Here is a 144,179-nt window from a genome sequence, read left to right as displayed (position 1 = left end):
CACCAAGGAGTATCAGATGTGAAACAGCATGAAGGTATTTAAGGAGCCAACTCAAAGAGTTCCTCCTACACAAGCATTCAGGTCTTGAGCAGCCCAGGCAAACAACGCACATTACAACAAAGCTTAAACTTGTTTTTTATAATAATTTTAAAAACAATAGTAGCGGCCTATTTAATTTTAAAAACAGCAAAAAATATCCACCTCCCTTTCCATTTCTTATAAGGATTCTTGAAGTTTAAATCTCCTCAGTGTGATAGATATGCTTGCTTCGATCTGCTCAGCTCTTGGAAGCCCAGGGGCTCCATGCTGTTGGCCCCGTGCTGCTTAGGGACAGCTCTGGCCACCATTAGGAAATTTTTTCCTGAGAACCCCCTGTAACATTTCACGAACCCCAGTTTGGGAACCACTGATTTAAAGCATTACAGCCTATTTTATTTTCTAAGTGCAAGGCACATGGGATAAATGAAAAAAAATCTTTGCTCTTTATGTGCAATGTACTGGAACTTCAGTGTTGAGCTGCTATGGTAAGGTACCAGTACTAATTGGAGATGACAAATTAGCTATACTATTTAATGGCTCAATATCATAGTTATCACAGAGGAAGGCAACAATGTATCAAACAAAACCTGTCTGGAGATTCTGGACTTGAGTAGTCTCTCACATTGATGTAAAGAAGGAATACCTTCATTGGGGTCAATGGAGGTACACGGACATAAAAATGGTGTGAGAGCTAATCAGTCCCGGGGTATGTCATTTGCAGCTTTTGAATAAATAAGCTTGGAAAATGCTTGCACTTCCATATTTCCTTCAGATATCAAAGTATCACATATGGCAAGTGCATGACATCAATTAAGGTTAAACAAAGAGGTCTGAGTTTGGGTTTAGACTGTGGCAAACAGCCTCATTTTCTATTTCTTTCCCATTGTAAACATCCCTTCTATCTCATTTGGCAGCTTTCATCATGGCATCTTATTTCTCGCTCAGAGGTTAGAGGAGTATCTCCATCGGGAGGCGCAACTCCCATCACTCTTCCATTCAAGGAGCTGAATATGCAGCATTGCCCTTATGGAATAAGATAATTTGCACATATTTGTTATAAAAATTTCATAAAATGGACCTACACAGCTATAAAACACAGTTTTATACTGGTATAACAACACTGACTTCAGCAATGTTACACTGGTGCCATCGAATGGAGAAAGAGGACTAGTATATACTCTATATGCCTGCTTCTCTTCTCACACCAGTTGTAGGCTTTGTAACTCCACTGACTTCAGTGCATTACTCCCGGTTTTCACCAGTATAAGGGAGAGGGGAATCAGGCTCTGTATTTCAAATGTTGCAAAACCAGACAATTTTAATAGTGTTTTCAATGAACAGGTTAATAAAATACGAGTGACAATTGTATGGAAACTGACACTATTTAATACATTGAAAATAGCCAATTTTGAGATACATTTTATCTATTTCCAGCCCAAACATCTTCAGTACGGTGGACCTAGGCTTGGAAATTCCTATCAATATCCTGAGAAGAAAAAAAAGTGCTTTACAATCTCCTTTTAAAAGCACAAACGTGAACATCTGAAAGCCAGGAAATTCAAAGTTAAAAGACCCCCCCCACACACTAGAAAGATCCATGTAGACCACAGTGTTTTTTTGGTTGTTTTTTCTTTTTTCCCCCCACTAAGTTCTTTCCCCTCTATATTTTTAAGATGTTTATTAAAAACACATTGGGCTAAAACCTGATCTCAGTTACACAGATATAAATCCATAGTAAATTCAGTGTAGTCAGTGGATTCACTCCAGGTTTACATTAGCAAGAAAAGAATATGGTTCCCTGACTTTACAGAAGGCCAGATTGTGATGCCCTTACTCACATTGAGAAGTATCTTACTCTATGCAGAAGCCTGTTGAAATCAATGGGACTACTTGCAAATTAAGGTACTACTCAGTGTAAGGAAGAATATTTCAGTCTGGCCCAGAATTTGGCACTTATTTTTTTCGTTTACTGACGTCACCCGAGTGAATATAGTGTGTGGAACACCACAGTAGTTCTTCATCCTTAGAATAGGAAAGGTTTGCAATAACTCTCATACCCCTGTATAGGAACTGAGAGTTGATGTTGACTGTTTGGTCCTAAGTCTTCTCTTCACTGGAATGAGTCAGGGGCAATGCCATCAAAGTAAGTGGTGTTAGACCAGAGGAATCAGGTCTTTTAACTACAACCACTGCTTTTCTAGAGAGGAGTTGAATTGATGTGGTCCTCAGGTGAGCTAGAATAATTCTGACCAACACACCAAAATTTAGCTTGTCTCCAACAGATAAAATATATATTTGAGACAGGCTGGGAACTTTTCCTCTGTGCTCACAAATAAATCCCAGCTGTAGGTTGCTAAGGAAATCTGACAATACTATTTCATTTACCACATTACACAGAAAAAACCTGCCTTTTGCTGATAATTCAACAATTAGAATTTGCCACAAAGGACTAAATTAGTATTTTGGATTAAATTGCACCCCCTAGTACACCAGCCCAGTTTCAGTCACAGTATCATTACAAAAGTCCAAGGTTCGTATTTTCCCCCCCAAAATGCTATAGGCATGTAGTGTGACCATGTCGCTGTGTGAGGCAGTGCTGTTGGGTCTGCAGAATACCATGGCAGCTTTCAGACTTTGGACTGGATCAAGGAACTTCAAATTCCCTTGACAGTACTTTAGAAATACGTCAACAAATGGCTTGAACACTCAGGACCTTTATCTCACTGCTTCATTGTAGTTGTGCAAATGTTAGAATTCTTTCCCCTCAGCAGCTCTCTGAAGCAAGTGATAATTTAACAGCTTGAAAATGAAATCAGGCTGGTACTCTGAACACTGACAAAATCAATGCCAGGGTAAGAGTAACAACAAGCAGCAAACTCCTTTCTTCTGGTCATGATTTTAGTTTCTTTAGTGTTCCTTGATTGCTTTTTTTAAACGAAAACCAGTTTTTAACTGAACAAAATCCACATTTGTTGAGGTTGAGTATTTTGAAACAGAATTTTCTGTGCTCTTTGTCTTACGACTAGCTGCTTTTTATTTATTCATCATACATTATATAAGGCCACATTTTCCATCCTAAATTGCCTCCATCATGCCCCCAAATGTCTCTCTGTGTAAAACCTTTATTTGCTGATACTAATGGTCATATATACTTACAAAATATATTAACAGTGCATACAACTATGTATACAAAACTATGTATTTTGATTGTGTCCCTCTCTTTCACCCTTCATATGTTGCTTATCTTCTTAGATTACAAGCTCTTCAGGGCAAGGACTGTATTTTCCTCTGTGTGTGGTGGTGTGTGTGTGGGGAGTGTGTGTGTAAGGATATTCCACTTTTTAACATTACCAAAATCCAAACAAGTAATGCTCATAGCATTTGTAATTTGATGCAGTTATCTATTTTACACGAGCAACGTTTGTGTGCAGATTTGGTGGGCACAGCTTAGAAGCTAGATTTAAAACTTAGGCTTTGTCTACCCTAGCACTTTTGTCAGTAAAACTTTGGTTGGTCATGGGTGTGAAAAAAAACCCCACTCCCCTGACCAACAAAAGTTTCGCCTACAAAAGTGCCAGGGTGGACAGCGCTATGGCGGTGGGAGATGCTCTCCCGCCAACATAGCTACTGCCACTCATGAGGGATAGTTTGATTATGCCAGCAGGAGTGCTCTCTCCTGACAGCATCGAGTGGCTACATGGGAGACTTTACAGTGGTGCAGTGCAGTGGTACAGCTGTACCACTGTAAGGTCTGTAGTGTAGACAAAGTCCTGCAACGTCTTAACACATCACTTTCTGTAGCGTAAACAATACTCTGCCTGCTTTCTTGTGTTATTTCATTCTGTAAAGCATTTCAGGACAAAATGTAGCTGAATTGCTCCATTGGGGGCTGGCAGCACTTAGAATTTTGGAGGATTAGGCCACAAAGCTGGGCCCTGAGCCTGACATCACTCATTTTACTTAACGTTAAGCACATGGATGTTAGCAGAATCAGGGCCTTTTGTTGGAGTGCATTGAACTGGGACTGACAAATCTATTTGCCTTATTGTTTTTCCCTTCAATGTTACCATACCCTTATGTGCTTTTCGGAAAATGTGTTTTGCTTGGGTTATTTAAAAAGAATATCATAAATAGAAACAATTAAGAGCTGGAGCCTAACCTGCCATGCCAGCACTATGTGAATTTAAACTAAGGCTGACCTTTTGTTAAGGCTAATAATTAAGTTCTTTTGTTAACTGTAACAGTTACTGCAATACCTCAGGGAATCATTGTTAAAATTTAAGTGCTGCTTAATGCTTAAAAATGTGATGAGCCTCCCTGGAACTATGAGAATTATACACATTTTTGCATCAATATGTTTTAAGTGGAAGTACATTGTCACTCCCCCCACCCCCAGCCCCTGTCAGAACTGAATGAAAAAAAAATGATCCCTACCTCTCTCTAACTACAGTATTGCATATTATTTTAGCTAAGGGATATGGCATGAGAAATGAAATAGGTATATGCATGCAATAGATTTAGGTTTATGCATATATAGAAACTCTAAGGATTCATTTAAAGTATATTGAAACTTACACTAAGAGCACACTGGAGTTAAACTGGAGATGATACTTTGCTATATGAGGCATGTAACAGGAACTGAATATTAACAGATCTGGCCTATACTTTGGTCAGTCATTTATCTGGCATCATATAAAAAAAAACCACTTGTGTAATGACTAGACCATGTGAGAGAAACTTTGACAGAACCATATTCTGTTGGAATATGCAGCTCTCTCAAAACTGAAATGCTTTGTGAAATTGGGTCAATTTCAGTGGAACGTCATTTCAGAAGAAAATTGGAAAAAAGTTCTAATAATGTCGAAACATCCCATTTCAACATTTTCAGATTGAAATGTTTTGATTTTTCATTTTGAAGTTACTTTTGTTTCGTTTTTGTGTTTGTGTTATATATTTTAACAAATTATTTCCCCCAGCCAGACTTTTCCTTTGCAGCGAATTTCAAAATTTTTGGGTTTCAGTCCAATTTGGAATGAAGTCAAATTTCAAAAACTCAATATCCTTGACAAATCGGAATTTCCATCCTCCACACAGCTCTAGTAATAACAGCTTTAATGGAGAAGTTGGTGATGATGGCAGATTGGAAGCATCTGTAGCCTCATCAGAAGTGAAAGAAGCCCCATTGTTAAACACCTAAAATCCAGATGGAGAGAGCACTAGAAAACATACTGTAGGGAACAATACAGCACATGAGTAGATGAGCTAATCTCTCTCTTCCCTCTCTTACTTTTCTGATTCTATGACACTACAGTCTATGTTGTTAAACCAATTGAAATGATGCTTTGAGTGCTCAGCATTGATTTCTAGTCATATAGTTAGTGACAATAAAGTGCATTTTATTACTCATACTCAGACTACTGACTGGCACTGGTGGGTGGGACATAATCTGTGTCTTTTAGGAGACAAGAGACCAATTTCTGAGTCTTCCTCTGAGGCCACCATGCAATTTAAAAGTTAACTACTGGAGTAGAAAGGATTTTTCTTGTTTTTTGTTTTGCTTTACTGTGCTAGGTAAAATGACATTTTCCATCAAGGAAAGCATGAAGGCATCTGAAGGTTTCATCTAAATCAAATGCTGAAGTCATTGCAGGGCAAATAAAACAGCCACACAAAAGCTTCAAATTTTGTTTCTGTGCTCTTGTCACCTCTGTAGAAGGAGAAGGGGTAGGGGTGGGGAAGAGAGAGGCTGAGGGGGGCGGGGGATGAAAAGGAGAAAGTACAGTACACTGTGCTCGCTCCAGAGCCTACTCTTTTAAGACAGGCTTTTGGCATATTTAGCAATCACTGATCAGCATGCCATAAAAATGGATATTTACTACAACAGCTTCAGTAGTAGGCTAAAGAACAGAGCAAATTGGAATAGAAAGTATACCGAATAGGAAACCTTGTGAGGCTCTTTGTGTAATTAGGGCTTAAATTTGCAGATTATTTCCCAGAGCGCCCCCCCCCCCAACATGCTATAAAAACTCCAGGGTGCTGGGGGTGGGGGGTAGGCTTGGGGATTCAGCAGCTGTGCTGCGGGGTGAGGGTGGGGGACTTGGGGCTTCTGTCCTGTGTGTGTGTGTGTGTGTGTACGCACGTGCATGCGTGTGTGGGGTGTCTAGAGGCTTCTGGCCTGCAGGGCTTCTCCGGGCTTTTGCTGTGGGGAGGGGGGGATCTTGGGGCTTTAGCCCTATGGAGGGTGTAACAGGGCTCAGGGCTTCTGCCCTGTGGGTTTTTAAATATTTACCAGAGCTCTGCTCTGGTCAGCTCTGGCTGAATTTAAGCCCTGTGTGTAATGCATAAACACCACATACAAATGTGCAGAGATTTCATGAAATTTCAAGAATCCATTAAGCTCTGTCAAATTAGAGAATGCTTTCAGTTTTCATGACATGGAGATTTAGAATAGCCAGGGGAAACCTTCTATCCATAGGCCAGGAAGTTTGACTTACAGCTTTGTGTTTGTAAGTACCAACCTGGCTAGCATCCTTAGAACAAATCCTATTAGGTTCAGCACTTCTTGGAAGAAAGTTTCTCTTTCAAAAACGGGGCTCACTTGCACTTAGATGTACAGCACCATGTCTGGCATAGCCTTCCTGAGTTGCTATGACTCTTGGAGCACGCTGGTACTTATGGAGAATGAACTCATTGTTCTACCTCTTAAGGCAATTATAATGTGTGCTCAACTCTGTGGGGCTCTGCTGGTGTGGCATCGTCCCACCGCCTCTCTGTCCCACCTCACTCCTGTTGAGGTGGCTACTAGCACTACCCATAAGCAGAAGTTGTGCTCAGGTGTGCACAAGAACTGCCATTGCTGCTAAGCCCTGCATGGGAGTGCAAGGTGATGGGGAAGGGAAGAGACTAATCTTTCTCTAATATTAATCTGCCTTTTGATCTACGTTCTTGTACTGCACCCCTCACCATGATATCTGAGTACATATCAGTTTACTAATGGGAACACAAGAAGGACAAGACAAAACTCCTTGCATCTGCCCCCACCCCTTGCATATCTCTATAGGGGCTAGCCTTAGTCTGGCACTGTGCATTCATTTTCCTCCTCTTCAATGTATCCTTTTACCACCCTGACAAGAGGAGACATAGCAACAAGAGGGACTGGCAGACTGGGAGTGGAAATAGACTGAGTCATATACAGCTTATAAAACATTTAACACAGAGTTGTTGTGTAGGGTGTTCCAAGGTCATATAGCTTGAAGTAATCCAATGAAATTGAGCAAAGGCTATACATTAGGAAAGGTTTCCTAATTGTGAGATCTGTTAGACACTGTAATGGATTGCCAAGGAAATGGTGGAAGCCCCATTTTTTTACTTTTAAAAAAGGACTTGACAAGCACTGGAGAATATATTGCAGGGAACAATTCTGGTCTGACAGGGGAATGAATGGATGAGCCAATAGATCTTTTCTATCTTTATTTTCTGAGATTCATATTCCATCAGTCAGCACATGGTATAAGGAGACGAATTTTGGTGCCAGCCAGATTGGTGCATTTTACAGATAGGAAGTAATTGCTGAAAACAATCCCATCTGCCAAGGCGCACTTACACAAAGCTTTTAACTCACAGAACACTAGCATTTGCCAGACTGCAAGGCCAAAATTGATACTAAGCAAAAATCCACCATATTTTATGGGCTCCTTTCAGAAGGCAGAATACAGCCCATTTTCAGAAGAGAGGGGCTCAGGTTTGTATGCAAACAATGTGTATAATGCAGTACTGCCAACCCCAAACATTCAAAAACCACGAGTCAGGCCCTCAAAAAACTCATGAGATGGGTTTGAAAGTTATTAGGTTTTGAAAATAATATTTTTGGAATAATTAGCCTTATGGTTTTTAAGTCTTTAGGCTTCACATTTTCAAGCTTTTCTCCACAACCATAAAGGCTAAAAACTTGCCTTAAAGAAAAAAAGAGAAAAGGAAAGAAAGCTGAAAATTCTTACATAATCACATAACCTAGGAGCTGGGGCTTTAAGAAACAACACCAAGTACAATGAGACTCATGATAAAATTGTGAGAGGTAGCAACACTGCAAGTGGAAGTTATGGATGTGCAATTCAGGTATCTGCACGTGCAAAAGGCTATTTAGAAGCCAAACATGCATTTACATGACTTGTACATGCAGTCTGAGCTGCAGTTCTGATCACGGGCCTCTGACCTCTACTATGATCCCTACTTCTTAGCCAGTGAAGCTGCAGAGGGAGCAGAGGTGTGCTGGGAGGGAGGAGCAGATGCAGGCTGAAGGGATACTGAGATATGGGGCTGCGGGGGACCAGAATTAATTGATGGAGACGGGGGGGCTGAGGGTACAGGAGGGCACAAATTAATTGGCATTTGTATTTTTGGGACATTGACCCACACCAATGAAGAGGAGCTGGAAGCCCCTCCAGCAAACTCTAACCCGAATGTGTAGACATTTATTCTACTTTAAAACATCCTTGTTTGTACTCCAAAATGTTGGTAGGTGCTATACTGTGAGGGATTCAAAGTCCAGATCCTGACCCAAATTTTGCCAGTTAAGCCTACTCCTAGTTTCTTTCTTCCTTTCTTTTTTGGCTGTCATCCTACCACATTTATCTGCAAGGCACCACTGTGAGCTCAAAGATTGTAGGAAGCTGGCTAGGGCTGTGCCTATCCAAGGGGTTAGGACAACTATTTAAGCCAACATCAACAGAATGTTTACTGGTTTGTTAACATGAAATACCAGGCTGACAGGTAGTATCACATATTTTGAGACGATGGTAGCCAAGGATAAATGTGGTATGGTTGTTATTTATAATCTCCAATATCTTGCCAAATTCTGGATTGGTTTGTACTCAAAGAATGTGTGTATTAAACAGCCTGCACTTTCTTGGCAAGGCCAGCATTTCTCTGATAGCATATAATCCTTCAATTATAGGGTGGTAAAGGGGACAAAAAAGAAGGCTGGAGAGTAAGTCAAGACATCTGGTTTAGCAGGTTGGAAATGACTCCTGCCCTAGCCTGCTACCAGACAGCATTCCAGTGGAGCTTTTCCAGTCTGAAAGATGTCTATTTCCTAAGCCTTGTGTAAGTCTCAACCCCTATGCTGTTGTTGTTCTATTCATTTTACAGCAATTACATATGCCCAAAGTTTCCTAGTCTCACTTGTTTACCTTTTTCAGATTGACTCCACTCCACTTCTGTACTGGCCTGGATACAAGAGAGACTTGCCAGGCTTTTAAAAACACAATCTCTTTATTAAGTACACTGGGGGAAATGGTGAGATTATATAGGGAAACCTCTCCACAGAGGACAAACAGACCATCTCCTTAATTAAGATTTTTGTGTTCATAATCCCACCTCAGGCCCTCTTCTCTAGCAGGATCCTTTTGTTTTGTTTTTTCTTTTGGAAGGTTGTCCTCCTGCCTGGAATATACTTAATATTCCTGGAATATACTTAATTCCCTATGCAAAAAGGAAACTGAATACCCTTTAAACCTAGCTCTCCTGATGGCCCATATGAAACTTATTGAGGATGACTGTGCATAATATTAGAGATTTCTCTTGTGGTGGCTATTTGGAGCTCCAATTCTACAAACACTTAAGAACTTACTTAATTTTAAGCATTTGAGTTTTCCCATTGAAGTCAATGGGACAATTGACATAAGTAAAGTTGAGCATGTGTGTGTGTGTATTTGCAGAGTCAGGGTTATAGTACATTTTCATTCTGTAGAGGCTCAGTCCAAGTCTTATTGTCAATTAGGGATGGGTGAATTAGTCTGAATAAAGTAAGAACTGACCTGTCCCTGTATCAGAATTGGATCCACATATTTTTGAGGTTTGAAAATTGGACTCAGGCTTTGGTTTTGTTTATTTTAATTTTCAATATCACATATTGGTTCCACGCACAGGAATTGGAAGAACTGAAATATTAGGAGAGAGGCTATATTTGCTGTATTTCCAACCTAGCTGAAATCAGGAAGCACTAAAAGTCTTACAGGAAATGCTTTCCAAAAAGCTACTCTATTCTTACTGATCCTTAAGCCTCTGACCTTTTGAGGCTATCTTCAAGGACTTGATATAGCACCTGAGCTATAAAGTTCAGATCCAAATCAAGATCCAAACTTTTCTGGTAAGTACAGGAATCGAGTACTATCCCTTTAAACAATTTGTGAGTCTTCTCGTGGTGTTCACTGTGTTTTACGATGTAGAAGGCACCTGAAACCAACCAGAGTAGCAATATATATGTAACTAGGCTTGGCCTGTTTGTGTAAATTTAGTAAACATGGTTATTTGGTACCCAGCTATGCCCATGTAGTTTCTTCATATTGTTCTCTTATGTGAAGAGTAAGACAATATTTTCCCAGTTGGAAATTTTAGGATCCAGCATTGAAATTTCAGCCCATTACAGATAATGGTGCTAGCCATTGGATCCAGATCTAAACTACCCTAAACCAGAGTTGGAATGTTTGTACCTGAGGTTTTGGCTTAGCTCATTCTACAGGTCAGGCAGGAGCTCACTGAATTCTGGACCTGTCTCTTGTTTGGACCTGTGTCTACTCATTACTAGTATAATTAACAGGTGAAAGGCCTGAATGCTTGACTATGGACTTCTGTTTTATAAAGTTGGTACAAAAAGTAATTTGGCAAAATTCAAGTTTCCCCTGGCTTAGGAAAACTGACTATTCCTGGGCAGTCCAGTTAATTGCACAGGCAATTTGCTAGCTCACATTTTTATTTCCTGGGCTGGTGAAGCTAACAATGAAACACATACGACTTCCATCTTCTCATTGGTGACAACATTACTTTCTTGTTAAAAGGCTTGAAGATATGATTCTTAAGAAAAATTAACTAATTCCTTGGAGTGCAGTATGTTAAAAAAACAACACTGCCTACTATGACAATATTCTCTGATTCATCCATTAGGGTGTATTGGCCAAGCCTCTTTCAAATAAATTATGACACGTGCCTTTGACAGCACAAAGGCAGGTACTTTCTGGCTATCTGCCACCAGAGAGGAGCATTTCAGATATGACCCATCTCCATAATACTGACACTGCATAGAAATAATACCTTCATCCTCCATACAGTAATTTACATCTCATGCTGGCATAGTTAATAACAAGTTAGAACTTGTTTACTCCTCATAGTTCTCCAAATTAAACTGTTATTTATCTGATGCTTATATCATCCCTTGAAACCGCTATCAATAGCGGGTTCCAGTCCTGTGATGAATGTTATTTTTTAGTGGTTGATGGGTAAAGTTAATTCCTCAAAAAAACAGCTTCATTTTTCCTGGCTGAATTTATTTCTTTTGCAGTACTGAAGGAACTGTCACTTACAGAGATGGGCAAACTGACTGGAAAACACCTTTGCAGGTCCCTACTATAAGCTTCCTTCCTACCCACCTTTAAGATATGTGAAATTAAACTTCCAGCTAAGACAAGGTTACAGAGCCATCCAGTGGGAGGTTTACCTGGGGAAGATGCTGCAGCTTATGAATGAGGACAGTTCTTGTATAAGACTTGGCTATGGTAAATTATAGGAGACTTACACAAAGAGTTTGATTCTGATCTTACTACTGTACATTAGGAGTAACTCTACTGAAGTCAGTGGAGTTATATCAGTGTAAGTAAATCAGAATCAGATTCCACGAGTTCACAAATTAGGTGGGAGGCATCTGCTAACACATTTAGTATCTGGCTGGTAACACCAGCAGCATTACTGTTTTGTGAACCAAGTGTTTGCTATACAACTTGTTACATTTGAGGTACATTCTGGGCAAAAAGAAAAAAATAAAATAGCATAGTTAGGACAAACTCTTAATAGGCCTCCCTGTTGCAATGATTTACAATAGAAGGGCCTGATACTCCTTTCATTTTTGTTGGGATTTCCTCAGAAATCTTCTCCACTCAGCATACCCAGAATACCTTGTCCAGTTCTTGGACAATACTTCGTCCAGTTCTCTGGGATCAATAAACTCAGTTTGACTTCTGATTTTATCACTCAGGTTCCTTTATTTGGCAAACAGCAACGCTATGCTGAGTTGATCAGACTCAAGTGTAGCGGGTGAGTATGGGCCCTACCACACATCCAAAGTTACACAGAAAACCTCTTCCTTTATATACATTTACACATCTCATTGCATTTACTATACATTGCATCACACGTTTTTGTATTGGCTTGGTTATTTTGCAGAAACCAACCCCTGTGCTGCATGCTTTGTCCAGACTTGACCTACTACTGTTTACCTCATCTCCACATTGCTAACTTATCTTGTCCATTGTTAGTAAATGGTCCCCAGGAGTTCTCCCTCTTATCTTAGCAGACTCAGGCATTGTCTTTTTAGCCTACTGACCTATTTACTTACCTTATATAGCACAAAAACATTTTGTTTTCAGCCTACTGATCTATTTAATTCCCTAATTCTATCCTCCAAGAAATGAGGCTTCCCACCCTGTGTTAATTATTCATATCAGTCCAGGCCACAGAGTAGAAGAAAGTAGAAGGAGGAGAAGAATCAGGCCCAGAGAGTACAAATCTGTATCTACTGAATGTGAAAATGTAAATATGTCTGCTGTGTATGAGTTACAGCTGCATCCAACAAGCATGGGTCTCCCAGAAATCTCTCTTTAATAATGCTTTGTTATTACATACTTTTGTAATACAGGCATCTGGACAAATGGAATTAACACTAAACATCTTGACCCCAGACTAACCCTTCTGCCCAAAATTCTCCCATGTTGTCTGATCTTTTCTACTACCACTAGGTTAGAGAGAAAAGCCCTCATAACCAAATCTCCTGGGATTCTGTATCCCTGAGCTTCAGCACTTGTTTCAACTTCCTTGGTCTTCCTAATGTCATCAAATGGATGCAGGTACTTGACTAAGGACCTCCAAGGCAGGCTACCAAGGCCATCTAACCCAAAAGCAGGAAAGGACAACCCACACAACACCTTCCCTATACCACCACATCACAGACTCTTTCCCTCAATATGGAGGGTTAATGTGCCCTTCAACCATAATGTCTGAAGAATGGACGGGGTTTTATTCCAGTTTCTCTGTTGTCTCCCATTCCATGAGGTTCTGATTCATTCCCTCACCAGACCACTCAAGAATGAGTCCCAACCACACCACAGCACTCTGTCGCTGAGACCCAAACAAAGAGTACTAGAACCTAGTTTAGGGAAAAAGAAAAAGTCAACTTGAAATCTCCTTTCTCCTCTACTGAGCTCTAGTTTCCTGTCAGGAAACAAGACAGCACCAAAAACTACAGCCTTAGAGACCCCTGCACAACACAGGCCTAGTATTTAAAAAGTCTAAAAGTATCCTGCAGTTGCTCTGGCTGCTGTGATGGAGAAAGTGGCACTTTAAAGAGCCATGACAAGAATTCTCTTTCTGTCTTACCAACAAGAAACAGGCTTTGGTGAGGTTCCCCACCACCCCTCACCAGTGAAAGAGGGAAGGCACTATTGTAGGAAAGATTTGATGAGGAGGTGGGTTTTGCATCGAGCTGCCTATGCAGCAAGCTCAGTAGTTTTTCTTATTTCATCTTATTTCATCTTATTTCATCTAGTTTTTCTTAGTTCCATAGTCCTAATCCAGCTTCTGTTAAAATTATGTCTTCTGGGGTCATAAGCCTTCCATTTATAGTCAATACTTCCCCTTGTTCCAGTGGATTGTGGCTATCTTGAGAACTCCTGGTCTAGGGGAGGTAGAAGTTCTCAGGTAACTAAGACCAATTCCATACAGAGTTTTAAAACAGGATGGTGGCCTGGAGCTGGACTCTTGAGTTCAATAAATGATTAACCAGTGTTGAGAGCAACAGATTGGTTGTCAATTACGTGTATGGTTCATCAGGCAGGCTGCAAAGTGGGCTTATATCTGTAAATGAGTTTTACTTCATTTTCCATCCTCATTTGAGTTCACCCTTTCAAGCTAGCATGTGGGAATTGTACTTATTTGCTTAACTCATTCCCTGTCTGTGCCCATTTCTAGTATTTTTCCCCTTTGAATTCATAACAACATGACAAAAAAGAGGTAGTTGCAACAGAGGAACAAAGCTTGCAAATGATGAGAAGTTAGAACTCCCACCATACTCAGAGGTGAACTGTAATAATGATCATAGCCTGTAGAAGAATTAATCTTGTTGGATCAATAAGAGTGCCCTGAAATGATTTAACACTCTTAGCAACTTTTAGAGGGGCTTTTCTAGCAATCATTCACATAGGTAAATTTCATAGTGCCCAGTGCTGTTTCTGGGAGCTTTTCTTTAGTCTACCCATGTGTATTTATTTGCAGCTGTGAAGCATATGTGTCAGTAAGATAGAGAGAGACAGAGAAATCAAAAGGAAGGGTGGATGGTGGGAGGAAGGTAAACGGTCTCCCAACACCCCTTTGAACTATTTCTTTCCTCTGTATTAGCTGTAAATGTACAGACCATAAACAAACAAGAAACACCAGAGCAGTCTGTTCCACCCACATCTCTGATTTATTCCTGAAATCTCACCAGATGTCTGGCACGTAAACATGACCCTGAGCAGGAAGTACCTGGGTTTTCTCCAATCCTGGTGTATGAAAGAGGAGTAGGGAGGGAGGTGGTACTCAAAATACAAATTCCAAACTGCCCCACCCTTTGTGTTTACAAGGGATCAGAGATAAGTCATGTCATGTCATCTCTCTTTGGTTTCCAGTCACAGTAGAAAAGAGCAAGAGGCTGCATTGTTTTCTATCCCTGCAGTGACAACTCAGGGGTAACCTTCAATATTAACTTCTGTGTACAGCTCAATATCACCTCACCAGTAGCAACCTGTAACTGGGTTGACAGGGTTCACACGGACAAGGAAGTTTCAACCCTTGCAATATGCACTAGGCAGCTTCTCTGTAGGAAGTTGCCTCAGCAGTGCAAAGCAGCTAGAAAGCTGCCCTAAAGAAACACAAAAGAGAATCCTTGGGTGGTGAAGAGTGGCCAACTGTACGCCACCCACTTCCAATTTGCCCTCCATCTATGGGACAGAGGGGCAAGTACAGCACAAAGTGCTCCTGCTGATCCTGAGCTGGTGCAGCAGTCCCTAATGTAGGACTAATGTAGCTGGCATAATTTAGAGCAGGCTTTGGGGTATTCTAAATTATGCTGAGTGCGCCATTTTGGTCGCAAGCTAGTCCAAGATTAAGGAGTGGAAAGGTTGCTTTTCTTTCCTTCTCCCTCTGCTCTCCTGCACTTGTTACAGGTGAGAATCTGTCCCTTTGTCTCCAGCTCTTCCTTAAACCTGGCCTGCAACTGGGGTCCTGATAATTCTGTGTTACCTAATATTTGGATTTTTGGTACTAAATGAGATGCTTTGCTTAATATTAATTGAACATATCCCATTGCTTTGGAGAGATCTCCCTTTTGAAAACCCTTTCCCAGACATTTCCAAGCCCCTAAATGTCTTTTGAACCTCCAGTTTTAGATAAATGTGTAAGTAGTTTTTATAGTATTTCCCTTGTATGATGGAAGATTTTGCTGGCTGTGTGTTTCAGTAAAACATATAAAATCTCATCTATAATTTTTGAAATCTTCCTCACTGAAGATGAGTTTAATAGCTATGGAATTATTCAAGTCATTTGTCTCAAAGGCTAATTTGCTACCATGTAACATGCTGAAGTAAAAACAGTGCATGCCAGCGATGAGAGACTTGATGATTCTCAGGCATAGAACAAATTGTTCAGTGGATTTTTTCTATTCCAAGACTTCTTTTAAAAAAATAAAATAAAAAAAGAGCTTAAACTGTTGGTTTGTTTTAGGCTTGCAACAAGGAGGGAACCTGTTAGCTTGGGCGTTTGAATGTACTTATTTATTTGTCAGAGTGGATCTTGGCCAGAACATTACTTCTCCAGCTGGCACTTGTTTAGAGAATGATGAAGTTTTCTTCCTCCAAACAGACACCAAACTGTGCCATCAGATGTGATTAGGAACAAATTGGTTGCATTCATTCACCCGCTAATGAACTCTTCAGTGTATCTTCTCCAGCATTAAGCATGCAAAGAGAGGCCAAAGAGGGACAAGTCCTGATCCCTCTTGTATAGTTCTCATTGTTTTCAAGCCAGTGTTTGCCAGCTGAGCTGCTCCAAAACAACCCAACACCTCTGAGAAAATAGCAGGCATTGGTTGGATGTTCAATCCTGTCACTAGCTCCAGGAACCCACAAAAACAATTGGAGCAAATAAGCTCTCCAGTCATTCCCAAAAAGCACCAATTGGCCACCGTTGGGTATATGACAGATGTGTATAGCCATTTATGAATACTGTATGTTGGTTGGTGAGATGTTTGCTATATGATTATAATGGGCTAAATATTGTGATATTTATGGTAGGACTATATTGGGTTAAATCAACGGAGCTATTGGGAAAAAAAGCAGGAAAGGAAACAATGCTCCTGATAAGGCATCCCACAGTAAACACTTGAAGGTCATTAGAGGACAATGGTAGAGCCACTGGAATCTGGCTCAACCTCCTTCTGAGGTCACTGGACTGGTTTGGTCCAGAAGGCGAGGAACGGACAAGAACAAAGGGCCTTTGCCTGGGTTACAAGGACTCTGTCTGTACAGAGAGGAGGTAATTGTTAGGGAACTGTTCGGACTGAGACAGGCACCTACTGGAGTGTCGGAAGAAGCTTGGGCTGCCCAGGCCACCATCACAGGATAGTAAAGCTTTAGATAAGAGAAAATTTAAAACAATAAACAGTCTACATTCAAGTCTATTTCTCAAAATGTTCCCCCCCCCCTGGTAAAATAAACAATATTTTGATTTTAAGAAAGCAGTCTACTGGCTGTATTCACCATAGGTCACTGACTCCCCAAAGGAAGATTCTCAGCCCTGGAACTCTGTCAGACCTGCTGCGCAAGCACTGTTGATACACAGGGTCCCGTAGCCCACTGCATAGCCTAGGAGTGGCCTTCCACCGTAGAAGAGGTACAGGCAAAGACTGACACCTGATGGGCTACGCTCAGAGAGCTCAGAAAGGGGACAGAGGTACAGTATGCCCTGCAACAATGACAGGTGTCATTGGCAATTTCTCAGGAGACCATGAGCAGAATAGCAAGGGGTGTGAGGAGGGAGTAGCGGATTAGGATTTAAGTGCAATATTGACAGGCCTGCGTAGGAAGCTTGTACATAATGTGCCAGATTCCAGGCATGGCTACTAATTCTTCTCCTTGTTGAAACTTAAAAGGTCACTCATGAAAAAAACAAACAAACAGACAGAACCCTCACCCCAGAAAAACAAAAAGTTTTCAGAGCAGCGAACCCAGCAATTACTCTGATTGTCACTTAAAGCAATGAACCTTTCTTTGGTTCTACTCCCAAATTCATACAAATCTTATGGTGTCCTTGACTGGCTACATTTTCAGCTACAGGTGATATGGTGTAACCATTCATGAGAAAAGAAAAAGAAAAAAGCCCAAATATCTGTGGCATAACGGAGCCTTCCTTTAATGTACTGGTGGGTGAGTGTGTGCGCGCGTGCTTTCACATTGCTATCTAACAGTAGGCCCACAGAGGGGATAAGGGACTCGCTGCTGCTACTACACCTAAGGGAGATCTCCTTTGGCTCAAGTGATAGTTAGAGGACTGTGTTTTTGGAGCAGAAGGACGAAGACTCTAGACCCTAACCCCCATATGTGAGATTTATCATCTAGTCATTGTGTCTTGGATTTTTTTTGTTTTGTTTTTTTTACAGCACCCCTCTCCAAGTCTGATATCTCGAACCCTGTCCCTATGAAAACAATGATGTTTATTACTGGCCTACATGTTTGGGCCTTCCAAAAATAAACCCAAACTTGTGATGGCAGCAAACCTTGTTTTTGGGAGCACAAGGAGAAGATAAGATACATTGTATCTGATGTTAGTGGTTGGACGAGGTACAATACAAATTTATAGTGTCTTTTGTGTCCACTGTCTCCTAAATTGCTTTATATGGTTAAACAATGCAAGTCAGCTAGGTACGAATCACAGAAAATGATTGGTGATAATACACTGCCTAGGATGTGCTTGGTGCTTCCAAGCATAGGAGATCACAGTCTAAGGGCATGTCTACACTTACTGGTAGATCAGCACTGCTGCAATCGATGCAGCGAGTGTCAATTTAGTGGGTCTGGTGCAGACACGCTAAAATTGATGGGAGAGCACTCTCCCATCGATCTGTGTACTCCAGCTCCTGCAGAAGCATAAGGGAAGTTGACAGGAAATGCTTTCCTGTCAACACAGTGCAGTGTAGGCACCGCGGTAAGTGGATCTAACTGTGTTGACTTCAGTTACGTTATTCACGTAACTGAAGTGCATAAGTTAGATCGATTTACTGCGGTAGTGTAGACCAGCCCTAAGGTTAGACAAACAGACAAAAGTGAGGGAAGGAGAGCAACAGAACAGATTTTCTGTTCAAATCAATGAGATTCACCACAGGAAGCGCAGGAAAAAAAAATCAGTCGGTAAGGGAGAGTTAAAAGTGGAGAAGGAGAAGCCTTGTGCACGCGCTCAGGGAGGTCACATCATGCATAGGGGCCACAAAGAAGAAGGCATGAAATTGATTGTTTGAGAGACTGAAAGTTAGGCAGCCAAGGGTGATGACATCAGGGAAGTGAAGAAGTGTGAATGGGGTGGGGGAGAGGGGGGAAAAGAGAGTTTATACAGAGCCTTGAGATTGAAATCAGTCAGTTAATTTCAGCCTGTGGAAAAAGGAGAAACCCAGGGGAAAAGACAGGATTTCAAATGAAATTTAATGTGGAGAGTCAATGAGGTGGGAAGGAAGGAACACGTAGGCTACCCCAGTTTTCACGAGCTCAAGAGGAGGGGACTTACACCAACACTAGAAAGATTATGGAAAGAGACAGAAAGGCCTTGTCTATGTTAACTTTTCTGGTGTAATATTCCCCACTCTTGCAATCCCACTTGTGGTAGCAGCAGTGGGAGTGCTAAAGTGGACAAGGTGCCAGCAGCTACCAGTTTTAAATGTCATATTATCTAGACCTGCTTGGAGCAGGGCAAGATGACCAAGGGGTGAAAATGCCAGAAGCCAGTCTCTGCTACTACTGCTACCAGGGGTGGAGCGAGACCAGTGGGAAATTTTAGAGCTACAAAGGAACCACAAATTTTAGAGCTAGAGTCACAAAGGAACATAGGCGTGGTGATGCTGAGTGTTGCCACACACAAGCTATGAAATATATGACCCTCTAGTAGTTTAAATGCTGCAATTTTCCTGTGTATACAAGGCCTTAGTTGAACTATTTTCTCTTGTATACAAAGTACTAAATGATGGAGGATGAATCAGTTCAGCCCCCAACTACCCTGGCCATACTCTATCACCAGCCAGTGGGGCTGCATGATTTACCTGTGTCTCCCCAGACTATAAATGTATTCCTTTATTTTGGGTACAATTCTACCACCCATACTCACGATACCTTACTTCATGAGTAGCCCCATTGATTTCAATAGGATCCCCTCATGAAGTAAGTTACTATTTGGTGTGAGTAGTAGCTGCAGTATCTGGCCCATAGCTTTTTTTATAGGTCTCTGTTGAGCCCTGTGATAAATGTAATACTTGAAACTCCTTATGGTTGTGACCTTGACATGTTTTACCTGGGCCACTGTTAACTCTCCCTTTATACTAAGTAATGCATAAGCTTGGATTGCTGCAGTAATGCAAGTGCAAACAAACAAAAGCCAACAAGGAAAGCACTACAGCTCAGCATCTGCTGTCTTTTTATATGATTGTTTAAGAAGATCTTGGAGGAATGCATAAACAAAAAGGACAGAGACCAATTACTCAGCACACATACTGAAGTCTGGTTGAGTTTAATTAGCAGTGAACTCCATGACACCAAGGAATTTGTTTTTCAACACTGCCATCATTTACAATTTGAAAGGGTGGAAAAGGCAGAAACAACAGCTTTGAGAGAATCCATCTCCAGCAGCACAGCAGGAAGTCTATAATGAAGCCTCATCAGCCATTAAACTGTTTAAGTGGCATAGATTGTGGATTGGGGCATAGGTGGCGGGAGGCACACCAAACTTTATCTCCTTATTGTGTGGACAGGAGAGGTATAGGCCTTTCCCCCCTCTCATTTAGTAAAATGGACTGAAGAAACAAAGAATTTCCATGATTTATTTCAGCTTGTGGAACTTCATGTGACCAATTTACCATGCCACCTTTGCTCACATTCCCTGAGCAGCTTCAGAGAGTTAGGGCAGTATTATACCAGCTGTGATGTTTTAAATGTTTAAACCATTAGGATTGCATATTGCCATTTTAAAAGGAAGAATAATTAGATGGAGTACATGCCAAGTAACCTTTCTGGCCCTTAACCTATATTCACTGGCTGATTTCTTGTAGGCACCACGGTGACGGTGGGTCCTGAGGAGAGATAGAAATAAGAGTAGAAGGTAGTGGCCATCTGAGGCAGTTCAGGGAGGGTGTTTCATGTGGAAGGACGCCCGAAGGTGTTTGTGTGAAAAACTGACAAATGAGCCAGTGAAGCTGGCACCAGGGAAGAGGGGTGATGCAAGAAGAGACTTGGCTGAAGTAGCAGGGAGAGGAAGAGTTGTGAAGGGAATTGAAGGGCAGGGCATGAAGCTTGAACATGATCTGAAAAAACAAGGGAGGCCAGTAGAAGGATTCAAAGAGGGGTGTAAAGGAGAAAAGGAGTTGATCTTGGCAGCCATGAAGGCAAGGGAGGAATTAGGGAGGCTGAAAGGGAGGAGGATACGGTATTCAAGGTGGGAGATGATGGGTGGATGCAAATGAATTTTTGCTGTCTGAACAGCAAGAAGATTATGAATCTTAGAAATCCGATGGAGGAAGCAGCTGCATTTGACCCCAGCCTGGATGGGTGGTGCAAAAGAGAGGGTAAAGCTGAAGATGACTCCCTGCCCTCAGGCCCATAACCTGAGAGAATGGTCATATTTTCCATAGTGACAAAATATTGGGGGAGTTCAGATCTGACTGTGTTAAATTTAACATGATGGTGAGGCATTCAGGAGGAGATGTCAAAGAGATAGGTTAAGATATGGGATTGGATTCAGGAAGCCAGTTAAGTGTGGGAAGGCAGATCTCTGAGATATTGGCATAGAAATAGTAGTAGAAACTATGTGAGTGGATGAGATCACCCAGCCAGATTTAAAGGGAGAGTAGGAGGGGCCAGCAACTCAGCCCTATGGTACCCCACAGAGTGAGAGAGGAGAAGAGGCGCACCCACTGAAAATTATAGAACTGACTTCATTACATCTCAGTGTAGTGGAATAATTCCACTTATTCTACAAGTATTGCAGAAAAAGAGATCTTTAATAAATATTTGCATTTGTGACTTACCAATGTCTTTTAAATTTTTATCCTAGCTACCACTAGAAGGTTCAGAAATAAAAACTTAATAATTCACCAAGGAAAAATCAAGTTTTTAGAGAGAGTATATATATAAAAAAAGGTATCATTCGCTATTAAAAATCCTAATAAATGTCTTGCACTTGACTGAAAATGTTTTGTACTATTACCAGACTCCACATTCTATCACTAAGTCATATATTCTAATAGCCAAGTGTACAACCTCCCCGATCAGAAAGGATTGTTAAAATCAGACTTTTATTTGTTATGGTTAGTGGGATACACAACTTTGTATGCTGCGTACAGAGTATCACAACAGTCTGCAAGAAGAAAGGAGTTTAGACTGCCAGATCCTCAGGCCAGGGATTTGTCATTTGTGTTGTGCTTGTCAAAAGAAACTGTGATAAAGTAGCATGTACACTTATGGCACCACAGAAATGTATAAAAATAATCATTTTATTGCATTTTTAGTAAAGAGATTTTTCTCCTGAGACTGCTGGTTGTTAAATAGACAGTTCTGACAGAAATTTACGACTATGGTGATTAGAGAGACAAGGTGGGTGAGGTAATAACTTTTACTGGACCAACTTCTGTCGGTGAGCGAGAAGCTTTTGAGACATACAGAACTCTTCTTCAGGTCTACAGTGATGACTCATTATGGGGGCATCCTTTTTAGTGGATCCACTGCTAAGGAAAGATGCTGGATTCACAGCTCTAAAGACTGCAACCTTCTGATTTTTCCATTGAACAGCGGATATAGAAGGAGGACAACTTACCTCACACTGCCCCATCAATGTGCCTCACTCCTCACTTGAAAGATACTTCTAAGGGATAAGAGGGATACACAGTTTCCAGGGCCCATTTACTCTTTGGATTTTTCTGATGAGACTGACAATATGGGTGCCAACTACAACCAGAATGGGTGGTTTGGGGATACTGATGCCTGTCCACAAGCTGGACTGAGACCTCTTATTCATTGCACATAAGCTACTGAACAGCCATTAGTCACACACTGGCAACTATAAGGTTTTAGACCAAAGTTCAGACATACATTAACAGCATCTCCCACTGCAAAAGGTAATGTGGCCTTAGCCTACAGCATTCAGCTGCATAGCTGAATTATTCAAAAGCAGAGAACAGTCTTTAGAGGATTCCAATTACAGTGTCAGAGATCAAGAACGAAAGAAAAATTAAAATGGTGGCAAAGCAAAGATTCAGAGGCATAATATCACAAGCAAAACATTACCTTCCTCCTTATTCAAATAATGGAATTCAGACACAGGACAAAGAAACAGCAGCAATGGGTAATACAAAACACATGTACCATGTCATATAATCCAGACTGAAACACACAAAACCATTGGGTTAGCATTGAAGACCATTCAGAAGACAGAGCTAGTGCAGAATGCTTGGCAGTATGAGCTGAAGGGAATACACTATTGATCCAACCCTTTTGTGTGGCAGGGCATATATGCTAGGGCTGGTGAATACGGCACTATGTTGCCTACCCCTCTACAGCCCCTGGTGTAGGGGTAAGTTGGGGTTTGGAGGAGAGTGCCGGAGGGGAAGAGCAGCGCATAAGCAGGTGTAATAAGACTGTTCTAACTTATGCCAAAGGGTGCATGATCTCTTGGAACAGGCAGAATCCAGGATGTGCAAAGGTAGATTAAAATTGTAGTTGTCCAGAGGATGACAATTCTGTTTTGTGACAGCTTTCGAAGTTTCAAAATTTGTTTTAGCTCTGCATTGGAATGAAGACAAAACTTTTTGAATGTTTTAGTACAACAGATTTTTTGTTGAAACAGCTGTTTTTGGATCAAAAAGCCCAGGCTTTAGATTTAGGTTTCTATGTCTCATCACAAGTGACCAGAGAGCCCTGGATACAATTCCAGACAAATACTTAATATAAACTAATCCATCTTGACATATCAGGATATTTCAGTAACATTTAATTGAGCTGAAAATGTTCTGATTAGCTCGACTTAAAACTAGGAGTCTCTCAGGAAGCATACCACAGTACCTAGGCCCAAGTCTCTAAATTGTACTAGTTTCCTGTTTAATTCAATGTATTGGCTGATCCATAAAACCCTAAGAGGCTTGTGAGTCGCTCAGGAGGCGTACCACTGGATCTCTCATTAGCTGAGAGACTGGCTCCATGTTCATGTGCCACCATTAGAGAGACAAGGTGGGTGAGGTAATACCTTTTACTGGACCAGCTTCTGTTGGTGAGAGAGACAAGCTTTTGAACTACACAGAGCTCTTCCTCAGGTCTGTGTAAGCTTGAAAGTTTGTCTTTCTCACCAACAGAAGTTGGTCCAGTAAAAGATATTACCTCACCCACCTTGTCTTTTCAACATCCTGGGACCAATGGCTGCAACAACACTGCATGTGCCACTGTGGCAACTGATACCAGGCAGGGCACTTTGGCTGACAGTCCCTGGGTTTGATTATCCAGGCTTGGCATTCTCAGTGGAAGCTCCGACCCTCCTCTTAGCTAAACCAAACCCAAATGTATTTGCCATTTCCATTCTCTGGCTTTTCCCTGAGAGGGTTGTATGTTGTGTAATAGTGAAAGAGTTTTTCATAGTTGATACTGGTCAGAATGTTACGTTTTATTCTTATTAATATTGTTCAGTGAGCAAGGGCTCGGAGTCTAATCCTGCTCTCCAAAAATTGTCACTGACTTCAACAGGAGAGGCATTGGTACACAAAGGATAGTGGCTTTTATAAAATAAAAAGTAATAATAACAACATATGGGGTACTGAATTAATAACACTAACGAGACTGCTAGGCTTAACTAAATATACCTTTAACACTTATAAAATATGACCTAGTTAATTTGATGAGCAACTGCTTTGTTAATATCTATTAGATTATTAACCCAACCAGTTCTTGAATAATCATTTCTGAATTTTAATTAAAGTTGTGTTGTAAAAGTTTCTCAAATTTCTCCCACATTCATATTTCCTCCATTTTTCATGGCAGCCATTTCATATTTAATCACATTTGCCATATTCAGGTAAGCTGAGAATAACGTCTGAGGTAAAACTTTTGAGGAAGTCATGACAAATTTGGTTGCCAATGCATAAATCAGATATAGAAGCCCAGTCACCTCTACCCTTGAAGCCCTCAGAATAATGATAGGAGTGATATAGAGATTTGAAACCACATGAACCCAGATAAAATATTCTAATCTAGACCTGAAATGCGTTGTTATCAGACATTCATCACAAGACCAGTGAATGCCTAAGGCCCTGATCCTAAAATGAGCTTCATCCATGTTGAATTCTGCTGAAGTCAATGAGTTGCAGTTGCACTGATCTAAATACGCACCCACACAAGTCATTTTGAGCCTGACCCCAGGTTCTTTCCATTACCGTCACTTCTCTTGCCAGTGTCATATACAGTAGTACTGCCTGATAAAAATAGGACTATAAGTCATAAACAGAATCAGCAGCTGGTGTAGAAGGCACATGTAAAGGGGAGGATAATGATGAAATTATTCAATCATTTAGTAGATGGTGCTTAACCCTGGTGTCTTGGACAAAGTCCAAACAAGATAGTCAATCTCTCTACCTATATTGCCCTGTTCATTTAATTGGATGAGATCTCTTTTCACTTCCTGTGCCAGATTGGTGTGAAGTGTGGTTGGCACCGTTATAATTGCAGTCATGTTCAAGTGACTGAATTTCATTTCTAGGAGAAACTCTGCAAGGATTTGCTGTTGCTAGAGTATGGGCCACATAATTTGATTCATAGTTTGTAATTCTGTGAAATGCTTTGAGGCTTACACCAAGTGCTATATAAATAAATGCACAGGAATAATAATCCTTGAAATGTAATCTGATTACACAAAATTAACAACTCTGAAAATATGTCAGCTTGTTTTATAAATTCGTATTTTTGTGGCAATGTTGAACAATTTAACAGAATTTAATGCAAAAATGGAGCAGTCCAAGAATTAGGACATTTGTGTGAAAGTTGAAAAAATTGCAAAGTCAGGTGCAATTTAAGCTTGTCAAATAAAAATGGATACATGGGAAAGGATGGGGAAATTGTAACCTAGAGACCATATATTATTTGTTCACTATGCAGAACAAAGAACCAGGTTGAGGACCATGGTAGGAAGAGATCAGGTGAGAAGAAGGTCAGAGCCTTCGTGTTATGTCTCATCATAAGGATGGCACCTGCAGTGGCAGAGCACCCCAGCATTCTGGTGAGGCATTGGTAAGGTACTGACTCTGAAGTGTGTCATCCACTGAACCCATCAGTCAGTGACCCATCAGGGTCACTTTGTGCAGCACCCTAGATTTTCCCATGCAAACAACAAACAACATCAACTCTGCTCGTCTTAGAATCATAGAATATCAGGGTTGGAAGAGACCTCAAGAGGTCATCTAGTCCAACCCCTGCTCAAAGCAGGACCAATCCCCAACTAAATCTTCCCAGCCAGGGCTTTGTCAAGCCTGACCTTAAAAACCTCTAAGAAGGAGATTCCACCACCTCCCTAGGTAACATGTTCCAGTGCTTCACCATCCTCCTAGTGGAAAAGTTTTTCCTAATATCCAACCTAAACCTCCCCCTGCAACTTGAGACCATTACTCCTTGTTCTGTCATCTGGTAGCACTGAACAGTCTAGATCCATCTTCTTTGGAACCCCCTTTCAGGTAGCTGAAAACAGCTACCAAATCCCACGTCATTCTTCTCTTCTGCAGACTAAATATACCCAGTTCCCTCAGCCTCTCCTCGTAAATCATGTGCTCCTGCCCCCTAATAATTTTTTGTTGCCCTCCGCTGGACTCATCCGATTTTTCCACATCCTTCTTGTAGTGTGAGGCCCAAAACTGGAGACACTACTCCAGATGAGGCCTCACCAATGTCAAATAGAGGGGAATGATCTTGTCCCTTGATCTGCTGGCAATGCTCCTACTTATACAGCCCCAAATACCGTTAGCCTTCTTGGCAACAAGGGCACACTGTTGACTCATATCCAGCTTCTCGTCCACTGTAACCCCTAGGTCCTTTTCTACAGAACCCGTAGGTCCTTTTCTGATTTGTCAGGTAACTCCCCAAGTTGTGGTTAGTGCCTAGCCAACAGATTACAATAACAGTTTACATTATGCAATGCATTCCTAAGCAGTAACTTGATTACAGAGTGGTCTGAAAAATAACATGGAACACATTATTTTCCCTCTGTGGGCAATCTTGTCTTTCTGTGATAAGTGTGAGTGAAGTCATGGTGCCCACAGCCTTGCTGTGCAACTCCCACACATATGGTGCGAAAGTAACTGTCAGTCTGTAACTGATCCAATTAAGGAGCCAATTATCGTAAATTGTACGACATTGTTGTATGAAGTGTGGTTAAGGCACAGTATTGATAGGAAGGAGAGGTAAGCTCTTTGGGGAAGGGACCATTTTTTTAATGTTAGTACAGTGCCTAGGACAATGGGGCCTTGATTCTGACTGGGGTCTTTAGGCGTTACTGCATCAAAATAAACAACACTAATCATAATAATCAAGATTTAAACCTCAGATTTGTGATTGCCCACAGTCAAAGTCACTTACCTTTTTTGTGACTCTCTTTGATCACCTGTGAAATGGGGACAATAAAAATACCTACTTCACAGGGAACTAGACTGTGACAGGCCCTTACAGAGTATGCTGGGTGAGCAGTGCACAAGGAACCTTCTTCCCATCTTATCCCTTGTGTTCTCTAAAGCCTGAATGCAGTCCCTCTGCATGGGGGAGTGCCAGGACTGTTCTCCCTGGGCACCCCTAAGAATGGAAGAAGTGGGGAGGAGGTGGTTCCCCTGCTCACTTACTGCCCCTGCTCTCTTCTCTCCTCTCCACACACTGGCTAGCAGAAGGGATGTAGCTCCTGAAGGAGCTTAGCAGGAATTCTGCCACTCTGAGGTAGAATTCCTCCAACAGCCCCTTCAGGGATTTACTCCACACCAGCACAGACTGTGCCTAACTGGCATGTTAGAGCTCATAGACATTATGTTAATTCATTAATGTTTGCCAAGTGCTTTGAAATCCTTGGGTGGAAGATATTCCAGAAGCACAAATCATTCGTAATAATTCTAGGTTGATTATTAAAAACCAACAACTAGGATTCCAGGTAGACATTAGCATCCCCACATACTTCCCCATAATTCACTTTTGCCTTTGTTGTAACTGTTTGGAGAATTACTTCAGAAGCATTGCAGGAAACACATGCACTACAAACTATAAATAGAAGTCAGTCTATCAGAGGTCCTTTAACACATTCATTTGACTAGCTCCTCTCTGACAATTTGCTCAGCAATGTAGATTACAAAATATAAATGATAAAAATATCTGAATAGTGCCTTTGTTGTCTGACTTTTTTTCATTATTCCTTAATAACCTTTGAAGCAGCATTGAAACTCTGCCAGGAATTCTTCCATTTCATGATTATATTCTGGCTGACCTATGATATCATTTAGCATTTCACCTACAGTGGTTTATTCAGATTTGATTGTATGATCACTACACACCACAGACATAGTCTACAGCTTTTGCAGATAATTTATCACTCATTTGAGCTAATTCTGCACTCATTTGCTTCATGGAAGAGAGACAACAGTTCTCTCAATGTTTTTAATGACTGGCTGTATTAATAGGAATGCCTTATGATACTCCAGCCATTATGGCCATAAATCATTTGCAGGCCCAGATCACCCATTGTCCCAGAGAAATTTGTTAGAGGGGGTAGGACAACGCTGAGGTGAACTTCCTCAAATTGCCATCAAAGCATCCCCTCAAGGGAGCATTTGGGGCCATACAGTATTTGCAGATGGTAAAGTCTCCCAACACTGAACATCCGAGGGATCCACAGGGAAGGAATCCCTAGATCTGCAGAGAAAAGAGCCATCCATATGTAATGATCCTCATCTTCCCATGTTCTCCCCCTGGCATCATGGTTCCTAAAGGAGCAATGCAGTCATCAGCTGGGCCTTGCAGTTGCTCAGCAGCAGACGCAGAGGGAATTAATGCAGCGCTGTGCAATATCAGTTCTCTCCTGGATTTCTGTAGGGAAGTCTAGAGAGGGGGGTGTAGGGCATGGTGCAATGAAGGAGGGCCATGTTGGTGCTCTGCCCCTGCTGTTCATGGCACTCCTCCCTTCTGAGCAAGCATGGTAGTGCATTATACTCACTTCTTCCCTCAGTGTGTAAACAGGTTAGAGCATGGAACTGCTATCTGTTTGGCACAAGTACAGTATAGTACAGACCTGCATGCACTGTGGTGCCATATAAGGGGTAGACTGTAACCTGGACTGCATATCCACATAGAGGTTGTCAAGGTTCCTCCCCCACTCTGAACTCTAGGGTACAGATGTGGGGACCTGCATGAAAAACCTCCTAAGCTTATCTTTACCAGCTTAGGTCAAAACTTCCCCAAGGTACAAAATATTACACCCGTTATCCTTGGAATGGCCGCTACCACCACCAAACTAATACTGGTTACTGGGGAAGAGCTGTTTGGACGCGTCTTTCCCCCCAAAATACTTCCCAAAACCTTGCACCCCACTTCCTGGACAAGGTTTGGTAAAAAGCCTCACCAATTTGTCTAGGTGACTACAGACCCAGACCCTTGGATCTTAAGAACAATGAACAATCCTCCCAACACTTGCACCCCCCCTCTCCTGGGAAATGTTGGATAAAAAGCCTCACCAATTTGCATAGGTGACCACAGACCCAAACCCTTGGATCTGAGAACAATGAAAAAGCATTCAGTTTTTTACAAGAAGACTTTTAATAAAAAATAGAAGTAAATAGAAATAAAGAAATCCCCCCTGTAAAATCAGGATGGTAGATATCTTACAGGGTAATTAGATTCCAAAACATAGAGAACCCCTCTAGGCAAAACCTTAAGTTACAAAAAAGATACACAGACAGAAATAGTTATTCTATTCAGCACAATTCTTTTCTCAGCCATTTAAAGAAATCATAATCTAACACATACCTAGCTAGATTACTTACTAAAAGTTCTAAGCCTCCATTCCTGTTCTGTCCCTGGCCAAGACGACTACAGACAGACACAGACCCTTTGTTCCTCTCCCTCCTCCCAGCTTTTGAAAGTATCTTGTCTCCTCATTGGTCATTTTGGTCAGGTGCCAGCGAGGTTACCTTTAGCTTCTTAACCCTTTACAGGTGAGAGGAGCTTTCCCCTGGCCAGGAGGGATTTCAAAGGGGTTTACCCTTCCCTTTATATTTATGACAGAGGTGTAAGGTGAGCAAGAACCCTTCCTTACATCCATTCCCTGACTACCCAGACCTTGGGTCCAGGAGTGCATGGGCAAATAGAAACTGGGCACCCACTGTTGCGCCCCAAACCGGTATGTGGGGAATGGATGGAACCTTGGCTCTGCACCCACTATGCAGGTTAGCAGAACTAAGCCTGTGCAAGGAAGGAGAGGTAGTAATTTGCGGCTGAGATGAGTAACAGCTTTTGTAGTGAATATCTAGTCATTTATGTGATATTCAGACTTTGCTATATAAGTTTTGTAACAGATCACTTTAGCCACAGGGCATTGTTTCTGTGCCCTGATTGGATGACTTATCATGAACGACTCCCCCCTTTGCCTCAAATGCATTTTGTTTCATTTCCTAAACACATTTCTTTTTTGATTAAGCCCAAAATGTCGATATTTTGAAAAGTTGTTGTATGAATGTTTGCAAACAGCAAATACCAAAGGGGTATGAACAGACCAATTCACAACGTAGCTTTGAATTCAGGGAACTGAACAGATTTTTACACGAGGAATTCTGTAGCAACATCTAAAGCCTAGACGTTAGTTGAACATTGACTGATTTTTTCCTTTGACCCCATTCTTGAAAGTAATCCTTTCTGGAGGTGTTACTTTTGGAGATTATAGTTGCAAGGTGGTATTTCAGATTGCTCATGCTGTAGAAGGCTGGGAATTTTTGCTGTGGCTTCTAACTCATAAAAGAGGTCATTTTGATTCTAGCCTCTCTCTGCTGGTGGCCCATATTAATAGTAGTAAATTGTGTAAAACTATGTAGAGCGCTGCTCTTTGATAAATAATTATTGTAGTCTAAACCGTCTTTATTTTGTATTAGTGACCTTGCCAGAATGCTGATATTTTAATCTAATCTTTTATGGGCAATTAATGAAACACATGGCTTTGGGGGCCATTTGATTTTACTTCCTTTCTGTACTTGAGCAATAGTGGGATACCATTAGCTAGGATACTCCCATATAAAACAAGTAGCACAGAGTTCAGGTGCTATCATCCTGTTCTTGTATATTTTGTATTTGTGCTGGGGCTGTGCATATGGGTACTACTGGAAAGCAACGGGTCAGTATTGCGAGGGCCATCTTTCTTGCAGAGAACCATTATGGGTCCAGTATAACACAAGATCTGGTCTTCTAAAGTTATGTTCACCATCTAGAAAGAGAAATACTAGGAACAGATCAAATCTCTCATTATTTGGCCTCATGCATAACTCTGATGCTTTGTCTAGACTGGGAAACCAATTTTAAAACTGGTTGGTGCCAGAGGCCACATCCACACTATAGGCTTTTGGTCAGAGGTATGAGGAAGTACCATCTCTGACTGATAGCTGCACTCAAAATTCCCTCGTATAGACACAGTTATACTGGCAAGACTGTGCAGCTTTTACTGATATAGCATGTTTTACTCGGGGAGGTGATGGTGAGGCTAAACCAGCAACAGCACAGCATTGCCAGTGTATGCTGAGTCTATAATAGGAGTGCTTTGCTGGTATAGTATACTGGCATTAGCTGTACCACTAAAGCACTCCTAGGGCAAACCAAAGTCAAGACAAAGCTTTGGCAGCTGGAACCGTTTTTATAACTGGCTTAGTGAAACCTGCTTCCTGGAGGTTAAACTAAAGTGGAGGACATTTCCAGTTTTAAAACTGGCTTGAATTTCTGGGATGACTTCCTGTGTGTAAATCAGGCCTGAGGGATTAAGACAGCCAGTGATAACAAGCACGCACAAACACACAGCTGTGACCTGTGGTGTCCAGGACAATGGGTGGAGCAGTTTTGTATATTTAAAAAGATTCTATTGAAGGACATCACATAGGGCTGGTGAAGGCAGAAAAATTTAGAGCTGGGCAAACAGATTTGGATGGACTGAAATAAACATTGACCTGACCTGTCACCCAAGATATTAACTGAACCTATTTATTTATTTATTTAATGAGATTTGAAAAAGTTTGGTTAACTTAAAAGAAAAACAAACAAACAAACAAAAATCCATCTTTGTGCCCCTTCCTAGTTTTGACTGAAGGAGAAACAAAACATCATGAGGTAAATAACCCTGTCCACCCCTTTCCTTGGGATCATGGAAGCCAGGAGCCTGCAAAGAAGCTGTGCAAACCCTTTCCTATTCCATACAGCTGAGGATGGAGTTAGGGTGAATGATGCTGGTGGATTTGCAACTACATGATAAACTATTGGATATTCTCCCTGCCCCCCTTTTCTCCCCACACAATGGCTACTGTTTCCTCCCACATCCGTTGTTATTATTATTTATCTTATGTCCTGCTCAACGTAGCATCCTAGCACCTTCAAGCTGCGGGAATGCCGACTGCCTTTTCTCAACCTGGATGTGGATGGGAGGATTCCACTGAGGAAGAACTTCAGCATGCAGCCTGTATATCCAGCATGCAGCCCAGGGATGAAGATTTGCCTCTATTAGGAATCCTAATGAGAACAGAATGTGTTGTAGATATCTTGCAAGAAATGCTCACTGGAACAGGCTTTCAGATGGCATTTTTGCACCAAAACAATTTGGATAGTTCCCCTTAACACTGGGATGCCTTTACCCAAGACCTGATGGGGTTTTAGCATTAAAAATACCTAAGGTATGTTTTTGAAAACTTACTGATTAAAAAGAAGGGAAAGCAGGTTCTTCATACAATATATGAAACAGCATCAGCTCCCAAACCTCCAAATTCACACATATTGCTCTTCACTTAAAATGTCCACATAAATGCATTATAAAAGATCTGAATCATATAGAAAACATAATCAGTATGAACACTTAAAATAAGGAATTATCTGCAACCCAGCTGATTACGGCCCAGCCCTGCAGTCATTTCTCACACAAAATCTCCCATTGAATCAGGGCTTAACTTAATTAGCAGGTGTAAATCAACATGTCTCCATTGACCTCGTAAGGGGGGAATTTCAACTGGTGTACATCCATGTAACTCAGTAAAGCTAGGCTGATTTCTATCAGCTGAGGAGGTGATCGAACATGGCTTGGGATGTGGCTGTTATGGAGCAGGGAGGGGGTCATTTCCAGAGTCCATCAACTGTACAGTTCAGTGCAGTGCAGTACTTTGGCCTCTCCCCTGCTTAAGCTGCCCCTCAGAAAGATTTTACATTCTTAACGGTATTTAGCACTCACCATTGAGATTTCCTGTCTGCACAGGCCCTGATAATTACAGAGTGGGAGCAATACTAAATCATCTCTGTTATTACTGCCCGATCCTATCCTGTAGCACTGCCCATGGCTGTCTGCTCCGTCTGCAGCTTGTGTGGCATTGTGTAGCGAGAGGAGGAGGGCTGATAACTACTGTACTGAACAAGAATACTATCACCTCTTTCCCTTAGGCTGTTATCCGTACTCAGCTGAGTCCCATGCTAGATTGCAGGCGATGTTCTTTTACTAGCACATCCTGTATGACACCAGATATCCCAATAACACAGCAGAAAAGGTGGCCTGAGAAGCCTTTCTGTGGGTGCTCAACATATTTATAATTATTTTAAAATAGCCCTATTCCTACAAGACTGTGGGGATGCTTCTCCCGCCGGTGTTTGACCATGAAACTGGTGTTGTGGAGAGAAAAATCAGGCCCTATTTATTAAGAACGTTGGCGTTCCTTATACGATGTTAACTTGCAAATAACTGCTCCAGCACTTCATGAACCAATGGAAACATTTTGAATAGCATACTATGGCAATTTGCAACCTTCTTGAACGAGGAATGTGTTTTCTCTCTCTTGTGGATCTTTCTTTGTGACTTACTGAACTGTGGTTTTATACACATATAGATGGGAACACTTTCTGGTTGGTCTACCTTAAAGCTGGCTGCTGGCCTTGTCTGGTCCCCTGGGGCCTACCTGTGGCCATGCATCCTGATGGTTCCCTGAATCTCTCTCCCCTGGTCTGGGATCTGTGCTAGGTGAGGGGATGAAGACTGAGTGGACTAAGAGGAGATGCATGGAGGATGCACATTGCTACCCTTCAATCCCATGCAAATTAGCCAGAAACGCCTTGCAGCATCCACTCCCAAACCTGGCAGATCTATGCTGATCACCAGGAGCTAATTGGTATGCATGTAGGGGACCAACAGAGGGAGGACATGGAAGAACAGACCATCCACACAGGTGATCCTGGCCTCCCATGGATCCCAGGAGATCCACTAAGTTTGGAAGCAACCCCTCCTCCGCCCAGCCTTTTGCATACAGAGGAGAGGAGGAGCCCGGATCTCCCCCCACGCCCGCTCTAGTGATGTGCGGTAATAGCTGTGTGGGGATCCTTTAACCCCATCCTGTGGGTCTTTACATGGAAGGGGATGATTTGGGCCAATATTAATTGCAGAGGAAGACTGTTGAAAACAGGTGCAACCAGTAGCTGGTGAAACCAGTACAGCAAGCAGATATGCTGTGTCCCGCAGATTTTCTGCATTACCCTCATGTTGACCCAACATCCAAACTAATTGGGTTCATCCTCTGATCACTACTCTGAGGCAGGTCATTTCTATTATTTAAAAATGGATCAGGAGGAGAACTGGTCTACCTGACTGCCATGCTTGCCTCCTTGGTATCCTTACTCAATTCATTCTTTGGGAAAGAGGTGCAGAAACTAAGGCAAACCAGCTGCGAGTGCTGACTCTCCTAACACTCTTTACTAGAGCTGTTTTTTCAACAGAAAATTAATGTTTGACTTTTAACCCCAATGTGGTAAATATCCGTTTGGTTTCTTGTTGTCTAGGGCAATCTATATCAGAAAGAGGAAGTAGTTGTTTCAAACACACTGTACATTACCGACTGGTGTAATAGGCAAGGTGTGTCTAAGATGACTATGGGTGACTCAGAAGTATGATGTGCTTATCATTGATTTAAAAAAGAAAGTCATTCAAAAACTGTTTGTGTCTCTTCCCTCTCTGGTTTCTTTTGCTCCATCCGGCTGTGTGACTGAAAGTAGTAGTAATATCAGGAAGCCCAGCTCTTTTCTCTAAATTAATCACTGCCATGCTAAACACTGCTTGTTCTGAAATCCTGAATCACATTTGAATTATTGGTCACAACTTTCTATGGTATGTCACCACCTGGGGTTTTCCCTATTTTAAATCCAAATGCAACTCTAGAATAACGTAGAATGGTTTAAAACTTGACTCAACAGTTACACAAGTGCAACCATACTAACTTAACAGGAAATGTGTATGTGTACTTCTAAGGATTGAAATAGACTCAGTGATGGGAGCTATACATAGTTTAATGAGTGTTTGGTAATACACTATAAAACATTTTAGAGATTTACTAAGGCCTGATGTTCAGAAACTTGAGCCCTGAGGTCTGTGTGCATTTTGCACATAGAGCTACTGCAACGGCAGATGCTAATCTAATGTGTGCAAACAGGTATTTTGCTCTGCTTTGCATCTGTAAATACACATTCTGCTGTGCAACAGCAGCAAGTGCATTCACAAAGTAGGCATGGAATAATATGTGCATGCAGTTCTCAGCATTCTGGAAATCAGGTGCTTAATATTTTCCCCAGATACAGTGGGGTTTCCCCCCCTGCAATTTTACGAGTGAAAAGAATGATGTGATGAGAGATATATGTCATGTTAAGGTTTTTGTGATGGAATGAATGCCTGTATTCGCACCTTACACACTAGTGTAATAATCTTTGTATAAAATATGCCTTGTCAGGTATCATTTGAAAACTAAACTCACATGATTAAATGTTGCTATACACATTATATGTAAAGTTATACATATAAGCTGAAGTCAGGTCTGAAAGGTGTTTACCATACAACCAGTTTCTCAGAGACAAAAGACAAGCTGATGCCTCTAGCTAGGTATCAAAGTTGATGGGCGATCATCTGTCAAGTGGCCATTCTTTGGCAAGGAAGTGGGGAGGAACAAACAGATCTGCCTCTTAGCAAGCAACAGCATGGAATCTCTTTCATCACCAGACCCCTTGTCTTTGTCCTTACAGCCAGAATAACCATCAAGAAAGTGTATCTCAAAGGGGATTGGACTATAAAAGTGAGAGGAAACACACCCCAAAGCATCTCTCCCTATCCATCTCTCTTTTACTTAAGACAACAAAAGAAACAGCCTTTGGGAACAGACTCTGACTTGAGAATTTGGTCAGCAGTGTTACCGGGAACATGTGGTAAGGGATTTCACCTTGAACCAAGTCTAGTTTGTTATGTTTTAGTACTAGGAAGTGTTTTATCTTTATTTATTTTGTAACCATTTCTGACTTTAATGCCTTATACTTGAACTCAGTTGAAGTCTCTCTCTTTGTCATTAAATAAACTTGTATTTTTCTTTGATCAAAACTAATAGTGTTGCGAATTGTTTGGGTCACTCCATTTAAAGTGGCAAACTGTTGTATATTGTTCCCTTACAGGAGCAACAGACCTAAAACATCTGAACAGTCCAAGAGAGGGCTGGATAGCGCAGAACACATATTTTTGGGGAAAAGTGAGGACTAGGAGTGTATTGGGGTCACCCTGCAGGCAGTAACCAAGGCTGTTGGAAGCCAGAGTGTGGCTGACATGCTGCTGGGGTCAGAGTTGCTGGACCAGGTCTGTGGCTCTACACAGACACTCACGGTGTGACCTGCATGCTGGCAGGCTGATTGTGAATGGCCTAAATTGGAAGGTTTCGGAGTGGAAGCACCCCAGGTTGCAGGGCAGGGGTGACAACCCCTCACTGACCTGGATTTCACCCCAGAACATCATAAGTGGTATAGTCGGCAGGATTTATACACAGCTTGCAATTGTAACTGAGATTTACACTTTTGAAACTGTTACACCATTGCTTAATGAGTCTGCAGAGTGGTGGCTGGGAACAGTCAAAGAAAGGTTAGTTTGTTGTTTTCTGTTTGGTTATTTCAGGTAGGGGAAATAAAAATAAAGCATAAATATGAGCACTAGTGAAGCAACTGTAAAGCCAGAGCTGGCCAGGCTGGAGAAAGAACAGAAAGACAAAGAGTGTGAACACCAAAAAGGCAGGATGAGATTAAAGCCAAGGAGAGGGAGGCAAAAAAGCAGCAGCAGGAAGAAGCGTATGAGCAGAGAGAGGAGAAAGAAGCAGACACCCACCAATGAGCCAAAAGCCAAAGCAGCACACTGTTTTTGTTTTTGTTTTTTTAAGTATGAATCACACTGGAAGTTCCCACACTGGAAGTTTAAGCAAGTGGGGTTGTAAAGCTAGATTTGCAAAACAGAGAGCCAGCAGCTGACTGTTCCTGCTCAAGTCCTCCCAATAACAGTTCTGCTTTTGTGCTGTGATTCCATGACCATTTCATGCAACCTTTGCAGGCTGGACAATCAGAGAGAAACGTATGCTCCCAGCCGACAGCTTCCTTATTTAAGCGCTTTGCAGAGCACTTCCAACAGCCTGGGAAGGGAGATTAAAAGAAAGGCAGGTATTTGAGGGAGTGAAAAATAAAGTGGTTTGTCCTGCTATGAATTTACTGGCCTCCTACTTCTCTGTGCCTTAAAAGGCAGGGCTACTTAGGCCAGACCTATGGTCTCCAGAGGCCAAGTGCACACCTGAGAGTGTGGGGCATTGCATGGTCACATACACTGGCTGATTCTTCAGAGAAATGGGTTGTTAATCAGTATTTCTGCTAAACTCAGCTGAGGGATTAATTTGCAAACTGGACACCATCAGATTAGGCTTGAATAGAGACTGGGAGTGGTTGGGTCATTACAAAACCTAGACTTAATTTCCCCAATACTAATTTCTCCCTACTGTTACTCCCACCTTCTTATCAACCGTCTGAATTGGGCCACTCTCTTATCACTTCAAAAGTTATTTTTCCTCCCTTGGTATTCTGCTGTTAATTGATTTATCTCGTTACACTGACCTCACACTTGGCAAAGCAATCCCCCGTTCTTTCATGTATTTATACCTGCTCCTGTATTTTCACTCCATGCATCCAATGAAGTGGATTCTAGCCCACGAAAGCTTATGCCCAAATAAATTTGTTAGTCTCTAAGGTGCCACATGGACTCCTCATTATTTTTGCTATTACAGGAATACAGCTCAAATGAGCATACGGTAAGCAAGAAAGCAAATGAAGTGGGAGGGTATTGTCTATGGCATAAGGGGAATGGGAGGCCAGGTTAGCTCGACTAACTGAGGGAATCTGTTGTAAGATAGAAGAAGGGACTAGAAGAGAGGGAAAGTCAAACGAGGAAATAAGATTTGGTGGATTGAGGCAGGACACCTGGAGAGGGGAGAGTGCACATGGGTTATGGAGAGAGAGAGAATAAAGGAGGAAACTCTTGAGCATGTGCTTAAGCCCATCCTTAGTGAAGCTGGATTTCAGACATGTGCCTAAGTTTCATTAAGAGCAAGGAGACTTAAGCACATAATTCAAATTAAATAGGCTTAAATAGGGTGTGAATTATAGCCAGAAAGAGCACCTGGGGTCTGGATGGAAGGCCAGAGGGTAAGAGCATGTGGGCCTAAAAACAAAGGGCCTATGAAAGACGCAGCATTTTCATTACAAATCCCTATTGTCGGGACTTTCAAAATGAGGGTTTTTGTGTGTGTGTGTTTTTTTTAATCATTTGGCCAGCATATGCATGCCTCAGTTTGAAATGGATTGATTTAGTCATTTTTTTGGCATGTAAAAGGCCAAACTCCCCCTCACCCTTTATAGAAGAACAGATCATTGTTAATAGCTTCAGTTAATGCATTTTTTCTCCTCCTTTAAGCAAACTGCCAGGGGGTGGGAGTGGGGAAGACTAGCTGTGCCTTAAAAAACAACAAAACAAAACAAAAAGACAGGCGTTGAATATTGAATGTGGACTAATGCCCTTTGCTATTTGAAATGGTACTTATTTCTTTATACAGCTGAGCTAGAAAGGGCCCAATGCTTCAAATAGCTACCGTCCAGCAAACACTATTGATTTCATTGAGATAACTTACTTTAGGGTCTATAGAATCAGGATCTCAATGTATAAAAATGTTGCCTGTATTATAAAGAATAGCTACTTTTTTTAAAGCTATTGTTATGTCAGTGGCATCTGGCTCCCTGAAGCCCTGGGTGTGAAATGCTTCTATTGATTTCAAATAATTCCATTGACCCCTCCAACTCTGTTCCCCTGGAGCCATTGAAGTTTTATGCCCTTACAAAGGCATCACTGTCTTTAAAAAGCTTTCACTTTTACTGCTGTTATTCTGATTGTTTCCAGCTACATATGTAGATTAAATGACCAAATGAGAGAACGAGCATTTCAGGTCTCTAACATTCAAAAGGGAATAGGAGACTGCCTGGCAAATTTTGCTCCTGTCTCGGTCTTGCTCCTGGAAGGTCTTGACTCAGTATTTTATTGTCCAGGCAACATGGCACTTCTGTTGATGCCAGTGGGAGAGCAGATGATCTCAACTGGCTGGGGAATGAGTTCCAAATTTGCCCTATAGTGGCATCAAGGTACTATGATTAGTCTTTCAGGCTGATGTAGGGCTTATAAAGATTACTAATTGGACTCAGGGTTTCCCCACTACATAATTTGTCTTTGATTTAAGTGGGTTCTTTCTCCCGGTTTAATATTCTTTATTAATTGTATTACCATAGGACCCCAACTGAGATCAGGGCCTCATCATGCTAGGCACTGTATAAACACATAGTGGGAGGTAGTTTCTGCCCCACCAAAGAGCTTACCATTTCCTCTTACCATGTGGAAGAAGAAACAGAGGTGGGAAGTGACTTACCCCAGGTAACAGAGCAAATCAGCGGTCCAGCCAGGAACAGATCCCAAATCTCCTGATTCCCAGTCCCATATTGTCTCCCCTCTTTCTATTTTGGAGTGAATGAATTGGGAGTCATCTGAAAAAAATGGCATTCTGTTTGAGCTGCAGGGCCCTCAAGGTCTGCCAGTTTTAGGGAGTGATATTTCAAACAATTATGAGTGGAATTCTAATTGTATCACCTGTGAAACTTGCACAACAAATCCTCTAGACAAAGAATATATATCTCCATCCAAATTCCAGTTATACCACTGAAATCTAAAAAGTCACACAATTTAATTCAAAGTAACTCAGTGTCAACAGGGTAAAGCAGAATTTAGCCCATTCTATATACAGTCACAAACTCTTTCATATGGATGGGATCGTCAGCTGGTAGCTACAAGACAGAAGTCAACCTATCAACTTCAGAACCTCTGAAAGATCTATCACTAGTCTCCTTCATTAGGTATGTGCTTGCTAAGTATTCTTTAAAAGCACTTATTAATTAAACTTTAGGAATATTCTCAAATTACAAATGGGCTTTTAATTGTGGGGTTTTGGCACTTCTCAGGATTGGACCCTCCAATTTCTACCAGATCATAAATAAAGAAAATTTAGAAAAGAGATTTTGAAAGAATTTGAACTTGTTTTCTGTAGGAGATAAATCCAGACTAAACTGAACTGAATTACAATCCCAGTCACACTGAGAATTAAACCACATTAAAGAAAACCTCTGAAGCACCGCACTTTAGACAGCATTCCTGCCACTACAATGTAAACATGGTTGGCCTAGTCAGCAAGGACCTACTTCAGAACAGGTTTTAAATGAAAACAGTCATGCCCAGTCCACAGCTCAAAGATGTTTAAAGTATATGTTAAAGAGGTTCTGTTGACAGATTGTAATTGTCAATGAGATGGGGCCTAAGTGTCCCCATTACCCATAAACCTGAGGGCATGTCACATTCTAAGATTTGAGCCAAGATTTACAAATGGAAGTAATATGTGCATTTCTCATTCAGAGATCATATGCCGTACATATTTTCAACATGCTACACATGTGCATGGACTCTACTATCTGAAAGGGGGCACATTCTTATATCTCTGGGATATCACACATCTGAACTGTCCATTCATATGCTGTGTCTAAAAAGAGTTCATACACAGTATGTATATTTTTATTTAATGAGTCAAATCCAACATAAATAATAATGGACAAACTTTAAAAGATTTTGAGAAGGCACTGGACAGTTCACTTGTTTCTCTGAACTATCCAAACTTCTGTGTCAGCAAAAATTATCTGGAAATCTCACTGGAACAGATTTTCTCATGAGATTTCCAGTTCTTTCTGCCAGGACAGAAATAGTTCAGTCTTTCTTGTAGAATTTCAGCACTTCTACTTCATGTCCCAGCCAGAACCAGGAACTGAAGAAGGGTATGCAAATTCATTCTAATGGCAGTAAGACAATTTCAAGGCTCTTTGGGGCAAAGGTTCATTTCTTATTTTATCCATTCCAGTTTTCATCATGTTTTCTAATTAGTAGCCAACAACAGCGGCACCAACTCTTGCAAGTCTCACAACACTTGGTGTTTTTCTTAAAGTCCTAGACCACAGATACGGAGACCTCAGTGGTTCAGAAGCCAACTTAACTATCAACATTACCCAAAAGAGCCACTGTAGTGTGAATAATTCATGGTTTCATTTACTTTAGTATATATTCATATTTTAACAGTCTGACAGGGGAAATATTTAGTATATGTATATATTTTATTCTCACAACAAAATGACTGACCAAGTATTATAATAGTATCAACTGCAATTGATTAATAACATATTAACCAATCAGGATGCTTTTACTAACTTAGACTGGTTAATAATTAAAATCACACTGTTTTAATTTCATGTGCTGTGAAGAGCCGCAGGAGACACATTAAGGAGCTGCTTGCAACTAGCAAGCCTCCATCTGAGTATCACTGCTTTAGGCCAAGGCATATGAATATACTATAATCTCATATTCTATTAAAAAAAGTTTTCAGACCTTAGAGATAAGCTTACCAATGCACTCTTAAAGTTTCAAAAACCAGAAGTAAAATAAAAATAGATTTGAACTTTTTAAGGTCTTGTGATGATTAAACCAATTTCATGGTTTTTGGGAACCTGACTTTTGATTTTTGAATGCTTGGGGTTGGCAATACTGCAAACATTAATGAGATGTTCCTTAATCCTGCTAATTATGCCTGATACTTCACAGGGATGGATGATACTGAACAGTCTCTGAAAAGACATAATTAATCAGAGATTGCAATCAATCGGTGCTTTAGAGGATTTAATAATATTAAGATTCAGTTTGACTAAGCACCCAAAAGCCTAGATGTTTATCAAGACCCTGAGTTGCATTGTCAGACTGCATTTCCAAAACTGATATCAAACTCACAAGATTTCCATAACACTAGAAACGACTCTGAATAGAGCCTTATGCAAAAACTGAATAACTTCAGGATCTTAGAATTAAGCATGAAGCTTGTTTGTGCAGGAGGCAGGTTTTTCTCAAGGGCTGAATGAACTCCTTCACAAACTGCCAACCAGCACAAACCTCTCCAGCTTCCTTTCCAAATGCAATGTGTAGTTCTTGTACATTGTAGGTCATATTAGCAAAGACAAGGTCAATTTAATACTATACTTACTTTTTTTTAAAAAAATTAACAATTCTATCCTAGTGGAGAGGAAGAGGGAAAGAAAGATCTTCATGTTAAAGATGCCAGTCATAGCACATAATATATTTTTGGAAGGTGCTTGGATACTGTGATGAAGAGGGCTATGCAAGTGTAATAGCACAGAAATTATCATCTTCTTTCTTTACCCTATCAACCCTCCCTGTCATTTATCATCTAATTTTGGACAGGTCATTGTATTTGTTCTGAGAGATACTTGTGGACACTACCTAAATAATACTTTTGCCTCCTGTGAGAGACAGAACCAGGAAGTACAGAGTGAAGCTAAGCTGAAAAATAATAGAGAAAAGTTAACCCAAATAATTCAGAGCCTTCCAAAAGGTTCATTTTGGAGGTAGACATAGACAAAGATGTGGATTCTGCTGAAGGTGAGTTATGTTTTATGGTGTCCGAGCAAACCTGTTGTTTGTTTATATAGAACCCTAGATGCACATGGTCATTAGGGAGGCAGTGCTACCTAGTGGCTACAGGAGTGGACTGGGGTATGAGACTCTCTTTGTGGCTCTGCCACTGGCCTGCTGGATAACCTTGGACAAATTACTTCCCCCTCTGTGACTCAGGTTCCCACTCAGTAAAATAGGGTTAATGAAACTGACCTTTGTAAAGGAGAGTCCACACGCTACCTATACTAATGGGAGGCTCAGCCAGGCTCTCTCAGGCAGAAGCAGCTCCATCCGACTCCCTACTGTGCTGCCAGGGAGAGCAGCCGAACTTTCCTGGGGAGAAGCACAGGGAGTGAAGGACAGAGAGCCCCCACCCCACAGGTAACATGGGGGCAGGGAGAGCACTGCAGCCTCAGGCTGAGTGCAGGGCAGGGGAGACACATGGGGCAGTCACGTCCCCATACTCGGGGGTACAAGCTATCTATGGGTGCAAAGGTCTGTACCTTGTCATTGATCCCCCAGCCCATCCAGTTCCCCACACCCAGCACTTCTCTGCCTTTTATAGGCTTGCTGAAAGAATGACACCCCTCCTATTCTGGAAAAAGGAAATCTATGATATGAATGAAATCCTCCATTTGTTTAGTTATTCTTCTGCAATGATTGCCTCATATTCCCCATGATTCAAGGCCAAAATTCAGACCGACAATCTCACTCGTGGATGGCAATTCAAGGGAGCAAGGAATAAGAATACAAAATAGTGACTCCCATTTTTTGGGCCAGTGGATCGTGAGCCCATATAAAAAGCACAAGCACTTTAAAAACATGCCTCAGACCAATAGCCAGCCTCTGACACAAGCTCAGTTACATTAATTTGCAGATGTTTTTAACAATTTATAATAGTGCACACTGGGCACTTGTCTATACTGTAACAGCTGCCCCCACTGATTTAAAATGGAATTCACTTTTCCTGTTTTTAACCAAGCACATTTGCTATGTGAGAGATGTGCCATTGTTCCAGACCATGCCAAGTATATCTGGGATACTGATTGGGTTAAGTAGACCGTGCACCGGACTGTCTTGGCCCCTCACAGGACATGAGCTGAAGCAATTTTTGGTGGGCAGAGGCTGCAGGTTTTCTAATAGTTGGCTACAGTGGAAGAACAAACCACACATTTTGCGGGAGGAGAGGGCTGTGTGTGCAGCTGGTTTTAAGTCTGGGCCAGCTGTGCACCAGGGGACAAAGTTACAAAGGTATTACAGTGCCTAAAGATGCACAAAGGTGCCTAAGCAGGTTAGGAACCTAACTCTCTCTCAGTTAAGTCAATTGGAATCCAAACAGACAGACACACACAAAGTTCAGTGGCCATGTCTGAAAATGTTGGCCCTACTATTAATATCCGCCTCCACAGCAAGCTGCAGATATAAAAAAGTGTGTGGGCAAAGTTGTGCCCGCTAAAACAGAGACTATCACTGGAAGCCATTAAGCCTACTCTTTGTATTGTGATCTCCCTTGATATGTTTCTGAAGAATTATATTATACATTTATGACTCTTATTTAGTGGGTTAAGGACAGGAAAGAGATGGATGCATGTTATTAGTGTGACATATGTCAATTTCCCACAATATCTTTGAAAGGCTTTATGGCATTAAGCTTGTGTATTATTGTGGGCTGGGATTGTTTGTAGCTTCTTTCTGGGAGAGATGGAATAAATATTACAACCCCAGGCTTTGGGGGTCGATTTTTTAACTGAATGGTTGATGTATGATTGTGTTCTATTCCATAGAGGAGGGCTACCACAGCTCCATTAGGAACTAAAGACAGTGGGTGGCGATTAAGGCAAGGTTGTAACTCCCCAGAAAGGTATCACCTACTGGGGAGGCTTGCATGAACTTTTAAATGTAGACAATAGATTGTTTTTAGGCAGTCTCAGTGTCTATGCCAGTGGTAAGGAATCATGGAAAGAGTCACTTTCTTCTAATACCTAACATGGACATTTATTAGAATGAGGATAATAATGGTAGCTAATGCCTGAGTTTCTGCTCAAGATTTGCTATCTTAAAAAACAAAACAAAAAACAAACCCCACGGTAAATGTACCCTTGCCCTTGGTCCTGCTCACTTGTGTCAATTTAAAATGAAATCTTTATATATACGTTGGGTTCAGTTTTTCAAAAGCACTCAACATCGACCCACTGCTGCTCCCATGAAAGTTTACCCTAGACTTCAATGGGAGCAGAGTTAGGCCAGTGCTGAGTGCTTTTGAAAGTCCCCACCTTTACTTCTCAGTTTAAGCATGGTTCCTCAACACAATAAAACTGTACATATGGCCAGCTTCTCGGGGCAGGTGAAGGATGGGTTCATTGGCAGAGAGGGAAAGTTGATGTGGAAGGCTGGCATTAGAGCCGGTGGAAAACAATTTCATTTTGTGAAAACTTTCGAAGTTTGTTTTTGTTCTGTATTGGAACAAAACCAAAACCTTGCTCACACTGTCACAAAACAGAATCAGTGGCATTGGAACAATTTTTATAGTGGGTGCGCTGAAAGCCATTGAACTGTACATTTAAACTGTATATGATGGAAACCACTTCAAGCCAGGGGTGCTGCTGCACCCTCAGCACCCCTAGTTCAAGCATCCCCAAACAGAATTGTAAAACCCTGTCTGTTTTTGAATCAAAACAGTCAGGTTTCCAATTTGGCTCACTCTCACTTTAAATGACCACATTGGAGAGTTCACCCTGGACCTCAGGAAAATTCCTGTCAAAATAGCCATCAAAAACTGATATATCTTTGCAAAACAGTTTGGCTTCAGTGAAACAGAGTATTTAAAGGCGAAAAAACTGTCAAAAACGCTCTGACCAGCTGTATTTGGCATCTTGGGTATTCAAGACTTCTCAAAAAGATGTGGTGGAAGGGGACTAGATGTGGTCCCTCTGTGAGAAAGATGGTAGGTCCATTTGGCAACTGGGAAGGAGTGGTGTTTGTTGTTGTTTTCTATGTGGGCTACAGAACCTATCACTCTATAGAGACTTTTGCCTAAAATGTATCAATACCCAAGGATACCTAAGATCCTAACTTGTGATGGACCTTACCAGCACTGTCCTTACTTATTGCTGGCATTTTTATACCTAGACAATATACAACACAGGCTACCTACTACTCCAGTTATGTGTTCATTTTATGGCAATCCGCAGAGGTTTGAGTAGTTACAATTCAAAGAGAACCTTGTTGTTGGGCTGTGAGTACATAAGGGAGAAAAGGTATTTGTTCTCATTCGATAGCTCCACCAAACGAATCTGTGGAATGTGATCAATATTCACTTTGCAAATATCCAAACAGGTGAATGGCAAGTGAGCAAAATAAGTTAAGAACATCCCTCCTCCTCAAACAGCCTTGTCCCTCAAAAAGCACTTATTTCCCCCCTGGTGAAAATTCAAGATCCACTGTCATTTATGTCATCTGTAAATATCTTTCTCTATATAGCTCCAAAGTTCACAAGTCTAATTCATCTAGTTTTGAAATACTTCGGGTGGGTTTAAATAAAAATCCTACATTTGAACATCAATCTCTGGGAATATTCAGATCCACATCTGAACTTCATGTCTGTCCTTCATCCTTATAATGGATTATAAATACCCTAGATATAAGAGAGTTCAGATCCTGCTCTAAACTTTGTGGTTCTTCTACACTATCTGTGCTTTGTGTGGACAAATACATGTTGTGTCATAGAAAAGAACAACTTGAAGCATTACAGACACACACTCAAGAGCCTTTGAGACCACTGATTAGAATCTCCACTTTTCAGAGTAACAGCCTTGTTAGTCTGTATTTGCAAAAAGAAAAGGAGGACTTGTGGCACCTTAGAGACTAACCAATTTATTTGAGCATAAGCTTTCGTGAGCTACAGCTCACTTCATCGGATGCATCTTATGCTCAAATAAATTGGTTAGTCTCTAAGGTGCCACAAGTACTCCTTTTCTTTTTGCAGTCTCCACTTTGAATTCATTCATTGTATTTACACGGGAACAACAAGGTTCTTTCTAATTAGAAAAAGATGGGAACCCCCCGCCCCCGATATTTAAAGAAACCACCACACGTTTGAAATGTTCCGTAGCTCAGCAGTTTTGCAAATGTGATTAAAAATAATTGGAGAGACAAGGTGCCAAAGATATTTAAAACTAACCGATGGCGGAAACCAGGTACTTGATAGAAAAACAGAACTCCTCCACCACTTCGATTTAGCTATTTCATGCAGCCCTACATGAAGGAAACCTCTTGATTTCAGCAGCATTGTAGAGTCGGGGTTGGTTTTTTTTTTTTTTTTTTTTGGCAAGGGTAAAAGAATTTGGTGGCAGGTTTTAATGAAGCCTAAGGCTGTTCCAAAGCAGTAACCCGTCTGACTGTCTCCCGGGTTCTGCGGACGCAGACCTGGGAGCTGCAGAGTTCTGAGAATCTGCGCTTCTCCTGTTTCCCGGCTTCCTTGCTCATGAATCATTCATTGGCCACGCCGCTTGTTTAGCCATTTCCACAAGAAGCGTCTGCGGGGTGCTGCAGGAACAGGAAAACAAGCACATCAGCAGGCAACCCTGAATGCATCTTGCCATGGGCTGTTCTGCTAAAATGTTTAACAAGAGTTAGCTTTATTCCTACTGGAACAAAGGGCTTCGCCTTTTAGGCACAATTGAGCCCTTTGGCATACCTGTACTGTCTCTCCACTGCCAGGTCAGGCTCTATGCCACTGCTCTAATTTGCATGGCTGTAAATAGACTTTCCAGTTGGACCTGTATCCGCAGCACTGGCAAGGAAACAGCTGAGCAGAGGCAGTCAGATTCACGGAAACTGCAAGGGCTGGGGGAACTCAAAGATCCGGAGGTTTGGCTCGGCTAACGTAAGACTTCGGGATGCCTATCTGCATGTACCCCTTCCTACAGCCACTACTTGTTTCCTCATTTACAAAAAGTATTAAAAGAGAGAGAGAGAGAGAGAGAGAGTCAGGATTAGGATTCCTCCCTTCTGTTAAGAACTGCATGTAAGGAGTCAAGAACACCATCATGTTTATTAGTCCTACAAAACCCAGGAACAACGCTGAATATTCTTGAGCGCCATCTTCTGGCACTTTATTTATTAGTTTTGTATGTATTCACTGCATGTCTGCTTCATAGAGCACTTTCCGCACCCTTTCCTCACAACTCAAGACACCTGGAAGTTTCCAAGTCTGCATCCCTATAACCCCTCCATCCCTCCTTGGTTCCTAAGCCCATGGGGTAATCTCTTTCTTCTTCACTGCACCCCAGCAGGCTCTTCTGAACTTCCCAGATATTTCATCCATCCCCCCCAACTCTCTCCCTCTCCCACACATCACCTCATCTTTAGACAGGGTGGCCAAACAAGCTGGGTATGGACAATTTCTCTGTCTGGCCCTCCATTGCTTCCCGACTATATTATGTACCAGCACTTTAAGGACTGCTATGGGAAAGGCCCAGAGTGGGCAAGGATTACTGAACTCTTACACCTTTTGGAGTCTTGGGACAGCTACATCAGTTGCACACACCATGCCACCAAAAAAAAAAAAAAAAAAAAAGCATAACAGCAGGGGAAGAGTAGGGTGGATGCAGCGATTCTCAAACTTCATTGCATTGCAAACTCCTTACAACAAAAATTACTACATGACTCCAGGATGGGGGACTGAAGCTTGAGCCCTTGAGCCCCACCACCCAGGGCAGGGCAAAGTCCAAAGACTTGAGCCACACTGCCCAGGGTTGAAGTCCTTGGGCTTTGCCTACAGCCCCAGCCCCAGTCTAACACCAGCCCTGGCAACCCCATTAAAATGGGGTTATGACCTACTTTGTGGTCCCGAGCCACAGTTTGAGAACTGCTGGGCTAGAGAAAAAGAAGATCTTGTTGGTAAGGCACTAGACTAGGACTTCAGAAATCTGGGTTCCAACGTGCAGCTCTTTGTCCCAGATTTCATATGTGAGCTCGGGCAAACTACTCACATGAGTTCTTCAGCTATAAAATGTGGATAATAATCCCTCCCTTCTCTCATCCTTTGTGAAGTATACTTAGATTGTAACCTCATTGGGGCAGAAGCTACTAGAGTTATGCACATAGTACAGTGGTTCCCAAACTTGTTCGGCTGCTTGTGTGGGGAAAGCCCCTAGTGGGCCGGGCCGGTTTGTTTACCTGCCGCGTCTGCGGGTTCGGCTGAGCGCGGCTCCCTGTGGCTGCGGTGCTGCTCTAGGCCAACGGGAGCTGCTGGAAGTGGAGGCCAGTACGTCCCACGGCCTGTACGTCCCGCGGCCCGCGCCACTTCCAGTAGCTCCCGTTGGCCTGGAGCAGCGAACCGCGGCCAGTGGGAGCCATGCTCGGTCGAACCTGCAGACGCAGCAGGTAAACAAACTGGCCCGGCCCACTAGGGGCTTTCCCTGCACAAGCGGCAGAACAAGTTTGGGAACCACTGACACAGTGGATGTTTAAGTTCATTGGCAATTCCAAAAAATAATTAAAAAATTATATTGGTTAAACAAAAAAGGAATAGTTTGAAATTCAGTGAATTGAAAAGTGATTTTGGGTTGAACTACATTTCATACAAATAAAATGTTTTGTTTCAATTTTGAGCATTTTTAAAGGTTTTGATTTGTTTTGTAATAAAACTGAAGGGAATTTCAAAACAGCAATTTGAACCAAAACCCCAAACATTGAAAATATTGATACAAAAAGTTGGTTTGAATTTTGTTTTTGATTGAAACAATTTGGACCAACTGATGTGTATTTGCAAGACAATTTGGTGTTGCCAAATCTACATTTTTGGCTGAGAAATGTTTTGCCTGAAACATTTCACCCAGCTCTAGGACCTATACCTTACTATGCACAAAGTCGAGCAGAATGGGGCTCTGACTTTGAGTAGGGCCCCAAAGGCTGGGCCCCACTCAAACAACAGTCTTCAAAGGTGATCGTGAAAACTGGAAGCAGGAGTCATGGCAATGGAGCGCTCCTTCAGATGTGTGGATCCAGAGAGAGGAAAAACGAGGGTTATTTTAAAAAGGTGGAAAGTGTGACTGTTCATGTCAGTTTTATTTGAAATGGTTTATCTGTGGGTCAGTCTAGGTACTTAAATGGCTCACATCACCATAGTATCCACAGGTCTCCCAAGTACTTAGAGAAATAAAAATCCCACTCTCCCCATCCTCCTTTCAAATTGCAGGCAAAATAGCTTGATTAATTTATAGGTGGATTGTTTGCTTGTCTGTCTAGGTTCGTCTCTGTATGTATGTAATGTATGGTATATAGAACTTGCTGATGAGAAACTGAGCCCTGGTCTACACTAGGACTTTAGGTCAAATTTAGCAGCGTTAAATCGATGTAAACTTGCACCCGTTCACACGATGAAGCCCTTTATTTCGACTTAAAGGGCTCTTAAAATCGATTTCCTTACTCCACCCCTGACAAGTGGATTAGTACTTAAATAGGCCTTACCAGGTCAAATTTGGGGTACTGTGGACACAATTCGACGGTATTGGCCTCCAGGAGCTATCCCAGAGTGCTCCATTGTGACTGCTCTGGACAGCACCCTCAACTCAGATGCATGATTGTCGGCCATTGCTCTGACGCAGGGAGGGGTGACTGACGACATGGCTTACAGAGTTGGCTTACAGGGAGTTAAAATCAACAAAGGGGATGGCTTTACATCAAGGAGTATTTCAGGCAGGAGTTCACGGAGGGTTCCAATAAGAAATGGTGCACCTAAGTTATGTTCTTATTGGAACAGGCAGGTTGGTCTGGCCTCTGATTGATACATGGCTAGATTTACCTCGCTGCACCTTCTCTGTGAGTGACTGCAGTGTGACCTAGAGGAATGAGTCCCCTAGAGAGGGGGCGGGGTGGGGTGGGGTTGCAAATGAGTACAAAACAAATTGGTCTATTTCTTGTTTTGATACACTCCATCTTTTACATCTTTGGCTAGCGGCAGACGGTGCAGAAGGACTGCATACCATCCACATCTCATGGCTGCTCGGCAGAAGATGGTACAAGAGGACTGCTAGCAATCCATATCGCCTGCCACAGAGGCGACCAGGAGCACCTCGGACATGACGATGACGGCTACCAGTCCTACTGTACCGTCTGCTGCCAGAAGGCAATGAGTTGCTGCTGCTGTGTAGCAATGCAGTACCACGTCTGCCAGCACCCAGGAGACGTATGGTGATGGTGAGCTGAGCGGGCTCCATGCTTGCCGTGGTATGGTGTCTGTACGGGTAACCCAGGAAAAAAGGTGCAAAACAATTGTTTGCCCTTTCTTTCATGGAGGGAGGGAGGGAAGGGGGCCTGACGATATGTACCCAGAACCACCCGCGACAATGTTTTAGCCCCATCAGGCATTGGGATCTCAACCAGGAATTCCAATGGGCAGCGGAGACTGCGGGAACTGTGGGATAGCTACCCACAGTGCAACGCTCCGGAAGTCGACTCTAGCCTCGGTACTGTGGAAGCACTCCGCCGACTTAATGCACTTAGAGCATTTTCTGTGGGGACACACACACTCGAATATATAAAACAGATTTCTAAAAAAACGACTTCTATAAATTCAACCTAATTTCATAGTGTAGACATACCCTGAAACAGAGAAACGAGTGTTGCAGTTAGTTCTGAAAGTGGCATGGCCTAAGCTCATTCTTCGTTCTTGTGGGAGTCAATTGCACAGGCTAGGTTCAGATGCTGTGAAAATTCTTGTCTTTAATGCGGGGGGGAGGGGGGGAGATGACCCACCAATCAGTGAAGATGAATTACGTTCCCCATGTCATTGGGAAACTGCCAAAAATCACATTTCATCTCTGTCATCTGCAGAGATGGGAGATCAAATGAAATATGGTAAATCATGGAAAGTATGCAATGCTCCTATCCACAGAAGGGCCAGTGTGAGATTAACATGATGAAGCTTCATGCTGTCACTTGCTACTCGAAAGAAAAATCAGCTCTCTCCTTTCTTGATTAACTGATGAGACATTTATATTTCATTGCCTGCAATTTTGTTCTGGATTGAAGCATTACATCCATCTGAGATGGAACTACTTACAACTCCATCTGCTGGTAGCAGCTAAAACTGCAATTCCTCAAACAAAGCATTTCATGCACTAGAGTTTGTCAGAATAAAGTATAATTAAATGCCCCCCCATTTATATAAACAATAACAAATTTAGAAAATGCAAAGGTTGCATATTGCTTACCACATTGAATATACTGGATGTGCTTACAGATGTTTATTTTCTATGTATTGATTTATCTAGATCCTGTCAGGCACCCATCATTGTTATATTTTAGTAATTCTTTGTCTATCACAATCTCTCATTCTTTCCCAGCGGGTAGGTTTGAGTGGTGCATTGTGGTGGGGGTTGTGTTTCTGTGTATGGAGAAGTACCATGGGACAGTTGAGTTGAAGAGTTCAGTTTTGCATTGAGTGAGACAGGAGTATTTGGTGACCTAACATTAGTAGTGGGTCCCAGCTGCTCCCTCTTCTCTTTCCTTTCCTGGAAGGTGTCAGAATCACATATGATGGTCCTTATTGCTGTTTCTGCTTCAGTGACTGCCACTTATGTGAACAACAGCCCCACTAGTAATCATAACTATGATGTATGTGCAGTGTAGTTGAATTAGTTACTTTGAAAATCTTAACTACACACCCTAACTTTGAGGGTGACTCTAATCTAAGGTTGAGCCAGTTTGTACCTAGCACAGGCGTGTGAGTCAAGAGGAGGAAAGCATAAGGAGCCAGGTAAGATAGCACTCCCAGCTCCCCATTCTATCCCTCCCACCCCCAAGCTGTAAATCACCACCATGATGATCCAGTTTGTAGTATATGGGACATTAGCCAGATAAAAGCTTTGGATGCATCCCGACATGTCTGTAGTTTTAGTACAGAGAGGATCTTATTGTCTCATCTTCATTTTGCCTACAAGGCTGTATCTTATACAGAACTTCACTTCTTTAGATTATGTTTACTTGCTGCTGCTCACCGTCAGAGATACATTAGGTACCTCAAGAAGAGACCAGACGGATATTGTAGATTATGTAAGGAGATTCATTTACAGATAAACTATAGAAATTTACAAGACAGGCTGAGTTTTGCCCAAATCGTCATTTTAAGATATGGCTTTAATGTAGTCAATCCTACATTTATCAATTTTTCAAAAGATCTTTGATAGTGTGAATCATTCTTTGTGGGGCAGTAAACTTTACAGCTTTGGTTTTAAGTATATCGTCTAGATCTGTGTGAATAGATTTGGGGCTGGAGCAAAACAGTCATTTTCCCAGCAGTTCTGGGCCTCCACAAGTTTGTAGTATTCTGCAGACATTGCTGGATTGGTTGCTTGATTTTCAAAAATACTTTATCTTTCATTGAGCCTTTTCTGTCTCTGCTAAGGAAATGCAGATGGCCTCTCCAGATTAAAAAAAACAAAAAACAAAAAACCCCAACCCCAAACTCATTTATTTCTCTAATAAATTGAATGTTGGGAGTCATGTCTCAAGAGATCAGTAGTAATAGTACAGGGAGCCTTTAGTTAACTGGTAAGCCTTAATCTGTAGCAGGAGTCTGCCACTCATCACTGAACACCAGAAGTCATTACGGTCAAACAGCTGTTTAGAGATCTATATGAAATGAGTTAACTGTTTCAGCGTCTGTCCTAATGGAGAGATGCCTACATCCCAAAAATTAGTATTATACTTGACACTAATTGGCACCCATTTGGCATCTCAGTAGTGAAAACCAAGAGTGAATGGAAATGAAGATTAAAAACCTCTCACTTCAAATCATGATCTCTTCATACCAGCACTGAGTCCACTCAGGGGAAGGTGGCCATCTCATTGCACATACAGTAGCTGTAGATATTAAAAGATGAGTTAGTCATTTCGGATATGAAAAATTTTCTAGATTTGAAAGCTGGAGCCCAAGCCCTGGGCCCCTGTGGGTGGGGCCAGTGGAGGGGGAATTGAAACAAAATGGTGTGTTTTGGTTTTAGGTTGAAAAAGCCATTTTAGCCAAAGTGATTTTTTTTTTAGTTTTTGAAATTGCCAACAAACCAAACAAAATCCATTATTGGCCCAGTTTTAGTCACAGGTGTAATGGAGCCAGAACATCATTTTGGCACTTTTGCCATTTGGAAGATGTCATTTTGCTTCCAAAATGGCATCCTCTGCACAGCATGACCTCACACTTGCATGGGAGGATCACATTATTTGCCATGCTCCCTGAGCATCCTGGCTGTATTCCCCTATGCAGGCAAAAGGGCCTCCATTCACATTCTGCTACTACAGCTGTACAACCCCTGCTAGCAAGTGCTTCCAGGCACATTTAGCTCTTAGTAGTTTTAAAATCTACCACTCTGCTTGGAAGAAACAGGCAATGAACGATCCCAGAGAAATAACGATCTAGGCTTCCTCTCTTGACTCTATAGCAACAGCTAAGCAGCACAATACTGTTACCAGAACAGTGCCATCATCAGTCAAGGCTACAGATGCTGACTACAGCCAGCTGTGGTGACAATGAGTGAAATAAAAGGATATTAAAAAAAAGCAGCTATATTAACTTTAGCTCTGATAAAGACAAGAAAAGTTATGTTTGCATATAGAAAAGAACGTGTGTGTGTGTGTGTATATAATCTCCACTACTTACACACACACAATTTTCAAATACAGCATCGTCCCCCAAACATTTTTTGACTACTGTTTTCAGACCAGCTGGACTAAAATCTGAAGACAGTTATGTGAAAAATCACCACGCAATACTGTTGTGTTTTTCTATCAAATGTTTCAATGAAATCTTTATGACCATCTCTGTTTTCAAGCTTCTAAAAGAGCATTCCTAATAATGATGGAGAAACTTTAAAGACTCAGAGATCAAGGCCAGTTTGAATAATTTTGCCAAATTACATATGCTCATCCAAACCTTTTAAAATCTGCATAATGTAGCTGAAAAACTGCTAAAACTGGCTCCCTTATGAGATTTCTGATACTTTCCGCTTGAGTCAGAAGTACTGCAGTATTCTTTTTCATGGTATTTAAGTACTTGGAGTTCAGGGCCTAATCAGAACCAAACAGTCCAGAGGGAGGCAAACAATGACTAGGATACTGCAGAAGTAACATTTCTGAGAGGTTTGGTTCTAGCAAGGGCTATTCAAATGGCTCAGGAAACAAGGCCTGCATATATTTGTTTGAATTCCAAAGAATTGTTTGGTTCAGCCATATTAATTCCCTTTTTTCCCCCCACACACTATCCAGAAATGTTTACACAAATGGGGTTTTGTTGCACATAAGATTGTGTAGCTACTTTTTGTACAAGCAGCCAAAATGAACAAGCCACTTGAACAAGCTTATTTGTACGTAATAGTCTCTATTACTTGTCAGTTCCACGTCAGCACTGATGATTTTCCCCATTTGAAAAGTTTCAGTCTTCCAATCTAATTCAAATCAATCTAGCCATCCATTCAGTAATGGGGCAGAAATGATACCGTGGGATCGGTTGACCAATTCTTCACCACAAATACTGCACAATTCATGAAAACCTATAGAATGAATGCATCTGATGAAGTGAGCTGTAGCTCACGAAAGCTTATGCTCAAATAAATTTGTTAGTCTCTAAGATGCCACAAGTACTCCTTTTCTTTTTATAGTATGAGAATATGTGTCAAATATTGATCAATTAAAAAAAGAAACAAAAACCAACCCACACACCACATGTGCAGAAGTCAGGATTGTTTGCAAATGATTCACCAGCAGGAAAAAGAGCATGTATTCACAAAAAATAAAATAAAATAAAAAAATTAAAAAATTCAGTCATCACTGAATTGTTAAGTTACATACCTAACTCCAAATTTAGGGCTCCTCTACACAGGGATACTCAGGAAAGCTATCCGAATTAATTATTACAGTGGATTAAACTACATTAAATCCATGTATATTTTTTCTCAGAATTAAAGCGTTAACTTGGTTTAGCTTAAATTCATTTCTAAAGTGAGTTGGAATAAGATCATCCACACAGGGTTTTAATGCAGTTTAACTAATCCACTGTAAATTCACACTTCTAGTTAATTTGGATTAATTTTCCTCAGTGTCCTTGTGTAGACAAGCCTCTAGACTTCATTGTGGGCTCTCTCTGTGTGAAGACTTTGGGACAGTGCTCATAGAATTTAACTGGACAGCAACACTTCTTTTTGTCTGACACATCTACATTGAATATTTACAAAGAGACAAGTTACACCCCATATAACTGAGGTTGCATAGGGTGTAATTTGATGTAAAAGGGTTGACTCACCATTGGCACACCCTCACATGACTGGGCATGGCATAAGCAGGCTTTCCTCCTCTACTGTCCCCTTCTGGTGGTCACTCCAGTGTCATGGTAGTTTGCCTCTTTTTGCAGCTTGGCTCTCCAGCCTGGGCATGTTTTAGTTCCATCCTTTCCAGAGTAAAAGGAAGTCCAACAACTAAAAGTCCCAATCCTTATTCCAAAGCTCTCTGGTTCTGGCCTCACAGGTTTCTCTCTACCTTTAGCCCAAGAGAAGAAACTTCCAGCTACCTCTCACCTGGATCTCTCTCCCCTCACTGCCCTCTGCTCCTTCCTTTCTGAAGATCCAGCTCCTCCTGAGCTGGGCTTGCTCACCACTCAGACCTGACCCAACCCCAGGTGCCACCTAGTGACCTAATTGGGCTCAGGCTACTGTTAGCTCATGGTTAACCAGTGTGGAATTTATACACCCTGTCATAAATATAAAGGGAAGGGTAAACCCCTTTAAAATCCCTCCTGGCCAGAGGAAAAATCCTCTCACCTGTAAAGGGTTAAGAAAGGAGTCCAGGAGAGCTGGCTGTATTTCAAGGAATCCCTGTTGAGGTTACAGGGACAAACCATCCCGATGAGTAGAAAGAATAGTAAATATGGCAGGCGACCAGCTTGGCTTAATGGTGAAATCTTAGCGGATCTTAAACATAAAAAAGAAGCTTACAAGAAGTGGAAGGTTGGACATATGACCATGGAAGAGTATAAAAATATTGCTCGGGCATGTAGGAATGTTATCAGGAGGGCCAAATCGCACCTGGAGCTGCAGCTAGCCAGAGATGTCAAGAGTAACAAGAAGGGTTTCTTCAGGTATGTTGGCAACAAGAAGAAAGCCAAGGAATGTGTGGGCCCCTTACTGAATGAGGGAGGCAAACTAGTGACAGAGGATGTGGAAAAAGCTAATGTACTCAATGCTTTTTTTGCCTCTGTTTTCACTAACAAGGTCAGCTCCCAGACTGCTACGCTGGGCATCACAAAATGGGGAAGAGATGGACAGCCCTCTGTGGAGATAGAGGTGGTTAGGGACTATTTAGAAAAGCTGGACGTGCACAAGTCCATGGGGCCAGACGAGTTGCATCCGAGAGTGCTGAAGGAATTGGCGGCTGTGATTGCAGAGCCATTGGCCATTATCTTTGAAAACTCGTGGCGAACCGGGGAAGTCCCGGATGACTGGAAAAAGGCTAATGTAGTGCCAATCTTTAAAAAAGGGAAGAAGGATGATCCTGGGAACTACAGGCCAGTCAGCCTCACTTCAGTCCCTGGAAAAATCATGGAGCAGGTCCTCAAAGAATCAATCCTGAAGCACTTGCATGAGAGGAAAGTGATCAGGAACAGCCAGCATGGATTCACCAAGGGAAGGTCATGCCTGACTAATCTAATCGCCTTTTATGATGAGATTACTGGTTCTGTGGATGAAGGGAAAGCAGTGGATGTATTGTTTCTTGACTTTAGCAAAGCTTTTGACACGGTCTCCCACAGTATTCTTGTCAGCAAGTTAAGGAAGTATGGGCTGGATGAGTGCACTACAAGGTGGGTAGAAAGCTGGCTAGATTGTCGGGCTCAACGGGTAGTGATCAATGGCTCCATATCTAGTTGGCAGCCGGTATCAAGTGGAGTACCCCAAGGGTCGGTCCTGGGGCCGGTTTTGTTCAATATCTTCATAAATGATCTGGAGGATGGTGTGGATTGCACTCTCAGCAAATTTGCGGATGATACTAAACTGGGAGGAGTGGTAGATACGCTGGAGGGGAGGGATAGGATACAGAAAGACCTAGACAAATTGGAGGATTGGGCCAAAAGAAATCTGATGAGGTTCAATAAGGATAAGTGCAGGGTCCTGCACTTAGGACGGAAGAACCCAATGCACAGCTACAGACTAGGGACCGAATGGCTAGGCAGCAGTTCTGCGGAAAAGGACCTAGGGGTGACAGTGGACGAGAAGCTGGATATGAGTCAGCAGTGTGCCCTTGTTGCCAAGAAGGCCAATGGCATTTTGGGATGTATAAGTAGGGGCATAGCGAGCAGATCGAGGGACGTGATCGTTCCCCTCTATTCGACATTGGTGAGGCCTCATCTGGAGTACTGTGTCCAGTTTTGGGCCCCACACTTCAAGAAGGATGTGGATAAATTGGAGAGAGTCCAGCGAAGGGCAACAAAAATGATTAGGGGACTGGAACACATGAGTTATGAGGAGAGGCTGAGGGAGCTGGGATTGTTTAGCCTGCAGAAGAGAAGAATGAGGGGGGATTTGATAGCTGCTTTCAACTACCTGAAAGGGGGTTCCAAAGAGGATGGCTCTAGACTGTTCTCAATGGTAGCAGATGACAGAACGAGGAGTAATGGTCTCAAGTTGCAGTGGGGGAGGTTTAGATTGGATATTAGGAAAAACTTTTTCACTAAGAGGGTGGTGAAACACTGGAATGCGTTACCTAGGGAGGTGGTAGAATCTCCTTCCTTAGAGGTTTTTAAGGTCAGGCTTGACAAAGCCCTGGCTGGGATGATTTAACTGGGAATTGGTCCTGCTTCGAGCAGGGGGTTGGACTAGATGACCTTCTGGGGTCCCTTCCAACCCTGATATTCTATGATTCTATGATTCTAAGAAGCTAAAAGTAACCTCGCTGGCACCTGACCAAAATGACCAATGAGGAGACAAGATACTTTCAAAAGCTGGGAGGAGGGAGAGAAACAAAGGGTCTGTGTCTGTCGGTACGCTGTTTTTGCTGGGGATAGAACAGGAATGGAGTCTTAGAACTTTTAGTAAGTAATCTAGCTAGGTATGCGTTAGATTATGATTTCTTTAATGGCTGAGAAAAGAATTGTGCTGAATAGAATGACTATTTCTGTCTGTGTGTCTTTTTTTGTAACTTAAGGTTTTGCCTAGAGGGATTCTCTATGTTTTGAATCTAATTACCCTGTAAGGTACCTACCATCCTGATTTTACAGGGGCGATTCCTTTACTCCTATTTACATTAAAAGTCGTCTTGTAAGAAAACTGAATGCTTTTTCATTGTTCTCAGATCCGAGGGTTTGCGTCTGTGGTCACTTATGCAAATAGGTGAGGATTTTTACCAGACCTTTCCCAGGAAGTGGGGTGCAAGGGTTGGGAGGATTTTTTGGGGGAAAGACGTGTCCAAACTACATTTCCCAGTAAACCCAGTTAGAGTTTGGTGGTGGCAGTGGATATTCCAAGGACAAAGGATAAAATTAATTTGTACCTTGGGGAAGTTTTAACCTAAGCTGGTAAAAGTAAGTTTAGGAGGTTTTCATGCAGGTCCCCACATTCAGAGTGAGGGAGGAACCTTGACACACCCATTACAGTTGGGTAGAATCTTTGTTACATTTAAGCATTTATCATGCATCTGGTGGGTCTTAGAGCCAAGCTGAAGTGAATGGTTTGATAATTTACAGGGCTGAAGCCTTCAAGTCTGCAAAACTTCAAGCAAGAATTCAAGCTGGTTATTTAGAATCTATAGTCATATGCCAGAGACGAAGCTGTGGATCCTGCTTGACTAATATGAAAGCAAAACCTCAGTTTGGATTTTTGTGGATATTTGCAAAGAATTATGCTAGGAGTTGCTTTAATCCTCCAGGTTTCTTGTCAAAAACTGGGGCAAGCTGGCTTCAGCCTGCAAATTGCTGAAGTTATGTGGATTTAACCAAGTACTATACCTGCTGCTCCAGACCCACAAGATTGTAGGGGCCTAAGCAATTGTTTGTCTTTCTTGTGTTTTGAGCTGCCCCAAATTTTTGGGAACCATTCATGTATATATTCATTTTGCAAATTATCCTTCATTCACTATTGCAACCCCTCAACATTGAGAAGTCATTTGTCAGGCCTCAAAATCATATTAACTAAGAAATAAGGTGTGTTTTTTTTTTTTTAAATTAGTATCAGGTCTTTATATTTTGCTTATTTCTGATTTTTGAGGTTTAGGTGACTTTTGGGCTTTTTTCCATAACCATGGGGCTAGAAATGTACTTAAATGAAACCTACAGAAGCTAGGGCTTTAAGACAAAAAAAAAGTGCGAAACTCATGGGAGTGGACAATATGTGTTTGTACTCTTTATCTAGGACTAGATTGCCACAGCACCTACTTGACCATGCAGAGAAGAAAGAAAGTGGAGGTTTGTGGGTCTGGGGGTGAGGCTTAGCCCTGCTCATATCGCAGCTCTGGCCAGCGGGACAGAAGAGTAGAGGCTGTTTGCCTGATAATTTCTTCAGTGAGGATATGGGCAGGGAGACAGGTGGAGACTTGGAGTCTTAGAGCCCTGGTTTCACTGGCCATAACTCACTGGCCAGAGTAGCTGTCTAGATGTAGGGAATATTAAGCAGTTCCACAGAAAGCACGGATGAGAGAGAAATCATTATGCCCATCCACCCTTGCAAGTTGGAAGAAGCAGAGGAATTGTCTCTGAGGTTTAGTTTGTTCTCTAGGCTGCTCCTGTGATTGTGCAGATACATGGCACCCCCTCCTTAGGGCAGATTGTAACTTTACAGTCTAACCCCTTCCTGCACTTTTAAAAGCAAAATGTTAGTGTAGACAAAGTTTGGGGCTTTGTGGATGTTCCAATTGGAGGTAGAAATTGATGGAATCTTGTATTTTCTTTGGTGCTGTCTTCCTTATTTACAAGGAATGTGCAGATTCCTGAATGCAGAAGACGACAAAAGGAGCAATTTCTTGGTTTATAGCCCTCAAGCCTCTTTAGCCAACAGATCCAAAATTTTTTCTCTAGCTTTTTCCACTAGGGTTAGAGGCTCCTGCTTGGCTTTCTTGCCTCTTCCTCTCTCTCTCCTCTTGTTTGTTCTCAGTTTTTGTGATCTCTTCCCTCCAAACTCCTGGGTAGGTTCACATGCACCCTGCTTTTGTCTCAGGTGGGGATTTGTGCAAACAGTAATGTTAATTGAAGGGTAAGTTCACACCTGTCAATCTCAATGAGTTTTAATTACATCCATAACAAGGTCCCACCCAGCTCATAACATTATGTTGATAATCTATCACAGTAGGAACAATGTAGTGACTTATTAGAACTTTGTTGTGAAAACATTAAGAAGCCATTTATTTGTATTGTATTTATAGCCTGCCAACTAAGTGCATCTTATACATTGAAAAATAATCAAAAGCATTCCATGATCTGAGAGAGGATGTGCATAAGTGACAGGAAAAAAAGACATTTTGTAGAGGGAGAGTTATAGCATGTTTAAGTTAAAAATGCTGCTTACTGACAAAAATTGAGTTTTTAAATTTACTAAGGAACTAAATATTCTCTCTAAACACAGTCATCATTCATTTGTTTACTCTTTATTATCTCTTCTGTGGATTAATCTGTTTGGCAAATGGATACCAAATGAGCCAAATTAAAGCCCTTGGTGTGGATTTGACCCAATAAAAAACCCCAAAACAAACAAAAAAAAAAAACCCAACAAGCTGGGACTCCTTCCTGGCCAGGGATCACCCTCCCCCAGTTCAAAGTCTTTGTCTGCCAGACATGTTTTGAGGTGTTGAGTTGTGGGTGGAGTGAGGCCACGTGATGATGTCACTTTCCCTCTTTTATACTTTCTTCCAGCTAGCTGTAAAGATCTTTGCTGTTAGGTGGATTAGTCTGCCTCCATGGCATACATGCCTCCTCCAAGAAATCTCAAGGATAGTGGATTCTTTTCTTGATGAGACATTAATGCTGTCTAGCTACTCCATTGTTGTACCTAAAAGGCTGGTTGTGGGTGTTCCCCACCTCACCACATTTCAGTAACATATATAGCAATACTTTATAAACATCACATAATGATAGCACATACAATCCAAGAGGATATTAATGTTCAACAGATCAGGACTTTTAAAGTGATACCTCATAAGGCATACTTTTGTACAAAACATCATAATTGTATAACAGTGGTGAAAATGGAGCTTTTAGGGTGCTGCTTTGAGGTACAGAGTGTCACAACCTCATTTAAGCTAAGCTCAGCCACACATGGAAATACATTAAAGGATCTTATGGAAGACGCTCACAAAGATGACAACCTTGACACACGTGCAACTTCAAGAGGTTCTTAGTAACATTGGTGTCAACTGGCCCTAGTATCTAATGGACACAAAGGAAGTGACCAGAGACTACTTTTGAGTAAAATGGACTCATGATTAAAGGTCATTGTATTGTAATTTCAAATTAAATGAGAGGAGAAATCCTTAACCTTATCTAGGAAGGACATTTAAGATTAACGAAATGCTATGAACTGGCCAACCAGTCATTGTGGTGGCCAGGCATCAGCAAGGATGTAAAATAAGAAAGAATCACCTGTGAACATTGCAGAGCTAACAGACCAACACAACGCAGAGAACTTTTAACACCTCTACCAGACAGAACTAGGAAGAGACTAATTGCAGATTTCTGTGAATCTGGAGGACATCTACCTGGTCGCAGTGGACTATTTTTCCAGGTATATAGAAATACATGTATGTGGCGGTTCAGTGATGAGACAGAACACAGCTTTTTGCAAGCAGGCAGGCTGGTCAGCTGAGATGGGCCGTTCTCTGCCCCCCCGCCTTCCACCTTCTCCTTTTATTATATTTCTCCCCCTAAGCATTACACACTGCTACACAAAGGAATGTGTGACGTTAATTCATATACTTAGTTACCATCCCCTATCTACTACAATCCTGGTTCTCAGGCCTTGAGCCCAGGCTAAGAAAGCCTCCCACCGTTGCTGTCCAAACAATCAAGTTCTCATGGTTCATATCTAGCCCTTGTCCTTGGATAGAGCAATGTGTGCATTGCTTCTAGGAAACAGTCAGGTTGTGCCCCGCCTGCTTCCAGGTGGACTAGCTAAACATTAACCCTTCACATGTACTTGAAAGTCATGACATACCATAGTATTGAGAAACTGAAGTGCGCTTTTGCTCACTTCAGTATTCAAGAACAAGGCTCAAAACTCACTGGTGGATGACAACTCAGAACTACTGCTCCAACTTTGGAACAGAACCTAACTCCAAAGTGGTAAGACATGAAGATAACAGCTAAAAAAAAAAAAATCAGATAAAAAGGCAAAAAGAGCTTAAATATTTTTACAACAGATAATTAAAGACCTGCTGGCTGTCGAACCTTTGTGCATGTCAAACTTGATAGGCAGGGAGGGGAGGAAGACGGCCAACTCCAGCTGCTGTAAAGGAAAAGAACTCATTGCCCAGATCATATATGTGATCAAGACTACAGTGGAGAGTTCAACACAAGCCATTAACATCTTGAGTTTGTTCCTCAGAAAGAGCAAACAGAGCAAAATCTACAGATGGTGATGCAGAACAAGAAGCCAACCCCAGCCAGTCATTGCAACTAATGGACAGCCAGATGACCAAGTTGTTAAACATTTGGGTTGCGTAATTAGAAAACCAGTACAATTCCAAGACACTTGCAGGCTGATACATACTGAATTTCAAAGAGAACAGGATAGTGTGTGGCATACCTTAATAAAGCTAACATCAGCCATACCTGGCAGTACATTAAAGGATCTTAGGGGAAGACATCTTTGGAAGCTCTGTAGTCAGTCCATATCTGATACAGAAGCCTGACCTGCTAGTAGCAGTCCTGCAACCTACTATGTGCATGTAACTTTATTTCCTAGAACGTAGAATACACAAGAACCCCAAAATGGAGAGAAAATAGACTGCACCCAAAGACAGCAAAGCACAAACACACCTCACCTTACTTTAAGAGCTCTTTCCTGATGGACTCTGATCACATACTTTGCTAGAGAGCCCCCTAGCCTGCAATCAGGGCCAGGAAACCTCTCCTCCCCTGATTACAGTACAGTTCTCAATATACTACAGTGAAGATAAACTAATGTTTGTGAAGCACTTGGATACTGTACTGATGAGTGCTTTAGAAGAGCCCATGTGGAAGTTAGTAATTATGTCTTCAGAGCGGGGTCTTAATAGTGTTCAGTAAATAAGGCATAAGGTCACATGTTGAGCAGTAAGGCTACAACAAAATATTGAATAACTGCTCATTCAAATGAGCACTGTCCATGCTGTGCTCTGAATGAGGCAGGGGTTCTATAAAAAGTAGGTGACCATGAAATTAAAGACTATCATAATGAGTACGTACCAGGCATGGACAGTCTTAATTCTGGCATTTCCTTACTTTTAGTGCTTGACTTTCCAGTCTAAGTATTATTGTTAATTCCATACAAAAAAGAGAAGTCAGACAAGCAGGTCTGCATTTATAGTCCTTTCCTTCCCCTTTCCCATACAGATAAGTGGTTTATTTCACTAAATATTTTCAGTGTGATTGACAAACAGAAATAAGATATTACTGAACTGAAATTCTTCAGGATGAAATATAAAAACAACTCTGCCAAGGGTTTTTTCCTGGATAACAGATTGATGTTTTTCATTTGCATTGTAATTAAAACATGCACGACTATAATGCTTTGCTTAAATGCCTACAGCTTCTCTTAAATGCCTGCAGTGTCATGAATTTGACTGTCATGTTCATGATTCCTTTAAAGTAAGAAAATATGAAATTAAACCCACAGGGTAATTTACAAGACTTTTTGTACTGTTATTCCCTTTACAGTTTTTTAAAAAATGAAGGTGGTTGGACATGGAATTATTCTGGATTTACACTGGGTATCTGGGATCAGAATCTATCCCTATATTTCTTTCTGAACTACAAATGTTTCCCTGGCTTATCTCATATGAAATTTAATTTTCCATGATATGAAATGTAGATAAATGGGAAATTTCACTGTAAATCTTTTCCTAATCACATAAATCATGAGAAGCTATGTTTTCCCTATAATGAATTTTAAATTGCAATAAGTAAAAATAGTTCAAGAAGCTAATTTTAGATAAATGTTCAGGAGTGGTGTAAGACTGTCATAAAGAGACAATTCTTATGGTTATAAATGCAGAATTAATCTTTTTGACTGGGGGCATTTATATTGCTGAGGATTAATGGCCTGGTTGGAATTAAAACGGAACATCTTTACATATTTTGTTATTAACTTATGTTGCAGTGGAGTCCAAATAACACACATCAAATGTTAGTCTCTTTTGAAATATTCCACAACTTCCAAAAACCAAATAAAATGAAAACCCCAAATCAACATGCAACCTCAAGATAATGGACAAGCAAGGGAAATGAACTGGGAAGGGATCCAGCCAGTTTCCATTGCCATATCACCCTCCATCATTCACGTCACCTGGTTTACACCACCCACCCAAATGTAACTTTGCCCCTACAATTTGCAAAACTATATGCAGAAGTCAAAACAGCTTGCTAGGATTTTATAAAATCCTATTTCCTGTTCAAGGAATCAGTTTCCAGCAATTTCTTATTTTGAGCTGTGTATATATTTTTGCAAATGTTAGGGACAAAATGAAGGAAGGGTGAGTATGAAATGAAGAATGATTTAGATTTTAAACGCTTTGGGGCAGAAATTGTAATTTCTTATATCTTTGTTAGTCACTGTACAATGGGATCCAACCTGGCTGAAGACTTTAGGTGCTAATGCACTCTAAATGTTAAACAATACTAGGGCAGTGGTAAATGTATAGTTCCCTTAACTATTTATTTCCAGGCAGTAAAAGATTGTATTAAAAGTAGCAGCAAATATATTTCAAAGGTGAACTCTGTTGCTGTTATCCTAGCCTTTGGACACTTATATTGGGAGAGATTCTTTTTGCTTCTTTTCTTCTAATGCTTTGTCAATCAATGTTTGGAGGTGTAATGAGAATTTTAAAAAGTACTTACCTATTAATCGTAGAGGCCAAGATTTTCAAAGAGGATCCTAAAACCCATATTCAGGGATCTAAATCTGTGGCCTAATTTTCAGATGTACTTAGGAGCTCCTGGACGCTCAACATCTTTGAGAAATCAACAGGGATGCTGGAACAATTTTTATAGTGGGGGTGCTGATGATAGAAACCATGGAAACCATATATTTGGCGTTTGTTATTACTACTTCAAGCCAAGGGGTATGGCAGCACCCCCAGCACTGTTAGTTCCAGCACTACTGAAAATCAGGCTACTTAGTTATATTCCATTTCTACATGGGAAAGCTTTTCCAATATAAACTAAGCTATGAATTTAAACCAATATACCAGTATAAGCTCTCCCCTCCCCCAACGTAGACACTCTTATTCTGGTATAAGAATACTTTTTTTTGTTTTGGTTGTGTTGCTTAGGAAGAGGTTTAACATGGACCAAAAAAGTCACTCTATACCAGAATAAGAACATCCATGGGGGGTGGGTTGTAACTATATTGGCAAAACTTTCCTGTTTAGACAGAGCATGAGGTCCTGATTTAGCAAAGCGCTTAATCATTTAAACAACTGTGCTAGCTTCTGTAGGAGTGTATATTCCAAAAGAATTGCTGTTCCTTTTCAAATTTAAAAACAAAAACAAACAAAAACACTGTGTAAACAAGCTCTCCCTTCCTTTTGACCCTGGTACTCCAACCCTAAATGGTAAACTAAACATTCATGAAAAGTTAATCACTTGGGAAATTAGTACCTTCTTATGTTTCAGCCCATGAAAGCGCCTCCTTTTCACTGACAGGCAAAACTCGGTTGATATGCTAGACACTTTATCTTGAACGACTTATCCTTCAAGCAATCTCCTGTACAGGCAGCAGCCAGAGCAGCCCTGTGAAATACAGTCACGATGCCTAGACACGAAAAGCCAACCATCATTGAGAGTGCTGGTAATTACAAATATAATTATACATCTTATACATGTATTCACTTACTGTATGCAGCTCAACATTCTGCAAGATTGCTTGAAACTATTTCCCCCGTATTCTTCCTGGTAGAACTTTACCTTCAAGGTGTAATTCACTATCTGTTTAGCAATGTATTTTACTTGAAAGCACCTTTGCTTTTAGTTTGCTTCTTATAAGAGGTCAACTAGTTTTTCCACTAGCTCATAAATCAAAACAATGCAACAACCGCCATTGCTTGACCCACAATTCTATCAACAGATGGGACAGCTGAAGAAAACAAAGAATTTTCGTTGCCTCTTGCAGTTCATACTCAGGCTAAAATCCCAGTTGCTTCAGTATTTAATATGAAATGTAATGCACATTATTAATCATGAAAGCCTTTAGTAGTATTTCCATGTTGTTGCTGCATCATTATGTGTTGGATATTAGAAATGGTTTTTCTAGGACTGTAATTATCTAAGGACTAGATCCTGCAAAGTATTGAGCAGCTTCTGAAGGTGTGACATATACTTTTCTCTCATGGGCAATGCTGCAGTTTTCTAAATGTAGTGGGCATGAAATATCTGATTTTTCTCCTGGAAGGAGATGTGTCAGGGGTCTTATATCAAATTGCTTTTAACAGGAATTCATCAAGTCTCATTAAGGATCATGGCTGATACCACAAAGCAAATTTTTAGCAAACTCATGTTGTTCAGAAATAATGCAGTAAATTCTACTTTTATAACCAGCAGCTCCAAGAACTGCTCAGCACTTTGCAGGATAGGGCTCTAAAAGAAGTAATTTGGAGTTATATTCTGAAATACTCTCTCCTCCTCTCCAAATACCTTCACATACATTTTTTCAGTCTTTTTCTCTTATTGGTTTATATAATTTTCAGAGTGCTTGTGGGGACTCTAAATTGTTATGTATCAGTGGAATCTAGTTTTAGTATGGGACAAATTCTGATGTCCTCACTCAGGCTTTACTTAGCTAGAATTCTTAGTGACTTCTGTGGGTGTTTGTTCATCTTTAATAATGTCTTACTTGGACAAAAATGGACTACAGCATTCACCCATATTTGTAGGAAATGGGTACTGTGCTAAATTTTAATCCAGCTAGCTAGCTAGTCAGCTGCCAGCATTTGCCCTTTGGGTCTAGATATCTGACTAATAATTCAGTTATGTTAGCATCTGTCAAAAAAAGTGATTCTTACCAGAATTAGTATTTCTGAGATGAACAAGAATGGTGTTATATCTTTTCTGCACTGGATAATAGGATCATAATTAAACTTTAGGTAGATTTTACATCAGATTTAATTAGTAACATATAATGTTCACTTCACCATTTATATGAAAATCCATTTGGCATAGCGAAATTATCTTGATTCTATTTAGAGATGGGCTCATGCTGCTAAATTTAGGTCTGGATCTGGATTTCAAATACCCAAAGTTAGGTTGTGTTTAGTTCCGGAGCTTCAGTTCAGTTTATTATAAATATGTAGGAAGCCTCTGAGAAATGCTCCATGGTTGGATTTCATACTCTCTCAAGGGCTCAGGATGTTTGATTCTGGTGTTTGGGTTCAGGCTCATCTCTAATTTTATTGCTATAAAAGTAAATTGTATTATATTATTGCTGGACCAAATGATTTTGGTAACAATCTGTTTCATAGTATCAGTCATAGTATCAGTTTCATAGTATCAGTACTTTATCAGTCTGAATGAATTTCTGTCAGAAACAATTTGGTATAAGTAGGTTTAGCAAAATTCAATATTTTTATAATGTTGATGGATACGTTCATTTTAAAGTTGTTTAAATTTTTATCTATTTAAATGTTCACAGTTGCAAGAAATTATGGCGGGGTGTCAGACAAATATTTAGTGACAGCAGATGTTGAGATTCAAGAAGTTAAAGCTTTAAACCACAAATTGTCAACATCACAAGTCTAAATATGAAAAGTAAATATCCTTAACTCAACAAATCATGCCTGTTTTTAACTATTCATTCCCTAGCCCATAAGCCTAATTCACTAGTCTAGATCACTGGATTTCGACTCTAAGAAGTTCCCAAGCAGTGTTTTTCTTATTTTGCCTATCTGTAAATTTCTATCATCTTCGACAAATATTTTTTCATTGGTTTGTATGTTTTTGGTGAAATAGAAATTTACTAGCACCCTACTGATAAAAATCTAACCCTTTCAAAGCTAGGTATAAGATACCTGACCCACCTCTTTCCATGAGCAGCAATGCTTCAGATATGTCTGTAATCAGTGATATCACATCCATGCAATTTAGAAAAGTGCAGCATTTTCTCAAATGTTTGGCAGATGCATTGTTTCTGGGGCATGTTCAGGATGGTGCAACACAGTCATTTACTGTCATGTTGCATGATGTGAAGTGATCAGTAAGAGGTGCGAAAATAGGTGGACTCCTGAACATTGTTTGGTGGACCAAGCAGGGGCATGGGTGTCAGGACTCACATCTTCTATTCCCAGCTTTGTGAGTGATTTGGTATATGGCCCTCACCAAGCCACACAGGGCTCAATTCTTCCATGCTTACTAGTTGTGGCCCAGGAACATCTTAGTGCTAACTGGCAGAGGAGAAAGGAGGGTGCACAGAGTTTAACAGGGATTCCCTGGGTCAGATACATGCTTAATAATTCACTCGAGGGGGGCATGTGAGGACGCTGCTGAGAGCCAGTAATCTGTTGTCATCATCCATCCATTTTGCAGTGATGTATGATTATGTATCAATACTGGAAATTATATTCTTAAGTTCAGGCATGTCACCAGGAGGAGACATGTCTCAGCCAAGTTCCTTTCAACCAGGAGGTAACAGATGCTTCTCTCTCTGTCTGGTCATCTTTGCATACTGAGCCAAATGTTAATCAAGAGATTGAAATTTTTTTTTTCCAAGAGAGGAAGTTTAAAGGAAAAAATAAACAGAAGGGGATCCTGGTTATGAATATAGACAACGCGTTGTTGGGGGTATAAGTGGGGTTGCAGAGGTACACCCTGGATCCTTCACTGAGGAAGCAAGTTAACAGTAGCCTGTATCTTATCAATGGAGGTCACAGCAAAGCCTGACTGTAAAACACTGGCAGGACTTGGGTGAGCATTGCTCTATAAGATATGAAAGGATCTAATTAAGTCTAAGTTCTAGAATGCATGTTATGATCTTATATGTAGCCATTTGTTTCCAATACTTCTATTTGCTATCACTTGAATTACTACGCTTTTCTTAAGCTTTTCTTTGTTTTCACTATAAACATCTCTAAGTGCTGTGTGCCAAGCAGAGCAGTGATGTGAGGTATAACTGGTAAGCCAGGGTGTACTGCTTCTTTGGCAGGACAGCAACAGTGAATACTGCAGGTCTCCAGTGGAGCAGGAGCTGGATGCTTCAGGGAGATGCTCAGAGGGCTCAGAGTTGGAGTGTGCCTATCAGTAACCTGTAGAGAGAGAGCACGGCTTGTGTAGACCTAGACTTTGTGTTGGCCATGGCCCATGGAGTGAGGCAGGCTGACTCATGGCAGGCAGAGTGAAGGCTCTCACACTAAGGGCAGGTGGTACTGGGTTGCCTCACAGTCCTGGGTACTCCTGGGAAGTGTCACCCAGTGGGATTACTTTAGGTAATACTCAACATGAGTGCATCTCCATAATGGAGGAGCCCCAGAAGAAAGGTAATGCAACCCAGGGTCACACAACCTATCTTTCCTGATCTCTAGAGGATCAATGCAGCCCCTCCCCTCAGTCCTGGCCAGCCCATTCATCTAATTGATCCAGAGTTCTCTCTTCAGGGCCTGGAAGTGGATGGAGATGACCCTGATAATAGTGAGGCACTGGGTGGTAGGATTGGGACCAGTCTGTTTTATGTACACTAGACTTGGAACTTCTACAGAATCTTTCTTTTCAGTAGCTAGCAGTACCACCTGTTCGTCTCATTACCAATGCTGTAAATGGGAGAATGGGAATAAGATGAGCAAGTCACACTTTGGAAACTGTAAAGGTCAGAGACATACAATTTACTACATTCCCAGTTTTCATAGACTGGGCATTAATATTTTGATCCTACAGTCTTAGGACAAAGATTGTCAATTGAGCAGATTGATGTAGGGCCATTTCCCATTCTCATGACAAAGTGCTAACAGAAATAGGAAGGAATACAGATGTAACCTGTTCTAGTTCTGGTCTTACGTGCGTAGTTTAAGGGGTTCTGCAGGCTTCACAGACCCCAAATTCTACCTATTGTAAAGCACTATAGGTCAGCTCCTCTGCTGGTATAAGTCAGCATAGCTCCACTGAAGTCAAGGGCTTCAGAGGAGCTATTCTGAACAACATTTGGCTGGTTCCTCTTTTTTTTTTTTAACTCTTTCTTTCTGACCTGATCTAGAAAAAATGTATAAGCTTGCACCCTGCTCTCCACATGGCACCAGGTGTTTTGCAGCAAAACCCTAGATTCTCAGGTAGGGGCCTAATTAAAAAAAAAAAAAAACCTCTAAGCAATGAGCTGTTTTCTGTTCTGGGTATTTATGAACATGATGCAAACAAGGCTGTCACACCATCCTTCTGCCTTCCCATCTGCTCAGGAGACATGGGCTGGACAGGCAAAACTCGCATGCGGATCTGAACTTGTCCCAAATTCAGAAGGAGTGCTCTGAACCGAAACCCTTGTTGGTAGGGCACTGACTTATACTTCACATATATAAACAGGTTTTAATCTCCTAGCCCCCCTGCATGCATTCAAAACAGTCAGTATGGCCTGTGTAATGATAGGGCTGAGCACAACCTTGATAGTGGTGATGCTGTGCAGACTGTTTCATTGTAAAGCAGGCCCAGGAGCCCTGAGGATTCTGATGGGTCCACAGGGCTTGGGGAAGGACAAACCCTGTGCTTCCCATGATGGAACAAGATGGGGGAGGGAGGAACTCTGAAGGATTCTTTACTGAAGTTTCCTCCCCTCCTCAGCCTGCTTCTGTGGGTTTTAATGGCAAGGGAGAATAATAAGGGCTTGATTCTGCAGCCCTGCAATAGGCTTATCAACCCTTGAGCTGAAAGGGAGCTTTGCCTGAAATAGGAGTTTTAAGTCTTGCCCTAAACTTAAAAGGGCAACAAATGAAACCTGTGATGTACAAGTACAGAATAGCAGGAAACTGGAAGCAGCCAACCAGATTGTAGGATACCATACAAGTGCATGACAAGATGCCAACCCTCCCAATTTAGCCAGAACAGTTCCTATTGTTTTGGCAAAACATTTACCACTTCTTCATTCTACCAACAGAAACCAGTTGCCACCCTGCAGAGCTGAACAGAGTTGAAGGAATGTGTCCCTCCCTCATTTACTTCCTACATGTCCCTGTTTATAACTTTCAGATGTTGAGGAGGTTGCACGTTGTCAGGCAAAAAAGTCCTCTTCAGTGAAAGCCTGATGTAGGGAATGGATAATAATAAGGCACAGGACTGACAACTAGGCAGTTGGGAAAGTAGTTATTGGGGGAGGGAGGAAAGAAAATCTTCCTTTAGTTATCTGAGCCTGGTCATTAAAAACTGAACCTCATTAAATTTATGTAGTGATGACATTTTGGACATGTATAAACCGTCTATTTAACCAGCTCCCCTTAGCATATTTGAAATGTAGCCTGGAAAAAGAAAAGGACAGTGAAGGCAAGTGGGGGTTGCAGAGTCCTGTATCAGCCTTCTAGAGTTTTGCAGTAATCTGATCAGCTTCACATATAAGGTCACATCAAACAGCTGACAAGCAAAATCTGACAATATACTAAAATGGTAAAGAAAACTGGAGCGTCTCAATGTGCATTAAATTTGCAGTATAGATCTATAATTAAGTAGAGGTGAGATGTTTGCTTAAAACAGCAAGAAATCTCTTGATTTTTGTAGATTGGATCTTGGCTACTTGAAGGACTTTGTCTCTCCCCATGTGCTACACTATAGCAGATGGGATGCTGCCACCGACAGTTCCCTGGTTAAATGAGATAGGGATGCTAGCAGAGCATCCTAGGGGAAGGATAATTGAGCTCAGCATAACTTGGCCCCTTCGGGTCATCTTCAAGGTCTAGTGGTTTCCCCAGGGTTGGGTTGCAGGGAGGCTTGTGAGTGGATGGAGGTGTGGTGAGGTATTTAGGATCTCTGGGACTACTTATTTTGGACATTAGTCTATTATTCAAGGGTCAGAGAAGAATGTGAAGGGAATTTCAGATTTTTTTTTAAGGAACTGGATGTAGATCTTCGAAGTATAGATGACTGTATCTTTTTGGCATTGGAGAGAGAATTTCACTAGTTTCTAGTGAAAGAGACCCACCTACATCATCAGATCTACTGACCAGGTCTAGATGTAGAAGGGGTACTGTCATCTCCTGACTGCTCCCTCATTGAGGAGTGAGACTCTGCTGTGGCTTGCCTCAGTTTCCACCCCTTAAAGGGGTAACAATAAAGTCACTAAAACAGCCTGGCAAAGGAGAAGCCAAAAACTCTACCGCAGTTCATCTCCCTTTAATAAAGTACAGTACATCTCCCTTTAATAAAACCTTCTGAAAGGAACACTTACACCAGGGTTCTTACCTCAGAGGCCAGATAAAACTTAAGTCCTAAAGCAAAATTCTCTAAGTTCTAGAAGCAGCTTCTTGTGTTGTAAGGCCTCAGGATTTGGGGGGAGGGATAGCTCAGTGGTTTGACCATTGGCCTGCTAAACCCAGGGTTGTGAGTTCAATCCTTGAGGGGGCCATTTAGGGATCTGGGGCAAAAATTGGGGATTAGCCCTGCTTTGAGCAGGGGGTTGGACTAGATGACCCCCTGAGGTCCCTTCCAACCCTCATATTCTATGATTCCCCAGCTTGTTCAAGGTCTCTCTCAGGTTTTCCCTGTCTGGATAGCTGTTGCTTAGTTCAAGGACCATAGGTGTTCCCCTCCTTTGGAGCTTCCTTTCTCCTCAGAAGCTTTTATCAGCTGAGATCTCCTAAGCATTTTATTTGGCTCCTTACTTAATTAACTGCCTTCCAGCTACATAGGCAATTAACTACACCCAGGTGGAGCAGGGTTGGCTCATTCCCTTCAGCGGAGCCTGTCACAGGTAGGCTGGGCATTTGACTCCAGGTAATTGCTTGCAAGTCTGTCTGTGCTCCAGTATATTGTCTTAATGATTAAATAATAAAGTCACAGTATTCATTTTTTATGTCACCCTTTATCCTGAAGAATCTTACAGTATTTTCCAAACTACATACAAATAGGCATTTTTTTGCCTATTATTGAAATGCAGCCTCCTCCAGGGTGAATGCAGGCAACTGTTGAACAGTTGCCAGCCAACAGTGTTACACAACTGGACCATATTTTATGGGTTAGTTCTGAGGAACATTTGCATGCTGCATCGTGCTATCAGAACAAGACCACGGGGAAAGTTTGTCAGTGAGAAAAAATAGAATGAGCTAGAAAACAAAAATGAAATATGAATGCTTCCCTCCATTCCTCCCATTTCAGCTGCACAACATATCATCAAGTGCAAAAGTCAATGGCAGGATGGATGAGGTAGGAATTTATCAGTACCTACAGTTCTAAATCTCAGGTTTATGAGGGCAGAGTGACTTGGGTGAACAAGGCCACTGAATGGCCACCCCACACACAATCTGTCTCTATATCTCATGGAGTGCTCCACTTGTGGCCATCAAAGGGAGAAGTTTCCAGCTTTTCCTCTGAGCAGTCTATTGGCATCTATGAGCCAGGCTTCACTGCAGCATTAACTCAGCCTCTTACTTGGGTGTTGCCCCAACCGTGCATCCCATCTACACACAAATCCCTCTCACTTGAGTTTGGCGGAGCTTTCAGCCCAAGCTAGCTCACCTGACTGGGGCTATAGGCTAAACCTTGACTGAGTCTTTGGTTGGTAATCTGACCACTTTGCATTGAGGATGAAGGCTAAAACACTTGAGTGGAGAAAGTCCTTTAGTGCCTTCCCATGACTCCCTCCATGAACTCAGAAGGACAGAGAAGTTCTTCCACAATTCACTGGGAACGAATCAGAGTGACTCAGCTTACCACCGCACAAAGAACCACTGGAGGCATATCCTGAAGTCCTAGTGACACATCCAGGTGCAGCACCAGTAACTCAGGCAGAGTTTTGCAGTGTGGCTGGGCGCACTAGGCTAGGCTAACCTGGGTGCTCAGATCCTGGTGCTGGTCACCCAAGATAACTGTGCAGTGAACACATACCTCAAGATATTTGAGACCCTCTTCAAACCTTCTTATTAACACTGAGTCATTCTAGATGTTGCTGCATAGCTCTGCCCTGCTTCTTGGAGCTGTTCACAAGTCTGATCACGTGTAGGCCAATTTGAAAAAGCTGGAAACAAGTGACAGTTATACAGCTAAAAGCATCCCACATACTGATGTTTATGGTCTTGCACCAAAGATTATAAATAACGACTTCAGCAAACCAGTGTATCATGAAACCTTCAGTTTTGATGCAGGGTAATAGTAAAGTGTCTGAGGAATACTTCTCTGCTATTTCTGTAGGCTGTGTCATATAGAAATGCATTGAAGTTTAGTGCTAAACAGCATTTAGATTTAGTGTCACCATGAAGTGTAATTTGTATATGGATGAAATGCTCCCGTAATAATTCAGTAAGACAGGGCTTGCCATGAATAATGGTAGCATTGAATTGTGGGCTGCTTAGCCCCTTCTTTTCCTCTTAGAAAACTATTACCGAGTTAATGATCTGAAGTAGCTTTCTAGTAAAAAGGCTAAGTACATTTCTATTGCTCCTATCAGCCAAATGTCCAAACTACCAATAATGTTGGTCTTTTAGATATGTGACAAAACGAACAAACAAAACCAAAAAGTCAATTATTAATACAGCAAAGATCTTAAAATTATTTGTATTTCTACGCATGTGGTCTTCTCACTCCAGCAGCTGAGAAGGGATCTGTTTCTTTAATATGTATAATATTCGCTAGTTTCATGATCAGTTTCATGACACAGCTTTTCTAATGTCAATAAAGTGCAGAGCTATGTGAAATGTTTGCGAGGAAGCCACTAGAAACACTTTAGGTTTCTAGCTTTTTTTATAAAGTCCAAACTTAGGTCAGGTGTGTCAAAAATCTCACTGGCCTTTCAAGTGAACTTGAACAGATCCTGTAATGTGTGCATGCTCCCCTGGAGCAGAGAAAGTTTTGATACTCACCTAACAAGGGCCACTTGCCAGGCCTACTCCCTAGCCCTCATATTACTCATACAGCATACCCATTTTTTTCTGCTTTGCTTAATATGCATTGTCCACCATGTCAGGTCAGAAGTCTCATAAGCATTTTAAAAATTGGCACCGGTAGCAATGTTGCTGACACTGATTACCATGAAAGGCACATGTTCCAAAGTCTGGTGCTCTTTGGCTGCAGCTCCTCTCCTGATACTTTCAATTATCATTGAACTGTAGCTGTTGATACTCTCTGCTCAGCAACATACAATACTGAGTTACAATCCAATAGCACCACCCTAATAAATAACGCTTTGTACCAGACCACACTGTGAGCTCTGTAGGTAAGAAATAAAGATGAGAAATTTAACATGTCCAGACCACTCTAGAACTTTTGAAGCAATATATTCTGTATTGCCCTGCCCCCCTTTTTTCAAATTACTAGTGATATTTGCATGGACCACGGTTTTTATCCATGTGAAGTTCATTTTCCCTGCTGCTTATTTCTGTCTTGAGCACGTTTGTTACTTTCTGTGTAACATTTCTGTAAAAAACAGTTTAGTTAAAAAAATGGTTTCCCAAAACAAGTCTTAACAGGTTTCATCAGCTGCACATACATCAAGCAGACAGTTTAGGTCTCATTTACATGGTGTAAAGGCATTGCAGTAAAATGGCTTAAGCTGGTAACAACTGCACGACACACATACAACTGCTGCCCAAGCATTTTGCAAGCATCAGTTATATCAGCTGGATGGAAAGCTGGGGATGAGGGGTTTTTTTGCTTTTTCTAGCATCTATTTCTGTGAGAGCCTTTTTTTTGCTTCCTAACATGCTTGCTCTGGGAAAACTTCTGACAGAGCTGAAAACTGGCCTGAGACTATTATGAGAGCCCTGCTTGGGATATGGAATGATGAGGTGTTCCAACATTGTCCACAAGCGGCCGGTCTCCAGCAAGGTGTCACAAAGTTTGGTGAATTGGGTGTAGTGCTAACCAGTGCTGGGACAACATCAAGAGGCTGTGGGACCAATATCATAAAAGAGCATTGTCAGGGCTGCTTGAGTCACTGGCACCTCCATCTTGGGCCCTTCTATGCAGTGCTTGTCTCCATCCAGGCAATCATTCCAGGTTGTTGGTGCTTGCAGGGGGGGGGGGGGGGGTTGAAGGTGAGGCTGATGAAAATTGCCAAGAATCAGGAGCGGAGTGTCCTGGAGTCCAAGGGACAGCTGACAGAGAGGGATGACTGAAATGAAGATGAACTATCACAAGATGAGAGGACACTGACATAACTAACTGTCTTCAGACTGGTTTCAGAGTAACAGCCATGTTAGTCTATATTCGCAAAAAGAAAAGGAGACACCATCACAGGGCCTAATAACATCAGCCACACTATCAGAGGCTCGTTCACCTGCACATCCACCAATGTGATATATGCCATCATGTGCCAGCAATGCCCCTCTGCCATGTACATTGGTCAAACTGGACAGTCTCTACGTAAAAGAATAAATGGACACAAATCAGATGTCATTCATAAACCAGTCGGAGAACACTTCAATCTCTCTGGTCATGCGATTACAGACATGAAAGTTGCGATATTACAACAAAAAAAACTTCAAATCCAGACTCCAGCGAGAAACTGTTGAATTGGAATTCATTTGCAAATTGGATACAATTAACTTAGGCTTGAATAGAGACTGGGAGTGGCTAAGTCATTATGCAAAGTAACCTATTTCCCCTTGTTTTTTTCTATCCCCCTATCCTCCCCCCAGACATTCTTGTTAAACCCTGGATTTCTGCTGGAAATGGCCCACCTTGATTATCATACACATTGTAAGGAGAGTGATCACTTTAGATAAGCTATTACCAGCAGGAGAGTGGGGTGGGGGGAGGTATTTTTTCATGCTTTGTGTGTATAAAAAGATCTTCTACACTTTCCACAGTATGCATCCGATGAAGTGAGCTGTAGCTCATGAAAGCTTATGCTCAAATAAACTGGTTAGTCTCTAAGATGCCACAAGTATTCCTTTTCTTTTTGTCTTCAGACTGTAAGCTTTTTGGGACAGATACTGTCACTTCCTCTATGTATATATAGTGCCTGAGACAATGGGTACCTAGCCTGTCTGAGGCCTCTAGGTGCTACTATAATAATTATGATTAATAATAATAGACACACTGTGTGTTCTATTTGATGTCATTGTGCCTTATTGCCTTTTTTATTTGTTTGTGCTTGAGGGAAGAAGAATCCCGGAACTAACAATACCAATACCCTCAATGTAGTACTGAGATGTTTCTTCAAAGAGCTAGTAATAGGCATCCATCTTCATTTGGAAATTTATTGACACTTACCATCACCCCATCCAGCTATCATCCCAACATAAAATACAGGTCTCATCCATAATGGTGCTCCACTCAGGAAACATTCATGGACTGCAAGAAGGCAAGGTTGGTCTTCAGTGCCTGCCTGCTGCACCAGTAAATTATTCTACAGCTGATCCTGGGACATTGTGCTAAAGGGAGTTATAAACACTGTGCCCATTAACTGAAAACTCAGGAGCTCTTATCTGTTCCTGAATTCTGCCTGTAACACTTTCCAATCTTCAGCAGCAATGCAACTAATCAGTGGAAGCTGTGTTAAGAACTGTCACTTCTGCTCCAGGGTCGGGTCTATGTTGGTGCTCATGTTGATGGTGATACTGACTGCAGTTGGGAATTCTGGGGTATTAACAAACAACTCTGATATCCTTTAACTCCCAGAATATTTCACTATGTGGAAATTCTTCTCTCTTATCCCAAGACTACTTATTTTGCTTACGAGCGTTTGGTGAGGGACCTTGTCAAAGGCTTTCTGAAAGTCCAAGTACACCTATGGAACTCGTTGCCAGGGGATGTTGTGGAGGGCAGATGGTCAGGGACGCAACCCCATGCTCCGGGTGTCCCTAATCCTCTGAGTTCCAGAAGCTGGGACTGGATGACTAGGGATGGATCATTCAATGATTGTCCTGTTCTGTTCATTCCCTCAGAAGCATCAGGCACTGATCACTGTCAGAGGACAGGATACTGGGTTCGATGGACCATTGGTCTGACTCAATGTGGCCATTCTTAAGTTCTTATCTACTGCAGAGAAGGCCAGAGTGTCTGTGGAATGAAGCACAATAATGTGTAATTCCAGCAGATATAAAAGGAACCTGTAATAATTTGTCACTTAAATGTTGCCACAATGGTTTCTGTTGCACAGTAAATTTGTTTTTTTAGAGAGTCTCTTTAGGACAAATGGATTTAGCAGGTTTGCATGGTCTATTTTTGCAGAAGAATGAGGTCATGGAGGCAGGAACTACCTTTCAATCTAATGCTGTAAATTGTCAGCTTTCGCAAAAAAAACAAGATTGTGCAAGGTCTGCACTATGAACTCACTACTCTTGCAGTTGCGTGATCCCCTCTAATCCTCTCTTTGCACTTCCAGGCTAATACAGTGCTTTTTGTCACATCCTTTTCACAGTAATATCCACTTCTATTTGGCCCTATGTTTTTTTCTTTGTTTGTTGTTTAAAATCTCTGCTATTTAGCACTTCTACTGTTGGTCACATAGATAATCAAGCATGTAAACATGTTGACTTTCTATTATTTATTAGTCAGAACGATGAGTGATCCTATTATTTAGTGCAACATATTATCTTGTCCGATATGCTGGATTCAGTTTAGCACATTTATTATCTTATGCCACTGTATTTAATTAAATTCAATCAATTACTTTCTATTGCATTTAAGTTGCTACGCTGCATAGGCATTGTTTTTATTTGTTCCAGATATAATGTTAATTTCTGCATGATATACTTTTAGGTCCAGCGAATGATTCAGAATATATTCTAACCTCCCAGCTGTTTGCTTATTGTCTGCACTCATCAAAATCTGAAGTAAGGCCAATCCTATATCATTATAGTGCTTCCTTGGGAATTTCTCTTTGGCTGGAGGAGCTCAGCAAAGGAATTAGTTGCAAATAAAAGACCATGAGCTTCTGTTGCATGCAACCTATCTTTTTAGAGATGTCTGTCTTCGTCATTGCAAGCTCTCAATAGCAATGTAATGATCTTTGTCAAATGTAGATCCAGTTACTGCCAGCAACAGTAGGCATATGTCCAGGCCGAACAAAAGAGCACTTATTTTCACATCCCACTGATGATATTGCATGATTACATTTGTGCATAGCCTTAAAAATTATTATGCAGATGTTGTTCAAATAACAGAAAATACTATTACAAAGAGATGCTTTATGGAGGGAATTTAAATTTTGTGCATACGTCCCTGTTTTAATGTGTCTGTCAAATACAGGATAATAATCCTTTCCATGTTAATTCACAGACAGAAACAAGACTCTTTATTGTTTCTTGTTTACGGCTTTACATATTTTACCATTTTTTGATTTATAATCTCCTATCTCGGTAAAGCTAAGCAGCAATGCCTGATTGTTTGGTTACAGTTTTCACTGGATAAATTAACTTCTACATCATGGTTTAAGAGGTCACAAGCTGCTTAATATGAGTCCATGTCAGAAGCTGTGGCAGAGGGGAGCCACTACAAGAGTGAGGAAAAGTGAAAAGGCACACAAGGAAGTGAATAATAATGATAATTTTAGTTTCCTGTTGACTGAAAGGTTATTTTAGAAAATTTGAGTTGTACAACTTACTATAGGCTTACTGTCCTGACATAAGAGGGAGAAAGTTAGGTAGCACATGTCTGAAAATATATGGTAAAAAGTAATGGAATAACAGCTGCATAGTTATATTAATGGACAATATTTCTTAATTTCCTCCTTAATTCTTTCCCACTACATATTAACTTATACATTCCATTGGCATACCTCAAGCCCTCTCCCTCATGCTTCTGGACCTCCAGGCTCAGACAGAGACACCTTGAGAACTTTTCAGGGAGCTGGCTGCAACCTTCTCCTCATACAACAGTAGAAATCTTTCTGAGGGAACATCACTGGTCTCCACACCAGTTGACCAACACCAGGTTGATACCCCAGGTCACCAAATAGCTCTTTTCTACAGTTGAACTTTTTTGGAATTAAATACATAGGGTTCCCTACCATCACCACCACTGGTTCAAAGTGCCCCAGGGAGATTATTTGGGATATACTCCTGGTTACTTGTGGCTAGCAGGTACAGGATATCTCCCGCTCTACTCATTAGTAATCACTATTAGAGCGGTGTGAATAATTTGACTGGAATTTCAACTCCCATAAAATGAGGGTAGGTTTGTGTGTTCTAGATCTCTCCAGGAATAATAAACCCAGTTCCATAAACATTTAGGTAACAGGCTTGATAACGTTTGCAGAACCATAGATCCACACCCTCCAACCACATATCAGTAAACAGAGCAACTCAGCCAACCTCCTCTATTCATTACAGCCAGTGTCCATAAGTGCCCTTCTCTCATTAAGCCAACCATCAGCTTCCTCCGTCACTGCATTACTGGACTCACTCAGACAGTAACACCACAGCCATGTCCCTCCACTTAGGACCAGGGACCCCACTCTAACCTAAGTATTGTTGTCCTGGGAGTGGAAGGGGTCCTCTCCCTGAAGTCTCCACTCCCTATCTTGTCTCTTGGGGGCTATGAGGTAGGGCAAATCCCTGTCCAAGAAAGAACAAAATCATTTCTTGCCACTTTGCTTAGAGTTTTGAATTCTAAATCTGAAGCTTCAAGAGAAACTCCTCTCCCCTCTTCTGGAACCCTCTACCCATCAGTTGTGCTGCTACTCCTAAATCTCATTCCTCCTCCACTCAGTTTTACCAGGAAATGGCTCTTTGTTAAAGCTTGCGGTGATCTTAGAAGATTCCAGAGTACTAGTCACTGCTAGTCTTGCACATTTTAAAAGAAAGTTTGAGAATTGCCTGGGGAGGCAGCAGTTTTTTCATTGTCTTTCTGCTAATCAGGAGGTAGCTGCTAGTTACCTCATCTCTCCATGAGACTTCTACCTCTCACATCCTCCAACTTCTTCCTATTTGAAAAAGTAAATCTCACTTTTTATTACCACCATTCTCAGCTCCAGTGCTCTGGCTGAAGAAAGGGGGACAAGGGGTGTCACATGCCACTGTGTTGTTCATACTTCCCTCGTTGTACTCACAAAAATATATATTCTAAAACTTCAGTGTTCCAGTATGTTGGGTTTTTGTAACTAAGAGCCCAAATATGACACAATCAAGTCATTTCAAAGCATATTTTTTAAAAATGTCTTTAATGACTATTCATCTTTCAATGTACAGCACAATATGATTTTCTTTCATAGTGGGCATTGAAGTTGACAATGAAGAAGGCAGTGCAGCTGAGAGCGAAGATGATGACAGCAAAATAGGTAATCAGTGATGGACAATTTCAATTCTCCATTCAGACAGTTTCTTGTTGGAGTGCATGACATGAAATGTGGAGGCTTAATCCAGTTCCTGTTCGGCAGGTCTCCACTTAACAAAATGACTGTTTTAGTGAAGAGACTCGGGCTGGATTTAAACTAGTCATCTGAAGTGAAGAGCTCTATAGCTTATTACTATTCTTTTGAGACATCCTGATCCCATAGTTCATGAATTACTGTAATCATGTTTTGACTGTAGTGCACTCTGAATTTCATGTTTAAACTAATATCTTTGGAAAATAACTCCAGTGGTTGGAAAGCAGCAGGGAAGTCTATCAGCTAGGGTGATAATATAATATAATTGGTATCTTAATCTGTCAGGGGTATAGGAGTGTTATGAGCTCTAATGATAGAATCATAGAAATGTAGGGCTGGAAGGACTTTGAGAGGTTATCCAGTCCACCCCTGGCACCAAAGCAGGACCAAGTATACCTAGGACTTCCTTGACAAGTGTTTGTCTAACCTTTTCTTAAAAATCTCAGTAACAGTGATTCCAAAATTTCCCTGGAAGACTATTCTGGAATAGCCTTCCAGGGAAATTTCGGAATCACTGTCATAGCTTAACTAGCCTTATAGTTAGAAAGTTTTTCCTAATATCTAACTTAAATCTTCCTTGTTGCAGATTACTTCTTCAGTGGACATGGAGAAAATTGATCAATGTCCCCTTTATAACAGCCCTTAACATATCTAAAGATTTATCAGATCCTGTGCTGGGGAACAGGAGTTCAGGTCTGCTCCCAGCAGCATCGTCTGCTGGTAGTACTCTGGGATATGTCTCACAAAGTGAGAGTCAGTGGCCACTTTGCCCTGCAGTGAGAGTCAATGGCCATGTCACCCAGTGGCAAGAGTCAATGGCTGGAGTTAGGGAAACCTGGGACCTCCCTGCTCCACCGGGTTCCGACCCAGGGTCCAATGAAGCAGTAATTAAAAAATGTGTGACCTAAGGGGCAGGGGCCCCTATATCTTCTCCCTGGGCCACTTCCTACCCTAGCTTCTGTTCCTCTGTTGGTGTCACTGGTTGCCTGGGGGTCCCTTCTGAAGCTCTCGCTGTCCATGCTCCAAAGGGTCTTCTTCTCTCAGCCATGACTTGTTGTTGCCAATCTCCGCAATTGATAGGTCTGTGGTGGCTTGGCGTTGAGGACTGGGCCTGGCCACCTAGGGCCTCAGTGGCTTCTTGGCAGGAGCCTGCAACTGTCCACTCAGACTGAACTAAACTGTTCCCTTCTGAGCTTAGCCCCTGCTGTGAGCATGCCCAGCAGGGGCAGCTGGGCAGGGCTTTATGGCCCCAGAGCTACTCCTTAATCCTTACTTCACCAGTGTAGGTTCGTACATCCCATCACATCCACCCCCCCCATAGTTTTCTTAAGACTAAATATGCCCAGTTTTTTTAAAGTTTCATCATAGGTCAGGTTTCTAAACTGTTTATCATTTTGTTAGGTCATGTGCAGCTATAGTATATCATATTGATAACATAAATTCTGTACATGTGTGTGCGAGAGAGAGAATTGTTGGTGTTGATACATAATATTAACTTTTTGTTTTTGCGTGTCCCCCCACCATCCCCCATCATGATTGTGAAGATGAAGAAGAATCTGAAAAAGAGAAGAAAGTAACTGCCAAAACCAGAAGAGGAAATGCCAGAGAGAGAGCCAGAAAGGATTCGGAGGAGGAAGAGGAGACAAGGACAGCTGGGCAACACAGACAGAGAAACAGGAGAGCACAGAGGAAACAGGCTGGGAATGAGGACAGTGATTCTGATGGGGAATCCTGCAAAAACAAGAAGAACAGGGAAAATCAGATATCCAAACAGCAGGAGCCCAATGAGGATGGAGAAGAAGACAATAAAGGGGGCAGAAAAGGAAGAGGCAAAAATGAGACCAAACAGGAAAAAAAACCTGATGAGAAAGGGAAAAAGGAGAAGGACAACAAGAAAAAGGATAAAAAGAAGAAAGGTTCCTCAAGGTAATTATTTATGTAATCTGAAACCTATCTGAACTTATGGCTATAGTTAGGAAGTACCCACAGCCAGCACAACTCCCTTAGCTATAAGAGCCAGTTTTTCAGAAAAGATCAAGGCCAGAGTTTCAGCGACTCAGGACCCACAACTGATTTTCAAAAGAGCTCAGTTCCCACAGCTCCCATTATGACACTTATGGCCAGATTTCCAAGAGCCCATGCCAGGTATGCTGAGATATTTTGCAAACCTGTCTACTTATTTAGGTGCCTAAATGGAATCTGAAGTCTTTTGAAAATTGAGCACCCAGTGTGGGTGCTGAGGCCTTCCGAAAATTCCAACCTTTGTGTTTTTCTGCTAGCAGCCTTGATGCTCTCATTCTTCCACCTTCTCTTTCCACCACCTCATGCTTTGTGCTTTTGAATCACATTCTTTGAAAGGAACCACCTGCTGGGAAGAGTGCATCATGAAGCAGATGGAGATAGATACATTTACATAGCTGGGAGAGATATTCCACTTCCCTCATTTTTACATTCACTATGGGTGTCGGTGCCCCCAGAGACACCTCAGAAGAACACAGCAGGAATCATCAAAGGAAAGGAACCCATAATGTGAGACGTGTTGTCCCGACTCTCATATTAATTTCTCCCCAAACACATTTCAATACAATTCTACTCCATTTCCCCCACCTTTTAGCATTCCTAGAACTTGTCTTTGTTCCAGCTCTTCACTATGAAATCCATTATAGCATTATCCTTCCTTTATGTGGTTTCCTGCACTCAAGTATATTTTACTAAAATCATATTCCTGACTGTGCCAATTGATATTCTTTCACTTATTGTTGTTCTTGTCTTCTGTTGTGAACATTAAATAGTTATGTAGTAAAAAAAAGACCCATAGAAAAATGTAAAATTGAATGAAAACAGAACTTTTTGGACTGGATGATAAATTTCAGTAGAGGAGGATATATTCATTTAGGCTAATTAATTAGAAACATTATACAGGCTAGGACATTGCTCATGGGGATAGCAAGGATAACATTTGAGGAATAACTAAAGATAGTTATCTATTCCTGGAAGGACATCAAGAACATTGTCTCCTTAGACAGTAAGTGGGACAACTAACAAGATCACTTTTCCAACAAGCTATTGTAAATAAGGTATGAGCTCTGGGACACCAAGAGTAGAGGGACTGTCGCTTCTGATAGCAGAAGCTTATGAGGTATGTCACAAAATGGCATCTTAAAGATTTTAAAAAAGTAATTGTAAGAAAGTTGAAATGAGTTGAAGAAAGTTTTTTAAATCGCATATTGTTCCGATAATTCCTTACAACAACAACAAAGGGTGTTTAAAGGGTATTTATTTTGACAGGCGAGCACAAATAATGTATGAACAAAGAATGATGTGCTGATGATCAGTTCGGCTGATTTAATTCAGATAGAGCATTTGCAAACCTTGGGGGAGGAGGAGAGGGTGGAAAGTATGAGCTCTTTAGTATGTCCATGTGGATTCATCACAACAAAAGCTATCTATGGCAGTGGTCCCCAAACTGTGGGGCATGCCCCCCCCCCACGGGCAAGCGGAGGAACATCTGGGGGGGAGGCATGGTGGGACCTGGGCCAGCTCCCATGGTGGGAGGGGAGGGAACGGCACCCAATCCTGCTCTGCCCCCAGCCCAGCTCTGCTTCAGCCCTGCCCCTGGTAGCAGCTCTGGCCCCGGCTTCGGCCATCAGCTCCTGGCCCTGCTCCCGGCCATGGCTCTGCTCCTTGCCGCAGCCCCAGCTTCAGCCCTGCTCCTGGCCTTGGTTCCAGACTGTGGCTCCCGGAGGGGGCGCAGACCAGGTAAGGTGTGTGTTTGACCAAAAAAGTTTGGGGACCACTGACCTACTGATTTAAAAGTGATGCACTGCTTCTGGCTTTTCAGGCAGAGCAGATAAGCATGCTGAAAGAAAATAAGATGAAAAAAATAAACAAGGAAAAGAAAAGCATAATGAGGAACCTTGGAGCATTCACTGCTAACTTTTTGCCATGTTGTGCAATTATTTGTTTTTCCTGTCCATATTCTGTCCATGAGAGAACTCTACCTCTCACCTCAAGATTACTTAGATTCCTTAGCAGCCTCCTGTGAAGGACCTTGTCAAGGTCTTTTTGAAAGCTCTGAAAGCCTTTCATCTGAGCTTGTTCATTATTATAGGGCCAGATTGTGATACTCCTATACTGAATAGCACTTTATGAGTAGTCCCACTGATTTCACATAAGCAGCATTTACACTGGTTGTAAATAAAGATAGAAGAATTCAGATCTCTTGGTTCCAACAGCAGAGACCTTACACTTGAGCTAAAGGAAAACTGTCAGAATTTTTTACCCAAATTATTATTTTTTTAAATGCAATTTAATTGAAATCAAACTGTTTCACAAAAGTTTGATTTCAATAAAATTTTTGATTTTATTGATGAAAACATTCTAAATAGAAGAGATGAAAAAATTTGGTTGGCTTTATTTTGAATTTTGTTTAAAAAATAAATTTTTGCTTTTGAAGAAATATATATATATTTTACCAGCGCTAGGTCTGACATTAAATCATATAAGGAGCAGTGGGACAAATAAAAGCTCTAATATATATTTTATTCTGCCTTGTTTGCAGTGTCTCGTTCATTTTGTACAGCATCCTTTCCTTACTGGCTCCACAGTATCACAATTTATTTTTCATACTCCCCCACACATTCCTCTCAGAACTAGCTACAACAAACACAGAGATTCCCCTGTGTCAAAGGGAACCCTCCTCAGCTGCCTTGGTCAGAAAGGTTTCTGGCTGCTTTGTGCTGCCTTGGCTGGAACGGGGCAAAGGATTTAACCCCTTTATCATAAATAGTATAATATTCAATTCCCTGTCAGTCCTTCTGATTTTTGTTTTTAAAAGAGTACTCCCTTGCATTAGGATTCAAGTGCTTCACGATGATATCCATGAGACATCTGACTTTTGATTTTCAGTACATTGGCCTAGGTCTTTCTATAGTGCTCATCTCAACACCAAATAATAAATATATCTGACTGGCTTTCAGCAAGGCTCTTTCTTTCTGTAGAGGTTTGTTTTCAGCAGTGGGATTTTTTTATGATACATTCTTGCTGAAATTTTATGGATGATGAGTTCAAGTTCTTTAACGTTCAGCTCTCTTTAGTATGTAGCATTTGATTCTTTAGTAACTGAGAATTTGGTAATTGTAGGATCCTGTTTTTCTTTTTTTCTGACTCAGTCTAATGTGTCTCATACAGTCATCTCAAATGCTGTTTTTATATCCTTCTCACATAGCATTTGTTACCAAAGCTAGAGCTTGGTGAAGAGTGAAAAAAATATCTGTTTTGATGTTTTCTAAAAAGAATTTCACTTTGACTGTGCTGGTGTAACTTTTTATTAGCTTTTAATGATCATTCATGCTGGGAAATGTTTTGGTGCAAGTATTAATAGAAGGAACATTTTAGGTCAATAACTGAGGTCTGGTTATTCACACAATTCATTGCATTAGCAAATGGAATTTGTTTTGAAAGGAATTCGAAGAAGTTTATAAATCCTTGGTTATCCAGTCAGGGAACAGAAACCACATTATGTGACTTAATCACACAGCTCAAATATCAGATCATGCATATCAAGCATTCAACGATGTAAGGGCAGCAAGCAATTTGCAAACAGTCCATAGGCTAAACTTAGCATGAACAAACCATTCCTAAAACTAATTCAAATAACAATCAATTTCCTAAAGGCATCAGTCCATTCACAGAACATTCAGAACAGGAAAAAGAGCTAAATCCACTGGATAATTTCTTTGTAAATTCCTTTAGTTGCCATCCTCAGCACTGATTTGAATTGAGTTCAATGATTTTTAAGCATTTTCCCCCATGCCGCTGCTGCAAAAAATGGTTTCTGTCATACTGATGGTTATCTGTTTGTAGTCATATCTGGGAGAGCAGTAGGTAGTTATTGTCACAGTTCAGGGCAATTGCACCTGTATTTCCCTCTTATGATCCTTCAAGGGCACCACTCTAGGTCCCCAGCTCCTCAGCAGTCACCTCTATGGGGCAGAAACCAATGTCTCTCTCCCCCTCTTGACCAGGGTTTTTCCAGGCTGCACAGTTTCCCGCCTTCACTGTGATATCCGCAGCAAGCCAGACTGCCTAAACAGGCCAGCACCTGTACTTTACTTTCTCTTCAAAGGCTCTGGGCACTTGTAACTGCCTGCAGTTATATGTTAATATATAGGTTTTTATAAGCACACATATTTACTCTTAAGGTGAAAATGTTACAGAGAAAAAATATTAAAAACAATTAAAAAAATTACATGTGCCAATAGCTTACCCCCCAGAGATCACCCCCCCACACACACTGCAACAAGAACTCTGATAGGAGGCACCCCTTCCGACTCTTCTAGAAGGATTGGGCCATCCTTGGATAGAAGGTTCTGTCCGTTGGATCAGAAAGAGTATGTTTAAGCTCAGGCTATTTATCCAAAAGTCCCATCTTTGTCTGTTGGTCTCGGGAGAATCTAGTTTGAACTAATATATGCAAGCCATCCCAGGAGGTGGTATCTCCCTGCAGGGGGAGTTACAACCTGGCTGATTTGCCTTAATCACCACCCAATGTTTTTTGTTCCTGGTGGATTTGTGGTAGCCCTTCCTCATGGAGTGGAGCATAATCATACTATCAACCATGCAGTTAAAACAATGGACCCCAAAGATGGGGTACAATATTTGTCATAAATCCCCCATAGAAAAGATACATACAATCCTGGCCCATAATAATACATAAGCTTAATACCAAAAGGTCTTTCAATGATACTTCATGAAATTGCCATATCTGTCACAACTATCTTTAGCCATGTTATCCACTCAGGTAGTGGAGGGAATATTACTCAACACAGTCCCATATCCAGAACATTCTGAGCTACCCACTAACAGCATGGTATCGGCTTAGCTTTACTGTGGTAGTGTATCTGGATTTATATATAACTGGAGATAATTGCAATGATGTTTGTATTTTCATTGGGTTTAGGCTAGGGTTTAAATTTAAGTTTGATTCAGAGCCAGGTTAGGGGTTTGACAGTGCTAAAATTTCATGACATTTTGACCCTAAATAGCAGAAGTCACGTGAAATTAGCTGATCTTGTGAGAGTTCTGAGATATGTAAATTTGCAAAATCAATTTCTCATGCAAAATTTCCATACTCTTATGTGAACTGATGGTGTCACAAGATTTCGGCCACATATAAATTGGACCCAGAAAATAAGTCCCTTTGCAACCAAAGCTGTAGGGTGGGGCTGAAATTCAGAGATTAGAACACAGCACTCCCTCCCCACAAATTTGAAGTGGTTCAGATCCAAGATTCTGGTTTTAGCCTCTCTCTGTATAAAACATGCCTAATTTATTAAGCTTAGGCTCTGCCTTTCTGTATTAATAAAAAGACGGATGATGGTCATTATTGCAATTTAAAGATCAGATTATGATTAGCCCTGTTCAAGTGTTGGGAAAAAGAGTGAGGGTATGGCTCTTCCTACTCCAAACTAGCCAACAGAGATGAGCCTTCACAGGTGGGGAATGGCTCTCTCAAAAACTGTGGTTTGCAAAAACACCTCCCTCCCATCGGTTGAAACACTCTTCTAAAAAGAACCTATACAATGTTCCGAGTTGGGTTTCCTTACATGAACCTTTGCATCTAACAGATTGGATTACCCTTGAGGAGCAGATCTCTTGCTCTCTAAAGGCCTGATCCACAGCCCATTGAAGTCAATGGAAAAATTCCCACCCACTTCAATGGTCTTTGGATCAGGTCCTACATCTCTGTCTCTGTCATAGTCCAGCTCAGTTTCAGTACTTCAAGCTCCAAATACTTCATTTCAGGTCAGGGTTACAGAAATTCAAGTTCAGAGTTACAGCTGCAAGACAGACCTAGAGGATCAAGTTAAGGAGTTAGCACTGAACATCTGCTTCAGTGAAACCTTCTATTACCCTCACGTTTTTAAACTTACTGTATTTATCCCTCCACTTTTGTTTGAAGCTCTGACTCCGACTCTGAAGAGGAGCCAATTACGGAGGAGGAATTGGCCAAGCTGAAGGAAGAGGTAGAAGAGAAAAAGAAACTAATTGCCACTTTACGAAACAAACCATGGCAGATGAAAAAGAAACTAGACGTCCTGAAGTATGGTCTGATTCATAATGAATAACGCTGTCACTGTGGTGTTTGTACTGTATACTCTCTTCTTGCTGTTTTTCTCAATTTTCTCTTTATTTCTATATCTGTTGAACTTCAAGCAGCCCCAGGGATCAGGCTCTTTTTTATTTTTTTTCTCTGAAAGCCCATCCTTGGGACTTAAGTGACATTGTGTGTCAATGCTCCTTCACCTTCTTAGATCTGGGGTGAAAATATGAAGGAGTCAGATCTGTTTTGTAGGATTCCATTACCCACCCTGATCAGACCTTTCTGATCATGATAGTTTCCCATCAATTAGAAAGGTCACTATCTTTGGAGCTGTCTTGAATGCCAGCAGATGGCCTGTGTGCTGTAATTTTAGCATATATTTAAAGATTTGTGGAAAATTCTCTGTCTCTTAAACTGCGAGGGAAATGAATGAAAATTTAATTGAATTTGGGAAAAACAAAACATTGGGAACATTTTATGCATTTTCTTGTGCTTTGTAGGCACAAACTGCCTTTGGCCTTAGTGAATGCCACACTTCCATTTTCACCAAAGCAAAAAGGTTGTTTTCACTAGCAAATAAGTCTCCAGTGGAAACAGATGCTTATAATCGAAATAGATGAAACAGAAACAGAGTGTGGGAAGGGGTGTAACACACAAGCAAAGTGAACAATGTGACGCCAGCAAATGTCATGTTAGTTCCACTATTTATTTACTTTTGCGGGGGTTGGGGGGAACAGTTAGTTAGGAGCGGATCAGCTAAATGGAAAGAAAAGTGGAGAGGGGACATTGAAGGGATAGAGAAGAAGGTGGGAAGGGGGCAGGTGAAGAGACTGTGAGGGAGGGGCAGGATTGGAGCAAACAGCCAATTGGTGCAGGCCAGAGAAAGTCCAGTCCAAACTATACAAAGTTCTCAGAATGTCCAGACATCCCTGCTTTGGCTGCTTCTAGAGTCTCCGGCTGGTTGTTCTGCTCTGCTGTTTTTCTCCAAGGCCACATGGTGAGGGGAAGAGACAGGTGGCACCACCTGGGTTCTAGTGCCCTCAGAGTAGTGGGGGCCTGTCCTGGATAGTTCTAAAAGTTCAGGGGAGGCTGAGGTGGCCCCAGCTGGGCCCCATTTTCTCTTCTCCCATCAGTGCAGCAGCCCCTGCTTTGGCTGCTTAGTTTGCTTAGCAGAAATTTATATAGTTCCACGCGGAGCCCTCAGGGCTTATAGTTTTGTTTCCATGCCTACTTGAGTCTGTTTAATTGAGATGGGCCTGGGTCTCAGGTATTTTCTCTTGAAACAATCTGAAAAATTCATCTGAAAAAGCTAGAATGTTTAGGTCTTGGCTAAACTGGCAAAACACATGAAATACTAATCTTTCTGTCAGAAGCAACTTGGCCCGGTTGAGTTAAGTGACATTTTGCAATCCAGAAGTCAATGCAATTATGAATGAAATGAAATGAACAATCTGCTTCCCCAGGAAACTGTGCAGCCCTGCAGTGTGCTTTTGTAACCTGGTTTCCTCTGTGCCTGCCAGCCTTCCCTCTCCCTGTGCCCTCACTGACTGCTGGTAGCATTCTGCCAGTATCTTCCAGAAAAGGGCTTTTGGTTCCATGTTTTTACTAAGGGCTCCAGGCAGGTACTTCTGTACCCTTATAGGTGCCTCTGAATCTTGCAATTCATTTTTCTTCTTTTGGGAACTACCAGCAAAGTTACTCCCAAGTATCTAGTACTTCCAAATTATCTTAACTAAAGAATATTTTGGTCTATAAGTACCTACTACATGGGGAACAGAAATTTGATAACAGAGGAATTTTCAACCTAGCAGACAAAGATATAACAAGATCCAATGGTTAAAAGTTGAAACTAGACAAATTCAGACTAGAAATAAGGCACACATTCTACCAGTGATGGTAATTAACCATTGGAGCTACTTAACAAGGGTTGTGGTGGATTCTCCATCACTGGAAATTTTAAAATCAAATTGTGATGTTTTTCTAAACGATTTGCTCTAGTTCAAACAGAAATTAGTTCAGGGAAGTTCTATGGCCTGTGATATACAGGAGGTCAGCCTAGAATGATCACAATAGACCCTTCTGGCCTTATAATATATGAATTTGTGAATTTGGAAAATGGACATAAATTTCAGAAAAATCAAAGTTATACAGAATACTCTTTATCTAGTCTAAGACTATAGAACCCTCACGTAGATAGGATAAACCTTATAGTTACAATCTATTAAGCAGGAACAAAATTTTCACCTTAAAGTTCAGTTTTCTCTTCCAGCATTAACACTGACACGCTCTCTCATTTTATTTTCATGACCCAATAAAATATAACTGTCTGGGGACAACTAGTGCAAATTTTTTACAGTGAGGGTATTAACCATTGTAATAATATACCTAGGGACAGGGTGGATCACATCATCTGAAGTCTTTAAATTAAGGCTGGATCTTTCTGAAATATACGCTGTAGCTCAATCAGTAGTTAAGGGATTGACGCAGGTGAATTTCTATGGCCTGTATTATGCAAAAGGTCAGACTAGATGATCATAATGGTTTCTTCTGGCCTTAAGACCTATGGATCTATGAACTGTGTTGTAACCAGGTCCCCTAACTCTACTGCTATTGCAGAATAGGTGAATATGCTCTCCATTATCTGTTAAAGTTTTCTCATTGTTTCTCTGTGGCTTATACCCCTTTTTTTGGTACTCTGGCTGTGGGATTTTCAGTTAGACAAACACTGAGCTCTTTTAAAATCCCAGCCTGGATAGTCTTCTGATGTATTTTGGTGTTATAATGTCAATTTTTTTAACCAAGATATTCTTGTTCATTTCACAATTTTAATTATTTATAAATTAGTTTAGTTACTTAATTTTAAAATTAGATTATTATATTTTTGCTATCCAGACTAGAAGACTACAAGTTCATTAAATTTTATTTTCTCGTCTCGAAAGTTTTGTGTGAATACACACATGTGTACCAACGTGTTTTCTGGTGTCTTTCCAAAACAGCGGGTTTCTTTCGTGCTGTGCTAAGCACACAGCTCTCTTTGAAGTGGGCTTAGGAGCATTTTAATAGCTGGCCCCAGAAAATATCAGAGTTCTAAGTGGAAATGACAGCTCTTTAGATCAGTTCTTTAGACTGAAATCTATTTTTGTAAACCAGTGAATCACATTTGTTACCATCTAGCTACATCAAATACATTCCAAAAACAGTTACAATTTATACCAGGCAATCCTACTTTAGATTGTCACTATTATGTATGGAGAGTCATATCTCAGCTCAGCAGAGAAGAAACAAACAAAAATTAGAATCTAAAAGCTAATAACCAGGCCACATTTTCAAACAAAGGTGCCTAAAGTTAGACATCTAAATCTATATTTGGCCCCGTACATGTGTCTTGATTTCACTGAAATCAATGGAGTAGTGAGTGCACAGCACCTCTGAAAATGAAGCCAGTTATTTAGGTATCAAAATATGGATCTACTGTAAAATTTTCCAAAGTGTCTAAATCCCATTTTCAAAAGTGATTTAGGCACTTTGGAGTCCAAGTCCTATTAACTTTTAATACAAGCCTTACACCTTGTTTACTCACAGTTTTTGTACTGCTTTAACTATGTCATTTTAGAAATCAAAATATGTTTGGACACATTTATATTGATGTGAAGATGCTTATATCACCAGAGCTTACTATGGGGCGGGGGGCGGAGAGCGGGGAAGGGAGGGAAGGGGAAAGAAACATTATGTAGACTGGCCAAAATCATTTTTGAAAATGGGTCTTAGCCTATTTAGTAACTTAGGTGCTTTTGAAAATGTTATCTCTAGGCACCTAATTTTAATAACCCAAGTTTGAGAATGTTGGTTTTAGATTTTAATTTTTATTAAACTATTTGCTCCATCCTTCCCCTGGCTCTTTTCTGAGCACCTGTACCGTCTGACTACCTGAGCTGGGAGCGGATTGGTGCAATTCATATCAAATAATTGTTACAACTGTGTACGCCAATGCTCTATAGCTAGAGGGAGGTAACCCTTCCATTCTGCTTTCTCCAATCTCTATAAAGTGAGATTTCATTGGCAGTTGTCTCACCATCTTATCATTTTTCTTTGCTTCCATTTTTCCTAGGGGAAAAATCATTAATGAAGAAGCTTTAGTTAAACTATCATGACAAAGTTAGAGTAATAAGTGAGCATCACACTGACCAGAAAAAGTGATCACATTGTAAAGAATTTCATTCTGTTTTAGAAGGAAGTGTATTGTTTTATTTTTTGCTTTTTAGTTTTGTTCTGAAAATGCATGAACTATACATTTTTAATGTGCAGGTGCAGAATTCACATACAAAGACACTTACACTTACTTTAACGTCTGGCTTACACCTACAAGGGAGATGTATCATAGGCTGAACTGCCATTCCTGCCTTACACCCTTGTGCCTAGCATTATGCACCTCACGTGGCCCTGATTTTTCCTCTCAAGATCCACGTGTGGAGGGGACCAGCAGGCAGAGCTATCCTGGTTTATGATGAATTTGGGGTTATACATTTCTGTAGCACTGCTCCCCAATCTTCTTATCTCACAGACAACTTTTCATAGGTTTGATGATTTGCAAAGCAGGAGGGGGCAGGCCAAGGATGGGAATGGATGGGGAGAGTGTGTGTGTGTCAGAGAGAGATATTGAGAAACAGATTAACTAGATGCATCATCCTTCAAACAGCCTCATAAGGAATATTCATGCTGGGATGTGGGTAAGGTTCAATAAGAGCCCATGTAAAGGCTTTGCATCTTGGGAATCTCAAGGGATCCATAGTGGGTGACTGAAGCTTCTGCTTAATCTATTTGAGGGCAAAACTTGCCCTTTGATGGAATGATCTGTCCCTTGCCACCCCCTCCTCTATTAATCCCCACTTCCACAAGTTTTTCTTCTTGCGGGGGTGGGAGGGGGGAAGGAATCTGACCTATATGGTATGTAAGAGCACAGTTCTCAGTTACCTGGAAGAGAGCCATATTCTCTGTACTACCTCAGCATAACTGAAGTAGGGAAGGATGGTGATTCAGCCTTTCTCTGAATTTCCTGGCTTTACTGAGGTTAGACATTTTGCATTTCCTTCCTTCCTCTTCTCGTTTAACTACATGGGCTTTTTCTGGTTTCAACTGGAGTGGGACAAACCATTATTCCAGGATGTGCACTATTCTTTTTGCTGAGTGTAATGCCTATGAACGAGGTCAGATGGGACACTTTGGAGAATAAAGCGCTTTGTTTATTCTAGGAAAGTTGTAGCATGGGCAGTGTCTGTATAAACTTCTCCATGTTACCAAGCCAGTGTGCATTATTTCTGAACTGGAGGGAGAGCAGCTGAGGATTAGAAGGTAGGGCAGGCTGTCTCCTGTCCTCTCCTCTTTTTTGGGGGTGGTATTTTCTGTGATATAGACACTTATCCTCTGGGAACTGGTCTGAGACACCAACATGTTTCACAAAGGCAACTCCAATGGTAATGACCTTCAGTTCCTATTTACTGAACTGGATTTGGAGAAAGTTGGACCTACAATTGATGCTTATAGAGATAGAGATAAAATATTATGGGCCAGATCTTCAGATGGTGCAAGTTGGTGTAACTCTATTGAAATTTACACAGATTTACACCACCTGAGGATCTGAGACATACGGGTGTATCCATATCTAGCCAGCTACCTTGTTTTCCAAGCTAATGGTTCTTGGTTCTGGAGTGATAGGACCACATTTGAAAAGTGGGATTCTGTATTTGGTTCTGGAGCACAGTTCTAATTCTCACTGTTGACATGGGTCAGTTAGATTTTACACACACACACACAAAGTATGCATTGTATAATCTACAGAGACAATTAACTTCTATATATAGTCAGATCTACTAGCATGCTCTTATTAAATTACCACATAATCCTGCAATTATACAATAGCATGCCATGCAACTATAATTCTCCCTTGTTTAAAGTTTTTACTAAATGTAAAAGCTACCCAATAAAGTTAATACCAATGTATGAACTACAATTAAATGAATGACAACAAAATATGAAGGAGATGGCAGACATAGATCAAGCTTGTATCATTCACAAAGTAGCTTCAAATAAATATGGAATGCAAGAAGAATCATAAGACAACTTGGGAGTCGCTGTAGGAACAGTGACAGTGAACAAAGGATATTTGAGAGGGCCCCTAAAACATAACTGGTTCATATAAAATTAAAAGGAGGAGGGACAGAATCTTCAGTCTGTTACCAGGGCTGGATTTACACCTCATGCACCCCTAGGCACAGCATCGTCAGCGCCCCTACTGCCTACAGCTGACCTATGTGTTGCACACAGTTTTAGAGAGGTCAGGTGCCCCTAGAATGCTGATGCCCCTAGGCATGTGCCAACTGTGCCTCACTGGAAAGCCAGCCCAGGCTGTTACCAGCATCCTGCAATGGGGGAAGTAGAGCCCAGTTGGTGTGCTACCGGCACTGAGCTTGGTTCCATTGAAATCAATGGCAACACTCTCACCGACCCCAGCGGCTGCAGTGCAGTACCAACCTGGGAACATTTTTTTCAATGGATTATTTCTAAAGACTAGAGGTAGGAGGGAAGGTGGGTGGAAGGCGGGTGTTTAGGCTTTGTCTTTTTTCTCTAGTTTTACTTTCCAGTCCAGACGAGCCATAAAAATAGATTTACTGTAACAGAAGACAGTATTCTATAAATGCAGCACGACAAAAAACAATCACACGCTACTCTGTGAGAGGAAGAAAAAGATTTTCTTCTTCCACTGTTATCTTCATACCGCCACAGATCTCTTGTTATGAACTTATTGGCAGCCACCACAACCAAATTAAACACCACTGTAGTTTGTCCATTATTACTGTTGAGCTACTTTCCAAGCTAGCTGCCACCTGGCAACAGTTGTGTTGCTGTCAACTTTTAGCCAGTCTTTTTAAGACTTACTTGGAGACGTCCAAAGTGATCAATATTAATAGGACATTTCTTTTTAATGACTTTTTTACATGTTGGTGACCGAAACCTTCCTGAACTGTTGCTGAAAAACGTGAGCTATCCACTTGAATCCTGTTCACCAGCAGTAACCTCTAAGTGCTGTAATACATCCTCTACTTTGTACATGCTGAACTGCCCTACATGCAATTTACCTAGCACTTTGGAAGCTGCAACCTCATATCTAGGATTAATAATTAACCTGGGCTACTTAAGGGCGATACTACCTGACTCCATGAAATATTTAGTAGCTCCTTTTGTTGGTAATTAGATTAAGATGTTTTTTCTCAACCAAAAAAGCTCTCACAGTTAGCTAAAGGGGTACACTTTGGCCTATCTTGTGCTATAGATAATTTATCTATAACATGATACCAGTGATTACAAAGCTCACTTTTGTCTTTCACTTTTGTTTTTGATACTTTCTCATATTTGTGAGGTTCTATCACATCTTATGCTCAGATAAATTGGTTAGTCTCTAAGGTGCCACAAGTCCTCCTTTTCTTTTTGCGAATACAGACTAACATGGCTGTTACTCTGAAACTTTGCATGTAGTGTGTGATATTTTTAAAGATGCTCTCAAAAATGTGCAGATGGGATTTAATAAACTGTTGTAATAATAGGACTGCTCTTCCTCTGCTTCTCACTTTTCTTAGCACAAAGTGCAGAGGCGTGTTATGATTCTCCAGGGATGTGCAAATAAAGTTCTTATTCTCAAAGCTGAGAACTGAGGTAAAGAGCATTTCAAAATATGCTTAGGAAATGATAATGTGCATAACATACAAACATGTAGAGGACAGGGAAATACATTTATTATCTGTGTATTCCCTGATAGTTGCATGTTGATTTAGATAATGGCATAGAGAGTACACTTATAAAGTTTGCAGACCATACTGGGAGGGGTTGCAAGTGCTTTGCAGGAGAGGATTAAAATTCAAAATGATCTGAACAAACTGGAGAAATGGTCTGAAGTAAATAGGATGAAATTCAATAAAGGACAAATGCAAAGTACTCCATTTACGAAGGAACACTCAGTTGCACACATATAAAATGGAAAATGACTGCCTAGGAAGGTTTCAGAGGAACAGCCGTGTTAGTCTGTATTCGCAAAAAGAAAAGGAGTTCTTGTGGCACCTTAGAGACTAACCAATTTATCTGAGCATGAGCTTTCGTGAGCTACAGCTCACTTCATCAGATGTATACCGTGGATACTGCACCACCGTGCAGGCTTTTGTTTGAATATTATCCTGCTGACTTTCTAAACTCTTTGTTTCACTTTGAGAAGTGTATTTTTTAATTTTGAAGACTGGAACAGTAAAATAAAGCAGATGAATGGCTGAAAATAGATTTGCCACTATGCCACTGCCACTGCATATTGTGATTTCTTCAGCCCTTTCACAATCTAGACCCTGTGCTTGGATGTAAAGTCTTCATAAATCAACTAGTGCCACAGTAAGTGGTGTTGAATTGAACAAATGGTGTTAGAAGGATCAGGGCTACTTCTGAATGCTTGCAGTCATTAAAGTCCCACAATATTTTTCATAAGAATAAGAAAGATTAGCTTTGGTTCATGTGGCAATTCTGAGCTGGTTAATAGTATTCTTCTTACATAAGCATCTCCTGAAGTTTTTAAAAATGTTTTGACACATTGTAATATTTTTGTTTGCTTGTGTGGATATAAGCTGTGGGCAGCAGATCTATGCATAAGAAATAACTCCAGTCAGACGGACTCAGACAATTAATCTATTTGCACATCTTCCAGAAAAGAACTGCACCACAACTAATAGTTAGCAACTCTCCAACTGCCCAAGAGTCTCCAAATGCCTAAACAGGCAATTAATCAAAATGTGTAAGGTGCTTTGGATTAGTGCCATCTGGTGACAACCAATATGTTTTTGATATCACTGTGCAAACACTGGATTTCAAGAAGTCTTGTTTCTTTGATATAGTACTTTAGATATGGTCATTCAGCAGCTAAAGCAGCCACCTCTCCTCAAAAAAACTACATACACTGGTGTCTTAAAATTTGTGCTCACAAAGGAGAATACAAGGGGGGTGAAGAGGACTCTAGTAAATGACTGGTCTCATCTGATCATCATTTAAAAGGGCTGATGTTACACAAAATCTTAAAAACATTTTAAAGGAACTCTCACTCTTTTTTTCCTTTCACTCTTATGTCCTATCTGTCTCAAGGGAATACTTTAATAATTTTGTCAATCAAAACTCTAATCTTCTGGAGCCAATTGAAGCCACAATTATGAGAAAATGATTCACAGACTGTACAATGGACAAGACCTATGTGGAGGCACTGAGGGGAGTGAAATATATATAGCCCAGAAGAGAGCAGACACAAGGGAACCATGATTACAGTCTATAAATATCTTCAAGGTAATAGTTAAAATGAAGGAGAAGAATAATTCATTTCGTTCCAGTGGATGAATGGATTACGACCAATGGCTTGAACAAAAGGAAATAATTCTTAAGAGGAAGTACTACTGGGGAATAGGCTAGATTACAAAACAAGACACCATGACTTCAGGTATTCAAGAACAGGCTAGATAACGTTAGCAGGAATTAAGTAGACATCACTTCTGGAAAATGCAGATGGCTCAGACTAGATGACTCAAGTTGTTTTCTTCTGGTTGCACTAACGATGATAAAATTTCTGGGAAATACAAACGATAAGAGCATCAATAAGAGAACAGGGATATATGAACATCCAACGTGGAGTAATAGGACATGTTTTTCCAGCCTGAAGTGGCAGGAATTCCTGTGTTACCATATCATCACATGCATGTCTCTTTGTTCTTATTTCTCAGGGAAGCCCAGCTTTTTGTGGAAAAATTTGAAGGTGCACTTGGAAAAGGAAAAGGGAAAAAGTTTTATGCATACAAAGTGATGATGACAAAGGTAAGGATTTTATTTCATCAATTTCATACAATGCAAAACAATAGACTGTTGTAGACTATCATTCACCACATCCTCATAAATACCATCCCATTCTTCACTTGCATTTTTAACCACTTTTGCCCCAAATGATCCCAAAGCAGAGGTCATTAACCAAACCCATACCTGCTGATTGGGGTCTATCTTCAAGAGCCTTCTAATTTGTTCCACCAAGAGTTCCATCCTCTGGAGATTAAAATTTGGTTTTGGGTTAGGCCCAGTATAAAGAAAGCCAATGACAATCATACTCCTTGAGAAGATTCAAATGTTCCACTCTCCACATTGTAGCAGAAAAACTGGCATACGGCAAACCTGCACTTTATATATTAGATTGCAGTTCCTTTTTCCCTTATACAGTGCTTGGATAGATTGTCCCTTTGCCTCAGAGCTGAGAGAATACTGAAACAATCTCTGCAAATATTCATTCACATTTTTAAACAAGTTTTGCTTCAACCATGTTCAGTTCTAATTTGGCTTCATTTTCTATAGACATTTGTGGGACCACATTTTACTAGCATTAATGTTTGCAAAAATACCCCACAAATTTTCAACTTTCATATTCTGAAATATGCCTGGAAAGCCGGATTAGCATAGTTGCTCTTATCCAATTGAGGGACAGACACACCACCACCATTTAGACTAACCACAACTAAGCAATACAGTTTGAATTTCAGATTTGTAATAAAATACATTAAATGATCAGAAACAGTTCTCAAGTCAAATAATAGTCAAGAAAAATCACAATCTGTTCAGACATTCCACAAACAGGAAGAAAAAGAAAAAGGCAAAATACAGCAAATTAAGTCTTTGATACCAAATGATTCACTCAGTTCCATGCTGGATCTCCGAGGAGTGACTGAGAATGTATATGAGAACACTGAGAATGTGGCCTCTTTTTCTTTGTGAACCTTTACAGAAATGGATGAAATTTCAACGAGATTTTGAGAATTTTAAAACAGCCTGCATACCATGGGAAATGAAAATCAAAGAAATTGAAAGTAAGTATTATGGAGAAACAATAAAATTAGCATTTAGCAGCAGGTGTACTCCCAGAGGCTCCCCTGATTCCAAGAACATTCTCACTGCTTTTAAAAATAGCTTTCCAAATGTTTTATTCCTCAGAAGAGAAGATGGACCCGCCTTCTTAATTTCCAGTGAACCCAAAATGGCCTCTTCATCATTATTCTAGAGCACTGACACCCCTCCTAGCTGTAATGGCAGAGGACACAGCCACAGTCTGAACAAGAGATTATGCTTCATGAAACAATCTTCATAGTCAAAGCTTGTCTACACAAACATGTAGCTTGCAGCAAGCTGGAGCGTGAATCTATCTCACACTAGCCTGCCCCAGACTAACATCCAAAGCATCCTAGGGGCTCCTCTCGCAGATTGGAGCGTAAGTTTTTCCTTCCTTCCTTCAATAAAGCATAGTTTACTATTCTTAGGCCTGAGTGTCCTCCTTCCGCTGGTATCTCTCCCCCTCCCAGCCCTTGTGGGCACAATCCACATGAACCCTGCTGATGTGTATTAACAGTTTGTTAACATGCTTTGATCTAGTCCTCTTTGAAATGGGACTAAGGAGCACACCGAGCAAGCCAAAAGGCAATGTACTGATTGGACCTGAAGACTAAACACTCCTCTGATCCTTAAAAAAGGGTCTCTGCAGTCAGGGGTAAGGCCCTTTGGTATGTTTGTCCTATCTGTTGTCTGGGTGAAAAACAGAATTCTGTGTTCATGGCTCTCAATCTGGCACTTCTTAGTACCACTAAATTCACATAACTTGTTCCCTCAAGAACATCAGCTGATCTAAACTGCTGTGCTGGTGTTTGTGGAAACAGGTTATTTTTCAGGTAGCCAATACCCAGACTATCACTTCCGTCATTTTGACTGCATAGCCCTTCTCTTATTTTCAAGGACAACTCCAATGTACCATAAACAGTATTGTCACCACTACATCTAGTTGCAGAGATCATATATAAAATTGTCATGTTGATGATTTGGTAGTGCAGAATCAGATAGAGAATTCAAATCCCACTGGAAAAGAGAAGGTTTCAAATTTGTTAAGAAGTTCTTTCGATATGGTAAGAGAAAGAGCTGCTTATCTAACTAACAGAATTATAGGCCTGGAAGGGACCTTAAGAGATCTTCTAGTCTAGTCCCCTGCACTCAAGTAGGGTTGACGACTTTCTACTCGCACAAAACTGAACACCCTTGCCCTGCCCCCTGCCCCTTCTCCGAAGACCCGCCCCTGCTCACTCCATCCCCTCCTCTGTCTGTCACTCACTCTCCTCACCCTCATTCACTCACTTATCTTCACTGGACTGGCTCAGGGGGCTGGGGTACAGGAGGGGGTGAGGACACCGGCTGGGGGGGTGCGGGCTCCGGGGTGGGGCCAGAAATGAGAAGTTCAGTGTGCAGGAGGGGGCTCCAGGCTGAGGCAGTGGGCTGGGATGGAAAAGGAGGTGAGGGTGAAGGTGGGGTCTTTGGGGTGGGGCCAGGGATGAGGGGTCTAGAATACAGGAGGGGGCTCTGAGCTGAGGCAGGGGTTGGGATATGAGAGGAGGTACGGGCTCTGGGCTGGGGTGCAGGTTCTGGGCTGGGGCGAGAAATGAGGGGTTCAGGGTGCAGGAGGGGGCTCTGGGCTGGGGCAGAGGGTTGGGGTGCAGGGTGGTGTGAGGGCTTTGGCTGAGGGTGCAGACTCTGGGATGGGGCTGGGGATAAGGGGGTTGGGGTGTAGGAGGAAGCTCCAGGCTTGGACTGAGGGGTTTGGAGGGTGGGAGGGGGATCAGGGCTGGGGCTGGTACAGGGGTTGGGGCTCAGGAGGGGGTCGGGGTGCAGGTTCCGGGTGGCACTTACGTTAAGCAGCTCCTGGAAGCAGTAGCATGTCTCCCATCTGGCTACTTCACTGAGACACAGCCAGCTGCTCTGCGCGCTGCCCCAGCTGCAGGTGCTGCCTCCGCAGCTCCCATTGGCCACGGTTCCTGGCCAATGGGAGCTGTGGGGGCAGCACTTGGGGTGGGGGCAGTGTGCAGAGCCCCCTGCCAGCCCGTAGACATAGGAGCTGGAGGGGGGACATGTCGGCTGCTTCCTGTGAGCCACGTAGCACAGAGGCTAGCAGGCAACCTGCCAGCCCCACTGCACAGTGCTGCCAACTGGATGGTCAACAGCCCAGTCAGCAGTGCTGACTGGAGCTGCCAGGATCCCTCTTCTACTGGGTGTTCTGGTTTAAAACCAGACACTTGGTCATGCCACAATCAAGGCAGGACTAAAGTATTATTTAGACCATCCCTGACAGGTGTTAGTCTAACCTGCTGTTAACAATCTCCCATGATGGAATCTCCGCAACATCCCTAGGCAATTTATTCCAGTGCTTAACCAACCTGACAGTTAGGAAGTTTTTCCTGATGTCCAACCTAAACCGTCCTTGCTGCAATTTAAGTCCATTGCTTTTTGTCCTATCCTCAAAGGTTACCAAGAACAATTTTTCTCCATCCCCCTTGTGACAACCTTTTATGTACTTGAAAACTGTTTTGTCCCCTCTCAGTCTTCTCTTCTCCAGCCTAAACTGGTAATGTTTTCTAGACCTTTAATCATTTTTGTTGCTCTTCTCTGAACTTTCGCCAATTTGTCCACATCTTTCCTGAAATGTGGCACCCAGAACTGGACACAATACTCCAGTTGAGGCCCAATCAGCACGGAGTAGAGTAGAAGAATTACTTCTGGTGTCTTGCTTACACCACTCCTGCTAATACATCCCAGAACGATGTTTGCCCTTTTTTGCTAAAGTGTTACACTTTTGACTCATATTTAGCTTGTGATCCCCAAATCCTTTTCTGTAGTACTCCTTCCTAGGCAGTCATTTCCCATTTTGTATGTGTGCAACAGATTGTTCCTTCCTAAGTGGAGTGCTTTGCATTTGTCCTTATTGAATTTCATCCTGTTTACTTCAGACCATTTCTCCAGTTTGTCCAGATCATTTTGAATTTTAATCCTCTCCTGCAAAGCACTTGAAACCCCTCCAAGCTTGGTATTGTCCTCAAACTTTATAAATGTTCTCTCTATGCCATTCTCTAAATCATTGATGAAATTATTGAACAGAATTGGACCAGAACTGATCCCTGCGGGACCCCACTTGGTAAGCTTGACTGTGAACCACTGATAACTACTCTCTGGAATGGTTTTCCAACCAGTTATACACCCACCTGATATAATTTCCATCTAGGTTGTATTTCCCTACTTTGCTTATGAGAAGGTCATGTGAGACAGTGTCAAAAGCTTTACTAAAGTCAAGATATACCTTCTCCCCCTACCCACAAGGCTTGTTTACCCTGTCAAAGAAAGCTATTAGGTTGGTTTGACATGATTTGTTCTTGACAAATCCATGCTGACTGTTACTTATCACCTTATTATCTCCTAGGTGTTTGCCAATTGATTGCTTGATTATTTGCTCCATTATCTTTCCCCCTACCGAAGTTAAGATGACTGGTCTGTAATTCTCCAGGTTGTCCTTATTCCCCTTTTTATTGATTGGCACTGTATTTGCCCTTTTCCAGTCCTCTGGAATCTCACCCATCTTCCATGACTTTTCAAAGATAATACTAAAATTATATTACAGTTTTATTTGTACTTTAATTTTACATCAACTGTGAAATGTCCATTACTTTCAAATGGGAGTTGCATTTTTATTCATTGTGACCTACTCCGGGCATGGGATTCTTCTGGGAACCATGTGCTGGGTCACTAGCCCCATTCACTAAACTGAGATTCTGAAACACAGACAGGTATATCTAAAAATACTTTAAAAAATCATTGTAAAATGTCTACATTGTATACAGTCTTCTTTTGTGAAAATTTATTTAGCTTGATAAGGCATTAATAGCTACTCATCAGAAATATCCTTTAAAGTCTTAGTTACCGTACAGATGATAACGTCCAGTATAGATGCCACGGATAAGTTTAAACCTTTTTCATTACCCAGTATTGAAATTAACTTGGGAAAAGTGCTCTTGGGATACAGCTTATAGGCTAGATTTGTTGTTTGTCTATAATATGCTATTTAAGTGTTCTCAAATCACAACATGTAAAATAAAGATGAAAAGAGAATATGATCATGAATATCACTGTGCATATATAAAAGTGCAAAATACTTGTGATGAGAGTTGTGGCAAAATTTGAGAATGGTCTTATCATAAAGTAAGCTTTATATTTCACAGGGAGAAAGGCCTTCCAGTAATGAGCTAAGTTACCAACAAATCCCCTATGAAGCAAACTTGGCTTAACATCACAAGGACTTGAGTGAGAGCCTAGCCACTGTTCAGCCCTAATTATAGCACAAGATAGCTTTACCGAAGGTAGCTTTGGAGCATGCAATAGACAGTGTCAAGGTGGCCATGACCAGGAAAATTGTCAACTGTGAGTTTTAGCTGATTTGTATTTTGTGTTGCAAAGCAATCCTAGACAAGGCGGCACTAGGCCAAAAAGAAAGAGTAATTCACCTCATAATAACTTGAAACACATGGCATCACAATCAGCAGAGAACAAAGCAGGCTATGCAATCACTGAGGTTTAATTTAGCACGCAGAAGAAGCTGTTTAATAAATGTAGTTAAATCAAATTGAGCAGCAGGAGACAGGTGGTTCTTTTGGTGGGCTGGTAACAGAATAGAATTCATTCTGAGAACCCATGTGAGTGATCCTTCAGTTATTTTTGGTAAATAAATGGACCTGGACTGAATTGTTTTGCCATTAAAACCCACGTCTGTTTCAAGTTACATTAGTAGGACAAGTATGTAAAAATAGACCAGGATAATTAACTGATACTGTGTCTATGTACAGTTTTTTTCTCTCCTGTAATGAAATAAGCTCCTTTTTCTTTTCCTTAGCTGAAAGATGCCTGGACACTCAGAATATCACAGTATAAATGTTACCTTTATAATGACCCTCAATAAGTAGGATTGTGAACTTTATCTTTGTAAAAAGTAATAAAAATAAAAATCAAGTTTGGATAGAGACCAAGCATGACATGTATCAGCCCAAAAGAAAACTATTTTGCAACATTAACTAGAATGGTCATTATACTGCAAATTAATGTGTTTTTACTGTACAGGTTTGCATGGACAGCATGTGTGACTACCTAACCCTTACCAAACAAAGACATCTATATTTTAAACCTAGAAAATCAGCAAAGCAAACCATATAATGCAGTGATGAAATGCCTGAGTTAGAACTTCAGACCTTGCTGCCCCCCATCTAGCATAGCTCAGGGGATGGGTGGACATGAAGTTACTTTTAAGACACCTTTATCCCCGTCTACCCATCCTGGGGCCACTGGGTGCTTGTCCAGTCCCAATGCGCATTTAGGTCCATTACAACATCTGGGAATCAGATGATGTGCAACTTAAGGTCCTTTATATTGGCCAGGAATCAACCACACCTAGTGGTTCCTAGCACTGATTCTCTTTTCTGCAGCTATGCATAGGGTGACCAGATGTCCCAATTTTATAGGGACAGTCCCGATATTTGGGGCTTTGTCTTTTATAGGTGCCTATTACCCCCCACCCCATCCTGAGTTTTCACACTTTCTCTCGTCACCCTAGCTAGGCACCTGTGTGCTGGGATATAGGACAGGATGGCATACAAGCTGAGGATTCTCCTATATGGAGGGAGACCAGTTAAGGTAGATTTCTGGCTGTTTTGTGGCACAAAGGGTAAAGAACAGGTCAGAGGCAAAACCTATGCCTTTGTCTTGTTACAATTTTCTACTTAAATGGAGCTACTAATGGAATTGTATGGGAAACTAACATTAGAACGTATAAAGGCTGCCTTTCATAGGAGCTGAAAAGTTCAATGCGCTGGACAAGCAGTGCCAACTGCAAATACCAACATAAAAGCTCAAAGTCAACATAAACAGGACTAGGTATTTCAGTTCCTCTGCAACAAGGGCCTGGGATGATTCTCCCCTCCCCAGTTCAATCCGCTCTAGTGACAGTTTTAATGAATAACTACAGATCAATAAATGATAGAATTAACTGGGGTACAATGCTAATCCTAACTGATTTAGCATCAAGAGGGTCATTACCAGAGAAAATAGGTGACACAGTAAAAAACAGTTTATGAAATCATCAATTACAATAAATGCTCACATGTCCCAGACCAACAGGAGCCACTTTAGCAGTAAATAAAAAGATCATGTGACCAATGTTTTCAGTTACGGCAGCTCCAGCGCCACGTGGGGATAAAAGTCTTCGTTTAATCATAAAGCGTTTGATTCTTGATTTCAGTGGAAGGTTTCTTCACATAAGTATTGCAGAATCAGGGCCTAAACTGCTATTATTTTATTATTATTATTATTATTAATAATATAATAGTAGTACCTAGAGGCCTCAACTGAAACCAGGGCCCAATTGTGCTAGGCGTGGTGCAAACAGAGAGAGAGACAATTCTTGTCCCAAAATGCTTACAGTCAAAATGGACAAGGCAGACAAAGGGTGTGCGGGGAAAGAGGCAAAATATATGAACGAAGTCACACAGCTGGTCAGTGGCAGAACTGAACAGCTCATAGCTCTCAATTAAATACTCTGACCCCATGATCAAGCTACCTCCCCTGTTCTTTCCTACCTAAATCTTTCCTATTTACAATAATAATCTTCACACCGTATATACTTGTTTCCCTAAACCTGAATCTTAAACCATCTCTTGTTGTCATCGCTAAAACTTTTATATTTGTGATGCATAGACTAATCAGCCTGTTGTGAAGAATCTTTTGTATTGAGTAACTGTATCCTCCTGGTTCTCAAGGTATTCTGCATCTGGTGTTGTGACTGACACCAGTCATAAAAATACCACTGTATTCTATACAATAACAGGAACAGTAGTATCACCATTGCAAATTCTAGTGTTTTGGACCACTGCTGTGTGTGTGTGTGTGTTTTTAAATTCAGGAAGTTGTCTTTCCAGCAATATTTTATTTTTTCCCTGGCTAGTAGGCCAGAAACAAAGCATATGTAGAAAGGCACTGATAAGCTCTAGAGACCAGGATTTCAAAGATATTTTTAGTGGAGTTAGGTGTCTCATCTGTTTAGGCACTTTTGAAAATCCCACTAGGCACCTATCTGCATCCTTAGGCAACCAAATACCTTTGAAAATCTGGCCCTAGGAGATCATCCTGAAGTTCTATTCCATTGTGTTGGTGTCATGTTATTTATATTCCTTCAATATAAATGTATAATCTTTGGTAAATGGTGTCTTGGCTTCTGTTTTTTAAATCATGTCAATGAAGTGAATGCTAGTCTGTAATCTTGAAAAATTACGGAAATGATAAAATAGGTATTAATATAGAATAAAGAAAAATCTGATATTTTTGTGTCTTAACCACTCGTGAAACTGCTCAAGTAATCTTGTCTCAAAGTAAGAAGACAAGAAGATTGACTGATCTGTCTTTTCATCACTGCAAATGTTTTCATAGGTCATTTCGGCTCTTCAGTAGCTTCTTATTTTATATTCTTGCGCTGGATGTATGGAATAAATATGATTCTCTTTGGATTGACATTTGGCCTTGTAATGGTGCCTGAGGTAAGAATGGGTGATTTGGGATTTTTTTAAATTGCATTTCTTATTTCTATAGGAGAATAAAATGTCACTGAGAAATGTTGCTTAAAACTTTTACCTTTGTTACTAGAACACTTAGGGCAAGATCCCTACCAATGCTCCAGCTCCTTTAGGCCATGAAAAGAGACAGAATGGTGTAAAACAGACCTAAATGCCCTGGTTCTGCCCAGGGGCAAATTCCTGACACAGGCATTGCAGAAGACAGCTATAAGGCTGCCTCCCAAGAACTTAACACTCCCTGGCATGGAGGGGAGGGGGACATGGCAGAGAAGGGCTGAGCATGAGACAAGTGTGTGGAGCAGGGCTGCATCTCCCAGTGCTGGGGATATTCCAGGCAGTGCTGCGACTCTTAGGGTAGTCCAAGAAGTCTGTCTAAATTACATCAGGGGCATCGCCACTCTATACCTGGAGCAGCACAGGATTGGCAGTGGAGAAGGGTGGGGAGCACAAAGGTGGTTTAAAGCTACCTTAGCCCCCATCCCCTGGACTGCGAGTTCTGTGCTGCACTTCTAATAGTATGTCTGCACTTTGAGCTGGAGGTATTATTATGAAGAGACATACCCCATGCCAGCTGTGATGAAGAGCTAAAAATAAGACGGAGCCACAGCAGCGCAAGGAGCAGGCACAGCTAGCCAGCCCACATATGTACCTAGGATCTTGAATGGGATTGTACTCAGGGCAGCTAGTCTCTCCCCCTACTCAGGCTGCCATGGCTAGACTCCTTTTTTAGAGTGCTAGCTTGCTTAGAGCTAGCCTGTGGTACATGACTCCTCAAGCTGGAAATTGTACCTCTAGCTCAAAGTATAGACATATCCTTAGACATGCAGCACAGAAGCTCATCCGTAAGGTGGAATTCAACCCAAATTGAAATTATCCCATGCAAAGGACGAGTATAAGACTTAAGCAGGGCTCAAAATAGGACTTAAATGGAATTTAAGTGGTACATAGGTCTTGGGCTGGCCCCTAAATTTCTGCCATAGAGAATATCCTCTTGATTATACTTACTTCCAGTGTGTACATGTAAGTGAGTGCAGCAGATAACATCAAGCCCACAAAATTTATTTAGGAGATGACATTTTCCAAATATTTTCTAATGGATGGACCAAATTCTGCTTTCATTAGGGTAGAGTAATTGAAGCCAATTGAGTTACTTTGGATCTACACCACCTTAAGAGCCTGGTTCTGTTCCCATTGAAGTCAAGAGAAAAACTGCCAGTGACTGCAGTGCAACAATATCAAGACCCAAGTGAGAGCAGAATCTGGCCTAGTACTTTCAGTGGTTGTGCAAACATCTCACCAGAGGCTCCGATACTTTCAGAATCCTAGCTGTCATCATCTGAAAACTATATGCATGTAATGACCCAATATATTTTCTATTAACAAAAGCAACAGCACAAGAAAATGAATTTGCATCACTGAAAGAACTCACTGATCAGATGAATATTTTTAACCTCTTTATCGCTGCTGAATATAAGAGGTACAGCTTAACATTCCATTGTTTTTTAGTAGACTACCATTTAATAAAAAATTGGCATTGAATACTTCAGTAATAGCGTCAATCATGATAAAAGGCATGAAGGCAGAGGATTTGGAGAGGTGGATTGCTATCAGTAGGCAGTTAAGGAGAACGCAAAGTAAAATCTCCAGTGCAGTTGGTTGCATCTGTATTTTATACTTCTGGTTGTTGGTGTTGTGTTTTGAGCCGTTATCTACATTCATCATATTTTGGCTACAGGTACTGATGGGGAAACCATATGGCACGTTACCTAGAAAAACTGTCCCGAGAGGTGAAGAAAGAACTGCTATGAATTTTGCAACTTTGTGGGACTTTAGTGTAAGTGTGCATTATTGCAATACTGCATATTATCATGACTCTTTTGGCTCTAAAAGGCTTTGATTTCAGTGCTCAGTGCTTCACTGTTCAATTTCAGTAGTTTAATATGAACTGTCAGGAGATCATTCAAATGGATAGAAATCAATTCAAATCCTCTTTTCATTAATTCTGAGTATAGATGTTTCTTGATCTAAAAACAGAACGTATGAATATTCCATGTCCATTACTGTGTCTTTAGGAATAAAAAAGGAGAGGAATTTGGGAATAAGAGTCTAGACTGATTTAGTCTCTGGTAATTCCATTTCCTTCAGTAGAGTTGGACTCTGGATGAATTTGACCCTCTGTGATTATATGCATTTAGATTTCAAATTGGTGATGCTGTGTAAGTTCCATATAAGACAAAACCTAATACTTTAGGCCTTTCTTAAAAGATAGACTAGAAGCAAAATTCTGGTTTTTAAATATGCAAATATTTTAACTATAGTGGGATGGATGGCTGAATCCCTTATTGTTTCTTTGAAGCTCATTGTATCCTTAAGAGATGAACCTCCTCAACTGAAAGTCTGAAGGTAGACTTCTAAATACCGTACAATACTTTTATTTATTGAAACAATATTTTCACCACCTTTCACACAGGGGAAACTTTTGTAAACATGAAATAAATTTAAGATGACTGTATGGAGGATAAATTCCATATTACGAGTCCAGAAAATGGTTGTAAGGCAATGAAAGTCTCTGCATTGTCTGTCAGGCAGCTGCAGAGGTCATTGTAAGGGATTTTGTACAAACAAAAAAGGTGGAATAATCCAGTTATAGGCGTTCTACAGATTAATGGGAACAGCATTCAGATAATGGTGACCTTGACTGAAGCTTCTGTACAATCTCCCTTCTACATTTAGGCCTCAATCCTTAAAATCTTTACGAACATGCTTAACTTTAAACACTTGTTATGGATTTCAGCAAAGGTAGGTATGATAGAATATGTGGGAAGTGAAACTGGGACTCTGTTTCTTTGGACAATTTACAGCCAGACATGGCAAACTCAGTAGAACAGTTCATTCTCTTCATACTCATAAGCACTAGGAAAAGTTTTAAAAATTACTCAGAGGAAGAAGGAGTTAAAGTCTCTTTGGTTTGGACTGCTGATGCCAGGAAGGGTGATGAGGGCTGTGGGCAGTGTTCCATCCCTCACCCTAGGGAGTTCTGCCAGCTGGGGGCAGCTGTAAATTCTGGAGCATCCTAGGAGCCATGCAGACAGAGGCTGTGGTAGGGATTCACTGAATTAGCTCAGCCCTTGGCCATTCCTCCCATCAAGCATTGCCCACTTTCAAGCATGTGCTGGCTGCCTAGAGAGGGCCCCTGCCTTGTGCCACTTCAGTCCCAGCCTTACCTCTGGCTCATGGCTTATTCCTCTGGTACAGTGCCTGGAACAGTGGTGGGCAACCTGTGGCCTGCTGGCTGCATGCAGTCCATCAGGGTAATCAGATTGCAGGCCGTGAGACATTTTGCCGACATTGGCCATCTGCAGGCACAACCCCCCACACCTCCCAGTGGCCGTGGTTCATCATCCTGGCCAATGGGAGCTGCGGGGGGCTGTGCCTGTGGACGGTCAATGTCAGCAAAATGTCTCGCGGCCCGCAATCAGAGTATCCTGATGGGCTGCACCACTGGCCTGGAATGAACTCTGGCATAAATGAACTCTTTCGTTTACTTCTTTGGACAGTTTCAGCCTGGTAGCAAGCCACCTAGAAGGGATGTTTATACAATTGTATGGAGAAGGTGAAAGAGAGAACACTTGAGAGAAAAGAGATGGCAGCAGGAGAAGGGAAGCTCCTAGTAACTGAGAAAGAAATGGAATCTGGCCTCTCTGAAAGAGAAAGATTAGCAAATAGAATGAAGGCTTGATAACTGCAGAGTACCAGGTAGCACAAGAAGCAAATGGGAGGTAGAGAAAAACAGTTAGCTATAAAAGCAAAGAAAGAGATAGTGAAAGACATGGACCCCAAGAAGTAGTGGGGAAGACAGAACTTTGACAAATGAAATATCAGGCCAAAGAACATTCCCAAGGGACAATGAAACCTTTATCCAGACAAGGATGGGAGTGGGGACTATATAGCGGAGATAATTTTAGAGGCAAAAATATTTTTTTCAGATCCAAAATAAAATGATGAACTAATGTGTACATTTAAGCAAACATTTTTTTTGTATTCTGAGTAATTTCCCAATAATATTTTTCAAAAATAATAAAAAGGGCTCTAAAATGTCTAGCAAAACATGTCTAGGAGGAAATTGTGCCTGTCCTGCTCACCCATGGGAATGTGGCTATTTTCATCCTGCAGAAATTGCTAAATTGCTGTTGCCTTTTGTATTTTAATCTTGAATTGAATGTTTTATATTTGTATATAATCTACAGATCAGATCCTACTCCACAGCAATCAGAATCTCAAGGCTCATTATAATCATGCATGCAACTAAAGAGAATATGCTTATCTGTCTTGTGTTAGGCTGTGGGAAGGGTGTAGAGGGAGACCCTATATTTATGGCTATTGCTTCACAGCTAAAAATATATCAGGCTGCACAGTTAAATACAGTGGGCAAAGCCCAGGAAACAACATTCTCAATTATTCACAGTGTAGGGCTCAGCTAAAAGCTTTAAAACACCTACGACAACACTGACTTAGCAGAGCATGGTGACTTTAAAGCTATTTTAATATGTAGTGTGATCTAAACAGCCATCCAGAAATGTATGAGGCTGTGTACAACTACAGATTAGACAACCCAAGCCCAGCATAAATTCTTACATGAAATTACACCATTTCTTATTAGAAGTATAGTAACTAAAGACAAACCTTCTCACTTTTCAGAGTAGCAGCCATGTTAGTCTGTATTCGCAAAAAGAAAAGGAGTACTTGTGGCACCTTAGACACTAACAAATTTATTTGAGCATAAGCTTTCTGAGCTGTAGCTCACGAAAGCTTATGCTCAAATAAATTTGTTAGTCTCTAAGGTGCCACAAGTACTCCTTTTCTTCTCACTTTTGGTGCTCTACAAATAAATAATAATATTCCCTTTAGCCTAGAATCAGATGCCTAATATTGTCTCTCCTGCATGCATATCTCTACAGATGTTCTGATACCAATACAAATAAGGGGATAGGTCGATTACAAAACCAAGAAATCTGTGAATATTACCTTTAGTTACCATATATTAATATTTCATTTTCATGTTCACAAGAATTGCAAATGAGGTTCTGAAGACTGTGTGTGACTCATTTCAGACATTTTAAAAGCTCCAATAAATCAAATGCATAGTCTGTGATTACACAAAACAGAAGGATGTTCATCTATAGACATTATAATCTATGAATGGATTAATTTTAGGAAATACCAGCAGCTAAACAGAAGGAAAGTAAATGGACCTTTTAATTTAGGAGGACGAAAGAACTTCGCATTAGCACTGTCAGTTCATAATCAGCACATCTCAGATTCATCAGCAGTATATTGATAAATTACACTTTGGCATGCTGAACTCTAGTGTTTGATTTGAGTTAATTGGGCCCATTTGGAGCTTCGCTGCTGCTCTGCATGTGCTATGCTGTTCATCAAAGTGGTTTAAATACACTGCTCTCCTACAGGGGTAAGTTCTTATTCGAACCAAAATGGTCTTTGATCAGGCTAAGCCGACTATCTTGATTACTTTCAGACTCCAGCAATTGGCTATTAAATTGTTTTGAAAAAACAACAATTCAAGCCAATAGAAACTTCATTCATATGATTTTTTTAAAGAAATGCAAATTTCTCAATACCAACCTAATAATTTCTTTTATAAACTGTAGATACAAGAATCATTTCAGTATCCAATGAAACCCAGCTATCTGCTGAATGAAATTTATCAACTGTTAACCAGCACACAGCAACACTACCCAGTACTTTAGGACAGAAGTGAAGAATTTTATACCAAACTTGACTGGAGGAAGTTTTAAGAACATGGAATATAAGTAACCAAACTTTCTGTTTTGTTGAAAAGCCACTTTCTGTTAAAACACACATAGAACCAACCAAAAAACCACTTGGATGAAAAAGCTTTCAGCTGCTATGTTGTAGATGAAGTGTTCAACCTATAAAATACCTGACAGGTTATGGACCTGACAATCAACATGAGGATCTGAAAAAGATTTCTTTAAAGGCTCCAAAATAGAGCTGTTCTGAATTCTCACAGAATAGTCAGGCCCTAGCTGCCAGGTTTACCATAATGATGTCTGAGGATGTCATGAAGACATAAAAATGAATGTCTCTTTGGTATTCACTGCTTTTGGTGAAGTTTCATGACGTGGTGTGTGTATGTATGTATATAACAGGCTAGTTAAGCTGTTACCTGCCATGTACTTTTCAGGGCCTTGCACAGTATTCTGTGCTCTTTTACGGCTATTACAACAACCAGAGAACAATTGGATGGCTGAAGTTCAGGATGCCTCTTTCCTATTTCCTTGTGGGAGTTGGGACCATTGCCTATAGCTACATGGTTGTCATCCGAACGTAAGTTCCTTCTGTCTTTAGGGAAGTAAAGAATGAATTAAAATAAATGCAATTCTCTTCACAAAGGATGCACTATCAGAAATGATAATGTAACAGTTTTAATAGCAGGATTGATGCAGTTTTGGTGGGGCAAAGCTGCAAGGAAATGCTGGACTATGTTAAAGCCATTTTATAATTTCTTAGGCCAGTATTTATTTATTTGTACCAGAAAGCATGTCTCAGTCTGGCAGAGGTGGGGAAAAAAATCTTTACTGAAGTAACATAACACTTTTCCTCTGCACCTTAAAGGTGTAAAATTAATGTATAATGCAAGGAACAAAGCTGTCAACCCCTCCTTTGATAATAGTCTGCATCTAGCACAATGTCAGATAACATCCAGGCCATGCAGTTGTTCCTCTTTTGATCATACCTGGTGTGAAGTAAATTAAAAGAAAAAAGGAAGAAGAGGAAAACACCTGACCAAAAATTCAGCTGTATAAGTCACAGTGAGCAGTAAATGATTCTCAGCATGACTATAGTGGTTAGTTCACATTTGCACAGTGGTGTAGCAGAATTAATACCATTGGTCATGGTAAAGTATTAGTGTCCTATGGCAGACAAAGTAGTCTCCAGTTGTGCTTTCTCCATTAAATTATATTTAGAGCACAATACTAAAAAGAGTAGGAAGAATATGGGTAAGTGGACAAAAGGAAAGGGAGGCTAGATAGGTTAGTGCACTAAACACTAGTACACTTCCACCTCTGGAATTCTGGGTTTAAATCCTGGCTTAGATCCAGAGTGAAAATGAGTTTGGTTGTCTTATTTTAGGGCCAAATTCATTACTGGTATAAACTGGGGCTACTCCATTGGTGGTATGCCAGTGGCGATTTGGTCCATAGTACCTATTTGATCACACTAGAAAACCCCTTAACATAAGAAAGATCAATAACTGAACAAGCATACTGAAGTATTTCTTTAGAACAAGCTCAGGATTGGAAAAGTCAGACCATCGCAAGTCAGGATTATCCAGCGCCCTAGTACAGCTGGGTAGTAGAAACTCACACACATCCTTCATGTGCTGTATCAGGCTGTTTGTTTTTCACTTTCACAAACACTAGATTAACTCAAACAATACATGGTTTCTTAGATAAGGTAAACAGCATTCCCAAACAAAAAAAAATGGCCTCATTCTTTTTGTTTAAAATAATGTGTGTGTGTGTGGAGAAAGAACAAAACACTTTGATGCAGCAGGCATAGTTTTTGACCTAGAACAGCCTTTAAAAATGTTTCTTTGATGGTATATTCCTGAAGATTAGAAGATTCTTCTCACTGAATCCTCTCAGGGAATTATATTTGAGTGGCTGTCAACCAGAAAAAAGAATCCTTGTAACACAGAATCTCTGAGGACAAAACAAAGGGAATATCCTTGGAGAAGCATATACCATATGTGCTAAATTTCCATCTGGACACAGATACTAGTGCTGATCCACATTTAGGTAACCCTATATAATCTTTTGTTTAAGGCCATTTTTTCATTGCAATACAATAAGCACAGAAATTAAAACCTAGTGTCATTAGGGTTGTTGTTTTTGCTGGTGGTTGAAGGCAGACAAGAGAGAAAGAGGAGTTGACTATTAAGTTTATAGAAACCATTTTGAGTTAGGGCACAAAACAGCAACTCCTTCACTCACCAGCCCAACACTAAGTGGAAAAATCCACAGCCTTAAGGTTGCAGAATTCACATATTTAAGATAATTTTAGTTTCAAACTCTTAAGGAGTTTCCAGTGCATCATGCAGTTGGGGCCAGATTTGCCTGTCCAAGGAGTGGGCAGGAGATATGGCTGCCCATACCTACAACTATTCTGAAATCCATAGGCATTCTTTGCAGTTCTTGGGGCATCCTAGTGGAGTCTGGGCATTCACCCAGGCCCAGAAGCTCTATGTTACTCTCTGGGTCCCCTGTCTCCATACAAGAATGGCTCCATCTGGATTGGATGGTCAGGAATCAAATTACAGAAAGGTAGGTGTGATAGATTCAAGAAATTGACACAAGGAAGCTGTTGGATTTGTGGAGACTCTTGTGCCTTCCCTCATTCCTCTTTTTCTTCTCTGTAATGGTAAACAGTGGGTATATATATCCACTATCTAGTTGCTGCTTGCTTTAATAATGACCATGCAGTGTTTTTATATTCTTTAAATGCTTGTGGAACATAATACTGGAGAGTATTTTCCCAGATGATTTCCAAAGGAGAAGGGGATGATGAGGACAAGAGGTGTCAGAAGAGGTATTCACAGCAGGTTATTTTCATGCAACTTCAAATGACTAGCAGAGACAGTACACTGAGAAATCTGTGCCTCAGATACATATATGGTAACAGACTCAAAATTGGCTGCCTGGACTCACATGTAATATAATGCATACAGATACAAAACAGTAATTGCACACACAAAATATGCATTTTAATATCCAAATTCCCATGGTACGTTGGCCAACTGCATGTTGGACCAAATCCTTCCATCCTACATACACCCCATACACTGAGTTGTTCACCAACTTTCTTTTTGGGAACTGGGAAGAATGAATCCTCCCACAACGTCTCAGAGAAGCAGCAGGGCAGAAGCTTCACAAGGCCCATTCAGAAGCCCTTTGTGCTATTAGTATCTTCTACCACTCCCACCCACGGTATCAACTCCAGAACAGCTCAGCTGCCAGAGACAACTCCGTCCCCACGGATGAGAAAACAGGAATGCTGTATAGCAGACACAATTAGCCTGGGTTAATGCATATATGCTTTCTTGTGCATCTTAGGAGTTTTGTGGTTCACATTGTTTATTATTAATAATATGATTCTGCTCCACAGCATAACCTTAAAATAGAAATTGTTTTCCCTGAGCATGAAATTAATGAAAGTATCCAAGGCTAAATTTATCATTCCCTAGTAATGTATCCCTTCCTTGTGCTTAATGATCTGAATTAAGTAATAAAATATACAGCAACCTGACCATCAACATTAAAAGGCTGATAATACCTTGAAATAGGGAAGTTAGCAGTCCAAGGTGAAGTCAAGCCACTTAAGAAACAATTTGATATTGGTGGATGCTATTATAAATCCAGTTATACGCACATCACAGACTAGCAGTATAAAAGAAAGCAGCATTTGTGATTTGTTTATTCGGTGCAACCAGATTTTTTTCCTGGCTAGTTATTAGAATTTATTTTTCTCTTTGTCACACCTAGGATCTGATCAGCAGCATTGTAGTGTGTTCTATAGGGTTCGGTTTAAGATAACTTAATCCCTCCCTCTTGATATTTTGTTTCCTGCTGAGTTTCTCATCCAACTGAATTTCTCCGATGTGCTATTGAAGAAACAAATAAGAAATTCTATGGTGAGAAAATGAATTGACTCCACTGGATATGATCTATCCATCATTTCTTCATCATCATGGGATTGGAGTGCATTTCTTGGATTCGGGATGACACGGCATGATATTCTATGACATTAGTAGGAACATTTGAAAATCTAAATCACTTAACAGAGCCAGCTGCTTCCTTCTAACCCCGGGTTCTTTGTGCATCTTTTTGGCCTTTACAGAATGGCAAAGAATGCAAATGAGGAAGGTGGTGGGGATGATACAAGTTTTAATTTCAGCTGGAAAATGTTCACTAGCTGGGATTACCTGATCGGCAATCCTGAAACAGCAGATAATAAGTTTGCCTCAATCACAACGAGCTTTAAGGTAAGATATAGCTCACTAGAGAGAGTGGGAACCTGATTCTCCCTTCACACCAAAGTCAGGCGGTCAGTGAAAATATATCACTGTTAAACCAGCATGAGAGTGGAACTGTGGTATCCAGGCTCTTTCCTTCTCGGACTGCAGGGAAGCAGTCCTGATAGCAACGGCTGTGTGCTGTGGGATTGCTGTACATGTACTTGCAAAATGATTCCTGTGCAAAACATGTTTCCCTTCTTCTCCTCCTCACTATTCCTAACTTCCAGTTTCTATGGTGCTTTTATTTAAAAAAAAATGTTTTGTTTGAAAAATGCTGGTGACGTTTTGCAGCACTGACATCATCATATTCTCTTGCTGCTCTGAAGAGATACCATTAGACAGCAATGTCATTGCCACAAGGGCCCATTTGGCATGTCAAAAAAAAATTGATTCAGAAGTTTGACACCACACCTTCATCTCAGGAAGAAAAACAAGGTCACTTTGTGTTTTCTCACAACAACAAATGTTTTCTTTTCAAGTGAACAGGGAAACACAGCCCAGTTCCCTGTGCAGTACAGCACATTCACCGACTGGACTCTAGACTTAGGGCTGTCTGGTGGACTTCAGTAATCTCTGGTGTGCTCGTGGGTGTGGGAGGGGTAGTGCAACAGCCGCATTGGCTGGAGGCACTCTGCCTGGGGAGTGCTGAGGCAGGCACCTTAGGACACTAGGGGGAGTGAATTCAGGAACCGCTTCTACCATGCACTTCATTTTGGAGATGCAGCATGCACTCTCCTCCATTGCTGGTGTGGAGAGTGCAGGAGGCTAGGGCTGTGTTAAGGAATTGGAGAGACAAGAGCTCCACTAATTCCACACTACTCAGCCAGCCACACCCTCTGTGCTTTCTGGAGTACTGTCCAGGGTGCTAATAATCCCCTCCACCTTATGCATAAAGGGCATCTCTCCCCCATGCAAGTAATTTCACTGGAAGTTACTCAGGTCCTGTGGGTGGAGAATAAGGCCCAAGGAGCTCAAGCAACAGTGGCTCTTTGTGCAGATTCCCACAGGGGCTAGAGGGCTGTGAAGGTCTGCCTGTGTCCTCGCCTCACATTCTCCTACACCTACACGGGGGCAGCCAGGAACCGGCATGAAAAGAGTGAAAATCACTTGAGAGAGAGAGAGAGAGAGTAAAGTTCTTGATGGATATCACATGATGCAACCATCCTACCTTCATTTCTATAAACAGGCTGGGAACTGAACAGTCAAAGGGTGAATTCCTGGCCTCACTGAGCTCAATAGGACTTTTGCCATTGACTTCAAAGGGGTCAGAACTCCCCCAGGAATTTCTGCTCTCTCGTTTTCCTTATGTAATAGAAAAAAGTGGAGTAAAGAAAGCAAAGCCACATAGAGTTATTAGAAGGCAATAATCCAGCTGCCCTACTGGGCGATTGATACATTTATGTACAGTAAAGTAAGAAGCTGTAACTAAACTCTCCCTCCACAAGAACATCTTGGTGACAGTGTGAGCTCTTTCTGCTGATGAAGCTAGGAAGGGATGGGGGTAGGGTTAGTTAATCAAGAGCCCTGAAATTCATCTGCACTCTACACAGAGTAATGTTGTGCAAATGTTTCATTTCAAAATCTGAAATCTTCCAGCCTTTGTCTAGTCTTGGGTTCCTTTACAGAGACCCTTTTCAGTCCCCCTGAATTTCAGACCCTCAAAATGAAACCTTGCAGTCTCTGGAGAGACACATTTTTCAAGTTTCCCAGTTCCTTAACAAAAAGATTTCTGACAACTGGTCATACACTTATCCTTCTGGGTCTCCAAACTCACAGCACCTTATGAATTCATAGTCAGTGCTGGCTTTGTTTTGAATTACAGCTTTGGCACGTGAGTTCAGGTGTAAGAGAATCTCAAAATGAAACTCAATGGGGACAAAACCATAGAAAATGAGCCTGATGATACCCATGCAAGCCAAATCCAGCAATGCCCCACAGCTCCAATGGAGATTTTGATACAATGTCACCTTCTTAAGAAACCTGATGCCCAGGAGTAAAGTCCATTCATCACAACTCATTGAAAAAGACTGTTATTTAGCAGCTGCGCAGACAATATAGAGCCTGATGCTTTTCTTGCTGCTCACTTACAGCTACACTTTTGTTTCCAATAAGTGCAGGAAGCTATTGTGGAGGAGCAGGAGAACCGAAAAGAAGAAAACATTCACCTAACCCGATTCCTGAGAGTTCTTGCTAACTTCCTGGCCCTGTGCACACTGGCCGGGAGTGGTTACCTCATCTATTTTGTTGTGAGGAGATCCCAGAAGTTCGCCCTGGAGGGCCTGGATAACTATGGCTGGTGGGAGAGAAATGAAGTTAGTCCCAGCACATTTTATGAAATAGATGTGGTTTGAAGCCACAGTTCTCTCTCTCTCTGCTCTCCATGGTGCTTTTTTTTCTGGTAGTCTTCTAATTAGGGCTTGGATGGTAAATGTGTAACAAGGGATTTCCCTTTTTTTTCTCTGTTTCCCATATTCATTAAGACAGTCATGTTTTGTTTCGCTTTTCAAAATGCTTTGTTTTGCTTTTCACACCGAGCTCCCACACTTCAATTCCAGCCCTAACTATAAACTCCTCCATGCCTAAACCTGGCTAATTTCTTGTACACATTCAAAGCAACTAGTGACAGGGCCTCACCTACTTTATTAATACAGCCTGTTAATGGCATTGTGCAGGTTAGCCAGAAAGATGGATGGGGTTGAATATTAACACTAACATTTCTGTTTTAAGCCTTTGTTATTGGTTTCTGCAGCTAAATACAAGCAAAAAGAGAAGTCAGAAATCACAGTTTCAAGCAAAATGAAAGTAAATTCAAGGACATAGGAGAGTTCCATTAAGTCTTTGGTTAAACATGATTTGTAACATTCACAAACACACACACACAAGTCTGGGTCTAACAAATGGAGCGCACTTCCCCACAGTACAGACCAAATAAAATTTGGGCCTGATTGCCCTCTTGCTTACACTGATTCTATATTGGTGTAACTCCACTGTCTTTACTGTTACTCCTGATTTACACTGGTATATGTGAGATTAAAATAACATATTTTGTTATAGGTAGCTGAGGCAAAAATTTTGTTCTGCCACAAAAAGGGAAGAGCATCAATTGGTGCTCTATAGCATTTACTCTATATAACGTTGCCTGGCTTAACTCACAGGTCACATTCACACAACAGCACCTGACCTAGCAAGGAATTGTAAACTATGATTTATTAAGAAGATTCAGTACCTCATTACAGTAAACCTCTCACTGACTCCATTGGGAGAATTTTCAGAGCAAGGGGTGATTAAGGAGTGATGAACAAGACGCTGTATTAGGCACAAATGATATACAATACTCATCACTTTCCTTGTAAAAAAAGGGTGAGACAGATTCTGTCTTGCAATCCAACCTTTTAACACCAGTCTGGTGGTACAGAGAGGCCAAAGGGTACAAAGCTTCCCTGGTACAATGGGTCCCCAGCTGGGCAGAACCAGTAACTATGCCGTCCATCCTGGCAGCCCCCAGCAAAGTGGGGGTAGGGCATGGCCGAGTATTACTGTGCTTCTGCTATTCTCCACTGGCACAAGCCAGGCCCAGTGCAGAACTGTCCTCAGAAGTAGTGAGATCACAATTGGCTCCTTTTATGGGCTGTAGCAATTGGATTACGCACAACTGAGAATCTAGCCCATTCTTTGGAAAAGAAAAAAAGTAGACATTGATTTGTGGTGGGAGACAATGTCGCCTAGTGGATAGTGCACTGGACTGAAATTCAGTTGACTTGTGATCTACTCCTGTCAATGGCTTGCTGGGTGATGTGGGTAAGTTATTTTACTGCTTTGTGCCTCAGTTTCCCCATTGGTAAAATGGGGATAATAATCCTTACCTCCGTTGTTAAATGCTTGGCTATCTACTGATGCAAAGCCCTACATAAAATAATAATATATAATTTGGTAGAAAATATGTAATGGGAAGAAAATTCACATCCATAAATTCTCTCTTTCTATTGGTTTGTCTTTATCTTAAGTACTTGCAGAGTGTCCATACTACCTAAGCAATAAAGCTACTTAACAAAAGGCATATAATAAAAGCATAAAGAACATGTGGAAAGACAGACTGATTCAGCCAAAACAGAGTCAGTAATAACACTTGAAAGAGAAGGAGGTCTTGTTATATTAAAAGTCTTTCCAGCAGCAAAAAACAGATTTTACATTTAAGATCTTGCAAGCTCAAACACAATGGATTTTTGCAAAAAAAAAAATACCTTCCAACTTATTTAAGAGCTACCAGCAGTGCGGATAGAGTAGATCACTGCATTTATATTTAAGGTATCATTAAGTCAACTTTCAGTCTTCATTCTAGACATCTCAAGGTTTTGCTACTATAAAATATAAATCTTCCTCCTAATTAATTTTTAAAAAATTGATACAATATTTACGTGGAAAATAGACCTTTATTATTGCCTTCAGTAGTAGGGAATATTAGACAAGGCTATTACTATTGCATTCAGCAAGAATGGAAAGAGTGATTTATATTTACTAAACAGTTTATTCTTAAACTTATAATTTAAACAGCAAGCGATCAGCATTCAATATTCATTGCTGGCATGATTTACGATGCTGGGGGCTTGTGTTTAGACTTCACCGCAGTCACAGCACTACTTACAAGATTCATAACCTCACTTAGCAGCGGGAAAATCAGAGCTGCTTGTGCAGCTGTTATTTTCTAGCCCTCAGAGTGCCCTGGAAAGGGTTGCTCTCCAGAATAGTTGACTTCTCAGCGAGGGGAAAGGATGTGTTTGGAGGTACAGTTTGCACATTAGTTAGTGGGTACCTGGTGATTATTGTTCCATATGTACCTTTACTCCCAGCTCTATAGGTGGACATTACTTTTCTAGGTCACTTCCTGCTCCTTGCAGATTTTTAGTGATTGGCAAAAATCCAGCAGTTATGGAGAAGCTGAATATTGGATAGGGTGGGTATCAGGGTTAATTCACTAGTGCACATGCACCTCTAGGAATGGAGCACCTGATTTCCCATTACATTACATTCTTGTTATGCCAGTGTAATTCCACTTAAACTACTGCAGTTACCCCAATGTAATATTGGTGTGAACAATATGGGAGAATCTGCCCCAGTGTCTGACCCTGAAGCAGAGCAAATGTGCAGGGTGAAGCACTGCTCTCTCCAGACAAGTATATTAGATGTAACTGAATTTGAGTTTTTGAAGAAAGTTTTCAATGAAATTATGAATTTCAATTAAAAAAGTGAAAAAAAATTCAAAGACATTTACTTGAAAAGGTTGGCATTTTCCAGACAGCTAGAGAGGGCTTTTTTAAAGAAAAATTTTTGGTGAACAATTACATTCTGCCTACCTAAATCTCTTTTTGCATTTTTAATTGCACACCATATTCTTCACTTTCTGACTTAAATAGTCATGTGTATTGTTTTATGACTTACACCTTCCATCCCACAAATGGCTGTTTTTCATTGATGGTTGTAATTAGCTAGAAGGATATTGCAGAACAAGACGGGGTTCAGAGACAGGAAACAAGAATGACTAGGGGCATGGAAAAACACGGACATGCAAAGAGATTGAAAAGAATGGGATATTTTACCTTAGAAAAGAGGTTAATAAATGGGGACATGATAAAAGTATTTAAAATAATGAATGGTAGAGAGAAGGAAGTTCAGAAACTTCTGTTTGTTTACCCTGTCTCATAATAGAGAAACAAAGGAACAGACAATGGAATTGAAAGGTGGTAAATTAAAACTGACAGAAGGAAATACTTTTTCACATAAAAAACATAATTGGACTTTGGAATTTATTGCCACAGAATGATATTGAGGTCAGATTTAGCATGATTTAAAAAGAGGGACTGGACATCTATGTGATTAAGAAGAGTACACAGTTATGATAATAAACATTAAAAAGAGGGAAGAATTTTGGAAGGGATATAAATCCTCATACTTTAGGGTTTAAACCAACCTCAGATTATTAGTGGTTACAATGAGATTCCATTGGTGCCAGATTATCCTGTAACTGCCTATTGGGGAGTTGCTTACACCCCCCTTTGGAGCATCAGGTGCAGAACACTGTCAGAGACAGGATGCTGGACAAGACTGGCCACAAGTCTGATCCAATATGGTAATTCCAATCTACCTATCACCTGTGTTTGCATGTGTTTCTCTATCTATAGAGATTAGTTCATTGATTCTGTACCGACACAGAGGAGCGTAAAGTTTCTTAAGCACTTCTGAGATTCTCTTAGATAGTCTATTATTATCAACATGCCTGTTTTGTTCAATAGCAACATCACCAATAAACAGTAAGGACACCTAACAATAATGTAAAATGATAAGAACCAATGTCCAGGATTTCTATCAAATTTAGCTATACCAATAGTTAAGCACCTAAGAACCATCATCTGTTAAATAAATAGCATACAGTGGTAAATAGATTTCGCCTTCTTCAATTATAAAGCCAGAAACTGCAAGGGATGGCAGCTACATACTTATTGTTTGTTCAGTTTTAACAAGTAAATGTGATTTCTTTATGCTAGAATTAGTTATTTAACTAGCGATAATTAAACACCTTTAATTAAACAGTTTTGAAATTCTATCATCATAAAAGCTCCAGCTATTCATAGAGTTTACATTGTGCTACAAGCTCCATACAGAATATGCTACTGGTTGTCTACAAATATGAAAATCCAGTAATTAGCACTCATTAAAATAAAAAAACAGAAAAGCAGCAAATAGAAATGCCATTTAATTCTTATTTCTCATTGATGAAACTCTACGAGACACCAATGCTCTGTAGTTGCAAATGCCAGAGGGTAATTTTTCTTGCCTGCATAGTCCCTTTCTCGTGTCACATTACGTGTGAAAACAGAAGTGTAACCTCAGCTTTCTACCCTTTGTTATTAGAATGTTGTAAATTTATTATATTTTGTTTAAGTTTTGGAAAGGTAGGTACAGAAGAGGTTACATTTCAGGGAATTCCCAAGATATGTGGGAAAAACCAAACAAAAGAACAAAAATCTACTTCACCTACACTCCAGCAACCAACTCCTTATGAGTCCAAATGGAATTAGATTCAGTTTGTGGAATATATAATCCATACCGAGTTTCAAAATTATTAGCAGATAGCTTTATGCTCTAGGACCATTCAACACAATACACTTCCATACAGTTATATAGATAAGTTAATACAGTTACAGAATGCTAATCACAAAAGGTAGAAAGGAGAGGACAGACTGGATTTGCACCTGCAATGTGGACAATCAATTACAGATAATTTAAGGGCTATATAAAGGCCCAGATACTGAGTTAGTGGTGCATTGTTCTAAAAATACCTCATTTTGTTTAAACCTAGATCCCTTTGGCAATCTATTCACCTTAACACACAAGAGGGGTGGATGTAACATGAAAAATTATTGGAAATGGGAAAATCCCTCAGATCTGATACAGAATTAGGCCTGAAAATAGGTGCCATTTAGAATAAAGTAACTAATGTTTTATTATCCCTTTCAGTGCTAGTGGTTAAAAAGAACTTTAAAAACAGATATTAAGAAAAGTTCCTCAATTATCCATTTACAGTAGATTACAGCTGATTTTTCCCCACCTCCATCCCCCATATAAACATCATATGTGAACTCCCACAATAAGTTTTGTTTATGCACTGGGTGAAATGCCAGCTAAAATGGCAGGGGAAGAGCAAAATCCCAGGACTCATCTCTAACTTTTTCTTGTGTGATTCTTTGCAGGTGAACATGGTCATGTCTCTCTTGGGAATGTTCTGCCCGACTTTATTTGATGTAATCAGTTCTCTGGAAAATTACCACCCTCGAATAGCTCTGAGATGGCAATTGGGGCGCATCTTTGCTCTCTTCTTGGGCAATCTATACACATTCATCATTGCCCTGATGGATGAGATCAATCTCAAGGCAAGCTAACCAGGAAGTCTTCCATCACCATTGAATGTGTTTTTTTAAAAACTTCTAATGGCTGAAGTCAAGGATTCACAAGATGGGACTGTGACCTACAGGGAGACCGTTAAGGTGTTAAGAGATTGTGACTACAGCTGGGCAGGAATTTTTCAATAAAAAAAAAGTTTTTTCATCAGAAAAATGCTGATTTGTTGAACCTGAAACTTATTGGAAAAAAAGAGTTGGTTTAAACAATTTCCTCAACTCAAAAAAAAATTGAAAAAAAATTCTGAAATTGTCAAAATATTTCATTTTGACATTTTCAGAACACAAATCTCTCATTTGAACTGACTTCATGTTAAGAACATTAAGCTAGTTATAGTGAAAAATTTAAAGAAATGGTCAAAATCAAAACAAAACATTTTGATTGATGCAAACCTAATTATTTTTCATTTTTATTTTGCAATTGTTTCCCCAAGATCTTTACTTTTCATCGTGATTCAGGATTTTTTTTTTTCAAAATCTCAAAGAAATTCACAGGATAGGTAACTTTTCCGCACCTCCCCACCACCAGCTCTAGCAGCGACCACTCCACCATGCCCATGTTGTTCCCTTCCAGGTAAAGGGAGGGAACTTCTAGGGTGTTGGGAAGGTCTAGGAATGGGAAAGATTGAGAACCACTGAGTTAAGTTCATACAGCTGATCTGTTGTTTAGTAAAAACACATTTGGGATTTCTTTTTCCAGCTGGAAGAAGAGAAGATAGTGAAGTATAACATGACAATATGGGAAGCCAGCCTCTACAATGGTACGATATCAGAAAATGCCACTGCTCCTCCAATACAGGTGGATCCTGCAGACATCCCTAGAGGGCCATGTTGGGAAACAATGGTAGGGCAGGTAATGCAATTCATTTAGGATAATAGTGAATCTCTCAGAGGATTTTACATCAGCACCACTCTTTGTTTCTGTTGTCACCTGGCATTTCCCTAAAGTAGGAAAAGACCTGGGGATCGGGGGAAGACAGGATCCCGTGTCACTCCTTAGCTAATGGGCAGAGAAATGCTTATTCTTTTTTTGAATCCTCTGAGGCCCTCACTGTTTCTGTTGCCCTCACACATTGACTATAGCTTGTAATGGTGACTGGAAACATTTCTTTTCTCCTCTGTTTTTCTATCCTCTTGGCCTTCTCTCTGTCTTATACAGCATATTTAGCACTCATGAAAGGTGATGAATTTACCATGTGGAAGATGACTGGCACCATTTTGATTGGAATTCTGATCACCCAAAACCAATTTGTGACAGCAAAATTAGTGTGCCGAAAGATACATCATGTGTAATTCAACAAGACAAGTCTTACAAAATTGTGAATAGCCATCACTGCATTTAAGAAGTTATTTCTCCATATTTTATGGAACAGGTGCAATTGCTGCAATTTAAGACTGTGGGCAGTTTCAGGCAGCACAGTTTAGTGATGGATGTACCTAGCAGTTCTGTTTGATTCTGTTGAACATACATATTAATCTTCAGTATCCATGTTCTATGTGGCTTCTGTGATCTCCCCGCAGCCTGTTTTCCTCCTTTTGACCAAGTCTTATCCTCTCTCTCTTAACTTCCACCTTTTTCCTCTCTCTGAGACCAAATCCTCCACTGAATCCTAGCTTTTGATGCTCGAGTCACACTGCCAATTTCCCCATCTGGAAATCAGGATCTTCACTGGGAAATCTTACAGTCCTTTCAGAAAGCCCAGTGGAGATGTCACCGGTTGGGGGCAGCTAGCCCGGAAGACACTAACAGTTTAACAGACTCTCTGCTGGACGCACTGGTGCAGAATTACAAGCTGTGGAACTCAATCTGTTGTGTGCCTCAGAGGAACAAAGGTTTTAGTTCAGCAGCGCTTGAGACCAATCAGTGACAGTGACTGACTTTCTGGAAACCACAATAATAGGACCAAAAATTGAGGGAAGAGTATGTCTGGGGTGAGGCCTGATAAGTGGTGAAGCATCTACTGGGGCCTCCCAGAGGGATGTGGGCATTGAGCAACTTTTATGTTGAGATTTTCCATCTTCCTCTCCAACTCCTGTGGGAATTGGCGGGAGGAAAGAGAGGATGTTCCACCCTACATGTTTGAATGCTTAGTGTCGGGGTAAAAAGGGGACTGAGGATATCATCTACGGGACTGGATTACACTCTGGCAGTTCCAGTTGGTAGTGGTCACTTAGCAGGCTGTTATTCACCATGTTACAGCAGTCCCAGCATGTTACAGCAGTACAGCTTTAACATGCTGGGGGCCAATTTGGCCCCTGGCAATCCCCAGGGATCAGTAGGGATAGTAAAGGGGCAGAAAGTTCCCCTCTCTTCTAAAATGTGCTGAACACATCTGGGGATGTCTCCCAGTATTGTTTATTTATTACTAAACTTTCTCTTAAAAGAAAACATTGCATCAACAGGAATTTGTGCGACTGACAATCTCTGACACTATGACAACATACATCACAATTATAATTGGGGATTTCCTGAGAGCTGTCTTTGTCAGGTTTTTCAATTACTGCTGGTGCTGGGACTTGGAGTATGGATTTGTAAGTATCTCTCTCTCTCTCAATTTCATTGTCAGATTATCACTTGACATGTTGGTAGTAATTTGTATTTTAATCTTGAGCATCCCAAGTTTAGGGAAGACAAGACCTATCATCTTCAAAATCCCTGAACAACATTAAATATTATCTTTTCTCCTCTCCTTTTCTCTCTCTTGCTACTTTGCTTTGTTTATACACATTTCCATTTTAAAGGATCTAATCTATATCCTACTGAAGTCACTGGAAAGGCTTCTGTGAGCTGTAGATCAGGCTTTAAATGGTTTCTTTTATGACTAAGCCAGCCAGTGGGATGGGGGAAAAGCATCAAAGAACTGGTTTTAGATATGCTAGAAATTGTTTTAGTTGGAACACTGTTTTAACTAAGATTAATCATGATCATAGAATATTCACCTGATTTAATCAGTGACTCAATTTGTTTGGTGACAGGTGTATTCGGAATATCTAGAATGAAAGCCTGTGGCTTCATTTAAGTCTTTTGTAAAATCCCATGGACTTCCATGAAGCAATGATTTCATCCTTAGTCTGTATAATGTTTTCTAAGGCCAGTTCTTTCCTGGTTTCACTATCCAACAATAGAAAGCATTCAGAATTGAACTTGATGTAAACTTAAGTCTATGTCTACACTAAAGACTTCTTCTGGCACAGCTATGTTTGTCGGGGCTGTGAACCCTGTCTGACTAGATATGCCTGCAAAAGCCCCTAGTGTAGATACAGTTATACCAACAAAATGGTGCTTTTACCAACATAGCTTGCTTTATTCAGGGAAGGGGTATACTGGTAAAGCATAGTTTTGCTGATATAAGCTGTGCCAACACTAGGAGTGCTTTTGCGGTTAGAGTATACAGGGATAGCTATACCAGTAAAGGACTCATAGTGTAGAAAAGTTTTAAGTGTAAACAGAGTTCCCTTACACAGTTAATTTCTTGGTATTTCTAGTGCACCCATCCTGGTAATATTTAACACCAACACAGTAAATAGAATGCAGTGTGTAAAACTGTAATCTCCTTTTGTTTCTCATCCATCCCTCTCTCCTCGTATTATGCCATGAAAGTATGCATGGATGTATTATTACTTATATTAGGAGGTATCTTCAGGGGAAAAATGACACTGAGCCATTCAGTCGGGTTATTACTCAGGGACAGCTAGTGCAAGGTGATTAGGATGCTTGCCATTCTGGTTTCTGGTGGAAGAGTTCCATAGCTATGAGCCAGCCACTGAGAAAGTACTCTGTTGTGGCAAGTTTCAGCCTTAGCTCTGTTAACACCAACACCCCCCTGACAAATAGAGCTATTGTGGTTGGTCTCAAGAGAAAGGCAGTTCCTGAGATAACCAGGTAAAGTCTCTGTAATGTCAAAGCCAGGCACATAAACGAAACTCAGTGTTGGACAGGGAGTCAGTGTGCCATGTGAAGCTCTGGAATGATATACTCTCATTGCTCTGTGCTACTTAGTAGATGGGCTGCTGCATGTTGGACCAGCCGGAGCTTCGTTAGTCTTCAGATTTACCACAGCCATTGTGGTAAATGGCTTTACCACAGCCAGTGAGCCCAGAGGTGAGGAACGCATGAATCATTGTGGCCAATCTTACATCGGACAGAAAGGGGCACAGCCTCCTCACTGGCCAATGGTAGCAACAGGCGTTTTGGGGTACTATGGCTATTAGGGGATTCAGGAGCACTGAAAAGTCCAGAATGACTTTAAGCCTTCATGCCACTCTAATAATGGGAGAGCAGATGCCATCCATTCAGAGTGATGTTATAGATTTGGCCTGTTTCCCTCTTCCTACAAACTGCTCCTCTGATTTGCCCAGTGTTAAGAGCAGCCAGCTGCTCTTCACGTAGGTGCTTATCTCGCTGAAGCCCTGGGAAAGGTGGAGGTGCCAGACTTTGACGTGAAGGAGATATAGAACTGAGTATCATCTGCATATTGCTTGTACCAAAGGCCATGGGAGCACATGTACTATAAATCTTACTGCATGGATGATAATCACAGTCCCTGAACCAGAGTGGCAGAAACTCCTTTATTATTCTCTGCAGGGAATGTTGTTGGCTTTAGAAAAAAGATGAAAAAAATGCCAATTTGCTTCCTGGTGGTTTCTAAAGCCTGGCCAAATGCAAACAGTAAGAAATGTCACTTGTTAGATCATCATCATTACCCCAAAATATAATACTGTCCCGGATTCCTGGGAAAGATGTTACAGGTACTGTTTAAGAACAAGTGTCAATGAGGTGATAGAGGCTTAGGCCAAGCTATGACTTTAAGCATGGGAATAATCTTACTAAAGTCAACGGGCTACTCACACTTAAAAATGGTGTGTGCTTCAGTACATTGCTGAATGGGCCCTCAACTTGAAACAAGCCCTGTTGCTCATTGTGCTCCACCTAGTGCCCCGGAGCCATTGCACCCGACTAAGAGATCATGCCTCTTGACCCAGCTACTTTGGGCATGCTCCTCCTCCCTCTTTCCCTGACTCATAAAAGATGTCATTTAGCCCTCAGAATAGTATCGACACTGCTTTACTCACTTAGATTTAAAGTATTAAACAGGCTGGTCTTAGTTTCTAGTTTTTACATTTGAAGCAGGAGATCTATTCAGCCATTTAGCTTTTCAGTTTCTCCAGTTAGTATTTCATACCACTGCCTAATTTTTGCTTCCCCATTGCTTTTAGCTACTACCTTCTTGTATGTTAAAAGAATAACAAATACATCAATAAAGCATAGGCTGGATGATCAAGAGCTCTAATTAAGTGTGGACTAAAAGAGCAATACCTTGTCTCATACCTTTTACACTTGAGCAGGCCTGCCATGCACAGCTACACTTTGACAGGATAGTCACACACTCTTGATTGCGTGCCTGGGAATATGCATTGTCAGTGATCCTAGTCAGCAAATGGGAGGCTCAGATAAAATGTTAATGAAAGCTGAATGGAATGTTTACTTGGGAGTAAGCGGATTCCTTATTTTTGTTATGATTATTCAAGTGCCACTAATACATTTACTGGTTGATGAAGCTAAATGAACTAGCTGTGGATAATACAAGATCACATTTAAGAGATTTGCTCAGTTTACAAGTCAAAAGTGAAGGGTCCAGATTCACCGGTGCAATCTAGATACCTTGTGCTGCCCTAGTAATGTAAAGCAGCCAAAATCCAAGCCAATTAAGACAGGTTTATAGATGCTGTTGGAGCACACAAAGCAGCCAGAATTTACTAGTGAATCTGCCTCAGATTCTCCCACTACCAACCCTGTTGACACGATTTAATTTGGGGGGAAAAAAAATCAAGCTGTGTTCATTCTGCCTCTTCCATCATCACTAGTAGTAAACTGAGAGTTTTGTTGAAATTGTGTGAAGTAAACTAAAATCCACTTTACTTATCCATAAAATAGTGAGAATTTGTATTGGCTGGCAGTATTCTTTTACTTTAGAGCAAAAGCTATATAAACAGCATACATATCACAGTACTATATAGACATGTATATTTCATACAAAAAAGCTAAGTTAAGAGAACATAAAGGTTGCAAAGTCAAGTACACAGGTTATAGTATTTCCTAAGGTTGCCTGTGCAACCTTTTCCAGAGAAACCTTCCCCTGGTTTCCCCCCTCCCCCAATATATTCTGACTAGCTCTAACACACACACACACACACACACACACACATTTACTTATACATAGATAAGTGCCCAAAGGTGACCATTCCTGGAATACTATGTCCAGTTCTGGTGTACACAATTCAAGAAGATTGTTAATAAATTGGAAAGAGTTCAGAGAAGAGCCATGAGAATGATGAAAGGATTAGAAAACACACCCTCTAGCAATAGGCTTAAGGAGTGCAATCTATTTAGTTTATCAAAGAGAAAATTAATGGTGACTTGATCACAGTCTAATTGCTTACATGGTGGGAAAAGCTGATTATAGAGGGCTCTTCAGCCTAACAGTCAAACAGATAAGAAGATCAATTGAAGCTAGACAAATTCAGGCCAGAAATAAGGTACACATTTTTAACAGTGAGGGTAATTAGCAAGTGTTAATTGGAACAGTTTACCCAGGGTTGTGGTGGATTCTCCATTGCTGGACAGGATAGAATATATTTTCTAAAGAGATATCCTCTAATTTAAATAGGAATTAATTCAGGGAAATCCTACGGCCTATGTTATGCAAGAGGTCTGACTAGATGATCTCAGTTGTTCCTTCTAGAATCTATGAATCATTGTTTTAAAAAGTTCAAAGCATATCCAATAAGAATGGAACTCTTTGTACTTTCCAGTACTACCTTCACCTCTTCAAAGAGCTCAATAAGATTTATAATGAAATATTGCAGGCTGTACTGAAGGCAACACACTGGTCTTGAGTCATATTCATTTGTTTCATGAATCATTGTTAATATGCAACAGAAGAGTCTTGAGAAGACATTGCCAATATGTTGTTGCTGTTGTAGAGGACAGTTTTAATCTACTCCTCTGTGTCAGTTTAAAACATTATCTGCAAAGCCTAATGGAAGCATTTGTGCCTTTTCTTTCAGCCTTCCTATTCAGAGTTTGATATAAGTGGAAATGTGCTGGGACTGATCTTTAACCAAGGCATGATCTGGTAGGTGTGGCAGAGAACATGTATGGTATTAACAGACTGTTGTATACTAGGTCAGCTTAGCCAGCAGCGCTGGGTGGATTGTTTCACTTAGCCTGTGAAATCAAGCATGAAACACAGAAATTCACATATTTGCCACTTCTGAAATGCTGGGCTTGATTCACCACTGTATTACTCCAGTTTTATGCCACTGTAGCTCAATAGGTATCAAACTGGATACCTTGAAATCAGTGGAGTTAAATCAGCAAAGAAGTAGGGTAACAGTGGTGAGACAGTCCCAGGCTAAGGTTATGGGACCAGATTCAGCAATATTCCCTGCTATCTTTTGCACTGCTCTGATGACACACAGCAGCTGTAAAGTTAGGTTTATTGCTGCTGTGCATTGCCGGATCAGAGATAAATAAATACCTAAATAAATCTGCCAGTGTGAACTAATGGATCACTTAGTGGTAGTGCTCAGCTGTGCTATGACAGACCTGAGTTTGAGACCCATTGCTGGTCTTCATGAACTGAGCTAGTAAGTGCTGGGACCACTGTGGGGCAGCATGCTAAGTCCTTTTGTGGAGTGATTTACATCACTCAGGAATGATCCCTCGCTCCATTATTGGGACCTATACTGACATATACTGCTGGGCATGCCTCTCAACCCTCACTTGTAAAGACAGGGACCGACTATGCTCTACAGTGCTTTTACTCTGATATAACTTAATTGGACTTCAGTCTCTATATGGGTGCAAGTGAGAGCAGCATTAGGCTCATAGGGCCCAAGTCTCTAGTGCATTAGGGGGAGTTAGTCTTCCTCTGGGTACCCAGACAGCAGCTGGGGATGTCCCCCTTTCCTGGCCACCAAGAGAACTGGAGCAGCCCCTGGTACTCACAGAGGAACTCATGTGTATCCAGCCTCCTGTGCATCTAATCTAGGCCTGGAGCAGCAGCCTCATGCTGCAGCCAGTCTGCTCATCACATATATCACAGAGAAACAGAAATATGGGCCTGTTAGTTAATCTGGCCCTAGGTACATTGAAAATCCACAGGGCCAGTGTCTACCTGGCACTCAAGGTTAAGCAAACAAATTAGCTTGTAAAACAGCATATTGTTGTGTGATCATAAAGACAGCAGCAACTGACACCCCAGTTGCTCATACTTAACATTTCTGCTGCACTCACTCCACTGTTCATCAAGAGGATACAGCTGTAGTATAAAATGCACTCCCAAGTTTATGCAGCATGAATGGCACTCTCTTTCCACCACCATAATTAGCACTTTTTGGGGGGCAGGGAAGATGGGAGAGGATTGAAAGTCAGCCTTTGGTTAGGAGAAGTTGGGAGGTTGGTTTCGGAATCAGACTGGGTTTCTTTTTGATTACTTTCAGAACATTTCATGTTTAATACCTGATTCACATACAGATACTATACACTTCTATACTCTGTCACAATATACACTTTCTAATATAGCATGGTCCCCAATGTGGGATCCACATGGACCTAGCAGTCCACCTGCCTGCTACATACTGTAGGAGCGAGACCATAACATGTTAGCTAATGTTGCCTATATCAAGCAGTGAACTTGAGCGGTTATGTTTTTTAGTGATTTATCATTTATAATAAACATATGATCATCTCAAGTGAAATTAAGAGAGACAGTAAAAATTACAGCAATAAAATAATGAATAACTATTTTAGTAAAAATTTTAATAAAATATATAATTAGTTATTGTATATTTTTAGAATTATTTCGAGCTGCACACACATGTACTCACTTGAACTGTAGTGACAGGAGAGCTTTTGGTGTGGCTGTGTCTAGCCTGTATCTGGAGAGGATTTGAAAGGCCTGCGTGTGTGTAAATTTGCATGTGTATGCAGGGAGATTCATTTCTCTCTTTATAGAAAGGCTTCCTGTTCTGTAAAGTGAATGGAATGTAAACCTTCTCATGTGAATTTGCATATCAGTGAGCCATCTGCAAAATTTACTCTGCATTGCTTCAAATGTTGTACCTAAAAATGATGATAATGGGCACAAATTAGCTTGATCCTCAACTGACTGGAGTCAGTGAAAGTTTTGCAACTGATTTCAGTGAGAGTATGATCAGGGGCACAAGGTGTAGTATGTGCCTTCAGCCAAGGACTAGCAGAGTCTGTATGGTCTCTTTCCATTAAGAACAGATGAAAAGAAGAAGGGGGTAAAATTACAATATACTAGTAATACCTAGCTCTTATATAGCATTTTTCATCCACAGATCTCCAAGTGCACTCCATAAAGGGAAAGACCATTATCCCAATTTTAAACATGGGGAAACTGAGGCATAGAGAAGAGGTCAAGGTCCTCTGGTGGACCAATGGCAGAGCTGGAAATAGAATCAAATCTTCTGGGTCCCATCCACTTAGCCACACTGGTAAATAGGATTAGATCCTCAAATCAGAGGGGCAGGAAGAGTGAGCTCAGGCCAAAGAACACGAGTGCCCAGTGTTTTAAAGTCATAAACATGTAACTATAAACAACTAACAACATTTATCAGAATCAATAGGTACTTAATTAGAATCAGGCACTAAATAACTGTGTGTCACATTTGGGTGCAACTACAAAGAGAGAGAGGTTTTAAATGAGTACAAGTATAAGATATTAAAGTCAGAAATAGTTACCAGAATAATAAAGATAAAATGCTTCCTAGTAGCCAAAACTTTACAAGCTTTATTTGGTTCAAGGTAAAATCCTTAATACATGTTCCCAGCTACTGGGCTGACCAAATTCTCAGGTCAGAATCTCTCCCCTAAAGTCAAAGGGATGGTTCCTTTGCGTTAGGCAAAAAAAGAGAGAGAACCTGTGGTGTTTTTGCCCCCCCACGTTTATAGTCCAATCACCCTTTGAAATGCATTTTCCTGAGGGTTACCCCTAGATGAAGTTCATTCCAGCTGTGAGGAGAGAGACATGGAGTGAAAGAGGTTCCTTGTTATTGTTTGCTAAAATACAGATCAATCTGTTGCTGTCTCCTTTGTTGCCAAAGAATGGCCACTTGACCAGTGATTGCTAATCAACTTTGATGATACCAGGCTAGATGCGTCAGTTTGTCCTTTGTCTTTGTGAAACTGGTAAACACTTTGTAATAATAATTTCAGTTTATGTTCATACCTCTTACTACACATACCATAGGTACATTACACAAGAATATTAATGATCGGTATGTTATTAGTTTTTAAATGATACCCCACAAGGCATATTTTCCACAAAGATTATTACAATAATCTGTGAATACAGGAGTGCTCTCGGTCACACCATCATAACAGAATAAGTGAAATAAATGTCAGCTCAGGAGACAGCAAAAATATTAATAAGACAATAGCAAATTAAATTAAGACCATGCTGGATTATGATAAAACAAGATACTCATCAAGCCTGCAAGAGATTATGGCGTATAATGTTCGGGATTATCTGTTCTATAAATGAGTGACAATCTATCTGAAAAAAGAAAAGGAATACTTGTGGCACCTTAGAGACTAACCAATTTATTTGAGCATAAGCTTTCGTGAGCTACAGCTCACCTCTGGTTAGTCTCTAAGGTGCCACAAGTACTCCTTTTCTTTTTGCGAATACAGACTAACACGGCTGTTACTCTGAAATCTATCAGAGTGTATTTGAAAACGAAAGAACCATTTAAAGAAGAAGAAAGTGAAAGGGGGAGATCAATAACAGTTTTCTGACTGGGTGCTTAAAATTCATTTGGAGAAAGAAAAGCGGGGGTGGGAGGTGGGGGAAGTCTTGAGACTTGGAAAGAGTTGATTTAGAGTATTTTAGCCATATGCCATGAAGTCAATGGAAGAAACAGAGCCAAGACCAATAAAAAGAGTTAAACAAGGTTTCATAAGCTACAAAACGGAGTGCATTGTGTGTGGCTGCAAAACAAGAGGATAGGAAAGCCCAGGGTGGGTGAAGAGTTATGGTGTATCTAAGGCTGCAGAGTTTTACAGAGCACTTTCTTCTTTGTTTCTAGGATGGGTTCTTTTTACGCTCCATGCTTGCCAGCTATCAATGTGTTCCGTCTCCACACCTCGATGTATCTGCAATGCTGGGCTGTGATGTGCTGCAATGTCCCTCACGAGAGGGTCTTCAAAGCCTCTAGATCCAATAACTTCTACATGGCCATGCTGCTCTTTATTCTCTTCCTCTCTACTCTGCCTGCTGTGTACACTATTGTCTCTATCCCACCATCCTTTGACTGCGGCCCATTCAGGTCCTTCACATTTTATATCCATCTCTTTCTTAACAAATAGGTTATCTCATGGTATGACTACTGTACAGTGAATGACATAACTAACACGAACTTCCTTACTAAGTGGTGGCACTTTATAAACTATGCTAATTTTACTTGTGCATAGGACCATAATCTCTGAAGATGAATTAAATGTGAGAGAAATGATTAACTATTTAAAAAGTATTCACTAACTGGTGAGACAGAAATTCTTTTTTTAAAAAAGTTTCTTACTAGTGTGATCAAGTCTGAAATTATATGTAAGGAATAGAGAACCATTCTGTTAGAGATACATTCTCTACCTGCTTGAGATGATCTGTTAGAGTGTAGAATAGACTCATTGCTTGGGAGACAGAACATTTAGAATAGTACTGCAGAAAGGGATCTAGCAATAGCAGAGGGGAAGACTAGATGACTGAATAGGGCTTTTCCATCTCAAATTTCTGAGACTCTCTGCAGTACTTCAGGGAGTTAGATTCAGTAGCACTGTTATAATATATTTCTGGTGCTGTGAGTCATCCTCTGACATTCTCAGGAATGATGGAAAGAAAGGGTTGACAGCAATTGTGTGTAAATCCATGCATATTGAAATAAGAATAAACAGTATCCCAGATAACGTGGCCTACATTTTCAAAAGGGACTAGTGATTGTGAGCACCTCAGTTTTCGGGTAGCCAGCTTGAAACACCTGAAAGGGAATTTTCAGAAGGTGCTGAACACCAACTCTTCACCAGTCTTTAAGGTGTCTCAGGTTAGGCATCCAGAATCACTAGTTGGTTTTGAAAAAGATGGCCTACATTCCCCTGCAGGTAGGTTGCGGCAGAGGGGGATATAGCTAAGAAGACATCTGCTCATCCAAGAACCAACTGATCCCACACCCTATTCTTCACCCTGTGCATTGCAGAAGTGAAATACCAGGGGAGAAATCTTCAACATCTCTGTTTGCCATTTAGTGTGACATATTACACTAGTAAGCAAGCAATAGTTAGACACGACATTTAGATTTTAAAATGTTTGAGTCTTTGATATCTGCTTGCAAAAATGTGTTAATGGAGTAAAAGGAGAAGAGCAGTAAAATGGAGATCTGGTTTCCAGTGAAGGGCTTGAAAAATTCATTAGTAAAGTGATCCCAGTGCATCTTCTAAAGGCACAGAAGTCTTGACGCCTTAGCTCTAAAAGTTCCTTTGGGTATAGGCAAATCATTCAGGAGATGTTTTCCAGTAGTGTGTCACATCACCATCATTATATGGGAGAAATGTATGAAATAATAGCAAATCTGCTGAGACACGAAACTGGCTGGATTTCACAGAACTGATACAAAGCAGGTGATACTGATTGACAATTTTCATTTAGTAAATCAGATCATAGAAGACATAAAGGGTGACATCTGGGGCCTGGTCTCTGTAACTGCAATCCTGGACCTTGTGTAATTCAGGATTAGATAAACTAGAACAGCTTCAGTAAGATTTCCTCTGCCCCACTCCCCAAGGAATGAAGTTGCATGAACAAGCTACCACTGTTAACTTTTTCTGTGCTGCTTTAATATGTTAACATGTATAAAAAGTAATGTTTTTCTTAAAATCGGTTCAGTAAGGAGCATTTAAATAATGTGAATGACAATCACTTATTGTTGGGCCCATCTCTGGTCTGATAATATGTTGTATGTTGATACACAATGCTACACTGGCATTGGCAGGGTTTATGATACAGGGTTAATTTTTGTTTTTAACAGTGGGAAAACCAGAATGTTTGAGGTCATTTCAGAAACTTTGGAGAATGACTTCCCTTCCTGGTTTGGAAAAGTATTTAATTATGCTTCTAACCCTGGACTGATCCTGCCCTTCATATTGCTTATGGTGTAAGTACAGTATCTTAACTCTGATACTGTAGATAAAGCTTTCCTATGTGAATCTCTACCCAATTCCTTTCATGTCAAGCCTCCACCACCATAGTCCACTGGAAACACAGTCAAGTACAACACTGATTGCCTTGTATTGAGGGCCTTGAAGTATTCATGACCCTTTTTCTTGATCATAATTAATGTGTAGTTGCACAAAGGGCAGGCTTCCCAATCTCTCTCTCTTGTTCAATGGCTTAATTTTTGTTTTGTTTTGTTACCAAAACAACAAAAATAATTAAGAAGCAAAAAAACTATATGGGGTCCAAACCACAGCAAATTTAATCAGTCTTTTGGGCAGAACTGCACGTCATAAAACCTAGCATGTTTAGTAGAGAACTCTCAGAAGTGCTATTCCCCTGATAAAGAGCTTTCTTTAAGCCTGTTTCTGGGCATCTTGGGTTTTAGTATAATAATAAAGAGGCTTGAAAAGCAGCAGAACTACCATCATCATTTTGCTAAACTAGGTGTGAGGTAAGAGTTGGGGGCATGTAGCAGAGAAGCCACATAGAGGGCTTCCAATCTAGATTCTTTGGCTAAAACCCCCGTGTAAGAGGTGTGCAGCAAGCCATGATTGCTACCTCCTTGTACTAGAAGTTCCCTGTCCAAAGTCAACTTTTCTGAGGCTTTGGACTACGAATGGACATTTGTCCATAAATCAGTCCTGAATAAGAATAATAATCCTGATATCTTTAATCCCAAGGGACTTTACAAAGGATCACTTTATAGGATCACTTAGTACACACAAAAATGCAGCTACCTCTTGGGTGAAATTCAGTCATGATTTAACAGAGCACAGTTATACTGCCAAATATTTTAGAACAGGAAGTGAAAAACAGTAAGTGTAATAGAAACTGCAAAAGGAACTTACACAGGCAGAATGCAATTTTGAGATGAAATGTGGCAAAGACTTGGTGACAATCATACTACATACAGAAAGACTCTCAATGAAGAATATGGGTAGCTCCCATTGATTTCAAGGAGAGCAACTCATATTTTGCATTAGGTGACTGTGGCCCAAAACAAAGGCAAAGACAATACAAGGCAAACCAGAGACAACAAAATAGGGAGAAGATTAATCACTTATTTCAACCAGGAGCATGACACACTGTTAATGTCATTATAAAAACATCACATGGCTGGATATCCAGTTAGAGTTTCATTAGGTAAGAGTAGGGGGTGAAAATGTGCTAATTTCTTACAGTTATTTAACAAAGAAAATTATGCCATTTATTTGTGATTTTGCGATCTGGAAGATTATGATTTAGAACAAAAAATCAACTAGTTTTCCATGTTTTTGCTTTTTGTCTTTGCTGTCACCACAGCACTTGAATTTGCCTATTGTTGTGCAAGTTTAAAGGATTTTATAAACAACTTTTGGTCATTTGAAAAACATATTATACATCTTTTACAAGTCAATTTTGCAGAACACCCATGTTACGGAAGAACAGCTGGATGGAACTGCCTCCTTAACTACCGTAACTGAAAGGAGGCTTCTTAGATAGGGAAAGTGAATTTTTCAGTTGGGTTGTTCTGGGATCTCAAGTAGAGATGTATTTTCTTTCTCCTGTGAAGAAGCACATAACTGAACTGTCAAAACGTTAGTGTTAATAAGACAGGATAGTGGAATAAAAGCCACTCTTCATGTTAACACACTATAGAGGATAAGGACAACCTATTTATTGTTATGTGGCTTTATTAAGAATTGTGTTAGATTTTATAATTGTTACCTAACAAAATATATTCTTTTTCCTTTAAAATTTAGATTGAGTATCTATTATCTCAATGCTACATCCAAATCCTACAAGGAAGCTAACTTGGATCTCAAAAAGAAGCTACAAAGTGTAAGGATGCCATAAAGAGGGTAGAACTGTTACTTTTTATTGTTGTGAAACAGTAGAGAAATGGTTTAAGTAATTAAGGTATGTTTCCCTCTCTCCCCTTTGACCAGCAAGCTGAGGAAAACAAAAAGAGAAACAAACAAAAAGCACAGCAATCACGGGAGATGGAAGAAAACTCCCTTGAGGCTAAACCCAAGCAGCAAGGAAGCAAACAAGACTCTGCAGCAGATCAAGGTGCGACTGCTCTGAAGATGTCTGTATATTTGCTACCATCCCTCTACACTGTCTCAACTTCTTTACTTACTGTACAGTGACACCCTGAGAGGGACAGTCATGAAAATTAAACAGTGCAAATTAACCACAGTACAGAAGCTTGCAGTCACCAGGTTAATCTTTATGGCATTGGTCTTTCTCCTTCCCTTATAAGAAATATTAATCTCATTCAGTAACAATCCAGAACCCTACAGTAGTAACAAACTGCAAGCTGTATTACTTTGGACTGTTAGGCCCCAATCCAGCAAAGCTCTTAAGCAGGTTCTTAATGTTAGTGGGACCATTTGCACACTTAAAAACTAAGCATGTGCATAAGTGTTTTGCTAGACTGAAGTTTTACTGCAGAATACTATAGTAATTTTTATATTGGAATATTGAGGGCCAGGTTGTGGCTTTTAAGTCCAGGCTCCTGCAAGGGGGGGTGGGGGCTGGGGGGCGCAGCAAGGCCATGATGTAGTAGGAATCCTCAGGAAGAATTCTGGCTCAGTCAGCCTAGGCATGGTCCCGGGCTGCGTATGTGGCAGCCCTACCTGCCTTAAAGAGGGAGTGGTGTGCTCTCCCCTCTGCACTCAGGCACTACTGTCCTCATTGTCCATGCCGCAAAACAAGCACACCGTTTGGCATGATTGGCAGCAGGAGAAGTCAGGGCTGGAATGTTAGGGAGGTTGTAGGTCAGGAATGAGGCATTTCAGCAGAGCTATGTGGGGAATTCCAAGCGCATCCTGCCGAAATTGGCCGGTTTTATAATGAAATTGCTGAGTTTTGCCATCTCTCTCACACTGCCCTCACTCCTCCAGTAGCCCTAGAAACTGCCTCCACTTACTTGGTGCTGCCTTCTGTAGAGGTGGGGGCTTCTACATTCCTTACCTCAGGTCTTGGAGGATGGGAAGGGCTGACTGGAAAACTTCAGGGGAGAGCTGCTGGACCACTCCCCATAACCTCCCTCTAAGAGATGGGGTTGGCAGAGCCTGCTGGTGCTCCTACAGTCTGCGGCTGACATGCCGCAGCACTGCTCTAACAGGTAATCTCTGTTCTATGACTCAGTTTGGTTTTCTAAATACATTTTAGGTACCCAGAAAGGACGAGGTGACAAAGAGTCTAAGAAAAAGACCAGCCATCAACAGGAAGCAAGCCCCTCCCAGCAGCACGGACCTGGCCCAAATGCTCATTATTCCTTGCATGGCAGAGGAGGAAGCCTTGCTCCGCCCCCACACATAGCTGTGACTCGACCACCAGTGCCAAGAGGATATGGCATGTCCGGCTACTCCCCCAGAAATCCACGCTTTGAAGGTTTTCCTGGAGGACACCCAAGAATGCCAAGGGGCACTCCTAACTATAGATAATAGTAAAAGTGAGCTACAGGATTAAATGGTACAATCCTGGCAAAAACAATGGCCCTGATCCAGCCAACAAACGAGGTGTCCCATTGATTTCAATGCGACTCCTCCTGTGCATGAAGTTGCTCAGTGTGCCTAAGTATTTTCAGGATTGGGGGCTTCAGTACCAATATCTAACAGAAACCACTGCATTAGTCTTATTGTTCATTTGAATGTCTTGGAAGGATATATGTTGTCATGAGTGTCAAAGTGTTTCTAAGTATATAAATATTTATGATGAGAATGAAAATGTTAGTTTATTCTTGCATAAGTTTCTCAGTGTGTTTCTGTAGCATCTCATTGTTACTTCATTTATTTTTAAAACCACAGGCAATTGTCAATATAATTGTTTGGAAATTATATCTGAGTCAGTTTTACTTAAGCAGTGCATACAGCTTGTGCTGGCCATTTACAGAGAAGTGAGATTCACCTGATTAGTTTAGACTGGAAATATATGGCTACCTTTCAATAGCCAAAGCATGACCTTTAAATACCCAGAGATACTGTGCAGCCTAGTGTTTGAAGTATGTGCTTCCCAGTTC

At 41.0% G+C, this 144,179-nt stretch overlaps 1 protein-coding gene across 1 annotated transcript; it reads left to right on the top strand.

Annotated features, from left to right (window-relative positions):
• Positions 1-83,700: 83,700 nt before the first annotated feature.
• Positions 83,701-143,842, top strand: TMC1 (transmembrane channel like 1; the record flags this gene model as incomplete). The annotated part of the gene is made up of 18 exons (XM_048851800.2): positions 83,701-84,098; positions 90,136-90,276; positions 100,071-100,161; positions 101,114-101,195; positions 108,661-108,767; positions 110,539-110,637; positions 115,030-115,172; positions 118,746-118,890; positions 121,041-121,235; positions 126,669-126,848; positions 127,576-127,728; positions 129,279-129,407; positions 133,944-134,011; positions 137,994-138,233; positions 139,983-140,108; positions 141,913-141,991; positions 142,099-142,222; positions 143,330-143,842. Coding segments are annotated over 18 exons (2,775 nt in total), but the record flags the coding sequence as incomplete, so codon positions are not given.
• Between the last annotated feature and the right edge of the window lie 337 nt (positions 143,843-144,179).

Source organism: Caretta caretta, chromosome 5 (genome assembly GCF_965140235.1).
Source record: "Caretta caretta isolate rCarCar2 chromosome 5, rCarCar1.hap1, whole genome shotgun sequence".
NCBI classification, from domain to species: domain Eukaryota; kingdom Metazoa; phylum Chordata; order Testudines; family Cheloniidae; genus Caretta; species Caretta caretta.
This window is presented reverse-complemented; position numbering and strand designations above follow the sequence as displayed.